Genomic DNA, 144,179 nt, shown 5'->3' with positions numbered 1-144,179 from the left:
AGCACCAACAACTCAGTTCATGAACCCGAAGTTTATAACAGAAGACAGTTAAGAACACTCACCAATTCTACCCCTGCCAGCTCCTCGCGAAGGATAGTCCGTAAGTGTCGATTACCGAACGCAATGCAAAACGAGGGAGACCACTGAAGATTTCGCCCAGAATAAAACGAGTATACTTTTAAATTAGTGGCAGTTTGGCCAAATATAAGTTAATAACAGTGGGTAAAACGTCGGGATGGTTTGTATACAATTCCAATCAGTTCAAGACAGCAGCCTTATCTGAAGCACATAAATGTCGCGCGAGATTAGCTCTTGTGTTCCCGTGTGAGATGTCGCGTGACATTTATGTGCTTCAGATAGGGCTGCTGTCTTGAACTTCGGGTTCATGAACTGAGTTGTTGGTGCTTCGTTTTATGTGTAGACACCCAGAGCAAGCTGCTGACGAGGTTTGGCGCTGTTTTGAGCAATGTTAGTGGTTTAAAAATGCGATTTTGAAAGCGTGTGGCTGTAGGCCCCATGCTAACCCACTGTTTGCGATTTTGGACTCTAGCTCCCGCCCGTGCTAGCTCTGAACTGTGTGATGAGCGAAAATTACTTCCTCCACGGCTTAGTTGATGTATTTTCAATCAGAAAATAGCTTTATTTTCAATTTCCGCCAAACTTACACTTTAATGTTCTGCTCTTTTTAGCTTTTAGTTTATTTCTTATTTGCACACACAACACATGATTTGAGGTAAAGTAGACAACCACCAGTGTTGATTACAGATATGGAGATAAACATTTATTTTACAACTTATTGCATTTTCAAATTAATTTACAAATATATACAGTGTAACAGAAAAAAATACAGAAAAAAATACAGAAAAAACATACATGTGCTCCGTCACATGTATGTAGGAGGAGGAGGAGGGCTCCGTCACACGTATGTAGGAGGTGGAGAAGGAGGGCTGTGCCACATGTATGTAGGAGGAGGAGGAGGGCTCCGCCACATGTATGTAGGAGGTGGAGAAGGAGGGCTCGGTCACACGTATGTAGGAGGTGGATGAGTGCTCGGTCACATGTATGTAAGAGGTGGAGAAGGAGGGCTCGGTCACACGTATGTAGGAGGTGGATGAGTGCTCGGTCACATGTATGTAGGAGGTAGAGGGGGGCTTGGTCACACGTATTTAGGAGGTGGAGGAGGGCTCGGTCACACGGGAGGTGGAGGAGGGCTCAGTCACACGTATGTAAGAATTGCAGGAGGGCTCGGTCACACGTATGTAGGAGGTGGAGGAGGGCTCAGTCACGCATATTTAGGAGGTGGAGGAGGGCTCGCTCACTCGTATGTAACAGTTGCAGGAGGGCTCGATCACACGTATGTAGGAGGTGGAGGAGGGCTCGATCACACGTATGTAGGAGGTGGAGGAGGGCTCGGTCAAACGTATGTAGGAGGTGGAGGGCTCAGTCACATGTATGTAGGAGGAGGAGGGCTCCGTCACATGTATGTAGGAGGTGGAGGAGGGCTCCGCCACATGTATGTAGGAGGTGGAGAAGGAGGGCTCGATCACACATATGTAGGAGGTGGAGGAGGGCTCATTCACACGGGAGGTGGAGGAGGGTTCGGTCCCACGTATGTAGGAGGTGGAGGACGGCTCGGTCACGCGTATTTAGGAGGTGGAGGGCTCGGTCACACGTATGTAAGAATTGCAGGAGGGCTCGGTCACACGTATGTAGGAGGTGGAGGAGGGCTCGGTCAAACGTATGTAGGAGGTGGAGGGCTCAGTCACATGTATGTAGGAGGAGGAGGGCTCTGTCACATGTATGTAGGAGGTGGAGAAGGAGGGCTCTGCCATATGTATGTAGGAGGAGGAGGAGGGTTCCGCCACATGTATGTAGGAGGTGGAGAAGGAGGGCTCGGTCACACATATGTAGGAGGTGGAGAAGGGCTCGGTCACACAGGAGGTGGAGGAGGGCTTGGTCACATGTATGTAGGAGGAGGAGGGCTCTGCCACATGTATGTAGGAGGAGTAGGAGGGCTCCGTCACATGTATGTAGGAGGAGGTGGAGGAGGGGGAGGAGGGCTCCATCACATGTATGTAGGAGGAGGAGGAGGGCTCTGTCACATGTATGTAAGAGGAGGAGGAGGGCTCAGACACACGTATGTAGGAGTAAGTGGAGGGCTCCTCCACATGTGTGTAGGAGGAGGTGGAGGGCTCCGCCACATGTGTGTAGGAGGAGGTGGAGGGCTCCGCCACATGTATGTAGGAGGAGGAGGAGGGCTCCGCCACATGTATGTAGGAGGTGGAGGAGGGCTCTGCCACATGTAGGTAGGAGGAGGTGGAGGGCTCCGCCACATGTATGTAGGAGGAGGAGGAGGGCTCAGACACACGTATGTAGGAGTAAGTGGAGGGCTCCTCCACATGTGTGTAGGAGGAGGTGGAGGGCTCCGCCACATGTGTGTAGGAGGAGGTGGAGGTCTTGGTCACACGTATTTAGGAGGTGGAGGGCTCGGTCACGCATATTTAGGAGGTGGAGGGCTCGGTCAGGAGGTGGAGGAGGGCTCGCTCACACGTATGTAACAGTTGCAGGAGGGCTCAGTCACATGTATGTAGGAGGTGGAGGAGGGCTCCGCCACATGTATGTAGGAGGTGGAGAAGGAGGGCTAGGTCACACATATGTAGGAGGTGGAGGAGGGCTCGGTCACACGGGAGGTGGAGGAGGGCTCGGTCACACGTATGTAGGAGGTGGAGGAGGGCTCGGTAACGCGTATATAGGAGGTGGAGGGCTCGGTCACACGTATGTAAGAATTGCAGGAGGGCTCGGTCACACGTATGTAGGAGGTGGAGGGCTCAGTCACATGTATGTAGGAGGAGGAGGGCTCCGTCACATGTATGTAGGAGGTGGAGAAGGAGGGCTCTGCCATATGTATGTAGGAGGAGGAGTAGGGTTCCGCCACATGTATGTAGGAGGTGGAGAAGGAGGGCTCGGTCACACGTATGTAGGAGGTGGAGGAGGGCTCCGCCACATGTATGTAGGAGGTGGAGAAGGAGTGCTCGGTCACACATATGTAGGAGGTGGAGGAGGGCTGGTCACAAAGGAGGTGGAGGAGGGCTCGGTCACATGTATGTAGGAGGAGTAGGAGGGCTCCGTCACATGTATGTAGGAGGAGGTGGAGGAGGGGGAGGAGGGCTCCATCACACGTATGTAGGAGGTGGAGGAGGGCGCGGTCACATGTATTTAGGAGGTGGAGGAGGGCTCGGTCACACGGGAGGTGGAGGAGGGCTCGGTCACACGTATGGAGGAGGTGGAGGAGGGCTCGGTCACACGTATGTAGGAGGTGGAGGAGGGCTCGGCCACACGTATGTAGGAGGTGGAGAAGGGCTCGGTCACATGTATGTAGGAGGTGGAGGAGGGCTCGGTCACACGTATGTAGGAGGTGGAGGAGGGCTCGGCCACACGTATGTAGGAGGTGGAGGAGGGCTCGGTCATGCGTATTTAGGAGTGGAGGGCTCGGTCAAACGTATGTAGGAGGTGGAGGGCTCAGTCACATGTATGTAGGAGGTGGAGGGCTCCGCCACATGTGTGTAGGAGGAGGTGGAGGGCTCCGTCACATGTATGTAGGAGGTGGAGGGCTCAGTCACATGTATGTAGGAGGTGAAGAAGGAGGGCTCGGTCACACATATGTAGGAGGTGGAGGAGGGCTCGGTCACACGTATTTAGGAGGTGGAGGAGGGCTCGGTCACACGTATGTAGGAGGTGGAGGAGGGCTCGGCCACACGTATGTAGGAGGTGGAGGAGTGCTCGGTCATGCGTATTTAGGAGTGGAGGGCTCGGTCAAACGTATGTAGGAAGTGGAGGGCTCAGTCACATGTATGTAGGAGGTGGAGGGCTCCGCCACATGTGTGTAGGAGGAGGTGGAGGGCTCCGTCACATGTATGTAGGAGGTGGAGGGCTCAGTCACATGTATGTAGGAGGTGAAGAAGGAGGGCTCGGTCACACATATGTAGGAGGTGGAGGAGGGCTCGGTCACACGTATTTAGGAGGTGGAGGAGGGCTCGGTCACACGTATGTAGGAGGTGGAGGAGGGCTCGGCCACACGTATGTAGGAGGTGGAGGGCTCAGTCACAAGTATGTAGGAGGAGGGGGGCTCCGTCACATGTATGTAGGAGGTGGAGAAGGAGGGCTCTGCCACATGTAGGTAGGAGGAGTTGGAGGGCTCCGCCACATGTGTGTAGGAGGAGGTTGAGGGCTCCGTCACAAGTATGTAGGAGGTGGAGGAGGGCTCGGTCACATGTAAGTAGGAGGTGGAGGAGGGCTCAGTCACACGTATTTAGGAGGTAGAGGAGGGCTCGGTCACACGGGAGGTGGAGGAGGGCTCGGTCACACGTATGTAGGAGCTGGAGGAGGGCTCGGTCATGCGTATTTAGGAGGTGGAGGGCTCGGTCACACATATGTAAGAATTGCAGGAGGGCTCGGTCACACGTATGTAGGAGGTGGAGGACGGCTCAGTCAAACGTATGTAGGAGGTGGAGGGCTCAGTCACATGTATGTAGGAGGAGGAGGGCTCCGCCACATGTATGTAGGAGGTGGAGGAGGGCTCTGCCATATGTATGTAGGATGAGGAGGAGGGTTCCGCCACATGTATGTAGGAGGTGGAGAAGGAGGGCTCGGTCACACGTATGTAGGAGGTGGAGGAGAGCTCCGCCACATGTATGTAGGAGGTGGAGAAGGAGGGCTCGGTCACACATATGTAGGAGGTGGAGGAGGGTTCCGTCACATGTATGTAGGAGGTGGAGGAGGGCTCGGTCACGCGTATTTAGGAGGTGGAGGGCTCGGTCACACGTATGTAGTAGGTGGAGGAGGGCTCCGTCACATGTATGTAGGAGGAGGAGGGCTCCGTCACATGTATGTAGGAGGTGGAGAAGGAGGGCTCTGCCATATGTATGTAGGAGGAGGAGTAGGGTTCCGCCACATGTATGTAGGAGGTGGAGAAGGAGGGCTCGGTCACACGTATGTAGGAGGTGGAGGAGGGCTCCGCCACATGTATGTAGGAGGTGGAGAAGGAGTGCTCGGTCACACATATGTAGGAGGTGGAGGAGGGCTGGTCACACAGGAGGTGGAGGAGGGCTCGGTCACATGTATGAAGGAGGAGTAGGAGGGCTCCGTCACATGTATGTAGGAGGAGGTGGAGTAGGGGGAGGAGGGCTCCATCACACGTATGTAGGAGATGGAGGAGGGCGCGGTCACATGTATTTAGGAGGTGGAGGAGGGCTCGGTAACGCGTATTTAGGAGGTGGAGGAAGGCTCGGTCACACGGGAGGTGGAGGAGGGCTCGGTCACACGTATGGAGGAGGTGGAGGAGGGCTCGGTCACGCGTATTTAGGAGGTGGAGAAGGAGGGCTCTGCCACATGTATGTAGGAGGAGGAGGAGGGTTCCGCCACATGTATGTAGGAGGTGGAGAAGGAGGGCTCGGTCACACGTATGTAGGAGGTGGAGGAGGGCTCGGTCACACATATTTAGGAGGTGGAGGAGGGCTTGGTCACACGTATGTAGGGGGTGGAGGAGGGCTCGGTCACACGTATGTAGGAGGTGGAGGAGGGCTCGGTCATGCGTATGTAGGAGGTGGAGGGCTCAGTCACATGTATGTAGGAGGTGGAGGGCTCCGCCACATGTGTGTAGGAGGAGGTGGAGGGCTCCGTCACATGTATGTAGGAGGTGGAGAAGGAGGGCTCTGCCACATGTAGGTAGGAGGAGTTGGAGGGCTCCGCCACATGTGTGTAGGAGGAGGTTGAGGGCTCCGTCACAAGTATGTAGGAGGTGGAGGAGGGCTCGGTCACATGTAAGTAGGAGGTGGAGGAGGGCTCGGTCACACGTATTTAGGAGGTGGAGGAGGGCTCGGTCACACGGGAGGTGGAGGAGGGCTCGGTCACACGTATGTAGGAGCTGGAGGAGGGCTCGGTCATGCGTATTTAGGAGGTGGAGGGCTCGGTCACACATATGTAAGAATTGCAGGAGGGCTCGGTCACACGTATGTAGGAGGTGGAGGACGGCTCAGTCAAACGTGTGTAGGAGGTGGAGGGCTCAGTCACATGTATGTAGGAGGAGGAGGGCTCCGTCACATGTATGTAGGAGGTGGAGGAGGGCTCTGCCATATGTATGTAGGAGGAGGAGGAGGGTTCCGCCACATGTATGTAGGAGGTGGAGAAGGAGTGCTCGGTCACACATATGTAGGAGGTGGAGGAGGGCTGGTCACACAGGAGGTGGAGGAGGGCTCGATCACATGTATGTAGGAGGAGTAGGAGGGCTCCGTCACATGTATGTAGGAGGAGGTGGAGGAGGGGGAGGAGGGCTCCATCACACGTATGTAGGAGGTGGAGGAGGGCGCGGTCACATGTATTTAGGAGGTGGAGGAGGGCTCGGTCACGCGTATTTAGGAGGTGGAGGAAGGCTCGGTCACACGGGAGGTGGAGGAGGGCTCGGTCACACGTATGGAGGAGGTGGAGGAGGGCTCGGTCACGCGTATTTAGGAGGTGGAGGAGGGCTTGGTCATACGTAGGGGGTGGAGGAGGGCTCGGTCACATGTATGAAGGAGGTGGAGGAGGGCTCGGTCACATGTATTTAGGAGGTGGAGGAGGGCTCGGTCACACGTATGTAGGAGGTGGAGGAGGGCTCGGCCACACGTATGTAGGAGGTGGAGGAGGGCTCGGTCATGCGTATTTAGGAGGTGGAGGGCTCGGTCAAACGTATGTAGGAGGTGGAGGGCTCAGTCACATGTATGTAGGAGGTGGAGGGCTCCGCCACATGTGTGTAGGAGGAGGTGGAGGGCTCCGTCACATGTATGTAGGAGGTTGAGGGCTCAGTCACATGTATGTAGGAGGAGGTGGAGGAGGGGGAGGAGGGCTCCATCACACGTATGTAGGAGGTGGAGGAGGGCGCGGTCACATGTATTTAGGAGGTGGAGGAGGGCTCGGTCACGCGTATTTAGGAGGTGGAGGAAGGCTCGGTCACACGGGAGGTGGAGGAGGGCTCGGTCACACGTATGGAGGAGGTGGAGGAGGGCTCGGTCACGCGTATTTAGGAGGTGGAGGAGGGCTTGGTCACATGTATGTAGGAGGAGGAGGGTTCCGCCACATGTATGTAGGAGGTGGAGAAGGAGGGCTCGGTCACACGTATGTAGGAGGAGGAGGAGGGCTCGGTCACACGTATGTAGGAGGAGGTGGAGGGCTCCGCCACATGTGTGTAGGAGGAGGTTGAGGGCTCCGTCACACGTATTAAGGAGGTGGAGGGCTCGGTCACACGTATGTAGGAGGAGGTGGAGGGCTCGGTCACACGTATTTAGGAGGTGGAGGAAGGCTCGGTCACACGGGAGGTGGAGGAGGGCTCGGTCACACATATGGAGGAGGTGGAGGAGGGCTCGGTCACGCGTATTTAGGAGGTGGAGAAGGAGGGCTCTGACACATGTATGTAGGAGGAGGAGGAGGGCTCCGCCACATGTATGTAGGAGGTGGAGAAGGAGGGCTCTGCCACATGTAGGTAGGAGGAGGTGGACGGCTCCGCCACATGTGTGTAGGAGGAGGTTGAGGGCTCCGTCACATGTATTTAGGAGGTGGAGGAGGGCTCGGTCACACGTATGTAGGAGGTGGAGGACGGCGTAGTCAAACGTATGTAGGAGGTGGAGGGCTCAGTCACATGTATGTAGGAGGAGGAGGGCTCCGTCACATGTATGTAGGAGGTGGAGAAGGAGGGCTCTGCCATATGTATGTAGGAGGAGGAGGGCTCCGTCACATGTATGTAGGAGGTGGAGAAGGAGGGCTCGGTCACACGTATGTAGGAGGAGGAGGAGGGCTCCGTCACATATATGTAGGAGGAGGAGGAGGGCTCGGTCACACGTATGTAGGAGGAGGTGGAGGGCTCCGCCACATGTGTGTAGGAGGAGGTTGAGGGCTCCGTCACACGTATTTAGGAGGTGGAGGGCTCGGTCACACGTATGTAGGAGGTGGAGGAGGGCTCCGCCACATGTATGTAGGAGGTGGAGAAGGAGTGCTCGGTCACACATATGTAGGAGGTGGAGGAGGGCTGGTCACACAGGAGGTGGAGGAGGGCTCGGTCACATGTATGAAGGAGGAGTAGGAGGGCTCCGTCACATGTATGTAGGAGGAGGTGGAGTAGGGGGAGGAGGGCTCCATCACACGTATGTAGGAGGTGGAGGAGGGCGCGGTCACATGTATTTAGGAGGTGGAGGAGGGCTCGGTAACGCGTATTTAGGAGGTGGAGGAAGGCTCGGTCACACGGGAGGTGGAGGAGGGCTCGGTCACACGTATGGAGGAGGTGGAGGAGGGCTCGGTCACGCGTATTTAGGAGGTGGAGAAGGAGGGCTCTGCCACATGTATGTAGGAGGAGGAGGAGGGTTCCGCCACATGTATGTAGGAGGTGGAGAAGGAGGGCTCGGTCACACGTATGTAGGAGGTGGAGGAGGGCTCCGCCACATGTGTGTAGGAGGAGGTTGAGGGCTCCGTCACATGTATTTAGGAGGTGGAGGAGGGCTCGGTCACACGTATGTAGGAGGTGGAGGACGGCGTAGTCAAACGTATGTAGGAGGTGGAGGGCTCAGTCACATGTATGTAGGAGGAGGAGGGCTCCGTCACATGTATGTAGGAGGTGGAGAAGGAGGGCTCTGCCATATGTATGTAGGAGGAGGAGGGCTCCGTCACATGTATGTAGGAGGTGGAGAAGGAGGGCTCGGTCACACGTATGTAGGAGGAGGAGGAGGGCTCCGTCACATATATGTAGGAGGAGGAGGAGGGCTCGGTCACACGTATGTAGGAGGAGGTGGAGGGCTCCGCCACATGTGTGTAGGAGGAGGTTGAGGGCTCCGTCACACGTATTTAGGAGGTGGAGGGCTCGGTCACACGTATGTAGGAGGTGGAGGAGGGCTCCGCCACATGTATGTAGGAGGTGGAGAAGGAGTGCTCGGTCACACATATGTAGGAGGTGGAGGAGGGCTGGTCACACAGGAGGTGGAGGAGGGCTCGGTCACATGTATGTAGGAGGAGTAGGAGGGCTCCGTCACATGTATGTAGGAGGAGGTGGAGGAGGGGGAGGAGGGCTCCATCACACGTATGTAGGAGGTGGAGGAGGGCGCGGTCACATGTATTTAGGAGGTGGAGGAGGGCTCGGTCACGCGTATTTAGGAGGTGGAGGAGGGCTTGGTCACATGTATGTAGGAGGAGGAGAAGGAGGGCTCGGTCACACGTATGTAGGAGGTGGAGGAGGGCTCCGCCACATGTATGTAGGAGGTGGAGAAGGAGTGCTCGGTCACACATATGTAGGAGGTGGAGGAGGGCTGGTCACACAGGAGGTGGAGGAGGGCTCGGTCACATGTATGTAGGAGGAGTAGGAGGGCTCCGTCACATGTATGTAGGAGGAGGTGGAGGAGGGGGAGGAGGGCTCCATCACACGTATGTAGGAGGTGGAGGAGGGCGCGGTCACATGTATTTAGGAGGTGGAGGAGGGCTCGGTCACGCGTATTTAGGAGGTGGAGGAAGGCTCGGTCACACGGGAGGTGGAGGAGGGCTCGGTCACACGTATGGAGGAGGTGGAGGAGGGCTCGGTCACGCGTATTTAGGAGGTGGAGGAGGGCTTGGTCATACGTAGGGGGTGGAGGAGGGCTCGGTCACATGTATGAAGGAGGTGGAGGAGGGCTCGGTCACATGTATTTAGGAGGTGGAGGAGGGCTCGGTCACACGTATGTAGGAGGTGGAGGAGGGCTCGGCCACACGTATGTAGGAGGTGGAGGAGGGCTCGGTCATGCGTATTTAGGAGGTGGAGGGCTCGGTCAAACGTATGTAGGAGGTGGAGGGCTCAGTCACATGTATGTAGGAGGTGGAGGGCTCCGCCACATGTGTGTAGGAGGAGGTTGAGGGCTCCGTCACATGTATGTAGGAGGTTGAGGGCTCAGTCACATGTATGTAGGAGGAGGTGGAGGAGGGGGAGGAGGGCTCCATCACACGTATGTAGGAGGTGGAGGAGGGCGCGGTCACATGTATTTAGGAGGTGGAGGAGGGCTCGGTCACGCGTATTTAGGAGGTGGAGGAAGGCTCGGTCACACGGGAGGTGGAGGAGGGCTCGGTCACACGTATGGAGGAGGTGGAGGAGGGCTCGGTCACGCGTATTTAGGAGGTGGAGGAGGGCTTGGTCACACGTAGGGGGTGGAGGAGGGCTCGGTCACATGTATGTAGGAGGTGGAGGAGGGCTCGGTCACATGTATTTAGGAGGTGGAGGAGGGCTCGGTCACACGTATGTAGGAGGTGGAGGAGGGCTCGGCCACACGTATGTAGGAGGTGGAGGAGGGCTCGGTCATGCGTATTTAGGAGGTGGAGGGCTCGGTCAAACGTATGTAGGAGGTGGAGGGCTCAGTCACATGTATGTAGGAGGTGGAGGGCTCCGCCACATGTGTGTAGGAGGAGGTGGAGGGCTCCGTCACACGTATGTAGGAGTTAGTGGAGGGCTCCGCCACATGTATGTAGGAGGTGGAGAAGGAGGGCTCGGTCACACATATGTAGGAGGTGGAGGAGGGCTCTGCCACATGTATGTAGGAGATGGAGAAGGAGGGCTCGGTCACACATATGTAGGAGGTGGAGGAGGGCTCGGTCACACGTATGTAGGAGGTGGAGGAGGGCTCGGTCACGCGTATTTAGGAGGTGGAGGGCTCGGTCACACGTATGTAGGAGGTGGAGGAGGGCTCCGTCACATGTATGTAGGAGGAGGAGGGCTCCGTCACATGTATGTAGGAGGTGGAGAAGGAGGGCTCTGCCATATGTATGTAGGAGGAGGAGTAGGGTTCCGCCACATGTATGTAGGAGGTGGAGAAGGAGGGCTCGGTCACACGTATGTAGGAGGTGGAGGAGGGCTCCGCCACATGTATGTAGGAGGTGGAGAAGGAGTGCTCGGTCACACATATGTAGGAGGTGGAGGAGGGCTGGTCACACAGGAGGTGGAGGAGGGCTCGGTCACATGTATGAAGGAGGAGTAGGAGGGCTCCGTCACATGTATGTAGGAGGAGGTGGAGTAGGGGGAGGAGGGCTCCATCACACGTATGTATGAGGTGGAGGAGGACGCGGTCACATGTATTTAGGAGGTGGAGGAGGGCTCGGTAACGCGTATTTAGGAGGTGGAGGAAGGCTCGGTCACACGTATGGAGGAGGTGGAGGAGGGCTCGGTCACGCGTATTTAGGAGGTGGAGAAGGAGGGCTCTGCCACATGTATGTAGGAGGAGGAGGAGGGTTCCGCCACATGTATGTAGGAGGTGGAGAAGGAGGGCTCGGTCACACGTATGTAGGAGGTGGAGGAGGGCTTGGTCACACGTATGTAGGGGGTGGAGGAGGGCTCGGTCAAACGTATGTAGGAGGTGGAGGAGGGCTCGGTCATGCGTATGTAGGAGGTGGAGGGCTCAGTCACATGTATGTAGGAGGTGGAGGGCTCCGCCACATGTGTGTAGGAGGAGGTGGAGGGCTCCGTCACATGTATGTAGGAGGTGGAGTGCTCCGCCACATGTGTGTAGGAGGAGGTGGAGGGCTCCGTCACATGTATGTAGGAGGAGGGCTCAGTCACATGTATGTAGGAGGTGAAGAAGGAGGGCTCGGTCACACATATGTAGGAGGTGGAGGAGGGCTCGGTCACACGTATTTAGGAGGTGGAGGAGGGCTCGGTCACACGTATGTAGGAGGTGGAGGAGGGCTGGGTCACACGTATGTAGGAGGTGGAGGGCTCAGTCACATGTATGTAGGAGGAGGGGGGCTCCGTCACATGTATGTAGGAGGTGGAGAAGGAGGGCTCTGCCACATGTAGGTAGGAGGAGTTGGAGGGCTCCGCCACATGTGTGTAGGAGGAGGTTGAGGGCTCCGTCACAAGTATGTAGGAGGTGGAGGAGGGCTCGGTCACATGTAAGTAGGAGGTGGAGGAGGGCTCGGTCAAACGTATTTAGGAGGTGGAGGAGGGCTCGGTCACCCGGGAGGTGGAGGAGGGCTCGGTCACACGTATGTAGGAGCTGGAGGAGGGCTCGGTCATGCGTATTTAGGAGGTGGAGGGCTCGGTCACACATATGTAAGAATTGCAGGAGGGCTCGGTGACACGTATGTAGGAGGTGGAGGACGGCTCAGTCAAACGTATGTAGGAGGTGGAGGGCTCAGTCACATGTATGTAGGAGGAGGAGGGCTCCGTCACATGTATGTAGGAGGTGGAGAAGGAGGGCTCTGCCATATGTATGTAGGAGGAGGAGGAGGGTTCCGCCACATGTATGTAGGAGGTGGAGAAGGAGGGCTCGGTCACACGTATGTAGGAGGAGGAGGAGGGCTCGGTCACACGTATGTAGGAGGAGGTGGAGGGCTCCGCCACATGTGTGTAGGAGGAGGTTGAGGGCTCCGTCACACGTATTAAGGAGGTGGAGGGCTCGGTCACACGTATGTAGGAGGAGGTGGAGGGCTCGGTCACACGTATTTAGGAGGTGGAGGAAGGCTCGGTCACACGGGAGGTGGAGGAGGGCTCGGTCACACGTATGGAGGAGGTGGAGGAGGGCTCGGTCACGCGTATTTAGGAGGTGGAGAAGGAGGGCTCTGACACATGTATGTAGGAGGAGGAGGAGGGCTCCGCCACATGTATGTAGGAGGTGGAGAAGGAGGGCTCTGCCACATGTAGGTAGGAGGAGGTGGTCGGCTCCGCCACATGTGTGTAGGAGGAGGTTGAGGGCTCCGTCACATGTATTTAGGAGGTGGAGGAGGGCTCGGTCACACGTATGTAGGAGGTGGAGGACGGCGTAGTCAAACGTATGTAGGAGGTGGAGGGCTCAGTCACATGTATGTAGGAGGAGGAGGGCTCCGTCACATGTATGTAGGAGGTGGAGAAGGAGGGCTCTGCCATATGTATGTAGGAGGAGGAGGAGGGTTCCGCCACATGTATGTAGGAGGTGGAGAAGGAGGGCTCGGTCACACGTATGTAGGAGGAGGAGGAGGGCTCCGTCACATATATGTAGGAGGAGGAGGAGGGCTCGGTCACACGTATGTAGGAGGAGGTGGAGGGCTCCGCCACATGTGTGTAGGAGGAGGTTGAGGGCTCCGTCACACGTATTTAGGAGGTGGAGGGCTCGGTCACACGTATGTAGGAGGTGGAGGAGGGCTCCGCCACATGTATGTAGGAGGTGGAGAAGGAGTGCTCGGTCACACATATGTAGCAGGTGGAGGAGGGCTGGTCACACAGGAGGTGGAGGAGGGCTCGGTCACATGTATGAAGGAGGAGTAGGAGGGCTCCGTCACATGTATGTAGGAGGAGGTGGAGTAGGGGGAGGAGGGCTCCATCACACGTATGTAGGAGGTGGAGGAGGGCGCGGTCACATGTATTTAGGAGGTGGAGGAGGGCTCGGTAACGCGTATTTAGGAGGTGGAGGAAGGCTCGGTCACACGGGAGGTGGAGGAGGGCTCGGTCACACGTATGGAGGAGGTGGAGGAGGGCTCGGTCACGCGTATTTAGGAGGTGGAGAAGGAGGGCTCTGCCACATGTATGTAGGAGGAGGAGGAGGGTTCCGCCACATGTATGTAGGAGGTGGAGAAGGAGGGCTCGGTCACACGTATGTAGGAGGTGGAGGAGGGCTTGGTCACACGTATGTAGGGGGTGGAGGAGGGCTCGGTCACACGTATGTAGGAGGTGGAGGAGGGCTCGGTCATGCGTATGTAGGAGGTGGAGGGCTCAGTCACATGTATGTAGGAGGTGGAGGGCTCCGCCACATGTGTGTAGGAGGAGGTGGAGGGCTCCGTCACATGTATGTAGGAGGTGGAGTGCTCCGCCACATGTGTGTAGGAGGAGGTGGAGGGCTCCGTCACATGTATGTAGGAGGAGGGCTCAGTCACATGTATGTAGGAGGTGAAGAAGGAGGGCTCGGTCACACATATGTAGGAGGTGGAGGAGGGCTCGGTCACACGTATTTAGGAGGTGGAGGAGGGCTCGGTCACACGTATGTAGGAGGTGGAGGAGGGCTGGGTCACAAGTATGTAGGAGGTGGAGGGCTCAGTCACATGTATGTAGGAGGAGGGGGGCTCCGTCACATGTATGTAGGAGGTGGAGAAGGAGGGCTCTGCCACATGTAGGTAGGAGGAGGAGGAGGGCTCCGCCACATGTATGTAGGAGGTGGAGAAGGAGGGCTCTGCCACATGTAGGTAGGAGGAGGTGGTCGGCTCCGCCACATGTGTGTAGGAGGAGGTTGAGGGCTCCGTCACATGTATTTAGGAGGTGGAGGAGGGCTCGGTCACACGTATGTAGGAGGTGGAGGACGGCGTAGTCAAACGTATGTAGGAGGTGGAGGGCTCAGTCACATGTATGTAGGAGGAGGAGGGCTCCGTCACATGTATGTAGGAGGTGGAGAAGGAGGGCTCTGCCATATGTATGTAGGAGGAGGAGGAGGGTTCCGCCACATGTATGTAGGAGGTGGAGAAGGAGGGCTCGGTCACACGTATGTAGGAGGAGGAGGAGGGCTCCGTCACATATATGTAGGAGGAGGAGGAGGGCTCGGTCACACGTATGTAGGAGGAGGTGGAGGGCTCCGCCACATGTGTGTAGGAGGAGGTTGAGGGCTCCGTCACACGTATTTAGGAGGTGGAGGGCTCGGTCACACGTATGTAGGAGGTGGAGGAGGGCTCCGCCACATGTATGTAGGAGGTGGAGAAGGAGTGCTCGGTCACACATATGTAGCAGGTGGAGGAGGGCTGGTCACACAGGAGGTGGAGGAGGGCTCGGTCACATGTATGAAGGAGGAGTAGGAGGGCTCCGTCACATGTATGTAGGAGGAGGTGGAGTAGGGGGAGGAGGGCTCCATCACACGTATGTAGGAGGTGGAGGAGGGCGCGGTCACATGTATTTAGGAGGTGGAGGAGGGCTCGGTAACGCGTATTTAGGAGGTGGAGGAAGGCTCGGTCACACGGGAGGTGGAGGAGGGCTCGGTCACACGTATGGAGGAGGTGGAGGAGGGCTCGGTCACGCGTATTTAGGAGGTGGAGAAGGAGGGCTCTGCCACATGTATGTAGGAGGAGGAGGAGGGTTCCGCCACATGTATGTAGGAGGTGGAGAAGGAGGGCTCGGTCACACGTATGTAGGAGGTGGAGGAGGGCTTGGTCACACGTATGTAGGGGGTGGAGGAGGGCTCGGTCACACGTATGTAGGAGGTGGAGGAGGGCTCGGTCATGCGTATGTAGGAGGTGGAGGGCTCAGTCACATGTATGTAGGAGGTGGAGGGCTCCGCCACATGTGTGTAGGAGGAGGTGGAGGGCTCCGTCACATGTATGTAGGAGGTGGAGTGCTCCGCCACATGTGTGTAGGAGGAGGTGGAGGGCTCCGTCACATGTATGTAGGAGGAGGGCTCAGTCACATGTATGTAGGAGGTGAAGAAGGAGGGCTCGGTCACACATATGTAGGAGGTGGAGGAGGGCTCGGTCACACATATTTAGGAGGTGGAGGAGGGCTCGGTCACACGTATGTAGGAGGTGGAGGAGGGCTGGGTCACAAGTATGTAGGAGGTGGAGGGCTCAGTCACATGTATGTAGGAGGAGGGGGGCTCCGTCACATGTATGTAGGAGGTGGAGAAGGAGGGCTCTGCCACATGTAGGTAGGAGGAGTTGGAGGGCTCCGCCACATGTGTGTAGGAGGAGGTTGAGGGCTCCGTCACAAGTATGTAGGAGGTGGAGGAGGGCTCGGTCACATGTAAGTAGGAGGTGGAGGAGGGCTCGGTCAAACGTATTTAGGAGGTGGAGGAGGGCTCGGTCACCAGGGAGGTGGAGGAGGGCTCGGTCACACGTATGTAGGAACTGGAGGAGGGCTCGGTCATGCGTATTTAGGAGGTGGAGGGCTCGGTCACACATATGTAAGAATTGCAGGAGGGCTCGGTGACACGTATGTAGGAGGTGGAAGACGGCTCAGTCAAACGTATGTAGGAGGTATGTAGGAGGTGGAGGGCTCAGTCACATGTATGTAGGAGGAGGAGGGCTCCGTCACATGTATGTAGGAGGTGGAGAAGGAGGGCTCTGCCATATGTATGTAGGAGGAGGAGGAGGGTTCCGCCACATGTATGTAGGAGGTGGAGAAGGAGGGCTCGGTCACACGTATGTAGGAGGAGGAGGAGGGCTCGGTCACACGTATGTAGGAGGAGGTGGAGGGCTCCGCCACATGTGTGTAGGAGGAGGTTGAGGGCTCCGTCACACGTATGTAGGAGGTGGAGAAGGAGGGCTCTGCCACATGTAGGTAGGAGGAGTTGGAGGGCTCCGCCACATGTGTGTAGGAGGAGGTTGAGGGCTCCGTCACAAGTATGTAGGAGGTGGAGGAGGGCTCGGTCACATGTAAGTAGGAGGAGGAGTAGGGTTCCGCCACATGTATGTAGGAGGTGGAGAAGGAGGGCTCGGTCACACGTATGTAGGAGGTGGAGGAGGGCTCCGCCACATGTATGTAGGAGGTGGAGAAGGAGTGCTCGGTCACACATATGTAGGAGGTGGAGGAGGGCTGGTCACACAGGAGGTGGAGGAGGGCTCGGTCACATGTATGTAGGAGGAGTAGGAGGGCTCCGTCACATGTATGTAGGAGGAGGTGGAGGAGGAGGGGGAGGAGGGCTCCATCACACGTATGTAGGAGGTGGAGAAGGGCGCGGCCACATGTATTTAGGAGGTGGAGGAGGGCTCGGTCACGCGTATTTAGGAGGTGGAGGAGGGCTCGGTCACACGTATGTAGGAGGTGGAGGAGGGCTCGGTCACACGTATGTAGGAGGTGGAGGGCTCAGTCACATGTGTGTAGGAGGAGGTTGAGGGCTCCGTCACACGTATTAAGGAGGTGGAGGGCTCGGTCACACGTATGTAGGAGGAGGTGGAGGGCTCGGTCACACGTATTTAGGAGGTGGAGGAAGGCTCGGTCACACGGGAGGTGGAGGAGGGCTCGGTCACACGTATGGAGGAGGTGGAGGAGGGCTCGGTCACGCGTATTTAGGAGGTGGAGAAGGAGGGCTCTGACACATGTATGTAGGAGGAGGAGGAGGGCTCCGCCACATGTATGTAGGAGGTGGAGAAGGAGGGCTCTGCCACATGTAGGTAGGAGGAGGTGGACGGCTCCGCCACATGTGTGTAGGAGGAGGTTGAGGGCTCCGTCACATGTATTTAGGAGGTGGAGGAGGGCTCGGTCACACGTATGTAGGAGGTGGAGGACGGCGTAGTCAAACGTATGTAGGAGGTGGAGGGCTCAGTCACATGTATGTAGGAGGAGGAGGGCTCCGTCACATGTATGTAGGAGGTGGAGAAGGAGGGCTCTGCCATATGTATGTAGGAGGAGGAGTAGGGTTCCGCCACATGTATGTAGGAGGTGGGGAAGGAGGGCTCGGTCACACGTATGTAGGAGGTGGAGGAGGGCTCCGCCACATGTATGTAGGAGGTGGAGAAGGAGTGCTCGGTCACACATATGTAGGAGGTGGAGGAGGGCTGGTCACACAGGAGGTGGAGGAGGGCTCGGTCACATGTATGAAGGAGGAGTAGGAGGGCTCCGTCACATGTATGTAGGAGGAGGTGGAGTAGGGGGAGGAGGGCTCCATCACACGTATGTAGGAGGTGGAGGAGGGCGCGGTCACATGTATTTAGGAGGTGGAGGAGGGCTCGGTAACGCGTATTTAGGAGGTGGAGGAAGGCTCGGTCACACGGGAGGTGGAGGAGGGCTCGGTCACACGTATGGAGGAGGTGGAGGAGGGCTCGGTCACGCGTATTTAGGAGGTGGAGAAGGAGGGCTCTGCCACATGTATGTAGGAGGAGGAGGAGGGTTCCGCCACATGTATGTAGGAGGTGGAGAAGGAGGGCTCGGTCACACGTATGTAGGAGGTGGAGGAGGGCTTGGTCACACGTATGTAGGGGGTGGAGGAGGGCTCGGTCACACGTATGTAGGAGGTGGAGGAGGGCTCGGTAATGCGTATGTAGGAGGTGGAGGGCTCAGTCACATGTATGTAGGAGGTGGAGGGCTCCGCCACATGTGTGTAGGAGGAGGTGGAGGGCTCCGTCACATGTATGTAGGAGGTGGAGTGCTCCGCCACATGTGTGTAGGAGGAGGTGGAGGGCTCCGTCACATGTATGTAGGAGGAGGGCTCAGTCACATGTATGTAGGAGGTGAAGAAGGAGGGCTCGGCCACACATATGTAGGAGGTGGAGGAGGGCTCGGTCACAAGTATTTAGGAGGTGGAGGAGGGCTCGGTCACACGTATGTAGGAGGTGGAGGAGGGCTGGGTCACACGTATGTAGGAGGTGGAGGGCTCAGTCACATGTATGTAGGAGGAGGGGGGCTCCGTCACATGTATGTAGGAGGTGGAGAAGGAGGGCTCTGCCACATGTAGGTAGGAGGAGTTGGAGGGCTCCGCCACATGTGTGTAGGAGGAGGTTGAGGGCTCCGTCACAAGTATGTAGGAGGTGGAGGAGGGCTCGGTCACATGTAAGTAGGAGGAGGAGTAGGGTTCCGCCACATGTATGTAGGAGGTGGAGAAGGAGGGCTCGGTCACACGTATGTAGGAGGTGGAGGAGGGCTCCGCCACATGTATGTAGGAGGTGGAGAAGGAGTGCTCGGTCACACATATGTAGGAGGTGGAGGAGGGCTGGTCACACAGGAGGTGGAGGAGGGCTCGGTCACATGTATGTAGGAGGAGTAGGAGGGCTCCGTCACATGTATGTAGGAGGAGGTGGAGGAGGAGGGGGAGGAGGGCTCCATCACACGTATGTAGGAGGTGGAGAAGGGCGCGGTCACATGTATTTAGGAGGTGGAGGAGGGCTCGGTCACGCGTATTTAGGAGGTGGAGGTGGGCTCGGTCACACGTATGTAGGAGGTGGAGGAGGGCTCGGTCACACGTATGTAGGAGGTGGAGGGCTCAGTCACATGTATGTAGGAGGAGGGGGGCTCCGTCACATGTATGTAGGAGGTGGAGAAGGAGGGCTCTGCCAAATGTAGGTAGGAGGAGTTGGAGGGCTCCGCCACATGTGTGTAGGAGGAGGTTGAGGGCTCCGTCACAAGTATGTAGTAGGTGGAGGAGGGCTCGGTCACATGTAAGTAGGAGGTGGAGGAGGGCTCGGTCACACGTATTTAGGAGGTGGAGGAGGGCTCGGTCACACGGGAGGTGGAGGAGGGCTCGGTCACACGTATGTAGGAGCTGGAGGAGGGCTCGGTCATGCGTATTTAGGAGGTGGAGGGCTCGGTCACACATATGTAAGAATTGCAGGAGGGCTCGGTCACACGTATGTAGGAGGTGGAGGACGGCTCAGTCAAACGTATGTAGGAGGTGGAGGAGGGCTCGGTCACGCGTATTTAGGAGGTGGAGGGCTCGGTCACACGTATGTAGGAGGTGGAGGAGGGCTCCGTCACATGTATGTAGGAGGAGGAGGGCTCCGTCACATGTATGTAGGAGGTGGAGAAGGAGGGCTCTGCCATATGTATGTAGGAGGAGGAGTAGGGTTCCGCCACATGTATGTAGGAGGTGGAGAAGGAGGGCTCGGTCACACGTATGTAGGAGGTGGAGGAGGGCTCCGCCACATGTATGTAGGAGGTGGAAAAGGAGTGCTCGGTCACACATATGTAGGAGGTGGAGGAGGGCTGGTCACACAGGAGGTGGAGGAGGGCTCGGTCACATGTATGTAGGAGGAGTAGGAGGGCTCCGTCACATGTATGTAGGAGGAGGTGGAGTAGGGGGAGGAGGGCTCTATCACACGTATGTAGGAGGTGGAGGAGGGCGCGGTCACATGTATTTAGGAGGTGGAGGAGGGCTCGGTAACGCGTATTTAGGAGGTGGAGGAAGGCTCGGTCACACAGGAGGTGGAGGAGGGCTCGGTCACACGTATGGAGGAGGTGGAGGAGGGCTCGGTCACGCGTATTTAGGAGGTGGAGAAGGAGGGCTCTGCCACATGTATGTAGGAGGAGGAGGAGGGTTCCGCCACATGTATGTAGGAGGTGGAGAAGGAGGGCTCGGTCACACGTATGTAGGAGGTGGAGGAGGGCTCGGTCACACATATTTAGGAGGTGGAGGAGGGCTTGGTCACACGTATGTAGGGGGTGGAGGAGGGCTCGGTCACATGTATGTAGGAGGTGGAGGAGGGCTCGGTCACATGTATTTAGGAGGTGGAGGAGGGCTCGGTCACACGTATGTAGGAGGTGGAGGAGGGCTCGGCCACACGTATGTAGGAGGTGGAGGAGGGCTCGGTCATGCGTATTTAGGAGGTGGAGGGCTCGGTCAAACGTATGTAGGAGGTGAAGGGCTCAGTCACATGTATGTAGGAGGTGGAGGGCTCCGCCACATGTGTGTAGGAGGAGGTGGAGGGCTCCGTCACATGTATGTAGGAGGTGGAGTGCTCCGCCACATGTGTGTAGGAGGAGGTGGAGGGCTCCGTCACATGTATGTAGGAGGAGGTGGAGGGCTCAGTCACATGTATGTAGGAAGTGAAGAAGGAGGGCTCGGTCACACGTATTTAGGAGGTGGAGGAGGGCTCAGTCACATGGGAGGTGGAGGAGGGCTCGGTCAAACGTATGTAGGAGGTGGAGGAGGGGGGCTCTGACACATGTATGTAGGAGGAGGAGGAGGGCTCCGCCACATGTATGTAGGAGGTGGAGGAGGGCTCGGTCACACGTATGTAGGAGGTGGAGGAGGGCTCTGCCACATGTAGGTAGGAGGAGGAGGGCTCCGTCACATGTATGTAGGAGGAGGAGGAGGGCTCCGTCACATGTTTGTAGGAGGAGGTGGAGGAGGGCTCCATCACACGTATGGAGGAGGTGGAGGAGGGCTCGGTCACACGTATGTAGGAGGTGGAGGAGGGCTCCGTCACATGTATGTAGGAGGAGGTGGAGGAGGGCTCCGTCACATGTATGTAGGAGGAGGAGGAGGAGGACTTGGTCACATGTATGTAGAGGGAGGAGGGCTCCATCACATGTATGTAGGAGGAGTAGGGCTCCTTCACATGTATGTAGGAGGTGGAGGAGGGCTCCGTCACATGTATGTAGGAGGAGGTGGAGGGCTCCACCACATGTATGTAGGAGGTGGAGAAGGAGGGCTCTGACACATGTATGTAGGAGGAGGAGGAGGGCTCCGCCACATGTATGTAGGAGTTGGAGAAGGAGGGCTCCCCCACATGTATGTAGGAGGAGGTGGAGGGCTCCGTCACATGTTTGTAGGAGGAGGTGGAGGAGGGCTCCATCACACGTATTTAGGAGGTGGAGGAGGGCTCGGTCACACGTATGTAGGAGGTGGAGGAGGGCTCCGTCACATGTATGTAGGAGGAGGTGGAGGAGGGCTCCGTCACATGTATGTAGGAGGAGGAGGAGGAGGGCTTGGTTACATGTATGTAGAGGGAGGAGGGCTCCGTCACATGTATGTAGGAGAAGGGCTCCGTCACATGTATGTAGGAGGAGTAGGGCTCCTTCACACGTATTTAGGAGGTGGAGGAGGGCTCGGTCACACGTATGTAGGAGGAGGTGGAGGGCTCCACCACATGTATGTAGGAGGTGGAGAAGGAGGGCTCTGACACATGTATGTAGGAGGAGGAGGAGGGCTCCGCCACATGTATGTAGGAGGAGGAGGAGGGCTCCGCCACATGTATGTAGGAGTTGGAGAAGGAGGGCTCCGCCACATGTATGTAGGAGGAGGTGGAGGGCTCCACCACATGTATGTAGTAGGAGGAGGAGGGCTCGGACACATGTATGTAGGAGTTAGTGGAGGGCTCCGCCACATGTGTGTAGGAGGAGGTGGAGGGCTCCGCCACATGTATGTAGGAGGTGGAGGGCTCCGGCACATGTGTGTAGGAGGAAGTGGAGGGCTCTGCCACATGTATGTAGGAGGTGGAGGAGGGTCTGCCACATGTAGGTAGGAGGAGGTGGAGGGCTCCGCCACATGTATGTAGGAGGAGGAGGAGGGCTCAGACACACGTATGTAGGAGTTAGTGGAGGGCTCCGCCACATGTGTGGAGGAGGAGGTGGAGGGCTCCGCCACATGTATGTAGGAGGTGGAGGGCTCCGGCACATGTGTGTAGGAGGAGTTGGAGGTCTTGGTCACACGTATTTAGGAGGTGGAGGGCTCGGTCACACGTATGTAGGAGGTGGAGGAGGGCTCGGTCACACGTATTTAGGAGGTGGAGGGCTCGGTGACACGTATGTAGGAGGAGGAGGAGGGCTCCGTCACATGTATGTAGGAGGAGGAGGAGGAGGGCTCGGTCACACGTATGTAGGAGGAGGTAGAGGTCTTCGCCACATGTATGCAGGAGGAGGGCTCAGTCACACGTATGTAGGAGGAGGTGGAGAGTTCTGCCACATGTGTGTAGGAGGAGGTGGAGGGCTCCGCCACATGTATGTAGGAGGTGGAGGGCTCCGCCACTTGTATGTAGGAGGTGGATAAGGAGGGCTCGGTCACACGTATGTAGGAGGTGGAGGAGGGCTCCGCCACATGTATGTAGGAGGTGGAGAAGGAGGGCTCTGCCACATGTATGTAGGAGGAGGAGGAGGGCTCCGCCACATTTATGTAGGAGGTGGAGAAGGAGGGCTCTGCCACATGTAGGTAGGAGGAGGTGGAGGGCTCCGCCACAAGTTTGTATGAGGTGAAGAAGGAGGGCTCGGTCACACGTATGTAGGAGGTGGAGGAGGGCTCGGTCACACGTATGTAAGAATTGCAGGAGGGCTCGGTCACACGTATGTAGGAGGTGGAGGAGGGCTCGGTCACACGTATTTAGGAGGTGGAGGAGGGCTCGGTCACACGTATGTAGGAGGTGGAGGAGGGCTGGGTCACACGTATGTAGGAGGTGGAGGAGGGCTCGGTCACACGAGAGGTGGAAAAGGGCTCATTCACACGTATGTAGCAGGAGGAGGAGGGCTCCGCCACATGTATGTAGGAGGTGGAGAAGGAGGGCTCGGTCACACATATGTAGGAGGTGGAGGAGGGCTCGGTCACACATATTTAGGAGGTGGAGGAGGGCTTGGTCACAAGTATGTAGGAGGTGGAGGAGGGCTCGGCCACACGTATGTAGGAGGTGGAGGAGGGCTCGGTCACGCATATTTAGGAGGTGGCGGGCTCGGTCACACGTATGTAGGAGGTGGAGGAGGGCTCGGTCACACGTATGTAGGAGGTGGAGGAATGCTTGGCCACACATATGTAGGAGGTGGAGGAGGGCTCGGTCACACGTATTTAGGAGGTGGAGGGCTCGGTGACACGTATGTAGGAGGAGGAGGAGGGCTCCGTCACATGTATGTAGGAGGAGGAGGAGGAGGGCTCGGTCACACGTATGTAGGAGGAGGTAGAGGTCTTCGCCACATGTATGCAGGAGGAGGGCTCAGTCACACGTATGTAGGAGTAGGTGGAGAGTTCTGCCACATGTGTGTAGGAGGAGGTGGAGGGCTCCGCCACATGTATGTAGGAGGTGGAGGGCTCCGCACTTGTATGTAGGAGGTGGAAAAGGAGGGCTCGGTCACACGTATGTAGGAGGTGGAGGAGGGCTCCGCCACATGTATGTAGGAGGTGGAGAAGGAGGGCTCTGCCACATGTATGTAGGAGGAGGAGGGCTCCGCCACATTTATGTAGGAGGTGGAGAAGGAGGGCTCTGCCACATGTAGGTAGGAGGAGGTGGAGGGCTCCGCCACATGTCTGTAGGAGGAGGTTGAGGGCTCTGTCACATGTATGTAGGAGGTGGAGGAGGGCTCTGCCACATGTAGGTAGGAGGAGGTGGAGGGCTCGGTCACACGTATGTAGGAGGTGGAGGAGGGCTCAGACACATGTATGTAGGAGGTGGAGGAGGGCTCTGCCACATGTAGGTAGGAGGAGGTGGAGGGCTCGGTGACACGTATGTAGGAGGAGGAGGAGGGCTCCGTCACATGTATGTAGGAGGAGGAGGAGGGCTCGGTCACACGTATGTAGGAGGAGGTAGAGGTCTTCGCCACATGTATGCAGGAGGAGGAGGAGGGCTCAGTCACACGTTTGTAGGAGGAGGTGGAGAGTTCTGCCACATGTGTGTAGGAGGAGGTGGAGGGCTCCGCCACATGTATGTAGGAGGTGGAGGGCTCCGCCACTTGTATGTAGGAGGTGGAGAAGGAGGGCTCGGTCACACGTATGTAGGAGGTGGAGGAGGGCTCCTCCACATGTATGAAGGAGGTGGAGAAGGAGGGCTCTGCCACATGTATGTAGGAGGAGGAGGAGGGCTCTTCCACATGTATGTAGGAGGTGGAGAAGGAGGGCTCTGCCACATGTAGGTAGGAGGAGGTGGAGGGCTCCGCCACATGTGTGTAGGAGGAGGTTGAGGGCTCTGTCACATGTATGTAGGAGGTGGAGGAGGGCTCTGCCACATGTAGGTAGGAGGAGGTGGAGGGCTCCGCCACATGTGTGTAGGAGGAGGTGGAGGGCTCCGCCACATGTATGTAGGAAGTGGAGGGCTCCGGCGCATGTGTGTAGGAGGAGGTGGAGGTCTTGGTCACAAGTATTTAGGAGGTGGAGGGCTCGGTCACACGTATGTAGGAGGTGGAGGAGGGCTCGGTCACACATATTTAGGAGGCGGAGGGCTCGGTGACACGTATGTAGGAGGAGGAGGAGGGCTCCGTCACATGTATGTAGGAGGAGGAGGAGGGCTCGGTCACACGTATGTAGGAGGTGGAGGAGGGCTCGGTCACACGGGAAGTTGAGGAGGGCTCGGTCACACGTATGTAGGAGGTGGAGGAGGGCTCCGTCACGCGTATTTAGGAGGTGGAGGGCTCGCTCACACGTATGTTGGAGGTGGAGGAGGGCTCGCTCACACGTATGTAAGAATTGCAGGAGGGCTCGGTCACACGTATGTAGGAGGTGGAGGAGGGCGCGGTCACATGTATTTAGGAGGTGGAGGAGGGCTCGGTCACGCGTATTTAGGAGGTGGAGGAAGGCTCGGTCACACGGGAGGTGGAGGAGGGCTCGGTCACACGTATGGAGGAGGTGGAGGAGGGCTCGGTCACGCGTATTTAGGAGGTGGAGAAGGAGGGCTCTGCCACATGTATTTAGGAGGTGGAGAAGGAGGGCTCGGTCACACGTATGTAGGAGGTGGAGGAGGGCTCGGCCACACGTATGTAGGAGGTGGAGGAGGGCTCGGTCACGCGTATTTAGGAGGTGGAGGGCTCCGCCACATGTGTGTAGGAGGAGGTGGAGGGCTCCGTCACATGTATGTAGGAGGGCTCCGCCACATGTGTGTAGGAGGAGGTGGAGGGCTCCGTCACATGTATGTAGGAGGAGGTGGAGGGCTCAGTCACATGTATGTAGGAGGTGGAGGAGGGCTCCGTCACATGTTTGTATGAGGTGAAGAAGGAGGGCTCGGTCACACGTATGTAGGAGGTGGAGGAGGGCTCGGTCACATGTATGTAAGAATTGCAGGAGGGTTCGGTCACACGTATGTAGGAGGTGGAGGAGGGCTCGGTCACACGTATTTAGGAGGTGGAGGAGGGCTCGGTCACACGTATGTAGGAGGTGGAGGAGGGCTGGGTCACACGTATGTAGGAGGTGGAGGAGGGCTCGGTCACACGGGAGGTGGAAAAGGGCTCATTCACACGTATGTAGCAGGAGGAGGAGGGCTCGGTCACACATATGTAGGAGGTGGAGGAGGGCTCGGTCACACATATTTAGGAGGTGGAGGAGGGCTTGGTCACAAGTATGTAGGAGGTGGAGGAGGGCTCGGCCACACGTATGTAGGAGGTGGAGGAGGGCTCGGTCACGCGTATTTAGGAGGTGGAGGGCTCGGTCACACGTATGTAGGAGGTGGAGGAGGGCTCGGTCACACGTATGTAGGAGGTGGAGGAATGCTTGGCCACACGTATGTAGGAGGTGGAGGAGGGCTCGGTCACGCGTATTTAGGAGGTGGAGGGCTCGGTCACACGTATGTAGGAGGTGGAGGAGGGCTCGGTCACACGTATGTAAGAATTGCAGGAGGGCTCGGTCACACGTATGTAGGAGGTGGAGGAGGGCGCGGTCACACGTATTTAGGAGGTGGAGGAGGGCTCAGTCACGCGTATTTAGGAGGTGGAGGAAGACTCTGTCACATGTATGTAGGAGGTGGAGGAGGGCTCAGTCACACGTTTATAGGAGGTGGAGGAGGGCTCGGTCACACGTATGTAGGAGGTGGAGGAGGGCTCGGTCACACGTATGTAGGAGGTGGAGGAGGACTCGGTCACATGTATGTAGGAGGTGGAGCATTTTCAGATTCATTTACAAATATATACAGGGTAAGAGAAAAAAAACAAAAAAAACAAAAACAAAAGGCTACAACTGCTCTAAAAGCTATAATGACATTTTCATTAATTCACCTATGTTTGTGAAGGAGGAGGTGGAGGGCTCCGCCACATGTATGTAGGAGGAGGTGGAGGGCTCCGCCACTTGTGTGTAGCAGGTGGAGGGCTCCGCCACATGTGTGTAGCAGGTGGAGGATGCAGAAGCTGCAACAAACAAAAAAAAACACTGATCAATCCACTAAGACGTATTAAAGGAGCAATCCGGTCATTTTTGACACCATTTTCGTTGTCCCCAGTGTCATCCCGACTTATTAAAAGCAAAAAAACAGACAAAAATTGACGTTGCCTAGCCAGAGATCTGTACCTGCCTGGCAGCCTTACAGACTCGCTCCAATGCTAACCCCTTTGGGGCAAGTTTTATCTGCTTCTGGGCCTCAGAAAATAATTCCAAGACCTATGCAACAGAGGTTGGGTCCATACGAGACACGACAGTGCTCGTTTAGCTCAAATAGTGTGGCGAAACGACATATGTGTGTTTTTGCATGGAGTTACTCACCTCAAATCGCCCCGTAGACATTAGCAGTAGATAGCCGAATGGCGCTCGTCCCTCCCAGTCAATAGTTATGTTTTTGTAATCCATAAAGAAACGATCGAGCAGTGCAGTCGTCATGTCCGTAATAAATCCATGAAGCTGTTATGTCCATATGTATGACTATGTTACAACATAGCAACGACTGCTTACAGCTAAACAGCAGCCCGTAGCCAAAACAATGCGAGTCTCGCGCACGTTTCCGTCTGCCGACTGCTGTCACTGCCGTCTCCCGACATCCTCACTCTGGAGCTGTTTTCAAGCCGGTACAGTGACAAATCTTGGACAGTCGTGTAGGGTTGCAAAGGGGCGGAAAATTCCGGAACTTAAGCTTGGGAATTTTGGAAATATTCCATATTTGGAAACTATCCATGGGAATAATGGGAATTATGGGAATTAATGGGAATTTAGGGGAACTAACTGGGAATATATTATATCCAAGCATAAATATGAACAGAAGTCATAAGAAAACATCCATACAAAATGCTTTCAACAGATATTTCAACAGATTTATTTGAAAGTAGAACAGAACATGTTTTAATTAGTTTTTTCATGGGTGAAGTCAAAAACAGGAATGTTAGGTTCAATACTCCCAACCCCACTCATTCAAAAATGGAATGGAATGTTCCCATTCATTGTCTATGTAAGAAGCCGTGCAATGCCGTCGCGGAGCGGCGAATTTCGAGAGACGGAGGGCGTCGGCCCGCAAGCTCTCGAAAATCTTTTAAACTGACCGTTGTCGATCTAAATTAAAGATACAACTACATAGCTTATTTCTCGCCTAAAATGTTTTCCGAAACACATTTCAGTGAACTATTTTTGTAAAATAAGAGGGAGGTGGGAGACTGCGAGGGGAGAACGATGCAAGCTCGGAGGAGCACAGAGGGGAGGGGTGTGTGTGTGTGTGTGGAGGGGGGGCGGGGGGGGATGCTTTTTTCAAACCTTTCAAATCGTAGACTAGAGCTGTAATAAATATATTTCCCCATAATAGCACCAAAACTTACTTCACTTCCTTTAGTCCAGAAGCTCAAATGTGTGCGTTCAATAGTCTTTGTGCTTCAGGCTCAAAAGTGTGGTCCAGTCTTCTAGTGATCTTCTGTACATGTGATGGAGGCATGCACAGTGCCAGTAGGGGGTGTGGTCTCAATAGCCATGCACTAACGGGTGTGCTCTGTGCATGTGGTTGTGGAATGGCATGGATATTCAAGTGTATTTGAATGGCATCTGTTTGTTTTCAAGATTATGCTACAAAATAACTTTCCTCAGCTATATTTAAGTCCCCTTTGAAGAGCCAACCATCAATTAAAAAAATTCCCAGTTTATTCCCATAAATTTCCATTAATTCCCATAAATTCCTATGGAAAGTTTCCACTTTTGAGAATTCCCGGAATTTTGCAACCCTACAGTCGTGCGAGGGTCACTTTGAGTACACCTGGTTTCGAAAAACAGCGAGAATGGCAAGTAGTAGCTAGCTAGCTTTGGAGGCTCTTGCTCGATCTCGAGACGGGAACTTGCGCGAGACCTGCATTGTTTTAGCTCCCGGCTGCTGTTTAGCTGTAAGCAGTCGTTGCTATGTTGTAACATAGTCATACATATGGACATAACAGCTTCATGGATTTATTACGGACATGACGACTGCACCGCTCGATCGTTTCTTTATGGATACAAAAACTATGAGGAATAAGTTTTCGTTTCTGCGGTGAGTGGGATGGACGAGCACCCGGCACGTTACTAGCTGTAAGCTATCATTGCTATGTTGTAACATAGTTATACATATGGACGTAACAGCTTCATGGATTTATTACGGACATGACGACTGCACTGCTTGATCAATTCTTTATGGATACAAAATCAAAACTACGAGGAAAACGTTTTCGTTTCTGCGGTGACTGGGAGGGACGAGCGCCGCTCGGCTATCTACTGCTAATGTCTACTGGGTGATTTGAGGTGAGTTACTCCATGTCGTTTCGCCACACTATTTGAGCTAAACGAACGCTGTCGTGTCTCGTATGGACCCATCCTCTGTTGCATAGGTATTTGAATTATTTTCTGAGGCCCAGGAAAGCAGATATATTATATCTAAAAAGCAGTTTACATCCCATTTGACATCCACAGACATATTGACTTACCTGCAGCCTTTCTGGAAGCATTGCTCCTGTCCCTCTTCCTCTTTTTGCCCTACACAAAAAAACAACACATTAGACTTTCCATCTGCCATGAGCTGATACAAACGTAAGACTCTTTCAGTGCCTTTTAGTTTACAAGCTCTCGTGCGCCGGTGTTTAATATGTATGAGTTGTACGTCAGCAGAATGTACATACGTAATTGTTGGTGGAGGACCAGTCTGGGTGGAGTTGGGCGTGGAGGTGTTTCTCCTTGGCGGCCTCTTCATAATATTTGGCCTGCTGGTCTTTGGACAGCGACTTCCACTGTGGAGAGACGACAACATACTGTCAGCACACACCGCGACACACAACTACAGGTCGCATAAACAAAAGCATATTAGCAGCCGTGTTAATATGCACACGGAATCACATGAATGAGAGCCGGGGTCTCACAGACCCCCACAGTGCATCTGAGCAAACACACTCACCCTCTGCCCCAGGACACTGTTGACTACGGAGCTCCCAAGGCCCTGCAGTTCGACCGCGCAGGTGGGCCTCTGCTCCTTCATGAACAACAGGAAGGCGTTGGGCGGCTTCTTGATGTACGGACGATCCTCCTCGTCAGCACGCTTTCTCTTGCTGTGGAAAACCAGGGAAAGAAAAGCACAACTTTAGAGAGAGAACGTTAAAATGAGCAAGAATAATGCAAGACATCCTTTTCTGTGTTGTTCCATGAAAAAAAGTCTGATAACAATATGAATGCAAATCATCTTGGTGGACAAATAAGACCTGCAATCAAACAACAGCTGCAAGAAGTTCACTATAAGGTGGATATGGTACATTTTGTAAGTGGACTTACTTTGATGAGGAGGTTTTTGATGGAGTAGGAGGAGGAGCTGCAGAGGTAGGAGGAGGAGGAGGAGCTCCAGAGGGAGGAGGGACGTAACCGTACAGCACGTTTCCATTTCTACACACAGAGAGACGGAGACACGTTAGTTGATAGAAAGATGTTTGAAGACGAAACAGAAGCTCAGTGTGTGTGTGTGTGTGTGTGTGTGTGTGTGTGTGTGTGTGTGTGTGTGTTACTTACGCAAATCCAATAGGAGTCAGGTTCTTGGACACCTCTTCTGGCAGATGAACCACTGGAAGGTTCAGCTGGAGACAAACACACACAGAGCAGCTGTTTAGACATCCTGACGGTTGTATTGGATTGTATTTGATTTATTTAAACATTAGCCTTATAGAAAACAAGGAGAGATGCAGTGCACCAGGTTTTAGCAAACTTGGTATTTTCAACCTCCCTGCAGGTTGGTGGAACAATACATGAATAACAATTTCATGTAAAATGAGTATAAAAACCTAAATCAGTTCATACATTGTTTATTCATCCTAACAAACACATTAATCTGAACTAAGACTGTACAGCCTCATCTTCTAAATACTTCTAAAATGTGTTTTCCAATAGAGTTTGAACTACAGGACACAAATGATATGTGTGTGTGTGTGCGTGTGTGTCTTACTGCTTGTGGAGAAGCAGGGTAACTCCTGGCTGCTGCACTGGGGAGGTACGGCACGACTCCGTATGGCAGGTTCTGTGAAGACAAGAAGGTCAGCCATAAAACACCAACACTCAAAAGAGGTGCAACTGAAGATTTTCATGATCAATTCATCCGTCTAATATCTTTTTGATGAAACGTTTGGTCTGTGGGATTTCAGAAAACAGTCAAAGAAATGCCCATCACACATTCACGTCTTCTGACCAGAGTACAAAACCACCAAATGCTCCTCTTTTTTGAATGCAACTCTTCTGCTAACTGTCCCTAACCTCTACTGAGTATCTTACCGGTGCCTGGCTATGTGGAGCACTGGGCTGCTCAACAGTGACAGGGGGTACAGGAGGAGGAGAAGGAGGTGCTGATGGAGGACTGGGCCCCTCCCACCATTGGATGAGTTCAGAGAAGATGGAAGAAAACTCTTCTTCATTATCTTTACTCTCCTGCATGTTAATGTACGATTCTAATTCTTCGGCAAAATCCATTTTCACAATGACAACGTGCAACCTGTGACAAAGATGGACAAGAAGCTGACATTGAGACACTTTTGTAGGATGTAAAATCAGGATCAGGATAAATACTTATTTTGAGCAGTTTTGCTTGATGTTACTTTTGACAAATGTGCTCAGAGAGATAACAGTAATAATATCAACGTGATGAGAGTTTGAAATCCGACTGTGTGTGAAAGCAGCACACTGTCACCATGTGTCACCTCTGTACTTACGTTACAAGTGACTGACGGCTTTATTCGCTAGGAGATGAAGTTGATCTGTTCATTATTTAGGACGAGGGAAAAAGTCTTGTTGTCTCGGTCGGGTCTGCTGGCGATCTGATCTCCAATCCTGCCCGCGTTATTGGCTGTGAGGTGTGGCTGACGTCATTCTGTGTTACGGTTCAAATCCACGTGCATTCTATCAGTTAACAACACCTAGACAACGCGTTTTTATAGACGCCGTCCAGTTCAAATAAACACACGTGAATTCTAACACGTAAACAACACGTAGACAACGCGTTTTTATAGACGCCGTCCAGTTCAAATAAACACACGTGAATTCTAACACGTTAACAACACGTAGACAACGCGTTTTTATAGACGCCGTCCAGTTCAAATAAACACACGTGAATTCTAACACGTAAACAACACGTAGACAACGCGTTTTTATAGACGCCATCCAGTTCAAATAAACACACGTGAATTCTAACACGTTAACAACACGTAGACAACACGTCCATAAGCGGGAACCATCATTAGGCCTTTATGATTTATTCATATTAAGTTTAGTTTCTTCTTATTATTCTTCTTCTTTTTAGCAGTAGTATTGTTGACCTTACAACACACCTTTATTTCATAGAAATCAAAAAATGAATGAGGTGAATGAAAAAAGTCAAAAAATAGACAGTTTAAAAGCATAGTTCATGATCAATACTTCAGAATTTCATTTGTTGACAACGAGATCCACAAATCTTGAAATCACTGTCTGACAAAATCTTTCCTCTGGTTGTTGAACTTCATCACATCAAGATTAAACAACCATCATCACCAGAACAGAACGTTTTTTGAAACATTTAATCCCCACATTCTACACATGAATTAGGCTACTGATCATGCTTCAAACATATATAAACCTTTAATGCAAATCTCCAAAGGCCCAAAAAAATGTCACTTTACAAACACAGGTCTTATACATTAACAAACCCCGACCCTAACCCCCTAACCCTGGTCAAACAACCCTAGTCAAACAATCGTTACCAATATTGGATTCACAGGATGTTTGTATCACTGGGATGATTTTCTTTAGATATTTCAATATAAAACAGACAAAAAACAAGAATAAATTATATATTTTTATTTATTTTTATTTAAACCTGCCTACTTGTTATCTGCCCCTTCATTGCTGCCATCATCAACTGCTCGCTGGATGCTGGTGTGACTTAAGACCTTTGGGGACAGGGCCTTCTGTGCGTCCGCCCCCACTCTGTGGAATCAGCTCCACATCCACATCCGCTGTGCCACTTCAGTGGAGTCATTCAAGAAGCTCCTGAAGGCACACCTTTTCTCGGAGGCTTATGGCCTTTCACCCCCCCCCCCCCCCCCCCCCCCACCAGTGTTGGGCAAGTTACTCTAAAATATAACTATTGCGTTACTTTCAAATGATTTTTAAATACTGATGTGTCAAATAATTTGGACCCCATATCTCCATCCCTCTTTGACGGAATTTAAAATACATGTGCATGTTCAATTACTTATGATAAATCTGAGTATTATAATGAAATGGATACTCAATACATTACAAACAGAAATCCACAGGGCACGGATCTAAACAATTTTATTGGAGATATTATAATTACTATGCTTATAGAGTGGATTGATAAATATAACACAATATATCTTTTGGAAAATCATGTAGCAAAACATTATGACCCAATTCTAATCCAATAGTAATAATAACAACAATAATAATAATACATTTTATTGATCAGATTATTGAGCTTAGTAATAATAACAACAATAATAATAATACATTTTATTGATCAGATTATTGAGAGCTTTGTAAATGATGAGGAGGATCTTGAAGTGGATATGCTGCTTTATTGGGAGCCAGTGAAGGTGTTGCAGGATGGGTGTAGGAGTCTCTTATGTCCACTTTTCTTTTTTTAGACATCCTGGCTGCGTCTAATTACCAAACACACATACACACGCACGCGCGCACATACGCACACGGACACCGATTCAAACGTTAATGTAAATGAAACCTCTGATATTAACATCCTTCTGGGTGACGTGAACCAGGCAGAACACACTCCTAACTTCCAGTAGCGGACTCCTGTAGGACTCCTGACCGCAGACTAGCAGACCGGTGTATGGCGTTATATTTGCGCCACATTTATGAAGCAGCAATGTGAGATTTTGAGCGCAGAAAAATATATTTTGCGAGCACAGAAATTATATTTTGAAGAGAAATGCTACGCGAGCAAAACATAATTTCATTTGAGCAGGCAAAAAGGTTTTACGCCCTCTCTCAAACTCTTGCTCGCTGCGCTGCAGACCGCTGCACGCGCACTCTCAATCTGTCCCAATCTGTCCCCTGACTCAGGTGAGTTAGGGGACAGTTTCTTCCAACAGTGAGACGACCTGAGCATGAAGATTGAAACCTGTGTAACAGGCCCATCCTGTCTCAAAAAGAAAAACTAGTACGTTTCCTGGAGGCTGGATTGTTCTGAATAAAACTAGAAAAAATGATGTAATAAAACTGAAAGCAAATTCACATCAGAATAGTTAACAAGATAAAACAAATTATGAATAAATAAATGAATACAAAAAATAAAATGAATATATGAAATACAATAATTTTTACATACATTCATAAATAGTCTTAAGTATAAGATCTAACTAAACACAAAATAAAACGTGTCAACAAGTTGCATAAAATAAATTAAAAATACAATATAAATAAGGCACTGCACAAAACAAGATATTAAAGGTGGGGGCAACAGGAAGACCGCTTGATGCTGCTGCATCACGGCTGGGTTGTGCTGCTGATGCTGCATCACTGGTGGGTTGTGCTGCTGAGGTGGGGGCAACAGGAAGACCGCTTGATGCTGCTGCATCACGGCTGGGTTGTGCTGCTGATGCTGCATCACTGGTGGGTTGTGCTGCTGAGGTGGGGGCAACAGGAAGACCGCTAGATGCTCCTGCTTCATGGCTGGGTTGTGCTGCTGAGTCGGAGGTAGCAGTGGTAGATGTGGTAGATGGCCCAGAGGTGGGATTTTAAGAAACTTCAACAGTGCATCTGAAGAGAGGAGTATGTGACACCATTGAGTATTACAGTCTAATAATAAAAACATATGATTCCAGGAATAAAATGAAATGATATAATATAAATGAAAAACCAAAGAGATATATGTATGATGTTAACTGATATGCAAATTAGATTAGATTAAATTTATTGTCATCATTACAGTGAAATGCTGAATAGCAGAATGCAAAGTAGCAGTAGAGAATGTTATGTTATTTATGATTATCTTTGACTGAATCACAGCAGTGCTCATATTCAAAACAGCATTCTCTCTCATGTGATATTGCTTAATTAACATTAATGATGTGCACTTTGGCTTACAACTATAATATATAAAGGGGTGGAAAAGTGACTATTATAATGTTGTTACAAATATTATTATTATTATTATTATTATTTTTTTTTTTTTATACAGGTGCAACACATACATATACATATACACATAGACACACTCATATATATACACACATACATAGACGAGTAACCATAATCATACCCAAGAACATGAACACACCCCAACCATTAGACAAATTAATATCGTTACTATGTACAATTGGCAGAGACAAATCATAACTAAAGCAATGAAAAAACAACAACACACAACACCTGCACATTATTTAACCCCTTAACCCTCCCCAAACCCCTCGCACAGGTCCTTCTCTCATTTTCAAACCGTGCTGGATATTTCAGATAGATACATAAAAATATTAAATAATAATAAAAGTTTAAATCATAGCTCGAGCTAGCTCGAGTGCCTCCTTCCTTGCATTGAGCACCCTCTGACCTGCTCCATTCATTTTTGCAACAGAGAGCTCCAGGGATAACAACTCTATTAAAGAGTAAGTCCATTGAAGTATAGGAAGTGCATGCGGTGGTTGCCACCTAACCGCTAACATCTTTTTAGCCACTGTACAAGCAGAAAGCCACAGCAGCCTTTGCGTATGGTTAAGGTTTTGCCCAGAATCATCATTTAAAAGCATACATTTTGGGGAGAGGTCAAACTCTAAGCCGAGTGCATTGTACAGATGTTTTACTATTTGTTGCCAAAAATTTTGAACTGGTGGACACTCCCACATGATATGCAAAAAGGTCCCTATTTGATTCAAGTCACATAGATTACAATTTGGAGAAGGAGATAACTTAATTAGGAAGCGCCGTTTTGGTGTTAAATAAGTGCGATATAAGAAGTTGAGATTGGTTAATTTATTATTTAGATTTTGTGAGGAGTACGCATTATTCCTCCAAACTCTATTCCAGTCTATAGATGATTCAGGGCAGTCCTTATTCCACACATTAGTTATCGCTAAAGGGGTCTGCATATGTTCCAACAAACTATTATAGATTACTGAAACATGTCCTTTAGGTAGCCCTGACATTTTCTTAAATAATTCCATTATTGGATGATAAAGAGGTTTCCTATCTGTCAAAATACCTGCTGCTCTTAAGGCAGAACGTAATTGTAAATATAAAAAGAAGGAATTTGATGACAGTTTAAATGTTTCACTCAAATCCTGAAAACTTCTTAACCCATCGTCATTCATAATGTCTCCTAAACTGTGGATTCCTGCTTTAGACCACTGAGGTGAGATAAAGTGCTCCCCACCAGACTTAAGAAGGATGTTATAGAATAGTGGAGTACTTGCATGCCATTTAGATGTCCAATTATATATTCTTTCTATTTTCCTGAAATTTTGAATTGCACTGGCTATTACTGAACCATACTCCAGTTTACATTTATTGACAGAGAGACCTGTAAACAAACAATCATTTAAAGAGGCAGGTGCCACCAAATTCTTCTCTATATTAAGCCATGGAGGAGAAGTTTTCTCACTAAACCAATTTAACAAAGGACGGATAGTTAGGGCATAAAAGTAAAGTTTGAAATTAGGAACTGATAAGCCTCCCGATTCCTTCTTTCTTTGTAAATTAGTTAACTTTATTTTTGATCGTCTGCCTCTCCATAAAAACCTTGTAATAATGCTATGTATTTTCTCCCAATATCTTGGAGGAGGTGCCATAGGTAGCATATAGCTACAGAAATTAACTCTAGGAAGCACATTCATTTTAATTATTGAAATTCTACCAGACAAAAATATAGGTAGCTTCTGCCATCTTTCCAGGTCTTGTTTGACCATATTTAGGGTGTTATTATAATTCTTAGTGATTGTTTTTTGTAATGATGTATATACATTTACTCCTAAGTATTTAAAGTGAGATACTACCGGGATATTGAAATCTGTACATTCGTCCTTGCTCGCAGAGTTCAATGGTAAAAGGGAGGACTTAGACCAGTTTATCTTATAACTGGAAACATAACTAAACTGTTCGAATATATTAAGGATGCTTGGAAGAGAGTACTTAATATCAGAAAAAAATAAAAGGACGTCATCAGCAAATAAAGATATATGATGCAAAGTGGATTTAATTTTTATTGGTGTAATGTTTGGGGATAACCTAATAGACTGTGCTAAAGGCTCCAATGATAATATAAACAACATTGAAGAAATCGGATCTCCCTGCCGACTGCTCCTGCTTAATTTAAAGGGAGGAGAGTGTATATTACCTGTACTTACACTAGCTGAAGGATTTGCATAAATAGTTTTGACCATGTTAATAAAATTTGACCCCAAACCCATGGAATTGAGTACAGACCATAGAAAAGACCACTCAAGGCGATCAAAGGCCTTTTCTGCATCAATTGACAAGATGGCTCTTGATGATAGATTATCAGAAGTATCAAGAATATGCAATAGACGTCGCAAATTGTCTGCTGAGAGGCGCTTTTTTACAAATCCACTTTGATCTGGATGAATCAATTTTGGCAGATACAGCTCCAACCTACTAGCAAGTGTCTTTGAAAATAATTTGATGTCTGCATTCAGTAACGATAGGGGGCGATAATTACCGCAATTAGTTGGGTCCTTATCTTTTTTTGAAAGAAGTATTATTAACGCTGTATTTACATCTCTTCCAAAACATCCTTTTTGAATAGCTGTGTTAAACATCTCCAGTAATGGTGGTCCTAAAATGCTCCAAAATTTTGAATAGACCTCAGGATGTATGCCATCAATTCCAGGGGACCTACCTTTATTCATTTTTTCTAAGGACTGTTTAAGTTCATCCAGTGATAAAGGGGCCCCTAATATAAAAGCCTCTTCTTTTGATAATGAAGTTAGCTTTAATTTCTGGAGATAGTTATCCTTCTCTGAAACTGATGCAATATTATCTGAAGTGTACAACTTTTTATAGAAGTTAAAGAATCTTTGATTAATCAAATCAGGATCAGATATCATAGAGCCAGTTTCTGATGCAATGATTGCTATATTTGTAAGCTGATCATTTGTTTTTATTTTATTGGCTAAAAGCCGACTGGGACGATTACCATAAAAAAAGTTATTCATTCTATTTTTATGTATAACAAACTCAGCTCTCTGCGTTAATATTAAGTTAAGTTCTACTTTTATTTTTGTTAATGACTTGGCTGTTTGCTCAGAAAAATGCATTTGTTGAGATCGTTCTAAGTCAGTCATTGAGGCCTCTAATTCCCCAATTCTCTTAAGCTGGGCTTTATTGAGTCTAGAAGAATATGAACTGGCATAATTCCTTATGAAGCCTTTTATTGAGTCCCAAAGATATCTAGCATCATCCACAGAGTGACGATTCATCTCCAAAAATTCTACAAGTTCCAATTTAAATTGTTCGCAAAAATCTTGATTTTGTAACAAAGTTAGATCAAAGCGCCACCTAGTGGCTCTTTTAGACAAATTTGAGACCATTAATTGACATACATATGCATGGTGATCTGTTAGGGTCATGTGCTTTATTTCTATGTTTTGAACCAAAGATATAAGGGGAGTAGACATAAAAATAAAATCTATCCTTGTAAAAGTTTTATGCCTATTTGAGAAAAAAGTATACTCCTTAGCAGTGGGATGGTGTAACCGCCAGACATCCATAAGATTAAAGTCAGAGAGTAAATGCTGTATTGCTTTGGTTGCTTGTACATTAGAGTCAGATTTACTTGATTTATCCAATTTGTGATCCAATATGGCATTCATGTCAGAGCCGATTACCAACTCAAAGTCAGAAAGTTCAGCCAGTATACTATTCAATTGAGTAAAAAAAACATCATCATATGAGTTAGGGGCATATATATTGATAAATGCCAGTTTCCTTTCATTGTAAATACACTTAACAAAAGCAACTCTACCATCTTCATCACCTCCCTTGTCAATGATGGTAAATCGTAGTGCTTTACGAATTAGTATAATGACTCCTTTTGTTTTATTTAAAGCAGAAGAGGAAGCACATACTTTATACAAGTGATTTTCCATTCTGTTAACATCATCTCTTTGCAAATGTGTCTCCTGAAACATAGCTAAATCAATTTTGTTTCTTGCTAATAGATCCAAACAGGCTACTCTCTTATTAGGGGAATTAAGGCCCTTTAAGTTGCAACAAAATATATTCAAACTGCCCATGTGGTTTTCAATACTGAAGCATTCAGGGAAAGGAAGTATATAAATGAAAAATAAGTTTCAACCATATTCTAATAGACCAAATTCATACCAGCACCATTCTTCACAAAGATATAAACAAGATCCAAATATTATTTCTATTAAATAGGCTTTGCTTTGCATTTTAATTAACGTGGGATTATTTCTTGTACCAACTTTTTTTTTTTTTAAACATTTGTGGCACTGGTGTGGCGCCCCCCGATGGACGGCGCCCTTAGCATTTGCCTATAGGCTACGGCCTATGCCACGGGCCGGCCCTGAGAGAGGGCATGAGTAAAACTGAGTGAGAGTAATATATTTTTGCCTGCTCAAATGACATTATGTTTTGCTTGCGTAGCATTTCTCTTCAAAATATAATTTCTGTGCTCGCAAAATATATTTTTCTGCGCTCAAAATCTCACATTGCTCCTTCATAAATGTGGCACAAATATAACGCCATATGAAGGAACATGTTCAGAAAAGCATTCAGGTGGCAGAACTGGTGGTGTAAAGGGACTGTTTTTAATCAGGACAGCTTGGGTTCAGAGTGCCCTTGAGCAAGATGTAGAATTTGTTGCACATCCATAATTATGCAGCAGACTGTGGGCTTTGACACCCTGCGTTCCTCATCATGAAATGCTTAATATGTGAACTAAATATTTCTTGCACCAAAATAATCTCCTAATCATGCTATATTGAAAACACAGGTGGAAAAAAAGGATGAAATAAATGTGAAAAAAGGAAGCTTTTAGAATGTAAGAAAAGAAAAGCTTTGAGTGGATTTGTAGGTCTACTCCATAATTTCCCCGACTATGAAGTGGTTTTGGGGCTACACATATCAACAACACTGGCCTTATTGTCTTGTTCTCACCACTCTGCTTCATCTGCTTTCTTCATTGTGTGCCAAACAGGGTTACTGTACAATGGCCCATTGTTAGCTCTGTTGTAGGCTGTTTCTTGTTTATTTTTCAAGCCACTTGAGGTCAGTAGAGCCCACATTACCACTCTCACAATGCATTACCCTCTTTCTTTCACAGGCTCTTATGAATGACTGGACTACAGATTGAATTGGTCTGAATGGACAGGCTTTGACTGCGAGTGGATGAGAAAGAAAAACGGGTTGAAAGATAAATTTCACATTTGCACACATTTTGTAAGTCACAGAATGATATTTAATTCTCAAGCCTCAGGATATCGACATGACTCTTTTAAAAATAATATCCAAGTGTGTTTTCAAAACACAGTATCAGCCACAAGATGAATGATATAAATGCCCACTGCTGAGACCCTCTGCAAACACTGTAAAGAGAGTTGAGAAAGTTTTATTTTATATATTCCGGTGGCTTTTTTTTAAATGTTATTTTATGAGTGTATTACATTGAATTTGTTATGCAATGCGTTTGACCTATAGTCAAAGAGTAAGCTTTCAAATTATAGTCATGGTATTCAGAAGGATTTTACAAAACATATCAGAATATGATGCAAACTGCTTTGTCATTACCTCATTATCTATTATTAATGTTGTAGGCACTGTATGTGCAATAGCAAATAACTCCCTTAAGCTATTGTAATATGTTATTTTTTACAGCCTGTTCCACTCCATTCCGTATACACACATACAGTACACATAGAATAAGGTAACAGGGACATTGATATCAAGCTTTGACGGCATAATTTAATTGAGACACATACTTAACTGCCATCGTGTAGTTTATAAGGGTTACGATCATGCAGCTAAGTGTGGGAATATTTGAAATTATATTTAAGATCGTACTTGGAGAAGTCCTACCTGGGTGTGCTAAAAAACAAACAGCGCGCCTCCCGCTCCGTGGCCCCGCCCCTCTGCGCCGGGTCTGCGCCATTACGTCGCTCTGCTGCTCGCTGCTGTGCTGCAAGGCAGGCAGGCAGGCAAAGCAGCTGCAGAGAGACCAGGGGACGCTGACAACGACGGAGAAGCTCTTGTTGGAAAGTCAGAAACGCAAAGAAATCGGTCTATTCTGAGATTTGTCGTCCGAAGGTTTTCTCTTGTAACGTTTATGCCGAGCGCATTTTCTTCATTTTTACGCACGCGTGGGGAATATATTTTTCATTCTCTCGACCTGAAATGACTGCTAGTTGCCGTGTCTAGCCAATGGTTACTGCGGGGGCTCCTGTCTTGTGGATTATCCGTCGTCGCCGAGCCAGTCGCATGGTCGAGCCCGGAGGAGGCCCCGCTCTGCTGGATGGATGTGTGTGAAGCAGCGCCGGACTCCAAAGTACTGATGAAGACGGTGATAGTGATGATGCTCGGGTTTCATCGGCAGCGGGTCAACTGATCTTGGATGTTCGGGCTATATCGCCCCTACTCAAAACATTTCCTCACACGGCAAAAATTATATTCCTTAAAAACTGGACGCCCCTGGAGCAGTTTATGACGGTAAGAAAGACTCATTCACAGGCCACCAGTTTTATAGCCAGCTGACGTTAGCTAGCTAGTTAGCTAGCTAGCCTAGCGCTGTCACTTTTAACCAAGTTGCTCCGCAGACAGCTAAAAAGGCTAATGTTTCTCTAAATGGCCGGTTTTGTTATTTCACGTGTGTCTCTTTGGCTCGGGGGCTCACAAAAAGGAAAAACTAAGCCGTAATATACATTTTATTCCTCATAAACGTGACAGCCAGTGGTTGTTGTAGCTCGCTGGTTAGCTAGCTGCTTCTCAGCCCATTCAATATCTTGCCGTTTACTTTACGCAGCTGCGAAACAGTCGCTAATCCAGTGTGCGCAGCATTGGTATGCGTTTAACGTTAAAGTGTTATTAAAATAATGAAAGTCCGGTCGACCTTCCTCCAGTCAGCGTTTACTTTTGCGTTAAATCACCCGTTCATAACTCATTCATTATACAGTGTACAAAAAGCCCCTTTAATGACAGAGGCCAGTTGGCGTTGAATGGAAGCCGCGCGGCGTCAGTTACGTTACCGGACGTGGCTTTAAATGTGACATTCCTTGATCATGTACGCGTGCATAGTGGCTTTTAATTCGAGATTATTGAGCTATTTGCCATCGCCATGTTTCGGTTTCGTTGTTGTGACTGAGCCAGCGTGCTTCTTTCACCATGTAGCATCACCAGTAAATGGACCCTTCAGATACCGGTATAATCGATGCAGGATTTCTGCCATTCATTGTTAAAATGACCGGTGAAACACCGTTACTTGCAGCTGCTCTAACGTACGTGTCACATTCTGGAAATGTCATACGAGAGGGCCTATATATGTGGATAAGCTGCTTATTGCGAGCCTGCTTTTTTACTTCCCCCGTGCATCAGTAATTGGTCATTTTTTGTGTGAAGAAAAGGGACCCATGTCTGCCGGGCGAAAGCTGCTAACTATGCGGTGTTAAGTAATAGATGTGATGGGTTCGCTGTGATGAGGCGTCCTCCTTTTTTTCGATGACGTAATCCCCCACCATCCGTGCCACATCTTTTGGGTCGCAGTCGGTTCCTCTGCTGCCTGCTGCTTGCCAGGCTGCCGCCGCTGCTCAGATCATACAGGACCCTGCTCAGATCATAAGGACCCTGCTCAGTCCTGTTTGTCCAGCTACATCTTCCCCTCCTAAACGGCAACATTACTTTCGTAATAGTCGTAGCTCTTAGAGTCACAGTTGGTTCTGAATGGGAAGCTCAGTAAGGGGCAGCAAAGGCAGGAATTGTGAATGAGATCCAGTGACTGGGTTCAGTTAGGGGTTCAGGGATCCATGAAAGGAGCATACCCTAATCCATGTCATCCTGTGTACATCCTGTGAATTTTTTTTTTACAGATTTTGTTTTTAATCCGTAAGATTAGACGGCAACAATTGTTTTGACAATAGCTTTTCTACAGTATCCATTTGTGAAGGAATCCACATGAATAAAAACCTTAGCAGATGGACGTTCTCTAAAATGTGTCTTTGGCATATTATTGACCTGAATATGCTTGGGAATCCTTATCTGTGGCTGATGGTTGCTGAATCTGAATTAAATCGGGATTTAGGCCCGCCATGTTGCACATATTTTATTTGGGACACCATTCTAGGCTGGTGATTTGCACCACACTATATATTAAAGCTGAGGCAGATGATTTTTTTTAGTAAAGATACCGGGCATGTTTCTTTAAAGCTTCTTTAAAGATTCTTTACCATCCCGCACATCCCCATCTCTGATAGCTGAAACATATAGTGTGGTTGGAGGCTTTGCCGTGGCGCTGTTGGCATCTAAACATGACTAAATAAAGCTGAGCAAAGTTGATTTTCATGGATTTTGGTACATGCATGCTAATCATTTTTATTTATATTCATATTATATATTCATAAATGGTGTGCTGATGAGAATCCTGGATTGAACTCTAAAAGTATTTGCTCTGCTCAAACCTCAAGAAGCCTTGAGCTTTAGGAGTGGACGGACTGGACTCAGCTGGTGAGGATTAAATTGCCTGTGGCAAAGGCCCTGGTTTACTTGAGCAGCGCACCTGAACCTGCCACCCCCACGGTGGACAGCAGAGGTGCGTGTGTGTGAAACCTAGAGCATGGACAGATAGATAAAAGTGGGGGGAATTAGCGAGGAGAGTATATGGATGCTGGGAGACGGAGAAGACACAGGTGTGGCAGGGGTAATGAGGATCATCTGCACCTGCTAGCATTGGGCAGGGGAATCCTATGAGAACAGATTGGGAGTGAGGTAGTATCACAGATCTAAAAGCAAATTGCTTAAATGTAAATGCAGGGGAAAACTGTCATTAACCATCATTTGTTAATTTCCAACAGTTCTTTGTCATTTTGTCATATTATTAATAAACAAAGTAAAAGATAGAGTTTGACTAATCACTTCTGCCACAGCCGTCGCTTGAGTTGAAATTATTTTCAGTATTGGAGCATAGCCTCCAGCTCTGTACTATATGGACAACGGTTTAAGAAACTGTTGGTCAACATTGCCTCTAGCTTGAAAACGAGGGCCTTCCTTTTTTGTCATCACCTGACGATATTCTATTGTTTCAACTGAACTAAATAAGTTATGAAGGGGTTTATTGCTTGAACTGTATCTTCAATATGTTGGTTGATTGGTGCAAACATTAGGCTACTTCATTAGTGTTAATGTGGTAAGCTAGGAGGTGCAGCAAATTCATGTCCACTTTGACCTCCTTAGACCTCTCACCACAGGTATAGATGGTTTCTGGAGAGAAGATGCATAAAGATGTCAGCCTTCTGGTTACACATCATAAACTGGCCCACATAGCAAAGTAGTCAAAGGTCGACCATTGTTCTTTGGTTTCAAGGCTGAGATGTGTATACATGATGGGATGGGCTCAGAAGAGCAAAGAACGTTAGAACATTGGACACTATGTGCCTAAATATCCTCAAGTCCAAGTCATTGTTTAGAAGGGATATACTGTTTCCTTATGAAAGTAAAATGTTTTAATGCAACATTTCTATTTTGTTTGATGATTATGTCCAGGTTGGTGTTGTCTTTTATGCACGCTGAGCTTCCGTTTCTGCCTCCTCACCTCTTTGCTTTGAGTTTTCTGTTCTTCCTGTGTCTCTCTATCTTATTCTGACACCTTATGTCTGATTAGTAACAATGTTGGAAGGATACACCCTACCTAAACACAACGTAGTATTGGTGCTAACTGAAAGTGTTGGTTAGACGACGGCTGTGTGGGTGCTGCAGGCAAGATACATTATCAGTCTTCAAAAATGCAAGTATTTGCGTATCTTGAATTAGTAGGCTCGGATCTATTGCCAGAAGAGCTATAAAAATAACTTTTATAATTTATTAATTTTTACTTGTGTAACTATCATGTATTTTTTAGTCATTGTCAATGTGGTGCATTCTTTTTTCACCCATACACAAATTAATTAGTTTTCTTTAACCTTACTTTGCTTACCTTAAAGATTCCTAGGCTCCTCCTGTTTATTTGAATGAGACCAGGCTTGCTGTGACCTGTGCTGACTGTTGGTGACAGCCCTGTCAAAGAGCAGCCTGTTCATGTTTAACCAAGAGGACCAGCTGCCTGCTCATTCTATTATAACCCTTTGGAAAGCTCAAGTCTTATTTGCAGTTGCGAAGCGCAGTAAGCAGAGCCATTCATAGACAGAGTTTGGCCATTTGCAGTTAACAGTGGCTGCACACCGACCTGACTGTTGCCAAGTTACTGGTGATTTTTGTGCCAGCTTATTCTTTCAATGTTGTGCATCTTGCATCAGTAATTACATGAAAGGAAATGACCAGAAACAAGTCATTTTGAAACATACACATAGTCCCCATACATTAACAAATATGACTTATTTGGCACGGAGCAGCGCAAATGCAATGTTTAACATTTTACGGACTGGTTGCACCCTCAGATCACAATCATTGTCCTGAGATGTCATACTTTCTGGCTGACTGGCAGTAGATAAATGAGCCAACAAGCCAGCCATCCATTCACATAAATATCCAGCCAGATAGCTCTCAGAAAGGCAGCTAGTTAGTGGTCTGTTGCTGGGGCGTATATGGCACAACTCTTTGGCGAAAATCATCTCCAAAGCCCCAAACACAGCTGTGTTTATTCTGTGCAAGATACCACAGCTTCACAATGCCAGGACGAAGGTGCCTCGACAGATCTTGATGCCATATGAATAGTGACATATACGTTTGGGTTGGTACTAAAGAATAATGTTGTCATGTGGCTGCATCGTCCAGGCCTTTAGCATAGGGCTGAGTGATGTGGCCAAAATATTCTATGAAGTTACAGGTCAGTTCATATGTCAATAACAATATACTGTATATCATAATGTAACATGTATTCTGGTTATTCAATTAACACGTAGTCTATGTATAATAACCACATCGTTTTTATACTCTTCTGTTAATAAATATTTGAGAAATGAGAAGTACTGAGTATTTTCTCATTTTAATCAGAACATAAGTAGAAATAATCAGATTTCTTGAGGAATTTTAGTTACCGTAGTATTATTATTATCAATTTAGATGATGTTATTGTGTGACATGATAGATCACTAAATCAACCAATAGTACCATTTTCATGGAACATGAGTTTGTTGTGGTTGTAGCTCTCCTTTTTATTCAGATTTCATTTTAGACATTTTCTTTTAATCAGATCAGGCTTATCTCTCGCTCTCGCTGGTCAGTTTGGTGGATCTGGATTATGCATTACTTACCAGATGAAACTACATATTATGGGAACGGTGTTCTCTGTTAAAGGGGCAGTAATGGTTTGATTAGCTGAGACAGCATGTTATCCAGCCAGTGAGAGGAGCTACAGATCTCCCACTGTATAAATATAAAGGCTTTTAAACCACCAGTTACATTCAAGTAGTCATGATTCAGACAACAAGTGAAACGGTAACAACTGCAACCACAAAGCTGGCAATTTCAGTATTTTATAATGTTAAACACCATTGATCAACCTTAGTAACATTAGCTTGGAAGCTGAAGTAGCATCTAAACAGTTTAGATAACTTGTATATAACTATAACAGTATTCAATGAATGCATGGGGCATACTGTAATATTCTATCTGTGATATGACCTTTACTTTACACTAGGGGTGGGCCATATCATATTGTTCACGATAATACCGGTATATGTTTTTACATGATAAAATAAATCATATTGTGATATTCTGATTGGTTGACGTAATAATGTCACACCGTTATTGCTGCTGATGTACGCTCACAGGCGTCATGCAGCGAAACTCACGCAGCTCAACAACATATAACGACAAGCATGAGTGAAAGCAAACATGGCTGAAAGTAATACTGCAGAAGAATTACATCCCAAAAAAGGAGCTACTTCTGTGAGTTAATGTAATGCTGTTTACAGACTAAAGTGACGACTGACTAAACTGAAACTTAACTGAGAAATATATATATTTTTTAAGTTTTTACTGAATATTTCGAGGCAAGATTTTTCTGAAGACCACTGGTTCAAACATTTCTCAGACCTATATCTACAAAAAGGAGAGATCAACCTTTTACTCCACTACCATACAAGCCAACAACATAAATTGTGGCTCTAGATTTCTGTTGCAATTCATCATAGCTATCTGCCCTATTTTAAGTCACTTGTGCGTTCCAACCCAGCTTCTGGAGAATGCAGGGCTAGATTATGCCAGCACAGCCGATTGATTAAGCTAGCTAGATGATGGTTTACTGGGTTTGAGATTTAGCTAGACTTGCCGAGGTTGGATTTAGACAACATAAAGACATTCAAGGATTAACATGATTGATGATCACTGGTTATGACATGAATGGATGCAGCGATGGCCTTGGGTGTGCTAAAAACAAAACGTGTGTGTTAATCATACTAAAGACGGTATTGGAAAAATCCATGTCATGGCTGGGCAATGGGCAATGATACCCATTGCCCAGTGATGAAACTGGCATACCGCACACCCCTAGGATTAACTCCTTTAGTAAAATCTAAATACATACATGAAACGTTGTTCAAACTTAGCCCATCATCCTTCCTGGCCCTCACTGCTCCCTGTCATATTGTTAGAGAATAAGAACTCGATGATTGTACCTGAACATTTGTCATCTGAAAGAGAGGATTCCTCTCTGCAGCCCCACCCCCACATTTACACTCCTCAGGTATGTGAGTACAGCTGGCTCCTAACTCTTCACTCAAGAGTTGTGCTCTGGTGCGTGTTTTAGCTTGTCCTCTCCTTCACCATCATCCTTCTTGCTGTCCCCCAATATGCATATACACAGAAACACATGCCTTTCTATGTACATTTAGACATACCCGCACCATGAAAGGTGCATTGCGATTTGCTCAGCAATGAGTTGCAAACCTATTGCCAGGTGCCCTTTATAACCTGCTGCTTGTGCAACCTGAGCGGTGTGTGTGTGTGCGTGTGCGTGTGTGTGTGTGTGTGTGTGTGTGTGTGTCCCAGGTCTGCCTCTGAAACAGCTGCTTAAAGAGCCTTGAATACCTCAGGAGGTCAAAGGACACAGTTGCTTAAGAACAGTGGGTTAGAGCCAAAGATGGTTTGCTCTTTTCTGCCGTGTCCCCCTCACGAGAATTAGTAAAGTCTCATTGTTTTTTTTTTTTATCACCAGTTAAGAAGTGACCAATTTCAGTTAAAGAAAAACCCTGGTTTACTTCTTTCCAGAGTTTATCTAGATGACATCAGTGTGATGCATGTAGCTGAAAAGTGGTTGCATTAGGAGTTATAGAGCCTGTTTCAAACTTCAGAAATAGGCAGTCCTTTGAGATACTCTCACATATTTCTAAACTTGCCCCCTGTTTCTTGCCCTCTTTTTCAGACATGCAGTGTTTTTGTGTGACCCATAACAATGTTTTTTTCTGGAACATCAACAGTTTAGATGGTAAAACCTTGTTTTATCCACGGGTTGTTTTGCTTGGAGGTGCGTGGAGGAAGCGCAAAGGGATTCCCTATCCAACTCAAACAAGATCTTTTAAAGAGCAGTCTAAAAACAGTCTCTGTTTTTATTTGACACTGCTTACATTTTTCCAATTTTGGACTTGTTTCACTATCCATCCATCCCTCCTCTCCTTTCTTTTTTATCCTTACTGGCCATTATTTCTAATAAATATGACCAGTTTGTTCAAGACAAAGGTGTTTTAGTTTTCTGTTTGTTGCACTTATTGTACGTTGCTTTGGACAAAAATATTTCAATGACTTACAGTATTACTATTTACCATGGCTTTATTTTGCCCCGTTGAAATCTCTCCCTTATTTTTTATATTAAGTATGCTTGGAAAGATATGAAGATTTCACACCACGATTATCTTGGTCAACATAATTGCGATTCACAATATTATCCTGATCATCATCAAATTTAACATTAAGTGAAGAAATAAATATTTCTCATGACACACAACTGTTTTTACTGAACATCATTTTAAGGAACAAACAATCAAACAATCTTAAATAAGATGATCATTATTACATTCATTAATTTGATCATTTTACATTTTAAAAATCAGACTCTTTGGTACTTCTCTACCATGATATCAAACTAGACTATTCAACTACAAATTCATCATGATCGATTATTGAATTAGTAGTATTTTTTTATCGCGATGCACAATATACCTATACCGATATCATTTATTTTCCCATCCCAAATTTTTATCATCACATTTCTCATTTCCACTTGTTTGTTTTTCCCATTGGTATATGATTTAACTCAAGACTTTCTACATCATAAATGAAAAGAAAGGATATTGGAAAAAAGTATTATAATGTAGGGCTATTTCATTCTAAATGTGAATATTTATTTTAATAGTTAATATACATATATTTGAATATGACTATATAAATAAAAGGAGCAATTATGACAGACTTATTGTAAAGTCACTGGTAACTATGGATATTAATTCATTAACTGTTAACCGACGATGAATAGCTTGACTGATTAATGTCAGTTGAAAGAATGGTTGTCAATGGTTGAAAGAAAAAGACCAAATAAAAAAAGGTAAGCAAAACAAAGAGGAGCAGCTTGTAACTTCAACCAGAATAGCGCTGGTCCACCTTAAAGTTCATCCCACCCTAAGTGAGTGTGAGCCAACATTGTTGCTAACTTTGGGGCTAACCCCCTTCACTTAAATCGGCAGGTGTCAATCAAGACACAGGATCATTACTTGGAGTTTGAGGAGTCGTAGCATTTATTCACCCATAAATAAACTGTACACACACTGCACTGATATGTTCACAGCTATAACGTTACTGCTGAACTCATACTCACCATCACTCATGTTCTCTCGACCGTTAGGCCGGGCTTGCACTGATGGAAACCTCCAGACAGAGTCTGCCAGGCAGACACACAGCTGCCAATCTAGTACCTAAACTAATTGTTGTGTTGGATACTTACTGGAAAAGTGGGCTGCACGTGTCCATGCACACAACATCGTGGCTGCTAACACTGCAGCTGTTGATACATGATGGAGTTAACCTGTATCATTGTAGCTGGGTGGATTGTTCACTTCAACCAAAGCACCCCTGCATGCAAAGCACTAAAATGCATGAATGGTAACAAGTGCTGACTATACGTCAGGGGGAAAAAATATCCAAATCAACATCTCTATTGGTTATTGTTTCTTTACATGTTTAAACATCTATTTAAAGCATTGATCTGTAACACAAGGAGTTGCTGAATATATTGGATCTATCAGTGTGTCAGTCTTACAATCTATTGATAGATTTTACTGTGTGTCTGTTGGCTAGTTATGTACTGTATCAGCTTGGTTTTTAAGTGGGTATTGGTCTAGATGTTTCTAAGTATCTGAAATCTCTGTGTTTTCAGCAATTCTCTGTTGGAAAAACAAATTGCAGTCTATGGGATTTTGCTCTCTCTCTCTCTCTCTCTCTCTCTCTCTCTCTCTCTCTCTCTCTCTCTCTCTCTCTCTCTCTCTCTCTCTCTCTCTCTCTCTCTCTGTGTGCTTATATAGGGCTTTAGTATCTGTGTGTGCTGAAAGAAAGTAAGCAATATGGACAACCTAACCCAGAATCTGCGTGTGTCAGAAATCATAACCTGAGAACAGGATTGTGAGTGTGAGAGAGGGAGAAATGTGCAGCCTGCTGTTTTCTGGGGCAGGCTATCAGGCAGCTAGGCAGCAGGGATGGATAATAACAGAAGCTGTTACATTCTTGTGGTTTCTCTGATTTCAGCAAGAGGCAGGGGGCTGGCTCTGGCTGACTCATGGCTACTCTGCCTGCTCTCTCTCCCTCTCTCTCGGCCTCTATGCCAGCATGGAAGCTAATGGCAAGAGGACAATACATTTCTTGGACACATTAATTACATGACTATTAATCTGTGCATGTTTTAGCATTAACCTAGCAACTGATTAACATTGGCTAAGCGTTTGGCTACTGCAAGCAGTGGCAATACTTTTACTTTTGCAGGTTTTTGCAGGGCACAGTTTTAGTACAGGCTGTTCGGCTCGGTATGTGTCATGCGCTCGGTACGCCCTGTGATCCAAACGGCTGTTTGTTTCTACTACTCACACACGACGAACAGATATTCTGGGGTGCAAGTTTTACCCGGGAAGTTTTGTCGGCACACCAGTTGCTGTCAGCTGTAGCATGCTAGTTTAGCCCACACTTTGTGTACAACTGAATGCCCACCGTTAAACTGTAGTCGGATTCATCTGTGGATACTAGGGATTCAAACAATTAATCGATAATCGATTAATTGTTTGAATCCCTAGTGGATACTCTTCATTTAATTTACGACAGCATCACCTGAATGTGTGACTAACTAAACATAAACAGACCCCATAGCTCTCAGGCTCCTCCCACTGTTGATTCACACCTAGCAATCTATAATGCTATAGGGTATTTATCGATGTACAGTACATGCTGCGACCACACTCTATCCGAGATAATACAGAATTAAAGCATATAATCAAAGTGTCCGACTACAATGTGCCTTCACATGTGTCTTTTAGTCAGTCTGTTGTGCCTAAACAATGAGTATCAGTTGCAGGCCAGTTCAGGAATTATCAACAGGTCGGAGTCTGATGATGTAGGATTATACTATCACAAATACTTTATTGATCCCCAGGGGGAAATTGGGTTACATTTACATCAGACATTTCTGTGATTCATTTTTGTTATTTTTATTTTATTGACAATATGCCAGTATTTGAGTGCCTTAACTGTTAAAGGAAACATTTTGGCCAATGGGCAACTGTTGAATATTTATACATTTCAAAAGTTATTTTCTGCATTTTCTTTGTTTTCCCTGTTGTAGCTGTACTGAAAGTACTGAAACATAACCCAAAAACCATGGTATCATGAATTTTGTGCAACGTTAAACGTCTAATGTTTTGTTACTCCACAGCAAGACATTACAACATCAAAACCACTTATGCATCATAGTGTATATGTACGGCTGCAGGGGCACCACTGTCTCCCCCCCATTTCTTAAATTAACCGGAGCTGCTTGGTGGTGATTTTGGTGGAGCGGCTCATGGTGTGTTTTCATTCAACTGAGGTTCGCTACTCTTCACGCATCCACAGGAAAAGGAATGTTTTAAAACAGCTATTTGGGGATTTTATGAATCAATATTGAATCATTCAAGTGAAGATCGATTTTAATCAGAAAATAAATTTTTGTAACCCAGCCCTACAGAATACATAGGATCATTCTAATAGCAATTGTTGAAAATGTCCTAAATGCCATAACTAATGCAATAATAACAAGGATAATATAATTGTACTTGCAAATATACTCATATGGAAAGGCAGGCATTGATGTTTTGGTATGTTTTGAACATGTATATAACACAAGGCATTGATTATTAATATTTGATTTTAAACAGCGTGATCGTCTAAATTAACATAAAACCTCATGCTCAGTAAGACGAGACATTCAGCACATTGCGGTGGCCAGTGTCAGGCAGGTTTGAGTTTGAGTTTGGTCAGCTACAGTATGTCATTGTCGAACTGATACAGTATCAAAGCTGTGCCAGTTCTATTAGAAACATGCAGTCACTCCTGTGTGAGGACTTGGACGGTGCACTGTGCTGAGGGTTGCTGGCAGCGATAAACATAAAAGCCTGAGGATGGTGTGTGATTTGTATCAGCTGTTTGATTTTCAAACATGAGCATGCACCTTGGTATTATGTATGAAGCAAACTGTGGGCTTGGAAGGGATCAAGGGATTCAGCCTTCATACCTCAGGGCATTAAAGAAAAGCAGCTAATTGCTGTCTCAGTGTTTTTCACCAGGAGCAAACCTTATTTTCTACAGCGTTCAAACATTGTACAGGCTGTGAGGTGATTGTCAGCTGGGCCCACGCTTTCCTGTTTTGGCCCTGTTTACCAACCACAATGTGTTCCACCCACCTTCATCTCTCCATCTTCACCTCATCCTACAACCAGTGGTACAGAGACGTCCCCTAACACCTCTCCCACACACATGCTTCTGGTTACATGAGCTACATAATACATTCAATCAAACTCTTTAATCATTGTCTCCACTCTTAAAATGGCTGTTTCCTCTTGAATTGCCTGCATTGCAGCAGGTCCTCTGGCTGTTTTACTCATTGGTTTATAGAAATGAATCCACCTTAAGGTTATTAAGTTTATTGATTTTATATTTGGATAGTTTATAGGTCTTCTATCTTCAGTATTCAACTCATAAGCAGAAGATCGTTTGTTTCAAAGAGTTTACTCTTGAAGTAATCTTGATTTACAAAGATGACGAACGTCACAGATAATCATGGCGGATGTGAGAGGTGTGGCACAGTGTTAAACTTGCGCTTTTGAGTTTCCTGAATTATGCACCATCAGACAATTCATTTTCAGATGTTTTAAAGCTGCAGACTTGTGCGTGAGTGTGGCTAAGTGGACATTTGGGTGTAGGTGTGGATGAGACCAAGTGCGTGGACCTTTGTATGTTTGGTCGTATATTGCCATACGTTAAAGGGATTTCTCCTCGCAGCATTGTTGGATAATGTGTGTTTACCACTCAGCTTTCAATTTACACTTGTGTAAAGGACAGGGTTAGGTGTAATAATATACATGTGTCCATTGTCCTGTAGCTGCATCCAGGCAGCGAATTAAAGCGCTCTTTCCTCACCCGTTTGTGGCATTTGCATGTGTTTGTAGTTTAATTTGTGTATCAATTTGTATCTTTCTATCTCTTCATCATTTCTTCAGTTTGTTAAATCTCAGCTGTATTGTAATTATTCTGCAGACCTTAAGACCTCTTGTTAAATGTGAACTCTGAACTCGGTACTCGGTATAGCATTTAGAACAGGGACACATTTCAGTAAAGCTCCGATCGGTAACAGAAAGAATTTCCTGGAAAAATGGTGTTGTATCGCCTTGAAAGGATTAGGCTGATGATTATAGCCTTTTCCGAGTACTCCTTCCTCAACTGCCCGCTGCCAATCTCTAATTTTAAATGTCAACCATATGTCTAATTGTATTTCTCAGAAAAGAGTAAAAAAAGTAGCTCAAGTAGTGTGAAGCGAGATGGGTAATTAATGAGGTATTTGATGGGTTGATTTCTGATGGATTTTGTGCAGAGTATCACAGCCTGAACAGCTATAGCTTCTTATTCATGCTTACCCTGAGGGTGCAGGGGCTTAAGTAAATCATGTAGTCATCATGACATTGTTACATGATGCTGTCCTTTCTCTATCTAAGAGACGGTGGACAGATTTTTAATACTTCAGTGTTGCCAAAAATCATGGCTTAATATAGGGCTGCACAATTATGGCCTGTTCTGAAAATACACAGTGTAAAGTAACTTCGCTGACTATGTTATTCTATTTATTCTTATGCTATTACTAAACCAACAATTCATTTTAGTCCTAGTCCACCCTGTTCATTGCAACTTGCCTTGCACTCTACTCCACTGGATTACAAGGCACAATAGTGTGTTAGAATAGTTTTCATATTTCATGACAATCAGGTTCTTTCACTGTGAGACCTGTACGAGTGCCCCGGTGCATTAAGGCAAAAGCTGCCGCTGCTTTCACATGATCAGCATCAAAGTGCTTAAAGCTGTGTAATTCCAATGTTTGGACTGTTGATGCTCTACTCAGGAACTCAAGGAAATCCCCGTGCCCTGATGCACAGACTTTGACCTAGTTTGACAAAGACCACTGAGAAAATATTTTCATGTGAAAAAAAACCGTTTAATCTTCCACACCTGATAAATGTATTGAGGTATCATTTAAAAAAAAATATTGATTTATTTTGGAGCTTTCAGCCGATTATGGGCTGGAACATTGTGATGCTTCTAGTAAATGAATATAGAGGCATGTAAAAAAATCAATGTATTATTAATATGCGTAATGTGTGGATCACATAGGGCACTATAGATATTAACACATGCACACACAGTTTGCATATGCGTCAACAATTTAGATGCAAAAGAGCCAGATCAGCTCTCTCACAACGTGAATATGCATGCACTGTGCTTGTGCGCATGTGTTTGTTCTTTATGGTGTGTGGTGTCAAGGGAGCTTTTAAACTCTAGTGATGAGAGGCTGATTAACTTACTGCTTATATTGATCCTACACACTGTTAAACACGAACTTGCTGAGAGTGGTGGTTAAAGAATTGATATCATCCAGATAGATCTTTCGTCAAATGAGTAACACCATGTGCTGCAGGTACAAATAGAGGGCTAAAGCGGAGTGCTTCTGAGTTGTGAAAGAGGACAAATGTCAAAGTTTGATTCCTATTGATTCACCTTACATCACCTCAACTAGTCACTACATGCACGTTGCTCGAAATAATGACAGTAATTCACTTGGTTTTCCATTCTAAACATAAAAATGTGGCTGTAGTCCGCAGCAATGTAGTCGAGTTGTAAATAATGCTGCTAACTTAGCCTTTAGCAGCATAACGGCCTTGCAGCAGGGGGTGTGTGCGCATGGTGGAGAACACCTGGCCTCCCTGCTGGTGGGGCAGGAATGTGCAGGGTTGAGGTGGATGAGGATGGAAATTTGCAGCGTGCTCAGAACACGACCCCTGGTAACATTAAAAGGTGCCAGCATCAGCAAGAAAAAAAAAATCATGGGAATGTGCTGCTTTTAATCAAACCTGCATCTCTGTTTCTCTGTTTCTCTCTCTTTGTGTGTGTGTGTGTGTGTGTGTGTGTGTGTGTGTGTGTGTGTGTGTGTGTGTGTGTGTGTGTGTGTGTGTGTGTGTGTGTGTGTGTGTGTGTGTGTGTGTGTGTGTGTGTGTGTGTGTGTGTGTGTGTGTGTTACTGTAGAGAGGGCCCTGTTATATAAATGATGTAACAATGTCCCACCCCTCTCGACTCGTATTGTCAATCTGTATGTTCAGTTTAGCTATCTATTTGAAATACCTTTCATTCACAACATAACATGAACACTGTGAATGAATGCTTTTAGTAAAGGCCGGATGTTACATGAAACTGCTGCTGTTCCAGATAAATGTCTAAATAGCGCCACAAAAAATTAAACCGCCACTGCTGTCCAGCCACAACAGTGACATTTGTGCTATATGTAAATTCAAAACATTAAGTGAAGTCAGCCAGCGCTTTTACATGCCCTGAGGACATTCTGGGTGTGTTTACTGTGGGTGCTGTGGTGCTTACTGCAGTTATGATCTTAATGTTGTTGAAGTAATTAGACAAAGGTGTTTAGATGAATGTTGCTGCAGCTGGACTGTTTTGTTTCTTGATTATTTAGATTAAAGGGACAGTAACTGAGCACATTAGTGGAAATATGACATTCCATGCTGTTTTTGTAGGTACACAACAGGCTTGTTAGTCTATTTCTCTGTTTTGCAAAATTTGAAAGAGATTGTGAGCCACAAAAGTGTGAATTATGTCACGTAAACCATCTAAATATTCTTGGCTATTTGAGCATTTGTTGTTGCCAGGGGTAAACTTTTCTGGAAGCCACATATATTAGAGGAATGTGCTTTTAGCTGGAGGGTGTTTTCAACAGTTATATGGCGGATGAGTGTAGTTGTTTCATGCCCAACTTGTCCACTTGTTACCATTTGCAACCACTTTCTGTCCAGTTGTAAATCCATATGCAGTACAGTGTTTTCCCTATACAAACATATTGTTTTGCAACTTTTGTTCCTTCCAACAGGGACAAAAATAGCAATTCAGGATCATCTGCTTAATGATTAAATATAAATAATGAATTATATAATGCTATTTCAATATCCATGTGCATTAATGTTGCTCCCTGTCTAAAGGAAAGATATGTTGGGGAGGGACAAATGAAAGGTAGAAATACATTTGAATACAAAACAAGAGGGGGGGGGGGGGACTAGCTAACAAAGAGGTGTACAGAAGACCGAGGAGATTAGAGGAACATATTATAAAAGCTAATAAGGGCAAGAGAGGCAAGGAGAGGTGTGGATATAACGATGGTGGGAGGACGTGTCGGATACATCTAGAGGAGATGAGGGATGACATTTGACCAGAAGGAGCGGAAAAGAAGATGCCTGACTCCACAATCTGCATCTTTCATTCAGTGGGAATCTCCGTGACAGGTGTCGGGTTTTTATGAATGGCTCTGTTGTGTGAATGTGTGTAAAGTAAATTGCTACTCCCTGCCACTGATGACTATCATTTGCATAATGGCCTCACAGGCCATATACTGACAGAAAAAATGAGCAGAGGAGTTGGAAAAACAAGGAAAATGGAAAGTCATTATCAGAAGCAGTGTATTACATCCATGTTGTGGTCCAGTCAATATTAGATCTGTTAATTCTACAATTTCATCAAATTAGGGTGTACTCGCAGGACTGTGTGTGTGTGTGTGTGTGTGTGTGTGTGTGTGTGTGTGTGTGTGTGTGTGTGTGTGTGTGTGTGTGTGTGTGTGTGTGTGTGTGTGTGTGTGTGTGTGTGTGTGTGTGTGTGTGTGTGTGTGTGTGTGTGTGTGTGTGTGTGTGTGTGTGTGTGTGCGTGCGTGCGTGCGTGTGCGTGTGTGTGCATAATGCATGGGAAAGAATTACAATATAAGAGGCATGCGTTTTATCAGATTTGTTGTTCACAATGTAGCATCATTAGGGGCTGACTAAAAAGCATTAATACTGATCCCCTGTTTTTTTATTAGATATCGCCAACCCCGGTGTGATGATCAGATTTAATTATCAAATACGCTGCCTTGTTTGTAGATTAGGAGACAATAGTTAGGACACTTGTTTGTTGTTTTAAATCGGCTTCATCTCATGAAAGGACAGTGAAAGTTACAGCATTCTTATTCACTGTTGTACATTTTTTTTTTTATGATGAAATTGAAAATAAAGGGCTGTAAGCGGCACATAACTGAATTGGGATGTCTGGTTTTTCAAATAATCTGACTCAGGCTTTTCATTCATGCTCTTCAACAGGCTTATTACTTGTGCAATGTGCACATATTACAAGTGTTCAGTGAAGTTCAAGCTGAGGTTTGCAGATGTTTGCAAGTCTGTATAACTGAATTGTGGTGAATGTAAGACAAGGTTTGGGAAACCTGACTTCACATTCTCCTCTCATAATCATCAGTAATTTACTTATTTACTATAGCTCTATTTAAAACTTGAACTTTGCATTTTCTAAACCAATCATTCCCAAAGAATGAGTCCTGACCCACAGGTGGGTCTGTAGCTTTTGAACTCATTTATGAAATTGTGTTTAGGTTTTAACACAAGCATAAAACATAGAATAGAAAAATATGGTCAGGATCATTCATTAACAAATCAACATGTTCCGTCTTCTCACGATTTACAGATAAGGCCTATTGTGAATTGGGTCACGATGGTTTGTTGTTTTTAAAAATGAGTCCCCAGAAACTAAATTTGGGAAACACTGTTCTAAACCACTTAATTGAAATTGAGGCTGTGTGTGCAGTAACTCAAACTTGAATCAAGAAACATCTTAGAAAGTAGCTCAAATGGATGAATGCGAAGGTTGTTCTGCTGCACAATGCTTTTACACCAACCCTTTTTAAAATTATGAATTTATTATGAATCATACCTTTTTGTATGTTACAGTTGTCCTTGCATGTGCTCCTGTTGGCAGTAGGCCAAGACGAACATTTCAACTGTATCATCAGTTTTCTCAATAATTTAGAATAAATAAATAGAATCAACTCCTCTCTTTCTTCCCATAGACGTTAGCAATCAGATTATAAGCTGCACTGTATGTCTTTACCATCAGCCAGGGCCCCATATGGCTATCCCTTAAGGAGGTCTTGGGGGTCATTTGCTGCCCACATTCCTGAAGCTGCAACTTCCCTGGCACCCCACCTCCCCCCCAAGCACACACATTTTAAATGCTTTGTTTGACCCCACACACACACACACACACACACACACACACACACACACACACACACACACACACACACACACACACACACACACACACACACACACAAAACAACACTGTCTGGTGCTGTTGTTGCCCTACATAAAATAAGTAGAATTAAAGGGATCATGAGGGGTGGTTGGGTGTGAGAGGGGGTGGGGTGCAGTAGAGTTAAAAGGGGGGCAGGTAGAAAGCTGATAGATGGGTGTAAAGGAAAGAAAGAACTCATTGTTTTTTACTTCTAGGCTAAGACGAGATCTTGGCCTTCCTAGCTTAATACCAAGTATGCGTCATTGTTTTTGAATTTATTCAAATGTATACTGTGTGCGTGTGTGTGTATGTATGTGTATGTGTGTGTGTGTATATATATATATATATATATATGTTGCATGTTTCATTCATGTCATACGCAGAAAGAGAGATCTATGAGGGCTTTAATGTAGTTTTTTTCAATCATTTAGTCCCAGGCTATCTGCAAACACACACACACACACTGGCACACATCTGTAATTGACCACCTGTTTGTCTGTGGCCTAGTTTCCGCTCTATGAAACACCGTGGAGCGGTGATGAATAATTCCTACGGGATTTCCTAACTGCTTGCCTCTTGTTTCAATTGTTTAAAGCAACACAAATAGAAAGAAATGCCATACATAGCTTGTCTTGAATTTCTTTTGAAGAAATGTGGGGTGTAAATAGAAATGTATGGGGCAAATGAAGTTCATTACTTGTCCCATATTGGATCTGGTGAAGGATGTTGCCTGTTGTGAACCTTTTGCCTTGAATGCTCTTATTCTGTCAAAATAAATTAGTTGTATATTGGAAGAATTGTAGTTCATTAGGTATTGTTAAAATAACTTTTATTGTTGCGTTTCTGTGTTTGTGTGCACGTATGTGTCCGGATTCAGCGGAGCTATATGCAACCTGATTTTCATGTTGGATCATTTGTATGTGAGTGTTGATATTTGCAGCGGATGTGTTCATACAATGTGTGTGTATATGAAGGGTGTGTATTCCTGTGACGGGAAGGCTCCAGGACCGTCTGTGTTTGCAATAAGCTGAGAGAGCGAGAGGAGCCCACCACTGAGGGAAGCTTTAGGGGTCAAGATACACACACACACACACACACACACACACACACACACACACACACACACACACACACACACACACACACACACACGCACGCTCCTGCCTGTTTCTAAGCTCTGCTGACTACAGGAAGCAATAATGGTAGCGTGCTTCCGGAGTTCCGGAGGCTTCTCTCAGGGGAGCGTGGCTGCCCTGTCCAGCTCTGCAGAGCAAAACTGAAAAGAAACACAGCAGAGCAGAAAATTGTAGAACATTGGGAATAGAAAATGATTACAATAGAATATGACAGCAAAGAATACAGTAGAGCAGGACAGAACCAAGGACACATTTATTTGTGGCATTATGTAGAAGAGCAGAGCAAACAGTACATTACATTAAAGCAGACTATATATATCTGATCAAAGCTTCATATTTTAGCTAGATGTGCAGTCTTTCACATGAGTTTGCGGCAGGCTTACCAACAAACTGTTTTGACAACATAAAATATCACAATGTATTTTATCGAATAACCTTGATAACAGTGTGACAATATTTGCAATTAGTGTTTTCAGAAGATGCACACATCCAAGATTTTTTCATAGAATTCATAGATAGTCAAGTCACATGCGGAGGTGTTACTGGGGGTGGGGGGATTGTAATGAAATGCTTGCATGCAACAGAGACGATCCAGTACCGAAAAATGTTAGGACAGGAAGAGAGCACGGAAGGCGAGGCAGCCAGTGGAGAGAGTCTGTGTGTCAGACCTCATCATCTATGTATCCTGTAGCTGTTCCACAGTGTGAGCTCCTGATCGGAGAACTTCCTTCCTTCCTTCCTTCCTTCCTTCCTTCCTTCCTTCCTTCCTTCCTTCCTTCCTTCTGCATGACTTGGCCTCTGCACTCTTAACTGCTTGTCTCGCTGGTCAATTCGCTCCGTTTCCCAAGCTGACAGTGCTTCGGCTTGCATCAGTGTGCATGCGTCAATATGCATGTTTCCCTGTGTGCTTGCATGGATTTGTGTGTGTGTGTGTGTGTTCTGTTGGCAGTCAGAAAAATGTATCTCAGGATGACCTACAGCATGACGATTATCATGCGTGGCTAGATATTACCTGCTTTCTGCCAACCACTGGATCCTACACTAATGCATCTCAGTGGCATCTCTTTGATGGAGCCTCCCTGACTGGTTAATTCCTGCATCTTTCAAACTCCACGCACTAAGTTTGTTAAACAGGCCTGGGTTTCTCTCAGGATGGTGTCAGTGGAGGTTGTAAGTAAGTCACCTACTGAGCTGAATCAGACAGATACGGATGCATCACTTATTCTGATCAGTTTAGTTACTAAATGATAACATCAACTACTGTATCACTCATTATGTGTGCTGTGTGATGTAACGCCTCTGCTCTTTTCCTGTGGGAGGTCTTGATTTCAGGAGAGGTGCGTTGGTGCTATAATTCACTGTTAGGAACACTGTAAACTTTCCAGTTAAATTCATAATCTCTGAACCACAACTGAGATAACTCTGACATCATCACAGGTATTCACAGGAGCGACAGATGACAGAACTTTTCACAAGCTAAGAAGTATTCCCCTCAGTCATGAAACTTGACATCATGTCTGAAACCATTTGAGGGCTCCTTTTAAAAATAATATGTTCATAGCGTCATCCTACACAATATTTAAGGATTATGATTATTCATTTTCCAGAGATATTTTAAAAGATGAACAAATATCCGTTATGGATGTCCCATGTTTCCCTCGCATCATATGGCCCTGTCTCAGAAGTGTTAGACAATCAGTCACACAACTGATAAAATAAATGTGATTCTGTGTGCATATTAAAACCTAAAGGTTTTAAAAAAACTATTAAGGTTGCAAGTAGAACTTGAGTTCTTGGAGGTGACGAGACAGGCTGTGTTTCTGCTGTTATAGTGGCGGCCTCTTCAACTATACATTTGTACATTTGTGCACACCATCTGCCAGTGGTCATGGGGGTTTGTGCTGATGTGTAGTGACAAGCAGCTCAGACACGCAGAGGGCCCTCCATATATACCACACACACACACACACACACACACACACACACACACACACACACACACACACACACACACACACAACCACTCGCACAGAGCCATCGTTACAAATACCTCAGCCCTTGATGACGAGGTCATGACCCTTGTGGGGTTATTATGTCTCCTGTCAAGACGGATCACCAAAGAATAAAAAAGGAAGCATGAGGTAGACAGGAAGGGCACAAATCCTACTGCAACGACATATGTTACCCAACAAAATAAAGAAAAATGAAAACACTGCTGCAACTACAGCAAAACAGAGAGAGCTGGCATGTGAAACCCTCAGTGTATACACATGGTCATGTGAGCCAGTATTGTAATTTAATCAAATAGCTATATACTTTACAATTTATTAGTACATTTTATTATGAAATATGAATGCAATTGTAAATTACATATACCAGATAAACAACTTATTTTGAATATTCAATATAACTGTACCGTACACAAATTATTTTAAAGGAATACTCTGACATTTAGGGAAGTATGCTTATTTAGTTTCTTGCTGAGCGTTTGATGAGGACAAAGAATCTAAATGTAAAGCTATTGTCAGCAGACTGTTAGCTTAGCACAAAGAATGGAAACTGCTAGTCTGGCTCTCTTCAGAGGTTACAAAATCCACTTAGCAGCACCTCTAAAGCTCACTAATTTTACATGTTATATCTCTTTTGTAGCTGCGATAAGCCATTATGAGGAAATAGTAGGTTATGCTGTAGTTGAAGTTCAGACATTTTTGAGTAAAACATTCCTCACTTATGCTGCAGAGTGAAGCTATAGTGCAAAGTATATGAGGCCATTTTTTATCTGTGTAAACTTGGATTTAAGCCACGGAAGCAGTTTGCAATCTACAGAGACGAGGAAGGCAGTCAGACGTGGCCTCAGTAATAAGGGGCTTTGGTTTGTTGTAAATGGAGCAGATTCAGATTGAATTATTGTTATTTATTCCCGCTGATGAGCAGAGAGGGTAACCTCAGCTACCGCTTGCGCTGCCATCATTTACCAACTGATCACTTCTGGCACTCCAGACATGCATGAGTACATTATGAAAATTTCAATATTGATAAAATTCCTTTTGAATAGATGTACGTCACACATTTGAAGTTGTCGTATGTAGAGAAAAATATAAATGCAATACAAATACAAATGCTTCCACGTATCAAACGAGGCAGCTGAAAGGACTAGATCGCTTGATTGTTGGCTTTTGACTTGACTTTTGACTTGCAATTTTCACTTCAAATGAAGATCAAACACAGTCACATTTTCACATGATGGAGGATTGCAAAAAAATGTTACGCTATTTTGCCCAGTTATATTTTCTCATTTAATTTTATAGTAGCTTTTGAGTGATTTAGTGCTCGGCTGCTGTGTAGTTTCCACATCCCCTGGTTGGGAATCGGCTGCTTGCCTTCTCATTGACATTCTTTTCTCATGAAGCAGTCAGTCTTTGCTGCTTCACCATGCTTGTACAGGCTTGCCTTACTGTGTGGCTGCCTTCACTAAGGCAGTGGTGAGTTAAATACATTATGTCGTACTGTACATCAGCTTATTCTACTCATTCTGTCTGCGTATTCATTCTTTTTAGATTGAGGGTTTCTTTCTTACTTTATCACAACTAAGTTGTTCTACAGTAAGTGTACTTGACAAGCTTTTATATAATGATGCTCAGTTTGTTTTCCTATTCTTTTTTTTTTTTGCTTTTTCATCTTTCTCTTCACCTTCCTCTTCTCTCACTCATCATTTGTGTCTCTCGACTGTGTTTGGTTTGTTGCAGACCCTGGTAGGAGCGTGATGAGCGCGCGCTTCCACTTGCCTGCTGGCAGATCCTACAATGTCCGGGCGACGGAGCTGGAGCGAGACAGGCAGCACACACAGGTTGTGTGCAACGTATTGCTGCTGGACAACACTGTCCAGGCATTCAAAGTCTGTGTAAGTACCACTCCCCCTTGCCTAGAGGTATCTTGCTTTAGAATGTTACAAACTGACTTGGTTAAAATAAGATATGGCAAATGCAAAAATTCTTTCTGTTACATACTGTAGGTATGTAACAGAAAGAAACAAATAATACGCACAAAAAAAACCCACAGCCAACTCCATGGCGACATTTTTAAATTTACAGCATGATCATACCCCAGGTTTTGGTAATAGTGATACCCTTCTTAAAACGTTTAATTAAAACCAAACCTTGAAGGGATGTTCATGAAGCCATGAATTGAAGAGCAAAATAATACAATAACCCAAGCAACCCCCCTCCAAAAGAGAAAGTAGAAATGACAGCACCAATCATGCTCCCCTTCCTCCCTCTCAGAACCCTCCCTCCCTTCATGTCTCCCCCACAGTTACCAACCTCAAGCCCAACTGACTTCAGATTAGGTGGGGAAAGGCCTCTCTGTGTCTCTGCATGTTTGCAGAATACCTAAAAGTATTTGTTTCCTGTTATATGGTGATGAAACTTAAATGGTTAAAAGTTCATTTATCACACTGGCTTCTAGCAGTAGCTGATAAGGCTGTATGTTACCGTCATTCGGTAAGTCACACCTTGAGGGGTGAGAAAAGACAGAATGTGTGTATGCAAGTTGGCTTGTGACTGACAAGTCGTCTGTCACCTCACGTGAAAACGCATTTCTTTCTCTCTCTGTCTTTATGCCTCTCTCTGTCATTGCGTTTGATCAGACTAGACTTCTGACAGCACTCGTAGGGAAATTCCCTTTGTGAGTCAGAAAATACAATTCCTCTAACACCCCCTCTCTGACAGATCACATCCTGTTGGTGCTGAAGTCTGTGCTCGTGTGTGTCAACGTAACATGTATATGCATGCATATAATATCTAGAGGAATACACAATTATGCACATTATGACGTTGCTATTGCGAGCGGTTGCATGATAATGTTACTTTTGTTTCATTATGAGAGAGAGGAACACATTTGTTTCACTTCCCGACACTCTTGCGGTTCCCACCAAGAGGAATGAAATATTAGGAACCGTGTACATAAAACAATTTCGGGAAAATTCAGTGGTTCAATCCGAAGGTCAGTGAACTTCATTTTGCATCATGCATCATGTTCTCTTCATGGATGGATAATCACTTATGCCATTACCGTGGATCTCTATGTCACAGTCTCTTTTATAAAATCTTCTTTCATGACATTTCTTCTTGCACTATTCTCTCACTCCCTGCTTCCTGCTCCAGACTCCCCATTCCCCTCTCTCTCCACGCCTCTTGCTGAATGAATGACTTGGGTCTCTGTCAGTCTCTCTGTCAGTGTCATTGATCAGACTCCTGCAGCAGCAGTAGCTTCCTGGAAAGACAAGCCATCCTGAGAGCAACAATACTTCTATTGATCCTCTCCCTGGACTGACTGGCCTTAATTCTAGCGGAGAATGAAAATCCAGAAGCAGTTGCTTATTGTCATGGGAACTGGAGCACCCGTGGTGCAGGGGGCGGGCGCACATGAGGGCCTGTACTGATGATCCTTATAGACGGGAAGTCCCTAACTGAAAGCAGAATCTAGTGTAGTTTGAAAGCTTGATAAATGACAATCAATTAAAAAAAAGAAGCCCAGCCCACTACTGACCCACCTTCGTACAAATACAAAAGGAGGGTCAGAAGCATGTAGCAGTAGCTATAGTAACCACTACACACCACATAAACATTCAGCTGTCTGCTGGAACTAGTTGGTGATGAAGTAGCTGTTAATAATGAGCAAGTAGAGCAGCAGGAGGCAAATTATAAAGAATCCTGAAAAAAAGATGTAATTTACTGCTAATTTACGTACTAATTACTTTGCCAGTAACCAGGCTATTTCTCTAACTTTAACCAGCAACTTTGTAGGTGAAATACCTTACTTTAATTTTTAATTTTCCTTTTAACATTAAACTAGTGTGTTTGTCTGTGTTTATAATATCACCAAAAAAGAGCATTCATTTTTAAACATTTTTTTCTTATCTCTATCCCTGTTTATAGTAATTTACCTAATTGTTCAGAAGTTAACAGTGTATATGGGAACTATAAAGAAATTGCATAATGTTTTTTTTATTGTGGTGCCAAAAGGCGCTGCGAAAAAATTTGGGGTGCACCTAAATGATGTGCTGGTGCAGTGCATATAAAGTTAGTCTGGAGCCCTGATTATTGTAAACACACGTTGATGAGTGATAAATGTGGAGCGTTATCTCAAAAGTAAAAGCTTTCCATGTGAATTGTTCTCAACACTGCAGAAACTAGCTGGATTTTTCCACACTCCATTATCTTGCCTTTAGCTGACCAATGACCCATGATCCCAGTATCTCATTATTCTTTTAGTACAGTCCTAAATATGAAATGCTCATACAGTTCGCACTGAGTGAGCCAAAATATAGTGTGCAGCTGCTCTGTGTGTTTTTGTAAAATGAGTTCAATATAATTATGCGTTGGAGTTAGACTTTGTGTGAAAATGGCTCAACATGTGTTTATGTTGTGGGATGGGTGTGGCTGTGAGATAGAGAAGGAGATTCATCCCCACAGAAATTGCTAGTAGTGCGGTTGAATGTTCGCTACTCAAGTTATTTCCTCTGTCCAATATTGTATCAATAAATATATGTAAGATGATGTTGTCTGAAGACAGGATTTAATCATTAAATGGGCTTTTGAGAGAGCCATCTCACTACAAGGTCTATTCAGTAGCTGCTCAGGGAATCTTTTGATTATATCGAATCATTAAATCTCAGATGTTTCCGTGAACATTTTTGTGATTAACTGACCGCATGTGAGTGTAAATCAGTGATTATGGTATCAAGCAGCAAATTTCTTCATATTTGGCACAAACGTCCACCTGGACTGACTAGAATTTGGTGGTCAAAGTTCAAGGTCACAAAACAATTTATATGCTAATTAGGAGAATTTAAGACCCAATCAAATCAGATACAATTTTAAAGTGATGATCATTTTGGACTTGACCGGTTGGCATGGTAATTGTAGTTTTGGGCCATGAATGGATTCAGTTACATCACAGGTGTAACATGTAACCCTGCTGTGCTGTTTCCTGTCAAAAATGATAGTATAGCCTCTGTACATTTTATTGAACGCTATTGGTGGATTCATGTCTCCGGGTCAATATTTATGCAGTGGTTAGGTACAGAGAGAAACGGAGGTGGATGTGACTGACTCCTCCCTCACCTAATTCTCTTCCTGTCTTGACACGTTGCCTCGCTCATTCCTGTGTTTCCATCATTGTTTAACACAAACACATACATGCCGCACATTCAGCTGTTTCCTGTGGAAGGAAATGAATAAGGAAGGAAATGTGACACGGTTTGCAGATTTAGTTAAATTGCCATAAAGAGAGCACTGATTTTGCCCTCCAGAGGCACTTTGAGTTTTCAGTCCGCCCAATATGATTGATGTTTTGGGCTCTTTTCCCCTCCAACTCTTTAGATAAGCCCTCGGGGTGAAAAACTTATCGGAGCATCTCTCTTCTACTCTCTCTCAGCTAGTCTCTTTTGCTCTGATTGCGCTCTATCACGACGTCTCTGTCTTCTCTCCTCACTCTCACGCACACAGACACTATTTCAGTCAGTGGTGCTGCTGGACTGATGAAGATCAACACAAAGAGCGTTTGTCTCGCTCAACCGCTTCGTCAATCACTCCATTTCTCTTTATCCCTCCTCGCTCTCTCTTCTCTCTTTATGTGCCTCTATGACTCTCTGTCTTCCTCTTACCATCTCTCAGTTGGTCTCCTTCTCTCTGTTTTTCTTTGTTGGTCTCTCCTTAATCAAGTGTTCTGTTACTCTTTGTGATGATTTCTCTCGCGGAGTATGTAGGCCATGAACCATCCACAGTATGGAGTTTGCTGCTGTCATTTATTGTGTAAAACTGCGGGCAAAATAATCGTGTGAAATGTGTCGACATGATGCGTGTGTGCAAGTTCTGTTTTAACAAAGCATTGCTGTTTCCTATTGCACTTGAATTACACATTTGGTTTGCATGCTTTAAGAATACAGGAAGAGGCTAGCCTAGCACACAAATACATTGATATATAAATGTACAAAAGTGTACAGAGGGCTCTCACATCCAGCTTCAAAAGCTTCATACAAAGGGGAAGCAGTGGACACACACCCGCACACACACTCACGCATTTGACGAATAGCCTCACATGGGGATGCTTGCATGTTTTTTTCACTTCCTCATTTTGTCTGTTTGACCCCAGTCAACCCCCAGTGTGCAAACCGGTCAGATGGTGGAATCATTACACTTCTCAGTCACTTTGTTAATCATGCAGCCTGTAAATTGTTTGGGTCAGACTAGTTGTGAGCTATTTTGACATATATATTCAGGAAACTAGGGATTGTCTGTACACGGCTAGTCAGATGTTTTCACTCCACACAAGTACTTGTGATGACCCTGAAGCTTGGTTGGTCCGTTTTGACAAGCTTTTTCAAACAACATCCCCAGACAATCAGACCATATCCCATGACAGTCCAATGTGAGCTGTTTTTATCGACGACAACACAACTTCAACATTTTCTGATTCCGCCAACTTGGTCTGCCTTGAGAGACTGCGGGCAGTGAGTCTGTTTGTTAATTTAATCATATTAAGTCAGATTGCCTGCCAAATACTTCCAAGGTACAGTATTAGGAGATCTTTTTAACAGATTTCTTCTTTTTATAGAAAAAATCATCCAAACATAATAGTAATAGTGAAGCAGTAGGGAAGTGAGCAGGAAGGGGAGCACCGAGGGTATCGGGCTTGACTCACTCATAACAAGGCTTTGACAGCGGTAGATTGCTAGCAGACAAACACACAAGCAGAGCGCTAAAAGGCTGCCGGTGATCCTAGAGGGCTGCCATGTCAACATGTCAACTATCATTCCTATCGTTCCACACAAGCACACACACACACACACACACACACACACACACACACACACACGGCTCTCATCCACCTCTCCCCTCTACCCTGGTGACACACTTTCATAGCCCAGCATATGTGAGTAAAGTGTGTGTGTGTGTCTGTCTTCTCCCATGGGAGATCTGATGGAGTTACACGCTCACACTCCCTCTCTCTCCCCCTCTAAAAGTAACGGCAGGATCAGGTGTGAATTTCTGCTCCACTTGTGGTCCCACAGTTTATCCTCTCACCCTTCCTACTCTCTCATGAAGAAATGTGATATTAATGATCTGTTTCATAAATAATTCCTCAGCCATTTCTGTCCGTTTTTTCTTAGCCTCTCAGAGAAATTCCTTGTTTTTTTACAATCTCGATTCTTAAGTCTCTTCTCCTACATGCCGTTATTATTTTACCGACTGGTTCCATTGCAATTATCAAACAGTACATCTGTTTTGAAAGTGAATAAAGCATATGACATCCAAAATATACATTGTTGGCATTCATTAGAGTGGTTATTAGAATTGTTGTCCATAACTTAAGTGAATAACATACAGCACAAACCAGCACTGAGCATGTTCTGTTCAAAGCAGAATGTACAGATTAAAAAAACACATATTCACCGATTTATTTGAATTGAACGTTTTAAATGTTCTTCTCCTCCTCATCTCTTTTGTGCAGAGTTGACCACAGGCAGACAGTGGTGTCAGTGTTCTTGCCACTATGCTTTGCATTATTTTATTCAATGCCACGTGTTCCTCAGTAGCAATTTGTTATTTAAAGGCAGAAAAAGGTTAGATTGTTGTTACACTTTTCACCTTTGAGCTGCATTTTTTACTCAATGAGGGATCTGAGATCACATTTAAACAAGCTGATATGTACATTTCTATATTACTAGTCAGTGTCAGTGCGGCTCTAAAACCCTCTCAATGTATTTTTTCTAAGTAACATTTTCATGCCTACAATGATTTATGTTTTTTTTAAGGCCATGTAAGTTGATGTCGGATGATTTTGCACGGTCACTGAACAAAGCATGTAGTGAAATAGATAAATACGCGACATTAGCCCACAGGCATGCATCAACTTAATACCTCATACATGTTCCTCTCAATGTGGTTAGAGAGATATTAAATAAAGGTTAACATGGATGAGTCACACGTGAATCTTAACCCGGTGAAAGGTTTCTGTAGCAATGTGAGTATTTGAATTATTTAGATTTCTATTCAGATGCCCTCACGGTTTCTCCTGTGAACTTTGACCGTCACAGAGGAGTTCAGAAGGTGCAAAGAGGCGAGGATGAGCTTCAGAGATCTTTGTGTAAAGCAGTGCGGCCCATTGGTCCGTCTCTTCCTTTTGCTTTAGTCAACACTTTTGATTCATTCATTCATCCGTGTTCTTTGTGATTTTTCTGTCTCTCCCTGTAGAAGTCGGATCATGGCCAGGTGTTGCTGGATGCTGTCTTTAAGCACCTGGAGCTGACTGAGAGAGACTACTTTGGCCTGCACTTGGCTGATGACTCCTTAGATGCGCCAGTCAGTATGATGTTTTCAATCTATAGAAGTCTATCTGTGTGTTTGTGAGTGAATAAACATGACGAGTTATAGGATGTTCCAACCATAAAACACATCAACTTCAGACCTGTAATGTGCATGTGTGCATGAGGATACATGTTTTTCTGCAAGATCTTTTCTCCAGAGATGCTCTGCATTTGGATCAGTGTCAAAATACTCATCACACATCAAATGTGTAAATAACTATCTAGAAGGTACATTCACTGCATGTCAGTGTGCATAGTGTATATAGCCTAGTGTCCTTGTGAACAGTGTTCAAGTGTGTGTGTGTGTGTGTGTGTGTGTGTGTGTGTGTGTGTGTGTGTGTGTGTGTGTGTGTGTGTGTGTGTGTGTGTGTGTGTGTGTGTGTGTGTGTGTGTGTGTGTGTGTGTGTGTGTGTGTGTGTGTGTGTGTGTGTGTGTGTGTGTCATGGTTAATTATTTAAGCTGTGTAACCAGGCTATAGAAGGTGTCTCTAAGTGTCTCTCAATTAATATTTTACAGCGCTGGCTCGATCCCAACAAGCCCGTCAGGAAACAGTTAAAAAGTAGGTGAAATCCACAACATACTACATAAACTAACAAGTCCAGGTCAATTTGAGGAATCAACAGAGAGTCGTAAAGATGGGACAGTTCACTCAAGTCCAACGCAATAACTACTGGTGGTTTGAAGCAGTAGTGTGCAGTCCGAGCCCAGTGAAGGTTAAAAAGCCACACTCCACCTCAAGCAAAAGTATCTTGTCCACACTCTGATTTAAATTTCTAAAATTGCTGCCAGCAATTATTAAACTTAGTTTCAACTCTCTCCCCTGTAATAGAATTTGTAACACGTAGAAGATTTAAAAAGCTCTAGTGAGAAATGCAGTCCTCCTCAAGCAATGATTGAACTGTGTTTCAACTCTTGTTTTGTGCTGAGTGATTGATTCATTGAGGTCCACCCACAGGATATTGTATTTTACACAGTACAAGAAGTTGGACAGCTTGTAGAAATGTAGGTTTTTAAATATATATCCAGTCCTACAGTATAGATGCTTACATTGCACTTACAGTTTGTATCCACTCACACATCCATATGTTGCGTTTTCCCCTCTAACTCTTTGTCATCCTTATTTCCAGGAGGGTCTCCATATAATTTGAGCTTCAGAGTCAAATTCTTTGTGACAGACCCCAGTAAACTTCAGGAAGAATACACACGGTAAGAGTGTTCATTTTATAGAGAAAACAACTGTTCTATACTGATTATCAGCTACGTGAATGCTCAGTATTGGATGGATGGTTGTGATTTTGGAAACTTTTTTTTAAAAAGGATTAATACATGATGTGAAAGGTTAACGGGGATCTATCCAGATACCTTTGGTGGAGACTTAGCTTTTCTTCCATTGATACTGCAACTGCAACACTAGACCATACCATCACATTATACATGATCAGGCCTCATCGTGCTTTAATTATATTCCCCACAGCAGTTTACACCGTTTCATTCAACTTGTGAAACAGCTGATGGTAGGAAAGTTGGAATTACTTTTCTTGGATGATATATTGTCCCAGAAGTAATTTCCATAAACAGTACTATTTTCATTTTCAGACCATTTCACCCCACTGATATAATGATGATTGCATAATAATTTAAGTGCACCCTTTAAAAGAACAATTATTTTTTTGATTCAAATATCCTAAATAAATAAAACCAAAACGATAAATAAAATGTACTTTCAGGCTCTATAGTAGGGAAAACCCTGCTCTTTATTCTGGCACTATGTTTGCTTAAATGTTGTTGACATTCATATGCAAACAAACGCACATGTAAACACATCAGGCAATATCCAGTTCAGAAAAATGATCAAGGTCATGTGATGGGCCTGAGACTGATGATGTGCAGTCGTTTGTATTTTTGTTGTTTCATTCAGCAGTGATCTCGATGAGCAGGAGGATCATGGCTTAGTCTTTTTTCCAATATATTTCTTGTTGTATTCACTCTCCACAATCACTAGTCGCATCAGAATCGGTAGGATTAAACATAACATAATCCAAACACATCATAATTCTTGTCCCCACGAAGTACTTCTGAAACCCCCATGTGAAGTTACATTTTTTAGGAGGCACATGGCAGCGACTGTGCAGCCATGAGTGTAGCTTTCCAACCCAAGTATCCAGGAACATATACACGCTTAACATCCAGTAACATGTGCGTGTAGAATTATTTTAGAGCAGATGTGTTAATAGATTAAACTACTGGGTACCTGTTACTTAAGGAAACAATTTATACATTTGCCACAAGTAGAGTAGTGTGCAAGTGTCACACGCAGCTGAAAATGGGGAAAATAATGTTCAAAAGCTCATAATGCAAGAAAGAAAATATTGTATATTTGTAAAACATACTTACTTTCTGTGGATCTTAAGTAAACAAGGTAATGATATATAAGAGTTCATGGGATCTCATCATTGCAAATAGATTCCTGGGACCAGAAATTCTCTCATTCATTAAAGGCAAGAAAACTGTTTTACAGTGAGTCTGTAATGTTTACTCCAACCCACAGTTCTGCTAACATATGGTCTGCAACACTGCGTTCTATATAAACAACATGCAGAGGAGGTGTCACAGCGCCATATCACTGTATCCCGCCTGGTGTTTGATTCAGCCTCTGTCGTGGCTTCGCTCCCTGAGCCTCATCAACACTCTTTCTACAGCTTGTAACAGTGACCACAGAGCCTTGGAGCTGACACACTGATCCGCTGTATTGTTCAATCAAGTCACGACAAAAACACACTTTTGACGACTTTGGTAGACTGTTTATGACATTGATGGTGAAGGTAGTACACGGCAACACTGGCCTAAGTAATACTGATAATAACAAGAGCTTGTTATGGCTCCTTGAAGTATTGCTAGTAATTGGGTGATATTTTCACATAGTTAATCTTCTTTAACTAGAACTACTGTAATATCAGTTTACAGTATACATGAGTATAAATTGGTTCCATTCATATTAGTTATAAAAGCTCATGACAAGAAAAGCCCTTTATTTTCCATCACATTATTCCTCTTATGGGAAATGGGCTTTAAATGTACTACTAATTAAACAAAAGCCTCTGCTAAATGGTGTCCATTCATTTTTTATAAAGGGCACATCCATCAGAAATATTGATAGAAATTATAATCTGACCAGCAATGTTTGCATTTACATAATATTATATTCAATTTAAACAGAGGTAATGGTGCATTGGTCTCTTATCTTAATGCAGTGTATTGTCCTCCCTCAGGTATCAATATTATCTTCAGATTAAGCAGGATATAGTAACTGGAAGGTGAGTATGTGTTCAGTTGTGATTTAGATGTTGCTGTGTAGTGTTGCATGAAGAGCTGCTGATATATGTGTTATTATTGCATTGGCATTGACTAAAGGACATATGAGTTTGTATACACTGCACAATAATATGAAGGGGACACTTGAATCACACATCAGATCTTGATGAACACATCAAGTGTGGTGTGGATGGTGTATTGGGGAATTTCCTCCCAGACCTGGATCAGGGCATCAGTGAGCTCCTGAACAGTCTGTGGCAGTACTTGGCGGCGTCAGGTGCAGGGATACATAATGTCTACGTTATGCCATTATGCTCAATAGGATTTAGTTCAGGGGAAAGGGAGGGCCAGTCGATGGCATCAATGCCTTTGTCATCCAGGAACTGCCTACACATTCTGGCCATATGAGGCTGGGTATTGTCCTGCACCAGGACACACTGCACCTGTGTAAGGTCTAACAATCGCTCTGAGGATTTCATCCCAGTACCTTACAGCTGTCAGGGTACCGTTGGCTATGACATGGAGGTCTGTGTGACCATCACTGACCCAGCACCAAACCGGTCATGCTGGATTATGTTACAGGCAGCATAATGTTCACCACGTCGTCTCTAGTCTTTTATACCTGTCACATGTGCTCAGTGTGAACCTGCTTTCATCTGTGAAGAGAACGGGGCACCAATGGCAGACCTGCACATTCTGGTGTTTTCTCTGGCGAATGCCAATGGAGCTGCATGGTGCTGGGCTGTGAGACCAGGTCCCACTAGAAGATGTTGGGCCCTCATGCCACCCTCATGGAGTCTGTTTCTGCCAGTTTGGTCAGAAACATGCACACCAGTAGCCTGCTGGAGGTGGTTTTGTAGGGCTCTGGTAGTGCTCCTCCTGTTGAGCTGGTCTCCTGGTATCTCCAGGCTCCAGAGACTGTGCTGGGAGAAACAGCAAACCTTCTTGTGACCTCACGTATGGATGTGGCATCCTAGAGGAACTGGACTACCTGCGAAACTGATTGGGCTGCAGGTACCACCTCATGCTACAAGTAGTGACAAGAACACTAGAGGAACACAAAACTAGAAAAGAATCGGTCAGGAAGGAGCAGGAGAGAGCAACTGTCTGTGACCACCACATTAAAACCGTTCCCTTGTTGGGGGTTGTCTTGCTTTTGCACCACATTTGCTTCCTAAATGGACAGATTTATATCCCTGAAGTTTTGCTGACTTTGTGTTATACTGTGAGGTAAGGAAGTGTCCCCTTCATTTTTTTTAGCAGTGTATACAGACACACAAGCTCATGCACATTATTGTTTCTAAAAAATTATCTCTCTTGATTTCTTCAAATAAAAATGAATTCCTTTTTGTTCCAATATTGCTGTCATAGAGGATGAGTAATTGCTCTTTTGCGCCTTTGTATTGATCCAAGGCTGACCATCTGTATGTCTCTTTGTTTTGTCTCTGCAAATGTGTTCCTGTGACTTCCAGATTGCCCTGTCCACACAACACAGCCGCACTGCTGGCGTCCTACTCTGTTCAATGTAAGTAGAGCTCCCTGGATACATCCACTCTATATAACGATGGAAAGGCAATTCATTAGGCCTCCCTTTAGCTACACACGCTATTAAATGTAATGACTGCGGTTGCTTCAGTGCATTTATAGCTGGTGCTCTGAAGCCATTATGATTCAATTAACATTCAAGTGTGGTGATATTTGATGTTATTTGCAGCTATATAAATATGCAATGTGATTGAGGTTTTTTGTTTTATACAGTTGGGACGTGTAAAAAGAAATCCTCCTCATTGGCCAAATATGGTACACTGGCAAATGGACTTGTGCTGCTGTGATTTAGCGTTCGGTTTAAAGGCTGACTGGGCCCCTCAGTCATCAGAATAATGATTCCTGACATGCTGCTCTGTCCGTCTGTGTCACTCGCTCTTTCTCTTTTACTGCTGCTCATTGTTTTCATGCAGCCTGTTTTGCCCTCTGTCTGTTTCTTTCTTTTATCTCTGTTTAGTCTGTCTCATCCCTTTCTGCTTATCCCTTATTTTTTTTCGACACCCCACAACCCCCCCCCCCCCCCCCCCCCCTTTCTGTCACCCACATCTCTGGGATATTTTGTGAGGAATTTGCACTGCTAGAGTATATAGGTCAGAGAAGAGATTTGGCCTAGACTACCGCCATCATGACACTACTGCTTTTACACACACACACACACACACACACACACACACACACACACACACACACACACACACACACACACACACACACACACACTGTAGCTAGGTCCATGTTGTCACTTTGCTCAGTGCCAGCCCAGATTATGAAGATAAATGTTTGCTTTGGGGAAAACGGCTTGATGCAGCTGCTATGCAGCTAATTCAGTTAGCTTGGCCCAAGTGCCAGCACAGATCATTCTAAATCCCACACTAAAGCTTGCATTCTCAAAACACCACAAATCCCACCCAGAAGACCTAAATTCTTTTTTAAAATTGACCAAATACTGTCTGAACACCATAGGGACCCCTTCCTTGGACGCAAGGCAAAGCATCTTGAAATAACTTGGTTTGTTTGTATATAGAAACAGCTACGATACACAAGCTCAAAACTGCAGCTTTAAAATATCCAAACATGTAACATCACTAAACACTTCCACGTCTTTCAAGCTGGTTTCAGGTTTTGATGCATAGTGTTGCTTTTGTTAATGTATTCATATTGAAAGTGGTGGACACACGCCCACACACGTACGCATACACACTTGGACTAAATTGCCCACAATGCAAGTTAATCCATCATCGCAAATTGAGAGTTGAATGTCCTCATTGTGCTTCCCTCGTCAATAGCATCATTATAAGCAGCCTGAGCTCAAGCTAGTATGGACTTCACATCGATAGATGAATATATAAAGAGAGAGCAGGTTGACAGCTTGTCTTTGAGCTTCATTGGATAATATTGACCCTTGTTAAAGTAATAACTGTAGCATAAAGTAAAACCAACATTAGCCCACTGTTCTCAAATGTGAACTATTGACTGTACATATATTTCTCCCTGGAGCCGTGTGCACATCAATAAGCGGGTGAGCTTGAATTGATTCATTGGTCAATATGCTTAGGCTACCAGCTAGTAGGTTAGTCCGGGGACTACTTGAGTATATTGATGCTTTTGAGCTTCAACCACTGGCTAGTGATCTAATGGCTTTGGAGATTAGCTTTGAGCTCATTGTCTCTGAGGGCTCTGAATCTATTAAAGGTCTGAGAATCATTTCACTCTTAGTCTTTATGTCTGCTATCTATAACCACTTCTTTCTTCATCTTTGGGCAAAACTAACTACTTTTAATCCTACTGTCGTTTGTCATCTGTTCAAGGAAATACGTTCATTTGAAAAGAAAAAATTATCAATACTTTCATTTTCAACATGTTCTTTAAGATATTTGCTTTATTCACACACAGTCTTACCATCTGTTTTTGTCCTGTGGTGAGGATATTTTGGTATTTTCACACATTGAGGACTGGTTGGTGACTATTATAAAAGGTTACCTCGACTTTTAGCTGTGTTGAAAATCTGCAAGGACATCGTAACACTATGTATGTCCTGGTGCTTGTGGTAATAATACGCTATTTAGAGAAGTGAATTGTCAGTGGCTGTGAGAAATTTGCAGCTAAGGTGTGAAGATGAACTCTTTTTTTCACTATTGTGATTCTTGCCATCCAATGTAGACAAATGCACAACACGAAGTAAATAAGACAGCTGAAAGATTGAAAAGTGTGAGATGATTACTGACTGAGAGAGTGTAGACATAAAAAGGTGAATTAACGAGTGCAAATTTTAAGTTAAAAGATGGAACGAATGTTCGTATCCTGAAGATGTAGGACAGTGAGAATGGATAAGGCCTGCATTGGCTAAATGGTTCTCTTTAATAGGCCATATTCACACCGTAAACATGTTTTTGCATTTCAAGAAGAACAAAACGAATCAGATCAAAAGTAAATGCAGGACAAAATGCATCTTATTGTTCAACAAAATGTAACAGTCCGTTTGGTGTTTTTGAAGTAGTGTAGAGTTAAAGAGGGCATATTGATGGGTAGATGGGTAATGAGGGAAATTAAGGTGTATTTCTTGTTTGGTAGTTAGATACTGTAAAAAAGGTGAGAAAGAAACGATCCAACTCGCTCTTTGTGTTTGCTGATGATCGCCGTCACACCCGTAGCTTGTTACGACTTTCAAAGATGAGACTCAAAACGGATCTAAGCTGGCTGAGCTTGTAGGGCAGATTTGGCTCAAAAGCACTCACTGCCACTCTTCTCTGTGATCCGACTCCTCTCTCCAGATGTCGCCAATTATCACCCTCTCCCATGCGGTGCCACACCCACTCCCTCTGCTGTGCAGTAAAGGAGCAGTCTGCTGTTTTGGGGCTGGCTCCTGCAGTTGATGCATTGACATATCTGTTTTTCTTTGTATAGCCGAGCTGGGGGACTATAGTGAAACGGAGCATACAGCAGGCTATCTGTCGGAGTTCTGCTTAATGGCCAACCCTCCGCAAGACTTCCACAAAGAGGTCGCCAAACACCACCAGCAGCACAGGTAGGCTGAGATACACAAACTAGCACAGCATAGCAGTGATCCCACACACAAATGCATGTAAACACACAAAGGAACTGATGCATTCAACCTTGCACGTGGCAGGAAAAACGCTTAAAATGAATTGGATTCAAGGCCTTCAACAGATATTTCATGTAGGCATTGTTTAGTTAGTTGAAAGGTGTATTCTCTTTTTGCTACCCTTTTGTGTTCAGTTCAATATTCAGTTTGTTCAATAAAAGAATAATTTCCTTTAATTATTTTTTGTGTTATAGTAGTTATGTTTTAGCAGTGTAGTGAAAGCAAGAGAAAGGCAGAACTGTGTTCTCATTCAAAAGTAATGGTGTTATCATGTTATTCAACAATATATTGACCGCATATTGAATATTTCCCTCATATCGTACAGCCCTGGTCCAAATAAAGTGCTTGTTCATCTTAGGTCATTGCAGGGCCGACTATTTGTTGCAGTAAAATCTATAGGCCAGATTTGATCTGACCTTTTCATTCATATTGCTCTCTTTTTTTGTGCCCTTCCCTTTCTCTCTCCTTCTCCATATGTCCCTTGACCACACGCTCTCTCTTTTCTACCTACCCCTGTCATCATCACTCCCTTTGCTCCAACACACAACCTCCCCACCTGTCTTTGTACCCATCCCCTCCTCTCTCTCTCTCAGTGGTCTATCTCCTGCCCAGTCAGAGTTTAATTATCTGAACACAGCACGTGTGCTGGAGCTCTACGGGGTAGAGCTTCACTATGCAAGGGTAAGTGAGGTTTTATTCTTTGAGTGTTTACACTTGTCTGGTTTGGTGTGTCAAAGACTGCTGTATATACGTTTTGAGTTTCCGTGGGGCTGTCTATGTAGCCATGCTAATGACTTTTCCTCTGCAAAAGTTATGCGGCCAGTTAGACGTATCAGTGTATATAAATTTCTCTCTGGAATGAGAGATCAGATTGATACGTATAAAAAGGCCGTCGCTCTGACAAACCTCCTAGGTTTGATTGAATGTCCGTTCTACACTCATTCTATTACTATGGTTTATACCCTTTCACAGATTGGGACTTAAACTTCAAATTTAGACACAAATCAAATCGGTGAACTTCCTGCCTTTTAACCTGTTCGCATTTCATGAGGTGATTTTTTGTTGTTGATGTTTTTTAGGTCAGAAAGCGATTATAGAAAAGGGATCTGATGCAGATTATTTTGAGAGTACAATGAGATAAGCATTGCTTTGCATCATTTGGGATGAGAACAGCCTTGCTTTTTATGTAATAATCTTTTCCATAGGACTAAAAGGTTACACATGTAAACCTGTAAACCATTCCTTGGGTCACTAGCTGTGTTTCAGCACTCTCTTATCTTCACTATCACATTGCACCTGCAAGTGCAGTATTGTATACAATTAAAGTTCTATATTGGATACTCAATTAGGACCAAAATCAAAAAACATTTGGAAGGTCTTTTATAATTTACTGAAGATGTTTGTTGGACTCTGACCTCATCCCAACCACATACTCTCGTCCCACACAGATTCTGTGTGAGTTTCTCTCTATCTCACCTCTATTCTTAGTTTGAAGCAGGTCGACTCAGAGGTCAGTCTGTTTGACTTTGCTTCATTACTCACGCATTCAGTTCTTCACACGCTGTTTTCCTCCCTTCAGGACCAGAGCAACACGGAGATTCTTCTTGGCGTCATGTCGGCTGGTATTGTGATTTACAAGAACAGGATACGGATCAACTATTTCCCATGGTGAGTGACACGCGTGCACAAACATAAAATGACATATGTCACTGAGAGGTTCCAATGAGATATTACTTTCAAAAATTACTCCGAGGTTGTAAATGTGTATATGACCATTTACAGTAAAGGCATAAGACCACATGCATCAGAGCATTTCCTTTTGTCATTGTTTATCAAAGGGGAAACTGTGCTAGAGGCTTGTGCCACTACGTGTGGTTTGTAAACCAGCAGGATCTTAACATCCAGCATTGTCTTTGTTTTTCGTGTTTCACAAAGAAATAGCCGGCTGATTTAAGACTTTTTAACTTTTTATGGAAAGATTGACTTGGACCAAACAAATTTTAACCGAATCCAACGCAGATTTGTTGTACACAGTACAAACATTGTCTCCTGGACCCCTTCAGTCTTGAGCCCTGATCCCCAGCACCTACTGCAATACTGTAAAACATTTTTTTTACTACAGTCACGATTCTTGTGCCATTACTAATGACGAGGCAGAAGTTGTGAGTGGTTTTGGTGAGCAGTGATAATTGTATCAGATTTTACATAGTCCGGTTTCAGAAATTTTTTGCATGCATTATTTAATTGCATGAAGAGATTTTTTTTCATAATTGGTGCCATAGTGGAAGTAGAATACTATGAAAAGCAGATCAAATCATTGACGTGAGGTAGAGGATGAACGGGAGAAGACCAAGTTCTTAACCCTGTGGGACACCTTGGAGATCTGGGGCAGTGGGAGAGTTGTTAATGCACGCTCAGATTTTAAACAGTTTCAGTTCTGTGTGTTGGTTGGAGGGAAAAATGCCTAACAAGAGAGATGAAACGTAACAAGTACATGCATGAAAGTATGAGACATGAAAGGAGCTTGTGGGCAGTTCAACGGTTTCAGTTACAGTTGCTGGAAGCCCAAGTTTCTTGGAAGCTGCTCTGTAGCCAACAGAAGAAAACCTAGCAGCTCTCAGGTATGAATAAGTTGAACTGTGGATGGAAAACAGAGTGCTACTAGAACTTCCTCCATTGATATTGTCATATTAAAATCATAGTCACTATTACCAGCTCCACTGGAAAAGTTGAGTCTTTGCTGGCTTGGTTTCTAAAGACTAAGAGCACATCTCTGTTGTTTCCCCTGAGCTGGGGAGTAACATTGTGGATGTTCTTGTCAAAAACCCACCTCTCTGTCCATCAACTAGCTGCCAGCTTCACTTGAACCACTTCCAGGAACCCTTTTTAGTAGGAAATGTGCTGCGTAACATTTTGGTAGCCTCTTATAGTGATTATTGACATAGAGTATAAACGTTTAAGCCTAGCTGATCTTTGCTAGAATTATGCAGATGATTCCACCAGATTTCTAGGGGAAGGGCTTTGTGTTGAACTCGGTTTCCTGGAAATATTATAGGCATCAAATCTGCTCTCACTCCTTCTCTCTTTGTCCTCTTTTTACCTCTTTATCTAATTCACTTACTCTCATCACTCTTTGTCTCTTGCTCTCGTTCTCTCTCCAAAACGTTGATTCTTGGAAATCTCCCATCCTCTTCTTATGCACTGTGGGAGACTAAATGTTAATGTGTGCCGGGGATGGGATCGTAACTACTCAAATCCCTGTAACTCCGGAAGATAATTCACTCGTGTGTAGGCTTAACACACACGCATGGTCAGTGTGTGAGTGTGTGAACATCAGTGGATGTCTGACAACAGTAAGATGTTTGTGATAAGATGAGTTTGAGTGTGCGCTCATGTCAGGTTTGTAGAAGGAAGGGTTTTCTAGTAAGTCATAAATCTGGGGGACTCGCCTGCCATTTGGGGCCGAGCCATGACATTTTTAGGGTAAAGACTTGGTTTCTGGTGAGGATAAGTCTCCGCGGAATGAATGTAAATCAATGCGAGGTCGTCCTGAATGGAGAGAAAAACAGTTTGCATGTGTCTGCATATCCCGTCAGTTGAGCTAAATTTAGAGACCAACAGTGGCGTCCGCAACAGCTGTCCACTACCATGTGTGAGAGAGAGGGAGAGGGAGCGTGTCAACAGTGTCAACCCTATACTCACTGATTTTCTTCTCTCTCTCTCTTCCTCATGTTGTCCTTCTTCATCCTCTCTTAAACAAAGACTCACTGTTTCTACAACTGCTTAAGTCCCGTCACTTCTCCTGGTGTCTCTCCTCTCTACTCGTCATTGTTCCTGTCTTCTTATTATGAATTGAACAGTAAAATACAGTAGGAAAGGGTCTAGAAAGGGGGGGAAAAAAGACATTTAGATTTTTGCCTCCTCTTTCCTATTTCTGTTCACAGCAGCCTGACAAATGAGCCACATTAAGATGGGGGATGACTCACAGCTCTGGCTAAGCATGTGTGTATGTGTGTTTGTCCATGCAAGTGTGTGTGAGTAAGTATGTAAAATATATTTAGCAGTGAGCAATGAGTCACGGCAGCAACAGAGCTCTAAGAAGGGATAATGTTACTCTGCTGCTGCTCATCAGCAGATTTCGTACTCTGGACGTGCGTGTGGTCTTCTGATTTTAATATATATATATATATATATATATATATTAAAATGCACTAGATAATACACAGTTTTCTGAGAAAACATGGGCATCGTTGAACCATTGGGAAAAGAAGTGTGTTTATACTCATTAAAACATTGCTTTGTAAAACAAGATATGTAAAAAACAACAACATAAATATAAGTGTACTGAATTGTTATTTATTAAAATAATGATACCAGATCTGCATATTTGAGTCGGTATCATACCGATGTCGCGTTGTTTTAACGTGGCTTCCAGAAATAGCAATAGATTCCCCAGCCTTAAAATGATTTAAATGTGACAAAAGTGATAATTAAATGTTAAGGAGTTCAGACAGAAAGAATCACAATGGTGTGATAAAAGACGTTAATATTAACCAGAATGCTGCTGAAAATAGAGCCGTTCTTTATTTGCTTTCAGTGTATTTGGTTTCTTACTCAGACAGTATGACAAGAATCGGAAACAGTGCTGCTTTCTTCACTGCAACACAGTTACGTTTAACACAGTGCTAATTGATTGTCTACAACTAACAAGGGCAGGGAAATTCAATATTATGTCTAAAAAATAGTCTAAATTATTATATTAGTGTATTAATGAATATAATGACAATTACTGGCCATGGCTTTCAGGAGGAGTACCTTTCAGCAAGCACAATGAATGAATGCATTTTTTAAATGTTTAGTGAAATGCCCACAACAAAAACATTTTTTTATGCCCAGAACATCTACATTACAGTAAATGCACAGCATCGCACTACATTGTATTCATTTTTAGCGTTATTTTATACTATGTTAATGTTGTTAAAGATTGCTACACTGTTTTGTATTGGGACAGGCCTGTTACTGACATAAATACAATGACTGACGTAACATCATTGCCTCAATACAGGTGATAGGCTCATTACCTGCGGCAACACTGACTTTATCTGTTCCTTCTTCCAGGTTGAAAATAGTGAAAATCTCCTTCAAGTGCAAACAGTTCTTCATCCAGCTAAGAAGAGAGGCGGTAGGTTTACACACACACACACACACACACACACGCTCGCACTCACTCACACACACACTTTTTAATCACTACCTCCCTTCCACAATTGGGACGTTTGAACAGATGAAGCAGTTTACTTGTGTGTGTTTCTGTACATACTGGCTATAAATGTGTGCACTTTATATACTGTAAATGTACTGTAGATGTTAGCTGAGCCACTGTGTGCAATCAGTGTCGGATTAACCTCCTGCTGTCTTTGTCCTCGTTGACTCTGATCTAATCCCCTACTGTGTCCTGCATCCCTTGTTTGATATGCGGATATCTTTTAATTCACAATGTAACAAACAATAACACAGATGGCTGACCTGCCACTGTCAACTTGAGTATTTCTACTACAAATATCAATTCTTCATAAAGTAAAGTTCTTTTATGTAAATATATTTTTATCTACACACAACCTTCGTTTACGTGTTAAATGAACTTCCTAATGAAATAAATGGCATGAAGTCATCCCAGCAGTTTAAAATGTTGGGATTCCCAACCAAGTGTACCTCTGCAGTTGCCATGGTAATAGAGTAGAGTAGCTTGACGGATTATGTAGCTGGAAGCCACGATTTGATTTGGAAAATATATCCACATGTTGAGTCAGCTTTAACACCTTTACATAATGAAAGGTAGTGGGAATGATTGAATTAGATGGATGTAAGTAATTGTTGCAGTTAGTTAGTTAAAAGTATTGGATAAATAGTTGAAATGGTTCTCTAAAAATACTAAATAAACAGTTAAAATAGTTAGCTAAAATCATTAGATAAACATTTGACATGGTTGACTACCAGTACTGGATAAACAGTTCAAATGGTTAGGCAAAAGAAAGTGTCTATAATAATCTTTCCTGCATGATGTATGCTTGCATTACACTACTGTTGGACTCCGATAAACTGAATTCTGGTCACACTCTGTCACCTCACGTGCTGAATGCCAACGTGTTATTCGACAGCCCACTAACTGTTGTCCTTCCCTCCCTGCACACAGACTGAGACCAGGGAAACATTGCTGGGTTTCAACATGGTGAATTATCGGGCCTGTAAAAACTTGTGGAAGGCCTGTGTGGAGCACCACACCTTCTTCAGGCTGGATCGGCCCATCCCACCACAGAAGAACTTTTTCACTCACTACTTCACACTGGGCTCAAAGTTCAGATACTGGTAAGAGCAAGAGGAGACACATGTAAATCCACAGAGCCACACAAAGAGTTTCTGGAAAGTCAGACTTGGGCATATTGACATTTGGATCTGTCAAAAAAACGAGACAACAATGCTTCAGACTTGTGGATGTTGTTTATCTGTATTTCCTCCTTTGGGTTGGCCTGTCATGTTTTCTTTCCCCCCCGAAAACCACAACTTAATTATACATGGTGTCCATGTGCACCTCTCAAACAAACATCTTTACAGCGGTGACGTACTGTACATTTTGGGGATTTTAAAGTTGGAAAGGGGACTCGTGATCAAAATAATATCACTCCTACTAACTATTGACTCAGCACTGTATTGTGCCCTGTGGCAACACGTCATTGACTGTTTTCTTTTTCTATGCGAGTGAGAGATGAACTTAGAGATGGAGGTCTTGTGAGTTATGATGCATTATTGAGCAATGATGTAACCTCAGCGAACTTTGCTCTGCGTGTGTGTGTGTGTGTGTGTGTGTGATTTCGCATGGTTAAGATATTAACTGACTTTTCAGCAAGGATACTGTTTTGAATTGCACATTTGTGTTAACATGTTATTAACATTTAATAAAATATCTATATTGGATATTTTGCACGCTCAACTGTTAAAACTGGTGTTACTTTTACTGATTTGTTTGAATAAAATCCAGCAAGTAAAAGTAAACCTAGCTTTGGAACTATTAATATTTTCAACCTTGCTAAACACAAGAGTTAAACATTTTCAGCCTGTTTCACTCCAGTTAAAGTTTGATTTTCCAAGACCGTCCCCTGACAGTTCTTGTTGTTTCTGTCTGCAGCGGGCGGACGGAGGTGCAGTCTGTGCAGTACGGAAAGGAGAAAGGCATTAAGGACAGAGTGTTTGCCAGGTAATAGACATTTCTTTCTTGGTTAGTTCAGTGAACACTGCAGGAACTTGCGTTCATTTTTTATTGTATTTTTATTTTGGAATCGAGTAAATTAACGTTTTGGTCTACACAGATCTCCCAGCAAGCCATTGGCCAGGAAGTTGGTGGGTGGAACTGACTGGGAGTCGGTCAGCAGGAACAGCCTATCAGACGAGAGACTGGAGACCCAGAGTCTGCCCACTCGCTCGCCACCCGGGACACCCAATCAGTGAGTTTCAGTGTTCCAACCAGATTGAGATTCACTACAGCTTCGTGTGAGGCAGTTGTGGCAAAAGTTAAAAGGGAAGTATAGTTTTAAAGCTACAGTTAAAGCTTTTTTATTATTATTAATGTTTCCAGAAAAAGTACAAATAGTGTCATGTGTAGTTAACATAGTCTGTAGTTCACTTTATTAGGAAACCTGAAATCTGACAAGGTAAGCTTTGTTTGTTTAGTAGGCAGGCTGTCGGCTGCGGAAGTAGAAATTTTAGGACTGTATGGGCAAGCATTTATGCTGCAGAAGTATCCATGAGCAAGTCTCTGAAGCCCAACCCACCCTCTGAACTGTGAACTGATTATTATTTCTCAAAAAAAAAACAATACAACATTCCCAAATTTAATGTGTATTCCTAAGTTAAAGATTATATGTCTTCTTTGTACACGTTTGTTCCTCAGAAACTCACTGTTTGTACAAGAAGGCACGCGTCTACGCCCGTCGTCTGTTGGCCACCTGGTCGATCATGTGATCCACGCTTCACCCAGCCTACCTGTCTTCTCCTCCTCCAATCACAAGTCAGCATCGTCCACGCAGGCCAACAGCATCAGCTTGGATTCCACACCGTAAGTCTCTGTGGGGGAAAGATGTCGCTATATTTGCAGTTTTCCATGTCTTCTTTCCTTTCTTCCTTTTTGACGCCCCCCTTTGACTTGATTGATTTCAATGTACATGAACTGCCTCATAAATTAAGCACCCCCCCACAACAGCTCCCCTTTAATTTTGCTGTTTAATTTTACTCAACAGTGTTAGTGCCACTCTGTCTGACTGTACTGCTGAGTTGACTGGTTTTTAAATGTCTGTGCCTGTGGCTTCTTCCAACAGTTCACACCCTCTCCCAATGTCACTTAGCTGGCCCCGCTGAAAGATGAACCCTTTGAAAAACAGCCTGTAAAATGTGTTTATAGCGGGTAGCAGGGCGGAGAGGTTATACGACAGGGCTGAACAAGGAATTAGTGCATGTGTGCGTTAGTTTTCAGCGTGTCCTTATTGTGCTCACACATTATAAAATATCTGGTGAATTCTTTGAACTTAGAAAGTTCCACATTTCTGTTTCAAAGCTTGAAAGCTTATGAGTAAAATTAAAGTTAGTTATGAGTGCCTTTTTAAAACTGAAACAGAAACCATGTGATGTGGCTCCCCTTCATACGTCACATGCAGCTCATTAGAATCTACTCCCCCACACCTGAGCATCTCCATCCACCTTTCTTTTTCTGGAGGTGGCTTAAAGAGTCAGGCACTACGTTTTAGGGCTAAAAAAACAGTCTTGGGGAGGATGCAACTTAATTTTGGCACAAATTTGGGACGTGAGTTGAAAGAAAAATACCCTGTTATGTTACAATGACCAGCCATTATAAAATGACTGCATATTTTTAACCCAAGTCAATGAGGTCTGCTTGATGGTATTAATGTTAAAGTTAGCAGTTGTCTAACGTTACAGTACTGTTACAGTTAATGAGAGCTAACCAGTCAACAGTCGGCGTTTGCATTTCCAGTGCGTGAGCTGACGATAACTTTACATCAACAATAAGAGTCAAACAGCGAGAGAATAGAGAAGGAACATTTCTCAGCTGGAAATCAGTGGTTAAGTAACATTACAGTGACAGTTGTGCTGCTTCAAGGTTTAACACACACATGCCACGTTATTGGCTGTGCAACAATGCTAAAAGATGACATAATCGCCTGCTCTTTTCCTCAGACATCACACGTACATTAGCCGTGCATATCATCGTATTGGCTTTAAGTGATTTGTCCGTCATGATAGTCAGTACAGTGTCCCTACACCCACAACAGGTATTGAAAACTGCACATTGCGTTTCCTGCCAAAAGAATTCCTAAAATGTTTAATAACAATGAACTTTCACTTTTAAGTAAAACTACTACAATTCATATTTTGCCGGTCGGTGTCAACATCTTTTCTCTGTCAGTTTGTTTACAGACGTGTTTGAAATATCACGTTTTCATGTCTTTTGCACACAAAAGAATCAGGTTTTTCAAGCCCATGTGACAATCGCTCTACTTGTGTATGCAGTTATTGTAGACAACCAGATGCAGCCTGGAGCACAAACTATTCACTATGATGATACAATTAAACTGATCATCATCATATCTTGACTTGATTACTTCTGTAAATGTAGTTCATTTGGACAAGCACTGTATGGCAGGAAGAGGGAACTTTTCCCTGAACAATTTCAAGTTTTTTTGCCTGAATAATTTCCCCACTCCATTGAGAAGATTAGCACATCTGTACTTTAGGCCAAAGAAATGATTTAATTTAAGAATTTCTCAAAGATTTCCGTTAGAGACTCAGATCTGAGAGTGGGATGGACCTTCCTAATCAAAGATATAACTGTTAATACTCCTATTTCTTGGGCTGCAAATATTCCCAAAATAGTTAACTGGTCAGAATTTCCAAAAGTTGATTTTTTTTAAAAACAAAACAAATTCATGTTTTTTTTTATCGTATTTTCTTTGCTTCCGTGGCTCCGAATTACGTCTTTCCAAAACCATGTTGTGGCGACTTCTTAAAAGATTCCAATTGTGATTCAGTTGTCAGGTTTGTGGAGCTATCAGTTTTAAATCCATTATGTAATAACTACCTATTTGCCCCAAATAGATTAGTCTGCATGTTTTGGTGAAACTCAGGCATCCCTTATCTTAAAGATGAATATACAATGAATGTATATTTGCAGTCTTAGCTGACGTAACTGAAACTTATTCCAGTATTTTCACGTCTGTCACTTCGCTCAGCTCCATCATCTAAATTTCCCCAATGTTCCTCCCAAGATTTTCCTCCAATAAAAAAAAACAACTAAATTAGAATGTGCTTTCTCCCCCACAGGCCACAGTTATACGCTGTGTCAGTTCCTCACATCAGCAATACAACAAAGCCATAACCCTCAGACACTCTCTCTATAATGTTCTGTTTTTAGTTGCGTAGAGCGACAATTATCTGTTTAGCTAACCACGGCACATTACAGTGATGCTTTTCAAAATGCAGGGCCTATATTTCCTTGACGGTGTCAGGGAACAAAAAGGTACAATTATATCATACATTGTAACGCGCACACACACACACACACACAAACACAAATATAACATCGACGAACATATTTTGTCATTGTTTTTGTGAACAAATTGAACAGTGCCTCAGTCAGGGCTTTCAAACCACCTTTAAAAAAAGCAAGACTTTTAGGATTTGGTCACCATGAAAGCATCTGACACAAGGAAAACTAAAAAGCAGGGCGTAGTCATGTCTGGTGTAGAAAAGGGTTAAATGTCCCTCTCCCAGGGCCTTGGCTACATTGTGGTATGAAGATACTTTCATATCCATTTCACTCATCTGTGTCGTGTTGAGAAAACACAGTAATGCAGAAGGAAGTCTAGTCTTGGCTGAGGCCTGCTGTGCACTGCACTTCTGCTGAAAGCCTGACCTGGTTTTGACCCATAATACATGTTAGTGTCCGCCTGTGTGTTTAAGGCACAAAGTGGCACCAGTAGCAGCAGTCAAAACAAAGGCAATGCTCTTTGACTGGTGCTGTCGCCCCTGAGGAGTGCTGGCACACAACCTCACACACATTTACAGATACAGACGGATAATGAACCGACTTGCTTCGACCCCCCAGAGAGTGAGCCATGATGCTGCTGAAAGCTTTACCTGACTGGTTGTGTTGTTTCATCATACACACTGGCTGCCTTTTATTGTCTGGATGATGACGGGGGGTGTTTTCCTTCCTCTTGCAGCCCTTTTATTGAGGTTAATGCATTGTGACTAACACAGTGCTATTAAACCTCGCTGTCTCTTGCAATCTCTTTCTCTTTTACTCCCATTTATCTGTTTTTCATCCTTTTTTTCTTTTTCTACTAAAGCACACACCTCTTTAATAAACAGGACAATCTTTAGCTAGACCATTCATCTTGTTTTTTTCTGTATCTGCATGTTTGTGCCATTGGTTTCCTATTTAAAATGCCAGGCTCTAACTGTTAGCAGTTATTTTGCTTAGCACATTCTGAGATTCATTTGTAATACAAGTTTCACAAAAAAAAAACCTTTCAACATTAATCTGAAACATTTGTCTCCCTCCCTTTTCTGTATTTTTGTCTCCTTCTCTCTGTTTCCCCCTCTCTCTTTCTCTTCTGTTCCTCAGGTCTCCAGAGGGGTTAGATGGCCAACCTCCAGCTCTGCCCCCCAAGCAGCTGAGCAGGAAGACCTTGAGCCAGATCATCCAGGCCCACTCCCAGCAGAGCCTCTTGGACAACCACCTAAACGAGATGTACGATGTACCGGTCAATGCTGATAAGACCACGGTCAGTACGTCAAAACAAGGCAACATTTATTTAGAGATGTTAGTATGATGACCAGTTACATAAAAGAAAAACATCTAAACTTGTGTCATCAGATTTCATTTAGTAGATTGTTTTATCTTCATGTGCATTTTAAGGTTCAAAGTATATTTTCCATTCACATTCTGCAAAACAATTTTCTCTCTGTTTTGTCAGATTGTTTTGAGGTTTTTCTGTCCCCTAGTGGCCAAACATATATTTTTTTCCACATTAAATCTTGATCTTATATTGAAGATGTTAGCATTCCAATCAAGTGTGAATATATTCCTAATACAACAGTAGAACGACGTAAAAAGTTTACCAACTTTATCAACCAAGTAATAATGCTTATTGCTGGAGCTGGAGCCGATATCCCTGTGCTCCAGAGGAGATTGATGAATTTGATTCACGTGCGTCAACTTTGCTCTCACAGCTAAATGGAGTTGTCCCGCATGATAATCTGGTCCTGATCAAGATGAAACCTGATGAACATGGACGTTTTGGCTTCAACGTCAAGGTGAGACCTGATACTATTTGGGACACAATAGGGCTCCTCGGTTTATCTCTTCATTTATCTTTTCTTTGTTTTCCATCTTGTTTATGACTAGTCGTCAAAACCTTTGGCACTACTTGTCTGTGTGTATCATGAACAATGCCATACTCCTTAGAAAGGAAGGTTTTTGTGCTGATATCTGATCTGTGTTTGTCTGTGCGTCTCCAGGGTGGAGCTGACCAGAAGATGCCCATCATTGTGTCTCGAGTGGCTCCTGGAACATCAGTAAGTCAACAAGCACCACATATAGTCAGTGCATGACCACTACTGTATTTTCTTACACTTGAGTTTAAGCACGTAATAAAACAAATGCACCCTCACAAATGGACATTTTTTTAGCATTCTCATATCAGAGACATTTTCTACCCTGTTTATATTTTATCAGACATTACTAATCTACTAATAATATTATCACCGTTCTCATTGTGTCTCTTTCCATCTCTATTCAGGCCGACCTGTGTGTGCCTCGCCTTAATGAGGGTGACCAGGTGGTCTTAATTAATGGACGGGACATCTCTGACCACACCCATGACCAGGTGGTCATGTTCATCAAAGCCAGCTGTGAGAGCCATTCTGAAGAACTCATCTTATTGGTTAGGCCGAATGGTGAGTTATTCGCATTGGTTGGATTTACTGTATCTCTTTTTACGTTTGACTGTTTGACTGTATTAAATTTAAGCTATTCCTGTTATTTTTGTTTGATTTTATATATATAATATAAAACAAAATAATGTTTTATTATATATATAAAATTGTTTATATTGTGTATCTATATTCTTTTTCTTTCGTTAATGGCTAAAGAATATTCATTTAGTTATTCCTATTCTGTCCTATTTGAGTCTGTACACATTGATGCCAAGCTTTTAGCACTGACTGGGGATTTCTTCTATCTTTCTTTTTTTTTTAACTGTTGCTCAGCCGTATCTTTGTCTCTTTCTGTTCTTTCAGTTTTCAGTCTGGTTGAACCACTGTACAGCACTTTATTCTCCATGGACAAAACAAACCCTTTATACAAAATGACATCTATTTGTAAAGAGGACTTTCTACAAAAGACCATGAAAGGCCATTGAAAAATATAGAGTAGTTCTCTCAGCCATCTGACTTGACTCAATCAAGGTTTTGTGTCAGGAGTTTCCAAATGTTTGAATGGCAGTGTTCATCTGGCAGTTACTGAGTGTAAACATTTAGGAGCAGCTAATCTCTACGTAAGAACGTTGTGTGGTGCAACCCATTTTAATAAAGTGTTAACTAGGCAAAGATGTGTAGAAGATTAACAGCTACATATCTGGTCGCCAGTCTTGATTCTTCTGTTCTTTTCTGGACTTCTCAGTTGTACTGTGATTTTAAAAGAGATGCAATGAAGTTGTACTTTTTGGTTCCTTTACATCTTAGCCATGTAATCACTATGCAGAAAGGTGGCAGATCATTTTCATCATCAGCGAAGCAGGAGGGGAGCTTTTAAAGATGATGGGAATTCTTGGTATTTTAACTGGGTCAAGAAGGGATTTATGGATTCTATCCTCTTTTACATCAGAGTAGATTGCAGCAGTGACTCAAATGCCTGTCAGTTCACATTATTTTATTTTTCTGTTTTGTTGATGTATATGCAAATACATATTTGCAGGTGGATGAGCTGTATATTCCTATGGTGCAGTCCTTCGGTTGTGACTTGTAGCATTTGGATGTCAAGTACCTAAAGGCAAATCAACTCCTCCGGGCGTCGACCTCCATAAACAGCTGCGTGTGTGTGTGTGTGTGTATAAGCTGTTACATATTTCTTCTCTGTCCCGTTCAGCCATCTATGATGTGGTGGAGGAGAAGGTGGACTCGGAGCCAGATTTTCAGTATATCCCTGAGAAGTCTCCTCAGGACCCCGCCCTGCTAGACCAGCATGCTTTGAGGGACACTATGGTCACACTGAAGGAAGGCCTGATCGGTGGAGCCATACTGGCTCAGTTTGATGTAAGAAGAAAGACAAATGAATAAACACCCACATGAATAGATACTGTGCATATATGCTCACACAGAGTCTAATTTAAATGATTTTGAATTGAATGATGGGTTTAATTTAGTTAAGGATGCGTTAGACATTTCTCTCCTTCACATATCCGTAATTCCCTGACCATTATGTAACAGCTTCCTGTTAAACTCAGTGTTGTCCTTTTATTAAAGAGAAACATTAGATACAAATACACACAATAAATTAATAAATAACTAACCCAAATACATTGCACAAAAGTAAAGCACGTTTGTAGTTTCATACATTAGAACTATCACAAACAGGGAAAATGATGGTGTTTACTGATCTTCCCCCTCCTTTTCAGCAACTGTACAGGAAGAGGCCGGGGATGACCATGCTGTGTGCCAAATTACCTCAGAACGTTTCCAAAAATCGTTACAGAGACATCTCTCCGTGTATGTGACTGCACACAGTTGACTATTTCTTTTGGCTTGTGTTTTTGAATATGTACCGACAATGTTCCTTCTCTACTGTACTCTCTCTCTCTCTCTCTCTCTCTCTCTCTCTCTCTCTCTCTCTCTCTCTCTCTCTCTCTCTCTCTCTCTCTCTCTCTCCCTCTTTCTCTCTCTCTCTCTCTCTCTCTCTCTCCCTTCACAATGTCTTTGATTCTTGAAGTCTTTTCTTTCACCATATGTCAATTGTTCGTTTTTCTTTATCCGTCTGTAATCTCACCCCCTTATGTTGTCCTCTCTCTCTCTCCCCGTCTGTAGATGATGCCACGCGGGTCATTCTGAAAAGCTCAGATGACTACATCAATGCAAATTACATCAATGTGAGTTTGTATCTCCTAATTTCTCCCTTTCATCTCTCCGTCAATATCTCTGCGTTTGGCTTGTCTGAGGCGTGGTGGGTGGTCTGTTTGGCTAACCATCAAAACACATGTTGAAAAACTACGGTCGTATCACTGGTGAATGAATTAACCACATGAGCTTTACAAGCGCATAACATTGCGAGTTCCTGTTTTGTTGTCTGTTTCAGTCAGGCAGTTAAGCTATCAGCACCTTATGGATGTTATGCATTTAAGCCCCTTTCAGACATCTGTTTAAGTAATGCCATTTTTTAAGTCAGACTTGGATCTTTGTTATGTAAATGCCCTGTAATGTCTGTATAGAACACGATAGAACTTTGTGAGTTGGAAAATGATGACATGGCGGGGGGGTAGTATTCTCAGGTTCTTTTCACAAACTGCATCAAAGATGGATTTTTAAAACATGCATTTCAGTTAAATGATTGTTTCTCTCTCTTTGCTGTATATGAAGTGTTTGGCTATCCATCTTGTAAGCAATGTGCAATAACGAAAGTTGAAAATTTAGTGAGAGAGATGGTCTGATGGTTATAGTACTTTTTACTTCACTTGTAACCCATTGTGTGGTTAAAAAAAAGTGTCCATAAAAACACATTAATTTGACTGCTCTGATCGATCCTCCTTGAAAACCTAATTTTATTTTTTAATATATCTCTCGGTTCATTTAACCCTGTGCTGCTGTAACTTTGATGTTGCATGGCATTCGTTTAAAGTGTTAGTCACCGTAATGTTAGTTGAATTGATTGTACCTTTTTAGATTAACCTGTGAACATTTAGCTCTCTGTGCAGCTGAAAACACACAAACACTCTTTTTGTGAGAAAATATTTTAGCAAGAGAAGCTATGAAGGGAAATCCTTGCAAACTAATGTCTCTATCTCAAAATCTGTGTGTCTCTCCCTGTAGATGGAGATTCCAGCCTCCAGTCTTATAAACCGGTACATTGCATGCCAGGGCCCCCTGCCGAACACCTGCCCCGACTTCTGGCAAATGACTTGGGAGCAGGGCTCATCTATGGTGGTCATGCTGACTACACAAGTCGAGAGAGGACGGGTATGTAGACGAATTCTTCAAAGACAAGGACAGGAAATCACATGTCTGCAGTATGTTGAGAAAAAACGTATTTTGTTGTCATCTAATCCATTGAAAACATTTAATTCTAAAACTGCACATGTGGCATTTCTTTGAAAAATCCAAGTTTGTAGAAATCCCCATTGCTGATACTGAATCTGTTCAGTGCCAAAGTAATGGCTGTTGTATCATGAAATGCACATCAAGGTGAGAAACGTATTGTCTCAATTCTTTTGTCAAAATATATTCTCACTTACAACACAGGATTCTGCAACTTGAGTCTTTTCATACAAAGAGTGTATATGTGTACACAATACACAAAGTGAGTAACGTGTTATTGTGAAAACAATAGAACTAAGATCCATTAATCTTCAAACTAGTTTAATTTTCAAATGTGCATTGTTTGCTATTTTCTCTGGATATTAGGAAGAAGTGTTGCAAAAGGATGGCCAGTGACAGGACATTTTAAGAATCAACATCTAAACATGCTATTGGAGGATTTTTTATTCCAGATGGACTGATTGTATACTTGACATAATAGCAAAGAACACATGGCTAACTGTAGGTATTCTGACCGTGGAGCTAAGAATAACAGTTGTGATGTGTTGTGTCAATTAAATGTCCAATTGTAAAGAGAATACTTTGTCTGTGTTTACAGGTGAAGTGTCACCAGTATTGGCCCAATCCAGACAGCAGCGCCACCTATGGAGATTTTACAGTAACGTGCCATAATGAAGAGGGCAACACTGCCTTCCTTGTCCGGGAGATGACTCTCATGCACACACAGGTAAACACACACACACACACTCATTTCCTGGAGACTTACTGAAACCCTAACCACTGACCCAGAAATCAGCTTTTTTCCAAAGTTGCACCACATCTTTTGGCCCAAGTTGCACAAGCACTCCCCAATTAATTGTTTTTTATTCTGAATTATGTCCCTGGATGTAGCCTAAGTCAGGAACACACACACATACACACAAGAGAGGAAACATACACAAGGAAGGAAAATTGGGACCAAATCAGAGGAACAAGAGAGCGTACCGAAGCAGGCTAGAGAGGAGGCTGGCGGCATGACGGAGAGAGACGCTGGGTCCAATCAAAGCGAGGGACCAGTGTCTCAGGAAGGATGAGCTGCTAAGGACCCCGAAGAGGTGTGTTGCCATAGTGACCAGTGTGGGCTGTTCTTTTTCTGGCTCCCGCTGCGGCATGCGGGCCACGTATTGGGAGCTGGTTACCATGACAACCCAATCACCCCAGTCAGTCACAATTGCAGCTGAAATAGAGATTGAGGGAGAGACACCAACCAGAGGGAGAGAGGAACAGAGATGGGGACGAGGGTAGTTTAAAAATGCTTACAGCCTTACTTCAGTATCATTGTGTCATGTAACGTATGGGACATACAATGCCAGTGTTTAGGACAAAATGGAATAGAAAATTAACTCGTGGCAGATCAACTATTCCTACTGTTCTCTCACCATGTAGCTGTCTGGGTTTTCCTGATTACTTATCTGTGTGTTGTCCATGCAGCATGACCTTTGAAATATATGGCTGTAGGAGGAGGCAATTAGTATTCTCCTCTGCCTGTGATTGTTGCTATGGAGATAGATGTGTTACCATGGCGATGCAGCGAGGCACTATTAAAGAGGAACACGGGGGCTCTAAGTCGCACATGAAACAGTGGTCAGTAGTTGTCTGCTGTAGGTTCTGTGTGTGTGTGTGTGTCATAGTTTGTCATCATTGTGTCCCTGTTGGGTTTAAATCTCACTGACCTTATTTTCTAAAGAGCTGAAGAAAATATTGCGTAGTGTTTGATAAAATGGGAAAGCACAATGTGAATCACCAAGTGGTCCAGCACAGTGGAAAGAATAAAACCACTGTTTGTTATTCACACTGCCCATTTCATAACGCCTTTAAAGGCTATAATTACACAAACGGGGTGCTGTGCAGTTTCCCCAGAGCTCACTGAAACATGCCGAGAGGTCGCCCACATGAAATACAATAACCTTTGTACACTTTGGGATGAGTGATATCTGAGAATAATTCATTAGTAAGTGTGGGTCTTGACTGAGGTGGGAGTGAATGCCCTCAAGTTTGTTTCCAATAAAAAGAAGCCTTCCTGAAAAGTACATGTAAATATACATATAATGTGATATAATTCCCTCTCTGTGTGCGTTTGTGTTCAGAGTGAGCAGGAGAGAGAGCTTACCCAGATTCAGTACCTGGCTTGGCCAGACCATGGCGTTCCCGATGACTCCACTGATTTCCTCGACTTTGTGGCTCTGGTACGGACCAAACGGGCAGGACAGGACCAGCCAATGGTGGTACACTGCAGGTCAGTTGCTCTTTATGTTAATTAGTTGAAGTGCCAAAGCCGGACTGTTTTGTGTGTTGCCTGATGTTATGATGATGTTTTTTGTGTTTATTGATGTTGTCTGAAGAAATGCCGTTTTGACTTCTTAAATGGCATGTGTCTAAGTTTAACTCTAATTCTCTGCCATCCGTGTTTTTTCCAGTGCGGGTATAGGTCGGACAGGGGTTCTGATCACCATGGAGACAGCATTGTGTCTAATGGAGTGTGGTCAGCCGGTGTATCCTCTAGATATCGTCAGGACCATGAGAGACCAGAGGGCCATGATGATACAAACACCTGTATGTAGACTCATCCCTTTGTCTGTCTAACTAGCCTCTTCAACTACAAACAATCAGTTAAAATATATCTATCTATCTCTCTATCAGAGCCAGTACCGCTTTGTATGTGAGGCCATCCTGAAAGTCTACGAGGAGGGCCTCGTCATACCATTCAAGACTGTCGTCTACCAGCTAAGAGAAAAGGTGGACGAGGAGAGAGAGGAGGAGAAGAAGGAGCATCAGAAAGCAGGAGAAGGAGGAGAGACGTCAGCAGCGGAAGAGGGGGAGGCGGCTGTAGTGGAGTCGATGGAAGGAGGTCTGGATGAAGAGGATGACGACGACGAAGAAGTAGAGGTGCTAGATGTGGGGGAAGTGACAGAAGAGGGAGAGGAGGAGGAGGAAGAAGAGGAGGATGAATACGAGGAAGAAGTGGAGGAACCAAGTGTTGCAAGTGCTGCAAGTGTTGCAAGTGCTGTAAGTGCTGCAAGTGCTGTAAGCGCCACCAGCGAGACCAGCATGAGCCCTGACCCTGAGCCAGCAAACCTGTGACTTTTGACCTTTGGTAGTCATCAGGGTTACCAGGAGGAGGCCAGGTGGCCGCAGGAGAGAACAAAAGCACTGTTGCACTTTATGCTGACAAAAATGGAAAAAAGACACACAAACGAACAAACGTGATAGTCATGGACAAGCTAGAATTAAAAAAGAAACCCAGCTGGGTTGAATAGGTACCATTAGGGGATATTGTATGTTCAGGGTAAAGAAAAAAAGTCTGCAAAGAATGAAAAGATAAAAGTACGAGAGAAGAAAATGTGGATGGGGAATTGCTGTAGTGCCATAAGTACGAAGGGGATGGGCTGCCCCACGTATGGAAAGTTTTTTTTTCCGCAAAGGGTCACCCTGTCCCCTTCTGAGCGAGTCTGCCAGACGGACCTGCCTTTTTTAGTGTCCTTTTAGCTGATAAAGAGATATACCTTATCTTTTGTTCCTCAGAAAGAGTATTTATTGTGTTTTAGTTTGTGTCAAACCCTGTCCACTGAACAAAAAAAAAAAAATGTGTATGTGTGTTTGTATGAATCTAGAGCTTCATGCTTTCCTGGTTAAATCTTAGGTAGTAAAGTAGTGCGATTCCTCTTCTTCTAACTACTTCTTTATTTTTATTTTTTTTGCTTTTCATGGAGGGGGGTGGGGACTGATTTAATTTATTGTACTTGGTTTTATCTTTCTCAGCTTTCTCGTCTAAGTTTCTGACAGCACAGACTGACAGATGGACAGCTGAAAGCACTTTGTGTCTCACCTCTTGTTCAATGCTGTGGCAAGTTGTATTTTTTTGATCCTGCTTTGTGCTGTGCTATTGAACTTACAGACACATGCGCTCTTAAGCGGCCAACGTTTGGCGTGGTGAAGAACATAACTGGTTTATAACCCTCAGTGTCTGCTGGGCACCTCTCTTTCACTTCTGTCTCAGTGGCTTCTGTTACACTACGACTACACAGACCTCCCACTGAAAGACGTAATGGCAGAACATTTGAACTTTCAGCATTGATTGGTTAAATGAAAAATTCACGTCACAATACATAATGCTCAACAGCGCATTAATTCAACACAAGAACATGAAGACAGTGTCATAAAGAGAGGCCCCAGCAGACATGCAACCTCACTGAGTTACAATCTAAGCTATTTCCCAGCTGCTGTGGCTGATGAAGCTAAGAAACAAGGCTGAGGTCAGTTCATTTCTTCCTGCAAAATTCACATGTAGTCAATTTAAATCAAAACCTGGGTCCCTGCTGAAGTGTCCTTGAGCCAGACACCAACAACAAATCCTCATTTTATGTGAAGCCCTTTGGCTTCCTTCTGATTGGTTTCACCTGCTTGCTTTGCACAGGTCAGTATGTCACTGCAGTGATAGTACCACCAAAAAGTCATACACCAGAATCATTTATTTCATGAAAACTGCTGGAATTGTAATGCAATCGGTATTTGCTTTTGCTTTAAGAATTGACAGTGAACTGATCTCAACCTTTAGTGTGAATGGAGATATCATGACTTTAAAGGCTCCCTCCACTGACCTCCCCACAGTTATTTTTTTAAATAATTCAGAGTGACAAGACATTGGAAACCCTCTCCTTACACATTTTTCAGTTGATACTGGGAGGTCATCACTCTGTGTGAGCTGTCATGACACAGCATTGCACTCAGTAATACTAGCTATTTGTTTTACAAAGGAAATGTCCTTATTGAATCCTTTTTTACGAAGCTTCAGTGAGGTTCAGAGGTCACTGGAGTGGGGCTTTAAACCAACCGTTGCTGTTTAGTTTTTTTCTAAATTTGTCTGATTGTCTGCCAGAGAACAGTTGACAGTTCAAAGAAGCAGCACAAACAGAACATTCAACCAATACCTTTCCTGTTTATTATTGGTCTTTCCCAGTGGTATTTCATTTTAAGGCACATGTTGTTTTTAAGCCATGGAGCTGATGTTTTAATGAGTGATAAGAGACTAAATGATGATTTGTATTTTTAATTCACAAAACCCAGCATCAACTTGCCTGTTGAGTCTTTGTTTGTCTAAGTAAAGGTTAAGCTGCCATTGTACTTTACATAGTGGTAACTTCATAATCTGAGATATTTTTCTTATTGGCTGCTTCGGTACCTGCTGTCAAAAAAAAACAAAAAAAAAAACCCTACTGCTGTGAGTGTGTGTGCACTCAGATTTCTGTCTTTATCTATCTTTCTCGTACCTCTCCCTCCTCAATTTCTAACATATAGTTTGTTAGCTGTCTGGTCTAAGCCTGCTTGTCCGATAACTGGAATGAAGGGTTGTGCCATAAAGACACAAACCTAATCTAACCTGATCTCAAGTTTTTCTGAAGAAACTCAGATGGAGCCTTCTTGGAGAGTACATTTTTTGTCTGTCCAAATAACCAGGCTGAATCTTTGCCTGTGAAACATTTCAAACCATGCTTGTACCTCCCTTTTAAACAGCTGAATCATACTTTTGCCAGAAGGAGAGGTGGGATCAAAAAGAGCCTAGCTTTTCTCTCTCTTTTTTTTTTTTTTTTTGTACCTCTCCCAAAATCTGCGTAACTCCTTCTGTCACGAAACATCAGTTATTTGAGCAGAGCCCACGCAGCATCCGCAGTCCATTCTTCTCGTTGTTCTTCCCCAGATGCCTCTCTGTTGGGTCGTATTACACCGATCCCACTCTCTCTGCACGGCCTCAATGCAAAATGACACATCTGAGCAGAATACCATGCGTACAGTACTGCAGTATCACACTCGTTTTCAACAGGACTCACAAAGGGTAGCCATTGAATGACTGACCTGACTGAATAACAGGTTTACAGTTTTTATAATTTTTTTATTGGCAGACCCAACATGAGCTTATAATCAAAAGAGAAACAGTTGATCACTCAATGGCTTCTTGTCATCATTTTCTTTTTGTATTCAGCAGCAGGGCCGACCAAATGAAATTTAATTAACGCCGAAGGCCTCATGATAAAGTGGCATCAATGACGAGTTAAAAAAAACTATCATTTCTAACAAAGTAAAACATGGGTCACCATAATGAAAAGTTAATAATTGATAAATCAGGGCTGCCAGAGTTTCCATCTGCACAAAATGCACAGCAATGAGCTGTCTGTGTTCAAAGTGTTTTGTTGTTGACACATGTTTGGTACTGTTTGTGCGTTTAGGGTACTGATCAAAGGTAGTTTGGAGGGGACCAGACACGGGAAGGGCTTGGGTTAATTGTATTTTTGTAAAGATTCAAACGGCTAGTTGGGTAGGGAAAGGACAGCACTTTGTAGAAGGCTGAGTGGCAGGTAGTGCTACTGGAAAGAAGAAGAAAAAAGTTGGAGACATAAACCAGTTGAGTTGTTCTTTTTTTTCTTTTAATTTGTCATTTTAGTTGGTTTAAAAATAAGATCTGTAGGGAACACGAAAAAAAGAAAAGAACTCCTAACTACACAGTGCCACTTGTTAATTTTGTGTAAATAATACTAGACCATGTAAATACAATGTTGTATATGAAAAAAAATCTTTAAAATAAAAGGGAAAATCATTTGTGAGCTGAACGATTTTGTTTTTATTTTACGTTTGATTTTTTCTTTTCACTTTTGGATGATTCAAATGTGACACAAATGGTGTGTATTTCAAGACTGATATTTCAAAAACATTTTTGTTTTGTTTGAGACTTAATCTATAACAGCGAGTGTATATATAATGAAACACAAAATAATGACAAATGTTTTACCGTATTATTCCCTTGGTTAACTCCTACCTGTGTCATAAAAACCTTTGTCCTCAGTTGCTTGTTTCTTTCTGGTATCATGGTTTTGCAGTGCTTTGTCCATAAGCTTGATTGTGAACGATTAAAGCTGGCCTGTTGGAGCATGGAGACGTGGCTTCAGATCACCTTGCTTTTCCACACTGTAAAAGTGAGGGGCAATGTCAGTGTGAGCAGGAAGCAGATGAAAAGCAAGGTCTTCAGCACCAATGCTGAAGGCCTTGACCAGAATCATTTATTTAATATTTTTATTGTTGGTGATTCAATAGAGCAAAGCTATCAGTCACATGAGGTTTGCCAAAGTGCCAAAACTCTGTAAAGGCAGGTTTTAAAGAAAAATAAATAAACGCAGTGACAGAAGGTCAATAGCAAATAGATTCTGAGATGAATACTGGAAAAGTAGGTTATACAGTAATAGGTGTCTAGGGAAACAAACTACAAATATGCCGACCTTTTAAGATAAATGATAATGTCAGGTGATTTAAAAGAATAACTAGTACTTTGGATGTAACCGTCTCTTTTTATAACAACACGCCCTAGACCACAATGGGAGCTATTAGCTGCTCAAAAAAACCCATTAAGCAGAACAAGATAAATCTACTGTTTACCTTTTTAAAAGGGGCCAAACAAGTAGTTTTAGCACTGGTGTAAATGCAGCACTCAAAGGAGGGTTGCCATACTTTTTGAGGTAATACCACTGGGCTTTTTAAAAGTGGTGTAGATGTAATAATTCAAGGAGACTGAAATCTATAAGACACTCATAGCTGGGTTATATACCAGCACATTGCTGCATTAGTATTACTAGCATTGTGTGGTAGAGCATAGGCACACAGTATTGCAGTTCATAAATCCACAGTAGTTTAAAGACAGAAAGGTGTTTCCAAAAACACTCTTTAGAGTTCAATGTAAAGTCATACTGCACACCATAACTCAATTTCATGTGAATACCAAAAATGCAAAAATCCTTATCCAATATGGTACATTGTTTTACAAACAGTAAAGCTTTTGACATTGTTTTACAAACAATGTACCATGATTCAATTTGGTAAAAAGCTTTACTAACTAACAACTTCCCTTAGTGGAAGAATTTTTTTTTTTTTTAAACAAATTGATTGACAGTGGTTATTATTTCTTCCTGAAGCCTATCTAAGATATTAATTCTAATACTTTGAAAATACTTTGGCTTTAAAAAAAATGGTATATAGAGTAGCTCCCACAAAGAATCAGGTTTGGGGATTTCCTGTTGGCAAACCTAAGAGACATGTTCTTCAGAATGAAACAATAACACCAGTAACACCAATAAGGTAAGTGAGTCAGGATAAACTTGACAAGCAGTGTCCCTACTCCTGGTATGCATTAAATCATCAAAAAGACAAATTAACATCATGGGCAGGAAACCAGTTCCTTTTAATTACTGCCTCTACACACTATTCGACTACTATGACCTCTAACCCTTAAATGAAGTACAGGTCAAACAGATTTAACTGATCTCTGGACACATTTTTAAACCATTGTTCCAAAACTAAACAGAAGGGTGCGCTGTTGTCTAATCGTGACAACAGTATGGCTGTATAACAAAAAATAATAATAAATGTCGATGAGGCCAGTCATCGTCATACTGTGCGTTTTAAATGGTATGACAACCATTTCACAAATGAAAGGTTATTTATATATTTGACAGAATACAACGTTACTTATATAGTTGATTAGGGCCCTTGTTTTCTCTTGCCTTGTATTACATAATTACACCGTAGCTGAAAATATTGAATATAAACTGCAACAATCATAATTATAACTATTTTAATGATAATGAGGGCAACAATATTTAAATGTTTTTGGTGAAGAAAACCACAAAGAGTCATGTTAATTATGCCAGCTCAAACGAAAAGGTGTGTCGCTTTAAATATGCTGATTTTTGTTAGGGATTTATCGTGACGTCACATCCTGAGGAAAGCTTTGCCCCCTACTTTTTGTTGGGACCTGGGAGAGAAAATTATCCAGCAGGGGTAGAAAAAAAAGAAGAGAGAGAAACAAACCATGGAAGTGTACAAGGTTGCCGTTTAGTCTTGTATAATGCAAGCGGACGTACTTTCACCGTGAATTCACACGAGGAGGATTTCTTTTTGTAAGTATGCTTTTATCCAGATATCTCCACGGATCCACAAGTGGCCGCGGAGCAAGTGTATGTCGCAAAACGGCTTTCTGAGCAAAAGGCGGCGTTTGTTTTGCTGTACGGGACGCGCTCGTGCGGTCGGAGTCCTGTGCGTAACCTGCATTCGTTGCTAGCGGTTAGCGCGTGCTATCAAACAAACGCACACCTGTTGCCTTTTGCTTACGCCAGTGACGCTACATCAGGCCTCAACTGCATACAATTGTGAATCTTGCGGTTTAATTAATTGTTTTATTAATATTACTTCAGCAGTCGTCTGAAGACATTTTCTAGGTTTTCTAAGGTGTTTTTTTTTTTTTTTACAGTTTATCATAGCGGTTTCTTTTTCTGACTGACCTGCAACCACAAATAGCGAGCTAATTTAACGTTAGGTAACGGTGCACATCTTTGAAATCCACCACACGCTAGCTAACAATACATTTTTTTAATTGATCTATTCAATTTAACTGTTACAAATATATCGTTTATCCGTACTTTACTTTTTGTTTTTGTCAAATATAGTCAACGTTACGCAGTGAAGTTAAACTAAGCTAAAGTTAAACTTTTTTTGTTTTTGTTGTATCCTCATTAGTTTGACGTTAACGTTACAGTAGCAAACGTTACCGTTTACGTTACTGTTATCATTGATAACCAAGGTCACAATTACATTTACGTCAAAAATACATACCCTATCAATTATTTTTTAACGTTAACGTATATATTACATAGCAAATATCAAATTTTTTACTTGTTTCGCTAGCCAATGATGCTGACTTGGTTAGCCAACATTAATGTTTGTCAGCTGTAGCGTCAACAGTCAGTTTACAGCTTATGTGTCCATAATGAATAACCGAGGTTAGCTACAATGGTCTACAACAAAACATTATAATACACAACACAGTCTACAAGACAATATAATCCTTTTACACAACTGTTCTCCACCTTACATACTTGAATGTTTCATAGGTTGCACGATATTTTTTTAATGTGTGTAACAATTCTGAAGGCCTGTACAATTCACACACACAAAATTAACATCTTGCGTGTGTTAATATCTCCTACTTCTCTCTCTCACAGGTGCGGCAGTGTAACCCTCCCCTCTTGCCCATCATGTTGAGTTTCCTGCGCAGGACGCTGGGGAGACGGTCCATCCGGAAACATGCAGAGAAAAGTCGATTACGGGAGGCCCAGCGTGCCACGACGCACATCCCTGCTGCTGGGGATTCAAAGTCCATCATCACCTGCCGCGTATCCTTACTGGACGGGACGGATGTCAGCGTTGACCTGCCGGTGAGGATGGTTGCTGTGGTTTGAGCCTTTCAGGTCGTATGTGTTCGTGATGCCACAGTGTAGGTGTCAACACGATCGCCACCCAGCTACTTGTTGATCTCCAGGCATCATTTTGGACGTTGTGCATTCTTCTCTGCTTGATTTTAATGAGTAGTAGGGTTTCACAATTTTGCAAGGACCTTTTGAATTAACGTTCAACTTGAGGGATGCAGCCAGTGGAAATATTTGAGAACTTTTCATGGGTGCACAAGAAGATAGAGTATATAGTTTGGAAGTAGTAAAAGGGAATTTCTGCCTTGTTAAGTCCTTCGCCAGCACATCTTACAGGATGGAAAACTTCAGGCATTAAAATGCAAAATAAATAACTGCTTTTTCTAGCCCTTCTTTTTATGGCCACCCACTCTGTTTTGAGCTCTTTTCGCTCTTTTGACATGTTTTTTAACTGTGTAGCAGGGCATATTGTGTGTGTGTGTGTGTGTGTGTGTATGTGTGTGGTTTTGCTGATCACCTGTAATTCCATGATCCTCTCTGGAGAAAACACTTAATCACATGACAGCATCACATGACATGTAGGGCTCATCACCAAGTGGACACAAAACAGAAATTCACACTCCCCACTTCTTCCTCTCTCTTCTGTTTTTCACCCTTCTTCATCTTTCTCATGTTATTTGTTTCTTTGTATTAACTTGCTCCAAGCTTCTGCTGGCAAAACGTGTAATTTTAATGTATCATTTTTAGAAATGAGGGCAAATATTTCCCTCATGGAATCACAGATTTTTGCTACTTTGTGTTTTCACTGGCATTCCATGTGTCACATCGGCAGCACTCCAGTGAGGCCAGTCGGGTATCTAACTGTCCTGTGTCAATCTTATCCTTGATATCTATCCATCTGGTGTAAATTACAAGTAAGAGAATATCACTTCATTGTCATAACTATATCGCTTCTCATTAGTCCTATGAGTTTATAAGAACTCCAAATGTTGTTTTTTCACAACACGCTTTCTACCTTTTTTATTTCTCCTCCTCAAAAGAGATGATTCTCGACATAAAGATTGTTTCTTGGCTGTGAGACCAAGCAGTGATAATTAGATACATTAAACCAATGAAGTAGCATTTGAACATTCCTTACCAGCTTATTAAGCAAGAATGCCTAAACCTGTTGTATTCAGCACGTCTCACAAATGATGTTGTACATTTTTGAGTCAGCATAAGAGCTGCCAAATTATTAATATGTAATCCTTCCTATCAGTTCAGTATTAAGTGCATTGAGTTTTTTATGCTAGTAGAATATTCTCTCTCTCTCTGTTTCTTTCTTTCTTTCTGTTTCTTTTTCTTTGTTGCAATATCTCTTGTTTTTGTACAGAAACAATTACTTATTTAATTGACTTTGAACTAGCATGTGTGTTAAAACTAAGGCATTTGTTTGCGTGCACCTGAAGACATTTTTAAAAATTTGATTGGATTTTGAATGCATTCCAGAAGAACCCCAGCCTTAAGTTGTGTTAGCTTTCAGACTGAGCTTTTTGTGCCTCCCATCCCCCAGATATAGGTAGCCTCTCCAAACCCTTCTGGCTTATCTATCTATCTTTGAGTGATAGGACATTAACAATAGCCCAGTTAGAAGCATTGCTCCATTTGCCTTCTACAGACTCATTGCAGTAACGACAGACAGCAGTTCAACTCAACCGGGAAACGACTCAACTTTCCCTGACAAAGATATATTAAGAAGTTTCTCCTTGGTTGTTTTAGGGTTCTAGCCCTTCATTATGCTAGAGCCTGTATGGGTTTAACCACATTGTTGAGGCAGAACATTTGTATCACCCTTGAAACACTGTAATGCTCAATGTTTTGGTTTCCCTGAGCTTCTTGGGGAGGATCTACCATAGCTGCTTGAAGCAGTACAGACATATTACAGCAGTTAAACATTTAGGACCGAATATATACATCAAGACCTTATTTATTTGTATTATGTTCATGAATAATGTGGGGTTACTAATTTAGAGGATCAAGATGAAAAATGCATTTTCTTCCTTGCAGCAGAACCCAGTTGGGGAAATGTCAGCTAGACGGATAGCTTTTAGAGAGGGAAGCTGAGCAGATGTGCAGGGAAACATTGTTCCTATCGATGCTTGTCTGTGTTTCAGCCTCGCTTATCATTTAGTTCACCGGAGTCAGAGAAAAAGTTAAACTTAGCACACTCCTGTCTATTGCTGGCAGTTTACCTTGTTTAAGCATATGGTGTAAAAGCCTTAAGGGATTGCGGGGCTGGCACTTGTAGTTTGGATTCATGTTGTATTGTTCTGCAAAATGCATAAAAAAATCTTTTATCTTGTTTTTAATTCAACTCAAGCTCAACTTAATTTGGGGGACCCCTTGTTAAATGGTGCAGTTCTTTTTTTCTTTTTAGATCTTCAGGTGGTTGTAAATAGAAGGCCACAATTTCACACTGAATAGGACTCATTCCCATGCCTTACTGACATTCCAGCTGTGTGTGTCACGACGTGTAAGGCCACCCAAAGTTGACTCCGGAGGGATACCTTTTGTTTGGCAACATCCATGTCCAAACATAATTCCAAATGCCCTGATGATTCACATTCCTTCCTTTTTTAATTTATTACTTCCTTGTACTTCCTGGTGTTTTCTCTTCATCTTTCTCCCCCATTCCCTAACCTTCTGCCACCCACACTGTCAACTCCTCCAACCTCCCCTTCTCTCATAGAAGCTTGGATTTAAAGTAAAGCACATGCAAGCTTTATTTATTTTTTACAAAAAATTAGGATTTCTATTGATATTAGTACAGCTCATTATTGGAAAGTTGAAAATGATATGCAATAAAATCATAAGGTCAATTGGACACCATTTAAGTGAAGTGAACTGGATTGTAATCATTCCTGACAAAATATTTTTAGTATACTTTTGTATTTAAGATCTGTTTTTTTTCTTTTTTTTTCTTCCTAAAATCAATTTAAACTGCCTCTACCGCTAGGGGGAGGGGGCTAAAAAATGTATTTATGTAAAAATTGCAATTCTTATCTTCTGGTTCTAAGTCAATAATTATTCTTTTTAAATACTAAAAGTTGGTGCAAGTTAAGCATGAATTAATGTAGTCTTTGGTCCTCGATTTGCCTTTGTGTATTTACATTATTGTAATCGGTTTAAATGGAGTAGGTCCGGGAGCATGTACTAATTCAAAAATCTATTTTGAATTGTTTTGAACCGAAAGTCATTTCTGAATCGAATCATGACCTCAAGAATCGGAATCGAATCGTGAGAACAAGATTCCCACAACTATTGTACACATCTTTGCAATGGTTGAACAACTTTCACTGGGGTGAATGTGCAGCCGTGTTTAGATGCATCATCCATTGTTTGACTGTGCCTGTTTTAACTCTTTTTGATTTTCACAATGTAGTTAACAGACAGCAGTTTTAAAAAAAATGCAAACAGCACATTTAATTGTTTGAAGTGTTTTAAGTGTGGCATTGTGTTCAGTGCAGTCATCAGGACTCACTGAAGAATACTCCAGAACCAAGCATTTGAATGTTTGCTAAAATTCAAATCAAGCAATGGAGCTGATGCATTGCAGGGACAATACTCTCCAGTAAATGACAAAAGGTGAACACACATCACCGCAAATACTGGATCAATGGTATTTGCAGAGTTACACAGTGACTTTATGACTTTAATGGGAATGTGAGTTGATGCATCATTCAGGATAGACTAAAGCTTTCTTTAATGCATCTTTTGCAGTGTAATGGGTAAACAGTGTCCCCAGAATTATAGATTAAGGGGTATTATTCTAATTTTGGACAGCCATTCTTTAAATGAACAATCAGGTTGGACAAATAGTCCAAACCACATGAGTTCCATTCTTAAAATGCGCTACTCTTCCATCTCTCTGAGCCAATATGTTTTGGCCATTTAAAATGCATCCATTACGACATTACGTTGATTTGAAGTGGCATAGATGAGAGAATCATCTCAATACGTCAATGTAACTTAAACATCCTGAGACATGGTGTCTGAGAGACAGAGTTGTATGCTCACAGGCAGGCATAAAGACTGCAAACTGCCGAACAATACTGCCGGCTGTATCTCTCTCTCTCTCTCTCACACACACAAACACACACACACACACACACACACACACACACACACACACACACACACACACACACACACACACACACACACACACACACACACACACACACACACACACACACACACACACACAATGAGTCCTTTGTACTCTCTCTCCCTGGGTACTGTAGGGGTGGGGTTTGCCTGGTCAACTATGCCAGCTAGTATGGGGCCAGCCCCCCCTGAGCTGCCCAGGAGCCCTCTTGGGGAGTGCGTTTGTGTGATGGGGAGAGTGAGACCTGTTTCTTTTTAATACACTGTATGTTGTCCCTGATTTTTGTGGGCAAAAGTTTGCACAGGGCACAGTTTGTAAAATGTACCTGAAAAGGTGCAGAAATGTGATGCTGCAAATGGAAAAGTCATGCTTAAGTCCTGATGCCAAGGACATCACTATGCATTAAAGGGGACATATTATGCAAAACTGACTTTTTCCTTGCTTTAGTTTGTATATTTGCGTATCCGGGGTGTCTCCCGACCCCTTAAACATGAGTTTTGACAACTAAGTCAATATTTAGTAACTGGCAGAGTCAGGAATTTAGTCTCTAAACGAGCCGTTTGGATTTTGACCGTATTGTGACGTCACAATCCGGTCTTTTGCATATTCTTGCATAGTCATTGCATATTCATGGCATATCCCCACCCACATTACGCCGGCTACCTGAACAAGGATCCGCCATTTTTTCTTACTCGCTTCACTTGTACTCGACAGCCTAACCGCCACCATGTACAAGCCGAAAGCCAAGCACTGCTGCTCTGTCATCGGATGCACGGGTCCTCATATGGGTCCACGGGGCCGCCTGGTGCCGGGGTCGTCTGGAGCTCGCCATGAGTCCGTCAGGCCCGAGAGTTCGGCCGGGGTTTTGAGCCTATAATCGGGGGGGTTACCGGCAGAGTTCCCGGTTCTCCGGTGCGGACTCTTGTGGCCCTGGGCGGGCCGGTGTTTTAGTGAGGACCACGGGCTTTTCACCATGGTCTGGGGGCATCAGGGCCGAGAGTTCGGCTGGGTTTTTGCGTCTATTTACCTGCGGGAATCCCCGCAACGCGTCCGAGGGTTTACGGGTCTATGGACGGAGCCGAAGTCCGGCTTCGCTGTGCGTAATTGTGGCGTGTCGCAGACCTGGACCGGCCGGTGCTTGGGCGAGCTCCATGGGCTTTTCACACAGCCTTGTGGGCACAAGTGGCCCGAGTTCGGCCGTGTTCAGCTGTCCGTTTCCCGGCTGGTTTGCGTGCGGCGCGTCTTGGCGTTTCGCGTTCGACGGAGAGTCCGCCTGTGTGGACTCTTGTGGACCTGGGCGGGCCGGTGTTTGACCGATGTCCGCGGGCTTTTCACACAGCCTTGGGGGCACAAGTGGCCCGAGTTCGGCCGCGTTCAGCTGTCTGTTTCCCGGCTGGTTTGCGTGCGGCGCGTCTTGGCGTTTCGCGTTCGACGGAGAGTCCGCCTGTGTGGACTCTTGTGGACCTGGGCGGGCCTGTGTGTTAGTGAGGACCGCGGGCTTTTCACCATGGTCTGGGGGCATCAGGGCCGAGAGTTCGGCTGGGTTCTTGTGTCTATTTACCTGCGGGAATCCCCGCGACGCGTCCGAGTGTTTTACGGGTCTACGGACGGAGCAGAAGTCCGGCTTGGGTGAGGTGCATGGGCTTTTCACACAGCCTTGTGGGCACAAGTGGCCCGAGTTCGGCCGTGTTCAGCTGTCTGTCTCCCGGCTGGTTTGCGTGCTGCGCGTCTTGGCGTTTCGCGTTTTTTCGACCAAAGCATGTTACTATCATTCCATTTAGACATCAAAGACCCATGTCAACAAGCAGAAATGAGCATAATATGTCTCCTTTAAAGCTAAGTGAACTGAGCTTAATAGTATATGAAACCATGTTTGTTAATTTGGAAAAGGAATCGTATTGTTGAGCTTGCAGCATGCCCATTGCTAGTCATTAAACTGAAGGGAAACCTTTTGGACTTGACTACTAACGGGCCAGTAACATCAATGTTGTTGACCTTCCGTTTACCTTCAGTTTAATTTACATTTAAATGATTGAATTGAATCAATTAACCAGAATCATATGATTTCGATGATGTCTCAAGGAGGCGATGAATAATGGACGCTGTGGTTCTAGTGGCTCAACACACTTTGGGTGTTAATGAAAACATTTAAACTGTAGTTGGTGTTTGTGGGGGTGCTGGTGTTAGAACAAATACGGTTTAAGAAATGATTGATTAAAGGAGCAAAACAGAAAAAAATCAGCTGCAATCTGATCTTAGATGGCGTGATCTTTTCCTGACATAGTAAAGCGCCCACTGAGCCATATCACATGATGTATCCAGCCACCTCACCTTCTTCTGTTCCTCCCGGCAGTCTGGGGCACTTCAGTCCACCATGGCAACCCTGTCGCTGTGCCTCATGGCGGGTTTGTAAGGTGTGTGTGTGTGTGTGTGTGTGAGAGAGAGAGAGGGAGAGATAGAGGGGGAGAGAGAGAGAAACTGAACATGTGAGAGAGAGATCTCCCAGTCCGAGGCAGAACACAGGCAGTAACTGGTACGATCCTCAGAAAGGGCAACACCTGTTCCAAATTACTTCATGTTAATATTTCCACATATCTCTCTATTGAAATCCATGAAACAGAAATCAGAGCATTTATACTTAAACTAAGCTCTGCTCAAAACGATATGTTGGAGGTGCCATTAAAACAGCCCAGACATTTGTTCAAGCCAGAGGAAAAAAGGATGAGCTTTTGAGCTTCTTCAGATGAGTTGGAATCAGAATCACCTGTTTTTTTGCATCTCTCTCAACGTACTTCCACAGAAATAGAAATAACGGCTTGGAACAAAGGCAATAGCTAGACAAAAAAAGGTTATGAATAGACAGGACTGTAATCGAGTAGTGAAACAAATAGGTATAAATTGATCAGAATGACTGCCTGCAGGAAGAAAGTGTTCTCGTGTCTGGCACTGCACACACTTGTTGTACAGAGCCAAAGTACCAGATATGTAGGGTCTACCAGAGGGGAGAACCACACCGTTTCTCGACTCGGGAGGAGGATAAATCCCAGATTAAAGGCAACTAAAAATATTTTGAGCAGAGCAGAAATGCAACATCAGAAGGCCTCATTTCAGATTGGCGTGAAGATCCCTCGACACACTGAGCACCCTAAACAACATGAGAAGCACACTCATATTGCAGACTCCTGTGTTATTTATTCTGAGGTTTTTGATTCCAGTTGCCTCTTCATTGCTTCCTTACTTAGTATTTGGGTTGTTCCTGATGGTGCATCATCATTTACACTGTAAATTTATTTTCATCACCACAACTTTATAACTTGTGTTTTCTTTATTCTCCTCGAGGAGGCAATTTTACCACTCCGATAACTAAGTCCTCTGTTTGTTTGTGTGTTTGTGTTTCCCTGATCAGAAAAAAGCAAAAGGCGAGGAGTTGTTTGACCAGATCATGTACCATCTGGACATCATAGAAAAAGACTACTTTGGATTGCGCTTCATGGACTCTGCACAAGTGCCGGTAAGATTGGAGATGCACGTTAAACAGTAATGCTTTATAATTTTGAATAGGGGTGAGTATTGGCAAGAACCTCGCGATACAATACGTATCACGATATCACGATATAACGATATAAATAAAGATTAAAACACAAGTACCTGTATATGTACATCAGATGATATTGATCAGAGGACAAATTGAGTGAAAACCTTTTCATTCAAAACAGCCTCTCCATTTTATCAATTCCCATGAAATTCACTGGAATAAATATTGAAAATATAATGAAAAGGATAAAATTCATTATATTTTGAGTGACAATGTACAAAATAATAAATAATAAAATAATAATAATAATAAATAATATTTCTCCTTTTGTGTCACTGTTTGAACACTGAACTGAAGAGGTCATATAAAAATAATGTAAAGGTATATGTGTAAACAACCGCGCACGTATCATCCTGTCCACTCAGCGCAGTTCACAGTTCGTGCACACGCCACAGATCCCACCTCCCCCCCATATCACAGGCACACGCCTCAAGCTAGGCATACGCTAAATGACGTTAGCAGTTGCTATCTAGTCATGCTGACGCGCCGCTCAACTCTCTGCCTCGCGAACGCTCTCGGAAATCTTTTAAACTGAATGTTGTCAATCTAAAATAAAGACAAATTCAGCAACTGCCTAGCTTATTTCTCGCATTAAATGTTTTCTGGAACACATTTCGGTGAACTATTTTCATAAAATAAGAGAAAGTTTCCAAACGAGCTGCCGTGTTGGTCTGTGTGAACTCCCGAGCAGAAAGGCCACCAGTGAAAGTGTTGAAAGCAGCCATGAAGTGTGCGCATGATTGTATGAAGGTGAGCACCTTTCAATCATCCTCCTAGTGGCAGCCCACCAAGCGTGCAATAGTGGCAAGCGGCGCATCAACTAGCATTTAAAACGCCCCTCTGGACACGTAGCATAGCCTACCTCTGTAGTAGCGTGAACTCCATGCAGTTTATCGATGACAGAAGACATGGGTGCGTTCACAGAATCTGGTGCACGTGGACTGACGAGCACTCGATGGGAGGGAGCGGAGGAGCTCTGTGGTAGAGGGGGAGGGGCGTGAGTGTTGTAAACGTTCGAAATCGGGCAGATGGAGTCAACTCCATCTGCCAGACTTGCCGACTGCGGCTCTTCGGGCCACCTACCGGAGTGGTAGTGGTACGCGTCTTTTTTTTTTTTTAAATCGATCTTAGGAGTTGAAAAATCGATATTGTATTGGGCATCAAAGTATCGCGATATATTGCTGTATCAATATTTTTACCCACCCCTAATTTTGAATTGTTTCAGGGCTCCAGACCAACTTTTTTTTTTTTTTTTTTACAGTTGTTGTGTTTCTTGTTTGTTTTTTGTAACGTTTCAATTCGGAACAAAGATGCTCCGACAGCAAATGCATCGTTCCCAGCCATGCTCTGTCATTTTGGCTGTTTTTTCATATCTGTGCCACGGAAATTGGACACGTCATTCCTTCAGAAACACACATGCTTTGGCCTGGTGGTGGGCTCTGGCTCGTAGAGATGATGGTCTGACAGAGAGTCAGTTATTTTGGACCAAGTTAATTCACTGAGTTGGGGGATTAACCCCTTGCAACAAACCAGAGACCGAATCAAACGACCGGTCCTTAAAACTACGACCACCAGACTGCCCGCTTTGCGACACTGGCTCAGCGTCGTAGACACAGGACCTCTTAGGGCACGACGGGAGACATGTGGTGAAGTGGTTAACTCTGAGGATGATGTCGTTTGTGTGTGTGCTAGGACAGGTGTTACGGGCACAACACCTTTTTTGTTATGAGAAAAAAAATCTATAGTTCTCTTCATTTTTTGGCGCTCGAGGAAGAGCAGGATAGCTACAGTTTCACATGTAGTAAATTAAGGCTTATATACTCGGTCTGTTTTATTTTTCAGCGAAAAATAATACTGGGTCAGAGACGAAGGCCCGCCTCTACCCTGCTACTGATTGGCTCAGACCATGGTATTTCCTCTTCGCTGGTGGGGAAAAAAACATTACGCTTCACAGACAGATGCACTGGTGTGACCAAGGAACATTTCTAGTCGCACTTAACATTCGCATGTGACTGGAACCCTTTGTTTCATGGAAAAGAAAAAAAAATACTGCTGTTATATTGCCATACTGTGGGTTGCTTGATTTCTTAAAAAAAGAAAAACATTGAAACATTTTGACAAATAAGTGTTGTTGGACATTAATGTCATTCCTGCGACTGACACCAGAATTGTATCCATGTGTTCAGTACTGCTATATTACATTTTATCATTTCCAGTCATCTTAGCCAGACTTAAGACTTCAGTCCAAAACACTATTCACCCATTGGAAGCTTTAACTTTTTCTTGCCTGTGAATGGGCTAATGGGATTGGTTATGGGACTCTTGTCAGTTCTGAGAGTCAAGCTGTGGTCTGACTGAGACGAACTGTTTTATGTCATTGGTCTGCCACTGACCCAGTTCCTTCACGCTGATACTCTGTGAAGGCCATGGAAGGAGGGAAAGCTGGTGGGAGGATGTAACTGAAGGGAGGGACGCTGGGGAGAAACTGGAGAGAGAGAGGGAGAGAGAGAGAGGATGAGGAATGTGGGGGAGAGGAGAGTAGAGTGCTGCGAGTTCCTGTGTTATCTCTCCAACGTTCATCCACACACACCAACACTACTGCCTCTCCTTGACATTTTTCATGCCTCGTAGAGCCTAAACTTCCAAGAAGAATTACACCACAGAACACTGACTTTAGCATGCGTGTTGTGTTCATGTGGATGTGTTTGTGTGCATTTGGCAAAGGACCTCCCAGAATTCAACTTCTCACTAATGCAACTGTCCACTTAGTTTGTGTTCAGTCATTCAGTTGCACATGTAAATATTGTTTGTTTGTGAATTGATTAATGGCAGGTATAAAGGTTGGGGAGCAAATGGACTTATTTCTTAACCTCATATCTATGTTGTTGAAGCTCCTCGCTCACTTTTTTTTTTTTTTTAATTGTTATCCCTTTATTTTGTTTCAGCACTGGCTTGATGTTACAAAAAGTATAAAAAAACAAGTGAAAAGTAAGTATACCTCCCAAAACATGAATAATTGCTTGCTATTAAAACATCCTATAAAAACAAATGCTCTGTTTTGCACTTCTGTATTATTAGACAAATGGTATGTGTAACTAAATATTTTTTTAATGACCAACAAGTTAAGTGTAATTGAATGCGGTGCACCTGGAAACGTTCATGACACAAAATGTCACCCTGGTATTTTTGTTATTGCATAATATATAATTATTAAAAGTGATAATATTTACTCTGCTGTCATGTTCTTTCTTCCGTTTTTTTTAGTCGGCCCCCCATACTGCCTTCACCTGAGAGTTAAGTTTTACTCCTCAGAACCAAACAACCTTCACGAGGAGCTCACCAGGTGAGTTCATGCTCCAATATTTACCTGACATTTTTCTTGCTCAGTCATATCTCCTGCCTTAAGCAGTTGCTATGCAAGTAAGTTATTTTGCTTGTTTGGTTTGTGTGTGAAAGAGAAGTGCTGTTTGTTTATAAAGACAAATTATTGTTTCTGTAACATATTCTATGAAGATGCAGAATTTGGTCACATCCCATCACCATATTAAACTGTATTCTTTTGTTTTTCTCTCAGATACCTATTTGTGTTACAGTTAAAGCAAGACGTCCTCAGTGGCAAGTAAGTATTTTCCTGCAATTTTACTTTTAAGTGCCATCCACCTTAATGAAGTACTATGCGCTGGATTTGATGTAGTACTCCAAATAAATAAACGAAGAGATGGTGAACGTGCCGTAACATTAAATACCTGGCGATAGCATGTCAGTTACATGTATTTACAGCTACGTTTTTGGTGCTGCTAGTAGATGATTGATGTAGAAGCATATCAAAACTAACAAGCTTGATCTACACTACTAGGAAATTAAAAATGGTTTCCTTTTTCATAAAACTTAAAGGAACATTTATCCACCTTATGAACGCATTCAGAGTAGTTCTCCAGTCTGATTGTCCAGGGCTTCTCACAGGGGGAAATACTCACTCCGCACTTGAGTCAATGCTTTACTGGCCCTTTAACAGTCATTATTGTTGAGTAATGCATTTTATTCATCATAATAAAGTAGCCCAGCAAATGTCCTGTCATTTAACTGACCTTACCACTTCATATTATTAGTATTCAGCCAGTTTGACTCAGTAAACATCATAGGGGGATTTTAATGGCCTATGGCAGTGTTTTAGTGTTTGACTCTTACCATGTCTGTATTTTCAGGCTAGAATGTCCATTTGAAACAGCAGTGGAGTTGGCCGCCTTCTCGCTACAGGGTAAGCATAGCAAGGGTCCTGGGTGTGCTTCAACTCTGTGTTGATCTAAACTAAATCCAAAAAATGTTGGCAAATTGTAGGCTATGTCAATATATATATATATATATATATAGTATCAAAATATGTTCCCCAATTCTTACAGTACACTAACCCCTTTTTGTAATCCAGATCTTTAGCATTTATTGACAAGACAGCATGCATCAGCGGGTTTGTGTCACTGTAGCTTTGGCACCAGGCAGTAGCCAACAAGCAGATGAAAAGTTTCCCTTCAAACAGTGGAATTTCTAAAGTAACAGGCAGACGACTTTATGGCTATGTTTTCTTAAAAACAAAACATGTATCAATTTAAAACATTGATGTTGACCCATTTACAGCGCCAATGTCATAGATTACACTCATTAATTGTGGCAGCCCTACATTCCTTTGCAGAGTTGAGATATGTACTGTGTTCACTACACATAGCCTCAAAAGGCCTGTGGATCAAACATTTAGCATGTGTTTCTACCAGTTAGTGTGGCGAGAGTCAGACAAGCAGGTTTTGTTTGGAACATAGTACATTTGCATACCAAAAATCTGCAGTGACTATAAGACCCTAAGTGCTACTTAATGTTCGTCCACATAGCTTGAATCTCTTCCAGTCCTACCACCTGCCCAACTGCTCCCAACCCCCACTTGCTTTGTAACCGTTGAAGCCATAAAATACTGTCCCGACTTCTCATCTCATCTGAACTGCGTCTCAATAAGGCTCACTAGAGCCATATATTCAATAGCCCAGCTGCAGGACTGGACCATGTGTTCCTGTTCCACAAGAGTTTGTCTTGATCTTTTTGAACCAGTCATGGCTGTCTTTGTGAATCACCGTCCTCTTTGACTAACCCTCCTGGCATCATAGCTGCCATGGGCAGCTGAGCCACACAAATCCCTCCGCTACACAATAAGACTGCAAAACAAAGAGTGCTGTAGCTTTGGGTAACAGCAAAATGAATGAGATTTCAGACATGTGTCTGAGATGTGATTTTCCCGTACTGCATATAGTGAGTGAAAAATTCTGACTTTTAAAATAACTTTGGAATTGCATTAAGAGGCACCAGCGGAGGAGGGTGGGGTTAGGGTTACTGCTACAGATTCCAAAAGGAGAACCGGAACGATGTTGTTGGGAAAAATATATTTGGGGTTCTCTTCCTGCCTATTGCCACTTACACTTTCACTAGAAAATTGACAAATAATAGGTTCCATGACTGAATAAAATATTTGGAACATTATAACGTTAAAAACACAATGTAAATGGAGAGACACTCTATACTGATAAAGCGTAAGAAATAATATATTTACTGTCTCTAATTGTTAGAAACACAATATTTCACTGCAAGAGCACTATAGAGAGGGCTGCTTCAAAAGAACAAAGTGTGAATCATTAGAGATGTTTATTGAATGGATTGCGTGCACCAACTGTTTCTCACACACACACACACACACACACACACACACACACACACACACACACACACACACACAGTCACTGTGGGGTAAATGCCAGCTCATTAGTGCTCCATCCTCTTTGGAGGCCCCCTAATCCAGCACCCTCTCTGTCTTCTCTCTTTCCTTCGGCTGAACTTCCTGCCTTCGTTTTCCTTTATTATTAGGGTCCAAGCCAGCGTCAACGTCGGGCTGTGAAGGCCCTTCTTGTAATTGTGTAACTAACTATTCTTACGCAGCTTCGACTGCCTTTTTGGCTGCCTTATCATATTTAGAAGTTGAGAAAAATTGGCGTGCGCATGTCAACTGGTGAACATTTTTTTGAATATAAAGGTTTCGTATTCGGCCACAAAAAAGTAGGCTTGCTAGCGCCACCTAACATATTTTTAGGCCACGCCCCTCACACAGTGACTCCAACTGACATAACATTTTGCACACACATGCAGGTGAGTGTGCTCTACAAAATTGCCATTGGGACTACTAAAGTGTGTGTGTGGTGTGTGTGTGTTGTGTGTGTTTCAGCTGAGCTAGGTGATTGTGACCCATTAGAACATAATCTGGACCTTGTGTCAGAATTTCGCTTCATCCCCGGCCAGACAGAGGACGTGGAGCTAGCGATATACAACGGATGGAAGGAGTGCAGGTACGATTTTTAAAGTCACCAAATAAAGCAGATGGTAATGAATGTATATGCTTCATTCTGTAGTGTGTGTGCTGTGTGGGCTTGGGCTGGGCCGGGGACTGCATGGCAACACTGAACATTCCTTCTTTTTCATCCTTCCGGCTTGGAGCTTCAGTAATATTTTTTGACATTTTTTACTATCTTTTTTCTCCCTCTCGCTTCTTTCCTTCAGAGGTCAGATGCCAGCCCAAGCTGAAATTAACTACCTGAATAAAGCAAAGTGGCTAGAAATGTATGGAGTGGACATGCATATGGTCAAGGTAACTGACACACATTCTTTCTCACCAGCTTGTCCTGTATATCCTGAATCACAAGTGTCCTTCATGATTGAAGGGAAGTGGAAGGATTGTGCATAACATACATATGTGAGAGGGTCATAATGTTGTCTCATTTGGTGTTACTTTTTTTCTTTCTTTTTCCTTTCATGCCTGTCATGTAGGCAAGAGATGGTAATGAGTACAGCCTTGGTTTGACACCCACTGGAGTTCTTGTGTTTGAAGGAGAAACCAAGATAGGCCTCTTCTTTTGGTATGAGTGCTAATATCCTAATTTACTGAAATTTGTATTGCAATGCTTTATAGAAACACCTTTGTGGTCTCATGATTTCTTCTTCTGTGTTTTTGTTGGATGTGGGTTTTTTTTTAACTGGTGTAGGCCCAAGATCACTTGTCTGGATTTCAAGAAGAGCAAACTGACGCTTGTGGTGGTGGAGGATGATGACCAGGTGAACATGAGCACGCACACACACACACGCACACACACTTTATATAGCAATGACACAATCGCAGTTCTCCATACATGCTGTACCTCATTATAATGAATGTACTGCCACACTTTAAAGAAATGTACAAACAAGAAATATTCCTCTTTTGTCAGAAGCAATGCCTTAGCCCAAAAGGAGGCTGCTTCCAAATCAAAATGAAACAAGGCTTATTATTGTACTACCCAGAGGCTAGTGTATATGAGAGGAGGAGAGTCTGTTTATGTCCATCCTGGAGGTCTGTGAGTGAGGTTAATAAAGAAGTCTGCCCCCTCTGGTATTTCTGGTATGCACCATTCTCGGACTCCTTCACTCTCTCACACACACACACACACACACACACACACACAATGCTATGTCCTAAACAGTTAGATACTGCACGCTACTCTTCACTACAGGGCTTTACTCTAACAAGATGCTTGTTTATCTCACACACACAAAGCAAGAGCATCAGAGATGAACCCAAAAGAGAGAAGGCTGGCTCTTGTCAGCGGTGTATGCATTTTGAGATTGAAATCCTGTCTGCCCTCTGTAACAGTGGCTTGAGGAAGTGAAAACGTATCTTCCCATTAGAAAAGAATTCTAAGGACAGGTGACTCGTTGGAATTCTGAGAATACACGGCATGTCTGTTAGCTTGTGTGTGCTTCTGTCACTGTGTTTTGGCAATAAATTCCTTCTGTCACAACGATTGGAGGACTTTGGGAAGACCCCACATCCTATAAATTGTAAAAAAAATTTGATTTGTCCTAAAAGGGCATGAGAGAGGACCTGGGATCAGTCATGAACAACAATATGGCACTCTGTCAGCTGAACAGTAACAAACAAAGCAGGTTTTACTGTGGATCTGTTACTTGAAAACCATACAGTAACATTTTACATACCTATTGTTGCTCTCTTTTACTTGCATTACTGGCACAGAAAAGTCTGTAGGCATTAGGTGTTTCCTGTTAGGTTTTATAAGGCTGCATCAGAACACACACGCAAAGATTTCCCACAGACTTAAATTGAAGGCTGTGCATCAGCAAACTCTCAATGCTCCCTGGACATGCTACTCTGTATAGAGTAGGGTGAGATAGTCAGGGGTCCTTTTAAGGCAGGATGTAGATTTAAAAGATCCGGAAGAAATTAAATAAACTGAGGTAGTGCCTGTACACTGCAGTGCAGCCATTCATTTATCACACATTGGTCTCCTCCTTCCACAAGTGAGAGCTAGCACATGAACTCAACTGAAGATATGTCTGCTAGGACTGCAGGAGTTTCAAATGACTCAAGTGTTGAATTTGTGCCGTGTGGTCTATTCTGTAAATGACATGTTGTATGCTACAGAAAACTTATCCCATTCTCTGTATCACCAAAATAACCTTACAACAATCCTCCTCAGGGCAAAGAACAGGAGCACACCTTTGTCTTCAGGATGGACCATCCCAAGGCCTGCAAACACCTCTGGAAATGTGCTGTGGAACACCATGCTTTCTTTAGGCTGAGAGGGCCGGTACACAAGAACTCTGCACGCCCTGGATTCATACGCATGGGATCACGTTTTAGATACAGGTAACATACCGATGTCCTGGCCGATCAAAGGGTTAAAGATGCTTTGGATGAGCCACTTTTTTTCTCGTCTCAGTGGGTGGGTACACAAGGGTCCTTTCTTTTATATGAAATACAAGGGGCTTAAAAGTCTCTGGCAATAAAAAAAAAATCATTGATTCAACGCGCATGAATAGAAAAAAAACGGATTTTTGTTGAAAATTAGTTTGACCTATGTTTAATCCTGCAAAACTGCATTTTGGGGGTTAACAGCTCATACAAAATTATTCACCTTATGTTTTATTGTTAAACTACATTAAATCCCAGAATTTTCTTCTCCTTATTAACAGGGGAAAAAATGATTTCAAAGATTTTTCAAAATTAAATTAAGTCCAAGTATGAAACAGAAAATAAATGATTCTATAAATATTCAACTCCTTTTAAAACAATCACTGCTGACGCCAGTCTCGAAATAAATTGAATCGAGAACAACCTTGCACTAACAAGTTCTACAAGCAGTTGTAGCATACAGAAAGGTCACTATTGGTTGGTTCACTTTGACATCTCTTTCTGTTAATCTGTATCATAAAGTGTTCAGCACTCCAGTGTGTTGCGGTCTGCACTTCCTGAGCACTAATGACTTGATTGAACATACCAACAGACGGTCCTAATTTGACGCACAGTATCATTCTCTGCATACAATGAACCCCACGTGTGTACGCACAAATACTTTCAGTGATACAAGTCAGGCACTCAATGTCAACACGCCGCACTAGCCAGCTAGTTCTCTTCTGTGTGTGTTTAAACATTACCCAGTCGGATAAGCATTGGCAGTAATGTTGGTTTTACACAGAGGTGACCGGGTTTGTTGTTAATAGGTTATCGCTTGGATGGGCCCAGAGTTCAGAAGGGGTCATCGTTGTGCCTTTTTTGTTTTTTTGGACAATTTGATTTATCCAAAACAAAAAAAAATAGTTTTAAAAGGTTTAATTTGTATTTAATGGTTTGGCCTGTATTGATCAGGCTTACCATTACTTCATTGTTTGAGAACAAACAGAAGTCCTTCAAGTGTGAAAATACATGTTTGTGTTTGTGTGGCCAGTGGAAAGACAGAGTATCAGACAACCAAGGCAAGTAAAGCGAGGCGGTCGGCCTCCTTTGAGAGAAGGCCCAGTCGACGTTACTCCAGAAGAACCATGCAGAACAGAGGTGAGGACAACACTCACCCACTCACAGCTTATGTGTATATATTGCCTATATACATAACGATCAATAGCAAAACGTTAAATACGTTGCATTATATAGCAATGCAATCACATGTATGCATAGTATATACACGTATACTGTGAGACATTACCCTTGCATGCAGAAATAGAAATATCTTACATGATGTAAACATACAACCCTTGCATTTTTAGGGTTATCTACCTGAATTTCACACTATCTTTATGTTTGTTGTTGTTTTTACAGGACATTTCCATCCCCAGGAGTGAGTACACTGATATTTAAGCAATAGCATTGTATTATTGCCTAATTGTATTACTTTATCTCTCCTCTCCTTGTTGTACAGCTTTTATTTTAGGGTAATCATATACACATTCGTTGATTTTTGTAGAAATGGTATCTAATTTTACCTGTTGTACAACTGTTGCTTTGTAATCCCTTTTACATTGTGTATTTTACGATAAACAGGAAATATTTATTTTCAATATATTTCATTTAAATGCATCTACAGTTATCAAATCCTGTTGCTTGAAGTGCTCTGACTCGCACATTCTCTCTCAATTCATTTAGTTCCACCCTGAGCTTGAATTGTAATCTAGTAGCAGACCTTTTGTTATAGGCTTGTGTGTGAGAGCTAAATACATGATGTCAGTGTTAGTTTTAAGCCATCATGGGACTAGTTGAGTCAAAGCATTGTGATTTTATTGCACCTGACAAATCGCGACTGTGACAATTGAGGTCCTTTTTGAGTCAACAATATTATGCAATATTTAAAGCTGTGTCGAAAAGGACGTAGCATTGCCGTCTTATGTAAGCATGGGGGTTTGCAAAATGACTCATGGACAACCTGGTAGACTTTAAATATGCTTTAAAACAAGCATAATGGGAATGTCATAAATTTGACTTAATTGGACATCTGCTTTGCCCCAAAATATGGTTCATAGGTCAATCTTCATACAATGTTTAGATTTTTTTTTTTTTTTTTGCTATTTGTTCTTTGAATAAAATCTCAATGTCTCTCTTTGCTCAGGTATCTTTCCTCAGGCAACGGAGTCAGCTCCAGCAAAGGCATCAAGGTGAGGAGCACTAGTGCTGTAAGTATTTCAATCCTCCATCCATTATACAGGAACGCAGAGCATACGACATCAAGTAGAGTCAACAATACTTGTATGCTTTCATGACTAGAGATTGTAACTGTGCATTTTCTTATTTACTTTATTCCTTCTTCCTTTTCTCAATATTCTATATACCTTCAACTCATCCGTCTTTGTGCCACCACAATATTTTCTCTCGTCCTTTTCACCTTCAGGCTTCTCCCAATAGAGGTGCCTGGTCATCTGTGCCTGTGGTCAGCCCGGTAGCTGCTTCTGCCTGTGTGCCGATGGAAATTGAGGCTCTACCCAGGAGTCCCGGAGGAGAAAAGAGGAGGTTGGTCCCCGAGTTCAGAGTCTGTTCTTTGGAGTGGAGTGATTTTATTATGTTAAATGCCAATTAATTTGTCATATCCCAGAAGCAGCTCACAGCAGTGCTCATCGATGATGACCAGGTTGGGAATGGTTGGGGTGGCCTACTGATCCCTGTTGGGTGCTGAAAGAAGTGGTTGGATAGCTGGGTGTGTCTTTCATAGTCTTAATGCCACGAGAGTAGCTTAGCATGGCTTATCCACTGACCCTGTCTTGCTGTGACCAGGGAAGGCAGGAAAGAAGGTGGGAGGGAGAAAGAGAGAGTATTTGTATGTTTACTTTTCCTTTCATCTTTAGCTCTTATATTTCCCTGTTTTCACATCCCTGCTGTGTTTTGCAAGTGTGCATAAAATTCAGGTTATGTACATGTAACATTTGCAATGCCATGAAGGAGGGTGTTCGCTTGAGTGTCTGCATGCATGCATGTGTGTGTGTGTGTGTCTTAGTAGAGTGCAGCACATACCAAAAGACTTTAATGCAGCAGTACAATATTCAGACAGGTGGCAGATTTAAGCCCAAGAAAGGTGGACTGTAGTTTAGAAAAAATAACTTAGAGAGCAAGTAGCCAACAGAGACGGGTAGTAGGGAGGGAATAGAGACTTACTCCTGTGAGGATTTCTCCTGCTTTTAATATGATCTACATAAACTATCCTAGTACTCAGCTGACCTCTTCTCACTACCGCCCTACCCCGCCTTTACTTCCTTTTGTATTGTTTTTTGTAGTTTTATATTTCATAGCTTGTTGCTTCCTCTGTTGTTCTGTATTTATGGGAAGCGTTTTTTCAGTCAGAGGAAGGAAGTCTGAACAGCGTGTATAAATATCCACTAGGTCTGTTTTTTTTACTGTAAATTTGGTATTTTTGGATACATTTTCATGTGCTGTGTGAAGCGCGTGTGTCTGTCTGTCTGTCTGTCTGTCTCTCTCTCTGTCTCTCTGTCGGTCTGCAAACAAATGTTCATACAAATATGTATGCACCCTGCTCTCTTATAAACCTGCAATGTCCCCCCTGTGTGTTCCAGTATTAACATGTACTGAGGACACATTGGTCTTGTCCGGAGGCAGGCCAGGTAGGTACGATCAAACTCTGAACCTCGCCATTGCTCTGGCTTTAACCAATTAATCGCTCTGCAGTGGTGGCCTTTGTGATTTTGGCTTTGGAGAAGGGTTCTCTTGCGATAGCATTATCTCCTGTGATTTTCTGTCTCTCCACTTTTGATCAGCATGACATGCCAACCTAATCGGTGCAGGAAGCGATGTTATGATTTGGGGTGATGTGCTGGGATGTAGTTTTTGGTATCCTGAATCAGTGATATGATTTCAGCTTTGGATCTTTTCTGTTCAAGTCTTTGGTGCATTCTGGTTTGTAGATATTTTCAGTCACTTTCAGTCATGCTGTGCATGTGAACCACCTACTGTGCTTTAAACCCTTTTTTACCATCTAAATTGTCCACTAGATAATATTATTATAACAATATTTGAGGACCAGTGTGAGTTGTCAACCGGGTTATCGACAACATAATTAGTGTTGCTAAGGACTTTGCTGAAAAGATTTCAGGATTGAAATGGCGAGACAGTAAGAAAACATTACCTGCCAATATGTGTCTCTTTTCCAGTGTAGTAGTAGTTTTCCAGGTACTTTTACTTCGTGATCAGACTGCTCTGGCTTCTGGAGAACAAAGCTCATTCAGATTTGCAGCTCAGTCTGATCCGGTTTCTGGTTAATTGTACAAAGAGGATTGCCTAGAATTAGAGCAGGGGAATATTTCTCCATTTTTCCCCTGAAAAAGGATTCACAGACATCTTGCTCACGGCCAGTGCATAGACAGTGATGATTTAAAACACAAGTTATGCTGTAGCCTCCTCTTTCAGGCTTTGTTGCTCAAAGTTTAAACGACAACAAAGCCTTTTTTTTTTTTGCAATGTCCCTTTAAAACGCACTATTCGCTTTGTGCTGGATAACGTGGGGGTTTCCGATATTTTACTTCCCAGTTCATGTCTGTTTTAAGTGTGTTTAAACAAGATTAGGTTTAACACAACTGCAGGTACAGGCCCACTTTACTCAGTGGTGTTAGTGTTGTCGAGCCAATGATAAAAAAAAAAAACTTGCTTTTTCAACACTGACACAAGCCCTTCAAGTTCTTGTGTATTTTATCAGCACACAATATTAGTTCTTGTTTATTCTGTCAATCCATGGTAACGGTTTACAATTCAGTGGAAAGTAGGAGGATGCTTTGAAAGAGACTGTATCACTAATACTTCAGACTGATCCCTGGTTTTCTACCTTTTCTCCTCCCACTCAATTCTTCCCGGCTTTAAGTCCAATGCACTGTGAATTTTGCATGGAGCGCTAAAGTTATCAATCTCCTCTATCCATCTGCCATCCTTCAAATTTTCTAAGCTCAAAAGAGAATACATACTAATGTCTATCTATTGCTCATACATGTCAATTTGTGATGTGATATGCCTTTTATGCTGATGATATAATCCAAATAATATGTAATACATAATGACAGATCATAGATATATCTTTTTAGTAAGTAAGACAACCGTTACAATAATGTTTTCTATGTGTGCAACAGCACTGGACAGTTTCAAACCAAAGTGTAATGTTAAACAATACAAATGAAACTATTTTAATTGGTTATGTTTAAGGATTTTTAGAAGTTTCACTTTGAGGAATCAGTAAAAAGTTTGTTTTAAGTTGCCATGTAGTGCTTAGTCTGTATCTGTTGTCTTCTCTCATTCTTGTAAGCTACTCCACTTCTCTACTTCTTTCTTCTCTTTCACGTTATCATAAGTGAAAGTAGATCACTTTGAGATTAGAGCCATTTGAATAAATGCATCACATTTTATTCCCTATTTCTATTGAGAGAGTATAAGGAAAATAAAAAAAGGTCTGTAGAAGTTCATCTGCTGTAAATCTAGTCAGGGATCATCAAGTTGGTCAGTGTTTTGCAGTTGTAATGGGAAACTGTATGCTCCCTTGCCTCTTATGCTTCCAGTGAAACTGGCATCATGAATAACAGCTTCCAGCTCGGAGCCTCTAGCACTTAATATGTAAACTCAGATTTGACATACGCCATCAGACCTCGGGCACTAGAGGTGCAAAGCCAGGTCACTGACGCTCCAGAGACACCCTTTCCACTTCACTTAACTAAGTGTACATGCACAACACTTAAGAACAACGAATAGGCCATAAGTTGCGTGGCTTATCACTGCCGTGAATGCCTTATTCATTTATTGATTTGTTTCATGTTCACTGAAATAAATCATTTTTTTGGCCACAGCAGGGTTTTTCTTGCCACTCCCTAGTTTAAGATGAAATTATTTCCTATGACAATATAAAAAAGCTCTTAGCACGACAGTAGGCAATCCTCAAGGAACCTTGTTACTGATACATGCAAGGACAGACTACAAAGTTAGCCTGCATGTGAGTCCATATGAACTACACTTCCAATAATTATTCCTTCTCTTTCACTCATTATCAGCTGCCTCAAATTGTCTCACTTTTTACTTTGTACCCCTTAAACCTTCTCCTCTTTGCTGTTTTCATTCGATGCTTCCCTTCCTCTCCTTGGCTAGTCTTGCTTTTGGTGTACCTACACTCCCTCTCACTCACTCCCCATCTCTTTACATCCCCCTCCTGGTTGCCCCCTTCCCCATGTCTTTCCCCCACCACCCTGTTCTCCTCAGGTCTCCTATTCCCTACACCCTTCCTGCTCATGTCTCATCAAAGCTCCACACAAGGAGTTGGACAGATCCGAGGACCTGCCAACGGTCTCACCCTCTGTACTGACTTGGACAGCACACTAATAAATGGGAATGCCTCAGCAGTGACTCACCCACGATAAACGTCTGGTATTTGTGGTGGTGACTGTGCCACATGGAAGGAAACATTTGGTGTGAAACATGCCTTGTTAACTGAAACGTTCCTCAACACAAACCACTCAAATGATCACATATTCACTCTGGTAACACCCCTCACAGTCTGACACCTCTCCAAGTTTGCCATCACACTAGATACTGCCCTTTTCTTCTCAATGTTTGTCAATTTCCTCCACTTCGCCTTGACCCTTGCTCTAGTGGCAATTCTGAAAAGTTGTGCTCCGCCTCTCTCCTATTTTACTTTTAATTTGTTACCTTCATTTACACTTCCTTTGTCTCTCTCGTGCTCTCTCTCCTCACCCCCTTCCTTCCTCTGTCCTTCACTCTTGACCTCATGGTGAAGCTGGCTGGCTGGGGTGAGATGGTATCTATGTGAGGCTTAGGAATTCAACTCCACTCACGACTCTGCAAGGAAACAATAAGTCACATAGTTACTGCCTGGAGGGTTTTACAAAGTCCTCTTGTGCGCCTTTTTTCTTTCTCTCAAATTTAGTTTTGTGTTGTTATATTTCAAACACTGTTGCTATCTTAATTGATTGCATCTAATGATTTTTATGAAAGTATCTATATTAAATCTGTTCTGCACATGTTATGGATGTGCGGCTTGTGTTTTAAAAGATGATTGGGTAAGGTCAATAGTGTATAGAGATTTGTCTGAGAGGTTCTTAGCATAGTTTAGTTTACTTTCCTTCCTGTCAAAGGTGCTGGACTTAACTCCTCGAACTTATAGCAATAAATGAAACCAGCATAATTCCATTAAAATGTTCCAAAGTGAATCAAAATCAAATGGAAATTATTTATGTTTATTTGTTTGTGTGAAAACAGCTTTAGTGGTGTAGGGACAGTTGGGGGTGTTGATATATGACCCAGCTAATGGTGGCCTTGGCTTATAGAGCTGTGTGTTGAAGTAGATAATCACTGGATGCTTGCCTACATGAACTATACCACTGTAAAATGTTTTCTTGCACATTTCAACCAATGAAGGTAATTTAATTATATTATTTAGTTAAATGTTTACATAGCTTTGACCAAAGGATGTATATTTTTCTCAACTGTTCGTTAAAATATATTCAGAGAAAAATGACAGGGTTAGTGTTGACATTGAAGAGTATGTAGTGTTGTGCGTGTCATAGCTTTGCTACTTTTAGTAGACACACTGCGTACAGTACACACACAGAAGGATTACCAGGCTTTTGGCTCTTGGTCAGTACAGAAAATGTACTGATATTTTGTATTTTCTTTTACTGTCACCCAAGTTGTGCCTTAGCTGTCGAACACACAATAAATTACATTTAAAAATGTTGTTATAAATTCTTGCTCTTGACATTGAATTGCAGCATTTAACGGAATGTATACACTCGGCTATTTTTCAGAATTGAACATGACAAGAAGTTGGTTGCTACTTTAATTATTTAAAGTTTTAGGTAGTTAAAATGGTCTCCCAAAGAAATCTCTCAATTGTGCATGTGTTCAGTGTAAAACAACACATTGTGTTCATTGCCCACTCGAGGGTTGGATGCATCCTCTGTGTTTCCCTCATGGATTACTTCACATGTGGGAGTATTTATATACATTTGGTTTGTGACTCCTCAGGCAAAGCATTGTACTTTTCTTCACATCTTTTGTGTTTTGCTTTCGCTGCTGTTCTTGCAGGCAGTATAAAGTAATATATACTTCTCATGTTTCACTGTGTCTTCAGGCTAGAAAAATATGAGGTAATTACTGGGCTGCTGGAAGAGCTTCCACGGAAATCCATGTATCAAATGTTTTGCTTCAGGTTGCTTCAAATTCTCAGAATACTACACCACATTTCTCCCCCACACAAGTTATTGCTTGCTCTGCAGACTTATTTCTATGGACTTACACATGCTCCTTGACCTATTGAGAAGACCTTTTCTCCAGTGTCTTCCTATCTGGACACACATGACTCATATCATTATCATAGAAAGAACACTTATTGTCTTTGTACTTTGTAACAATAATTTTTTAATATCTATTCCAAATCATAAATGTGGTGGATGAATTTCTACGTGTCAAACCCACTGGAACACATGTGAAACTAAACAATTTGCTTTTCATTCAACATTCTATCATATTTATTATTTTGTTGTTTTGTTTGTGGGAAGTTGTTCTAAATTGTCTCCTGATATATCACCATGGGCCAGTTTTGACCTCTTTGCAGAGTTCTTCTATGTCTTTGGGATGCCGCAAGTAAGTTGTAAAGCTGTGTAATATAACACTTGTATTATCTCCATTTTGTTTCTATTTTAACATGATTTTTTTTTAACTGCCATCTTCCTTTTATATCCTCCTCTTCTCCTTTTTGTCTGTCTCTAGTGTGCCCATTGTTGCTGACCTGATGGAGACGTGCATTGATGACGTCCTCAGGGCTCCTGTCGTTACCACAGTGACCGCAACAGATGAGGCCGGCTCAAGCAAAGCCTATGCTACCCCCGCTGTCAGCGGGGAAGATCCCCTCAACCTCACTGGTGAGGCTACAGAAAACCTAGCATAGCACGAAGATGAAAATGTCTCAGGCAGGATAATATAGTATAGTGACAATGTGTCAGACTATGAGACACTGGCACACCTTTTCTATTGTCTGTTATTTAACATTTATTCAATTCCCAGAGCTGATGTTGTCAATGGTCAGTAAACAAAAGAGAACTTCAAGAGGAGTATACAGAAAGAAGAAATCTTTGTCTTGTCATCCATAATGTGCATGCACTGAAGAATTACTTTGCTGTTGTATGGGTTCGTTCAACGTTGTTTAATCTCTCTAGATGCAGCATCTCGTCTTAAGCAGCTGGAGTTGGAGAGCAGTCCGCTTCTTAGCACGCCAAGAAATAATGTTAATGTAAATATGGCCATGAACAATCAGGTGGGTGTTTTTGTTCGAATATATGTTAATTTTCTACTCATATCCTAGGACCATAAAAACCAGATAAAGACTAGTAACACATTGTATTTGGTCCAAGCATAGAGAAAGTAGTGAGAGCGATATCTGTTTATTCAGAAGTAATAACCATATTTTTCTTTCTTTTGTGTTTGGGATGTGTGCTCCTCACCCGACCTTGCTCCAACAGGAGGATGTGGTGAAGCTCACGGAGAAGTGTGGTCTGAGCAGTACAGGCAGTAGTCCAGTTGTCACTCCACTGTGCATCCCAGAGGATCTGAAGAGTAACATCCTGAAAGCACAAGCTGAGGCTGCTGCCCTCAAGGTGAGGATCACACACCATTAAACTGGTGAAAGGTGTTAAATGCTAATGACCAGTGTAGAACTTAGTTTTAACAAAACACTGAAAAAATATTTCTTGAGAGCGTTTTTTTGCTCTATTGTTTGTGAGTTTGTTTTTCCAGTCATCGGTCGAACACTTGGCTGTGGGAAGCTGAAATGCTTTAAACAAGTGCACTCTTAGTACTGGGTAGACCTACCTTTGGACGTTTCTAATTTGTTCAGGAAATTTAATTCATCTATCGTCTATCTTTCTCCTTCTGTGTAGGGATCTGTGGAGGAACATGTCATAATTGTTGGAGATAAAAACTGTAACTTGCAGGAGGCCTCTGCCAGGTATGACTACACACTAGAATAACTCATTTTCAAAAGTACAGTCTTTAGATACATATTTCTAATCGACTCCACTGACTCAAGGAGCTTTATCGCTGCATTTCAAAGCGCTACATCCATAAAGTCTTTGTGTTGTAAATGTCTTTCCTTTAATTTTTTGGGTGCAGGTACAGTGCAGCCTGTCTGAACAACTTAATTGGTTATCATATGGACATAAATTAACCTATAGACCAACATGAATAACTTGTCAAAAATGTCCTTGTGGTTGATCGATTAGCGATTAAGGCATCGAAATCCCTAGTTTCTGCAAAATGTATTCAACCTTGCAAAAATATTTGTTTGTTTCTTTATTAAGTTTTTCAGCATTCAAAACATCTCCTGTCCTTTTTTATGAGTACAGTCAGTCAGGAGAAAAGCTCCATTGTCTGGAAATTGGGCCTTTTCCCTCCTCCTGTTCCTCCTTAGTCATGCCAACTGTCAACACATTGTTTCAGCCAATCTCAGCACTCCCTGCTGCTCGGCCTAATCAATACTTGAATATTCATGAGGATTATTAGAGAAGCTCAGAAACATTACATCACCTGCAGCTCATTGTTACAAGCAGGGCTCCACAGATTGTCAAGCAAATCCCCGTCATCATCTAGCAGTCAGTGGATCGGGTTGAATGAGTCACTTTAGGAAAAAAAAAACATTTTAAATGTAATTCCCCCCCCAAATGTTTTATAGTAATAAGTATAAATACAAAACAAGAACATGTACTGTCTGCTTCCAGGTTGAAAGTGCGTACTGGGCGATTGGGCAGTAACTCCTCTCTGTCCATCAGTAGTCGCCCTGATGTCCAAGACTCCTGGGACCTGCTCAAACCAGCCTCACTGGTCTCATCAGCAGGGGCCAGGTCAGTCTTGTGTGTCTGTATGTATTTGCTGCTTTAATTTGTCTGCCAGGTAAATTCAGTATACATGTAGTCATTATTCCCACTGTGGCTGAAGAAAACTGCGGGAATGGATTAGCAGGGTAGGGACTCTTTTACAGTTGCTGCAGATTCCTAATCCTTCTATAAGGACACGCATATCTGTTTTCTCCTCTTTTATCTATAAATCAAACAATACATTTAGTAAAAATTGTTACCTACATTTGATTCAAAAAACAATGTCCAGATTAGAGAAGGAAGAAAGAATAAGCTTTGTCTATTCAGATCTTTAGAAGGAATGAATACAGCAGGATAGAAAATAGTAAAGTAAGGGTATGCAGACGGGGTTTAGTGAGTAAAAACAAGGGTGCATTTAGATTACGGTGCCCGCCTGCTTTACCTTCAGTGGCATCAACTAAACCGCCCACTTACTGTATTCTCACTGTATAATCTTATGTAGACCAGCCACTTTACAGGATATAAAAATATACAATTCACAATAATCGTTTGGGGAAAAAAATGTTTTTCTTTTTCTTGCCGGTCTTTACTGACATCTGTTGGTATGTTTGAGCAGTGAACATGTGTGTTCTTTGTGTGTTGAGTCACATGACTTGAGTTCTCTCTGAATACTGCTGGCGTCTCTACACATAAGTGTTTATGACACAAAATACAGACGCATGGAGACGCTTGACCTGACAATTCATAATGGCTGCAAGGCCTCAGGCTCATTGTGCCATCTGGGCTGTTTTATCTTCTACAGTCTGGAGAATGTGCTTATGCTGTGCTAAAAATATACATCACTGAATCTATTAGTCAGTCACAGAGCATCAATCAAAAATAATTTAAATGTATAATTATTAGTGCTGTCAATCGATTAAAAAAAATTAACTAATTAATCGCACAATTTGCCATAATTAATCGCAATTAATTGCTTTCTTTCTTAAGAATAAAGTATGTTATAATGGATATTTAAATGTAAAATGGTGGAATTTATGTAGAATCAACACAAAGGAAGTATTTAAATTCAAATACTATTGTTAAATAGCAGCTTTTTTTTAACTTTAAGCACAGATTCTCTCATGTGAACTACAGATTTCCAAAGAAACCATCAAGGCCATCAAAATTGACTGTCAGCTTGAAAAGGGCATATTTCTTATAACAGAACATTTCAAAACGGTCCGCAATAGAACATGCAAATATGGAAAAAAGAACAAGGAAATAATCTGCTGTGAAGTCAGAATGATAAATCCTTTTCACTCCATAGAACAACAAGTCAGCTTAGTCCTCCTTTACATTCAGCCCGTTACTGAGACAGACCAGTCTGTTTGCATTGTCAGAGGACAAAGCAGCACACGCCACATCTAATGTTTCTCACGCAGACAAATTACAGGGATAATTAAAAAAAACTGTTAATGTTGACAGCACTAATAATTATTAATTAATGAATTATTATTACAACATTATTATTATAACATTTTTCCGTGAAAAATAAAAACCTGAAATTCTATGTCCTTTTTTCGTTCTTTAGTGCTGAGAGGCTAGCTGAAGATGTAAGCCTTGTTCCCAAGATGCCCTCCGAGTCTGCCAGCGAAGCCATGGCACCAAAGGTAACTCATAACAGTGATGTCATTCCATATTATGGAGTACGGGCCATTTTTAGACGTCCAGCCTACAATCCATCTGATCTGACTTGCATGAAAATGTCCAGCTTTATTATTTCAAGACAGACTGAAAGTTGACTATACCAGGCGATCTACATTTTAATTGTACTATTTGACTTACAGTGCACTGTATGTGTAGTTCAATGGCTCCCTGTGAAATTCAGTTTCAGTGGCAACCACGCCCAGCGTTTCCTAGTGCTACTATTGTTGGTGTCGCTGTCGTAAAGACAACCAGATTGCTTTCGTAGTCTATCAACTACCAACAACATTTAAGCAACATGGCTACTGCTTCTGTCCAAAGCAAGAACCCCAATGTTAGATGAATGATGAAGGCAAAGTAAAATGCATTGTCTTAATATATCATTTGTGTCGGCTCTTTGTTTACAAGTTATGGTTTGGTATGTTTTTGTCCTTATGCAGGTTAAAGCAGAGGAAGTTGACCTGAAAAACACTGATAACCTGATCGATTTCACTGATCCAACTCCTGTGGTAAATCACAGTCCTCACATTTGTGGAGAACTTTGTAATTCAATCAATTCCTGAAAAATATATTGGTGTAATGATTTATCATTTATCAGTGATCAAAGGTGATAAGGTGCACTGCCATAAATTAGTATGGTAAATGTAGTATGACAATATTTTTCTGATTGTCCTTCAGCTACCACCAGTGCAGCAGCCCAAGCCTGTCATCACACCTCGCTGGATCATTCCTACGGCTGTGAGTGCTCAATCTCTGTATTCACCCAAAGTTTTCTCCTGTTCAATTGTCTGCCTATTTCCACACGAGTTGTTATGAAACGTTTGATTCCGTGTGTGTTTACTTATTTGAATGTCCTGAAACTTGTGATTCAGGGCTCACTTATCCATATGCTCTTGCATAGCTGCTGTTTGCTTTGGCTGATGTAGAGGCAATGTAGAGAATGACCCCCTTCCTTCTCCCTCGTCCCCTTCTAATGCAGCCTCCCGGCGTCTTTACTAACGGCCTACTCGACCTTGACCCCCCTGCTAAGGTCAACCCTCTTCTCCCTGCAGATGGGGGAGCAGCGCTCACCTCAGCCCTCCCTCACCTCGCTCACACGCGTAACACCATCTCCTCCAGGTAAAACTCTTGAGATTTGAAACAACCGCACTTTTAAGCTGTTTTTAAAGCAAGCTTGGTAGATGCTGCCCCCTGCTGATCAAGCAGGAAAATACCTCCCTTTAGCTGAAATGCCAATGCAAAAGAGTTTTAGATGAGCTGAATCACATGCCATTCTTGCTTGGTGTTGCTATGTTCTGAAATGCTCACATTGAGGGCTCAACATTGTTTTCTTCTGTAAAACACAGTAGTCGATCATCCTGGAAGAGTCACCAGTCGTTACTTTGCAGACTCCGATCATCAATACAAAAATGTTTCAACTAATAAACTAGGATTTATTATTATGGATGGATTACTGGCTGTAAATCAGCCATTCTGCATAATGAGCACTTTACTTTAAGTACATTTTGATGTTAAAACTTGTGTACATTTCCTTAAGAAAGATTTTGAATGCAGGACTTTTACCTGTGATGGAGTATTTTTACACTAAGACAATGCTACTTTTACTTCATTAAAAGTAAGAGTACTTCTTCCAACACACACATCAAAAGTCATAAAAAAAAAATCGAATTATGCCTGAAACACATTTTTTTCTTATTGTAAATTGTTTAAAGCTAGGGTTGGTATCGTTGAGAAGGGGGGGGGGATTAATAAAGCTAGATTAAAAAAGAAGTTGTAAACACTGACAGACCATCCCTCCAAAGCCACTGCCCCAAAATTATCATTATGAAAGGAAACGTATCACAATGGACGTAAACCTTGAACATCCTGTCGGGATGTCATGAGAATATCAACAAGTATAACAAAAATGTTTTTGAAGGACATTACCAATCCTAGCTTTAAAAGCTGTGACTCTAGGTGTTACAACTGAGAACCTGTGTTAGAAATGTTCATGATGATGATGATTTCAACTCTCTGTTCCTCATCCTCATCATACTTTTTTTTTTATCCATCTCTGATGCCGTCATTTTACCTGCATCCTGCAGCACTGTGGGTCAGCAGCCAGCCTCAGGGGACGGAGCCAAACCCAGAGGTCTCCTGACCACTGAGCTCTGATGGAGAAATCGGGAGCAACCATCACAACATTCCCTGACTGCTTTTACACCTCACCCACCCACACACCAGCAAGTTGGGCCGGATGTGCGGAACACTAAGGACGAAGAGGAACCAGGGAAGAGGCAGCTTACAAATACCACAAACACAACTGCAGCCACACTGACAAACCGACTGAAGAAATTGAACACAGGAAATTAATAAGATTATGATGACAGCCCCTTCATGATAACATGACAGAAAGCCTAGCATATACATATAGCTCCATTATTAACATCTTAAGAGCATCTTACCTGTGAATCTCTTATGAGTTCACTGAATCCATCCAGTAAACCAAAACTTGTAACTAGCAAGTCTACAATGAGATGTCCTTGAAGACGACAAGTGATGAAAAGTCTTCTTACTCAACTTCAGGTCAGGTTGGGGCTGACGCACTAAAAACACTGTAAGGTACATAAAAGCATTACTGATTTCAAAAGGATAGGTTGTCTCTTTTAGCGCTGCTTTCCTCCCCCTGTGTTGAATCGTGCTGTTATCCCTGGTTTTCCACACCACTGGATCCCTGCTACTCTGAGCTGTTCACGCACGGATCACACATCATGTAGCGCCTCTGCACTGAACTACACTGAGTGAAGAAGTAAAAAAAGACAGACAACTACTTAAAATGTTGATTCTAAGAGATGAAAACGTCTGGACTCATGAATCGTGGATATGTTTCTGTACTGTCGTCGTAGCACGCTACAAACCTTTTTTAAATGGGTCAATACTACATGTGAAATTTGTCTTTCGACAGCCACTGGATTTAAAAACTTCACTGGATGACTTTTTTGCAACACTGGACCTTGAAATATGTTTTTTGCATTGACCATAGAGACGACCACTTTTGTTTTTTTATTATCCTTCTCTTTTGTTTGTTTTCTGATCGCATTCCTTTTGAATTCACACATTTGGGTACCATCTGAATGAGGCTTTGAACACCACTAATGGAAGTTAGATCTTTGTCTCTACTTGGACCCTCTATATTATGTTCCTTTGTATATACTATTATCATGATTTTGAGTGGCAGATCAAAGTGTTGAACCAATACTTTGTTTAACTTGAAATCACTGCCTCTACCTGAGACAGTTTTTCATTCACGATCATTTTTACTTTGAAGACTCGCATGCTGTTGAAACCTACGTTTTTAGATTACCGAACTTGCATGTCTGAGTTAATTTTAGACAGTAATCTGACTCTGTTACAGAACATGGCTCCTGGTATTATTAACACACTGTAGCTACTACCCTGCCTTAAGGAAATGAATGTATTCAAATAGTCTCATCTGAGAATGCTGGAGATGCCACTTTTTTCTTTTACAACTTCTTAATACAGTTTATAACTGGAGGGAAAACTTGTCAAATATCTGAAAAACTGATTTTGTACAAGCAAAGTTTATTTTCTGAGTTATTAATGAAGTATATCACATTGATTCTTAAAAGATAGACATTTAAAAAAAAAAATCTCATTACCCCATGAATTGTAACCACTAAGGCTAAACTCTCATTTAAGTTATGTTGTAGGTTTGTCATTATGATGGTGATTTCATTATCTGTCTTGCACAAGGGAAGGTGACTGTTTTACAATGTCTTCTTAGCCGCTAAGAAGCTCTGCTACTACTCGGTGTAATTGTTCAAATATTACATGTGTAGCGTACAGATTTGCTGTATTTTCAGTGTAATTGTATCTGCTGGCTGTAGATATGAAGTAGAGTTATATATATATATTATTTTTGGGGGAAATTATGTTGGCAGTATTGTTACTACACAGTTAGGTTTTCCGAATTGAGGTGTTTTTTAATTACAAAAGTAGAAAACACATTACTGATGGAGCTGACTGGAAAAACATTGTGATCTCTCAACTGCAATTTTATATACACTTTCTTTCTGGAATACCTGACCATGATTCAGTAAAGCTTTGCTACAGTAGGAGTCAACCGTTTTTGTTTTTACTGTCAATTTGATTTACTACTGTCGACCAGATGTGATTTTTGTCTCCTTAAACCAGTTATGAAACCTTGACCTTGACAACCAAATGTGGTCGTCAAGTCCTGTTTACATTCACTAGCTCTCTAAGAAGTCATGCTCTTGTCTCACAAATGTAGCAATCACAACCGACTCAGCAGAAGCCGGTGTGCAAAGTGATTTTAAAGTGATAGACTCAATCTGAGTGTATTTACTGTTTATTCATAGCTATTTATTTTTGCTATTGCAGCTCCCACAAGGTTTTAATTTATGCCTACTCTTCAAGCACATCATCCAGTGTTAGCACCCTAGTCTTTGCCTACTAATATTCTTTGTCTTAAATGATGAATTTTTAATCCCATATAACTAAGAGTTCATCCAAAGGACATTCACTCTGATGAGCCGTCGGACTGTTTTGTTAACATGTCAGCTCTGTTAGTCCCAGTGATTCATTATTATCCAGCTGCTGAACAGTCTTTAGATGTGTTTAAACCAACTCACCACCGGATGGCGGCACACGACCATCTTTCTCACGTTGGATCTCCACCTTTTGGCTGCACACTTCTGGTGTTCTTCATGCCATACTGCTAATATCTCAGTTGTAACGCATCCAAAAATGTTGCAACTGTATGGAAGTAGCTTATTCCAAGAAAAAGTCCATGTCTTTGATTGTGGACACGCCCTTTTAAGGTGGGACTGTTGTTTATATTTTACATTAATAATCAAGGTGAGACATTACCCAATCTGTTATCACATTGCAACACACACACTAAGTGGTAACATCCTGAACACACACTCAAAATGTTTTATTTTCAATTTTCAATCATTTATTTAGAGCTTTTTAAAGCTCGTTGAAAGAGACCTGCAGTTTTCCTCTACAAAGTGTAGTGAGTGTGTCAGCTAATTCATTTTTTTGATCAACATATAACAAAAGATGCAGCACCAACTGAATGCATAAAATTAGTGTCTCATTTTCTCAGGTAGAAATGTTATTCAGATGTGATGTGAGCGATGCCTGCAGCAGGTCGCGTCGGTTAAATAACGAGTAATGCTTACAGTAGCTTGTTTACGCGTGGTTCTCGCCTTCTGTGTAGCTGAAGTCGCTTATTACAAATTAACTCTAGGTCATCTCTTCAGCTGCTTCATACACAACAACACGCAAAATGCCTTTGAGGCCAGAAAAGTAAACTTCTACAAGCTTGTTATGGACCACAGTTCAGTGACTGTTGGCTTAAAAAAAAAGACAGAAATGTTGCATCCTGTTAGAAAATCTTCAATCATTACAATAATGAAAGCAAAGGCTTCTGTTATTTTTCACTTGCCATTGTTTTACATTTCAAACTGCAGTGATTTGATATTGATCGACTGTGACTGGTCCATGCTACAGAGCAATGCATAGTTGGACCATTATTAAATAGCAGACAGCATACAGCTCAATAACTCAGCCAGGACTGCTCCCCTCAGCAGATGGGGCGACCCCCCCCCCCCACCTTCCAAATGAATAATTGATTGCATACATGGACCTTATGCCAGGTCATGATTGCTTAAGCATGCTCAAAGCTCTGGGTGGATCCATGGAGATTTGGCACGGGGCCCTTGCCCTGATGTCACCAATTCAGATCTCACTAAAGCAAAGATTGATCCTCTCCTTACATTTTTATATTATTTTAAAAGATGCATCAGAGCTGCTTTTTAAAAAAAAAATATATATATATCAGCCTTGTTTAGCTTGAGGACCAGCTGGCAGAGAGGGATTAATTAAATTGAGGTTCGAGGAACAGCAGAAGATACAACAGAAAAACATCAACATGCAGGTGTTTTTAACAAACCCTTTCACGTCTGAAACCAACACCTAAGGCACCCTTTCATGTCTATATGGCTTTCAGCTAACTACAGTGTAAACTGTGTCGGTATTCGATGTTCAGAGAAAATAGGAGCGTGATGATGTTATCTAAAGATCGGTGTCCGTGTCCCAAATTGTTAGATATTTTGGAAGTGATGTTTGTGTTTTCCATTTGTATGTGTTGTGTTGCTTTGCTGACGCCAACAAACAAGGTAAGTGATGACTTGAAATGAGAAAGTTTTGCAACGATCTTCCCAAAATGCTGAAATGAAATGAAAAGATAAAATGTTAGTGTAGCACCAACTTGCATTTGTTATCCTAGTAATAACACTTCGTTTTCTAATGGTTCTCAAAATTCCTCAAAATTGTTAAGAATTTTTCAGTTCAGTTCTGTTGTCCCAAATGGGCAATTTGGTTGCAGACAGGATCACATACCACACAACGATAGACACAACATACTAGGTTACAGTACATACAGACAGATATGCACAAGTAAAACAAATGAGTTAGTTGCAATAAATAGGTCTGGCATTGGCTAAAAAGGTGAGTCAATAAAACCAAGATAAAAAAAATTCAGATAAATAATACATTTTGGGGGAAAGGACAGCAGTTTTTTATGTTCTCGCAACTTACTTGAACACTAAGAATCATGTGTTTGTGATTCTGCATGTCCACAGCGTTATTTCGGTCATAAAAGCACAGGTTCTCAGCAGGACTGCCAACCTGAGGGATGTAGATCGACTGTCGGCAGCCGAAAGACCCAAATCGGAAACTACAGACCTGTGACTATTGTACTGCATTGTACTTAATCATGTTTGGCTAGCAAACAATGTAATGTTATTTGCCATGTTTAGTTAATGTTGCTGCAACATACAGTAGATGAGCTAAGATAATTAAAGGTACGTTTTACAGCTAAGAGTTGACGTGATATTAGTAGCTAACTGCATTGGTAGTGTGCCAGTGACAGTAGTGACGCCGTGGTAGCCGTCTGTCAATCACAAGTCATCATGAACATCATCCTGATTTGAAGAAAACTTTGAACAAACTATGTGTTCAAGACCAAAAACTCATGTTTAGATTTTTTACTGAAGTAATGCATCTAGTTAGAAGTCTACGACGGCGTATTAGGGCCACTGTCGGAGAAAAAATGGAGCCGATAGAGGTGGGCAATATTCTGAGATTAAAACTAGCAAATTTGCTAGTTTATTAAGATGCTAACCACCGGCATTTATGATAGCTAACTTCCCATGAATGTCACTTTTATCTTTCTAATTTATCCATCCCAACGTGTGACAACACTTTGCTATGGTCCTTAGGGTGATGGCTGTTGATGTTTATTGTTGGTTAATTTTATATGGGCCAAATTGTCATTTTATGGGTGTTTGTTGATTGGGTGGTTTGGCTAAGCTTGATTTCTTTCTGCAACCAGAGAATTTGCCCGCTGATGGCCAGTAGGGGGTGACTATAGAATAGCGATCGCTTTTCAAAAGTAAACAAAATGACTATTTAGAGAAATCAAAGTCATATGTTGCAAACAGAATTGGGCATTTTGACTCATCATTGGGCATACACAATGATTTTAATATTATGATGTTTTTTTCCCCCTCCTGAATTATAACAATTCACTTTGGTTAGAAGAAATATCTCTTTCCATCAGATTATTTTTACTTCACCCAATAACAAATTCAGATTCAGGGACATCTGTACAAATGGTATAATGGTCACCTTTGCTTGCTCTCTGCCTGAACACACTTTAACACTGGAACATTTTAGTCGTGCTGCTTAGGGAGAGTTTCCACTTAAATCTCACATCCAAGTTCAGAAAACTTTATCAAGCTAGCGTTTTTTTTCCCCCTAATTAAAAGATTGTTTCACTTTTTGGGTAAAATTCAGGTTCCGATGAAACATACTCTACACCTGCCCCGGCATCTGCCTCCATGACTCTGTTCTCAAGTTTCCTGTTGCTGAAGGATAAAAGGATCAAAACAGGATCCAACGTTTCATCATGCAAAAGATGAACAAATGGTGGAGCATCTGGACAGTGAAGAGAAGTGTGTGTGTGTGTGTGTGTGTGTGTGTGTGTGTGTGTGTGTGTGTGTGTGTGTGTGTGTGTGTGTGTGTGTGTGTGTGTGTGTGTGTGTGTGTGTTAATAATCAGAGTTGTGGATTGGAATCTGCTATAAGCGTGCCTGGACCTCGGTGCAAGAACTGTTAAGGGCTTCTCTTCAGCTTTTAGACAAAATTCTCTTTAAGTGATACAGATTCTCAGCCGAGGGACTGCGCTATAAATACAAACTTTTTGAGTCGTGACGTTATTTATGCCACAGAGTGAAACCATGCAATTACAGCAGCGTAAACTGTGCATCGCCACGGGAACCTACATGCATTCAGTTGGTGATGCAGAATATCTGAGCAAGAACACAGTTCTTTTGTTATGTTGTAATATGCCTATCCATTTACTAGCAACCTAACTGCCCATCTATTGCTTCTGACTTGTGTAGAGCTGAGTATGGACTGTGTGATTCTTTGCTAAGCAGCACCTGATGAGTCACGTGAATCAAGCATGAAGTAAATCTGATGAAGCAATATGCTAAACGCGTAGTTTGCTCTCTTTTGGTTTTTTTTTCCAACAAAATCGTGTGCATAGCAGCACCCTGGTGTCTGCTGGCATCTTCATCTTATTGGTTTACGGTGTTTTATCTTGCACCCAGGGAGAAGCATTACTGAAGAAAGAGAAGCATTGTTTATGCACAGGGTGTCTTTTTGGTAAAATAAATATATTAATTTACATAATTGTGCCAAATGCCCCCTTTCAAGCACAGAGCCATGAGGAAGAAAACCTGGGTTAACCAAGACGGTTGATGACTACCGACTGGTACCTATTATCTCTGAATGGGGCTTTACACTTTGTCAAGCCAAAGCCAGAGAACTTGCTTCCTGGTACACCTCTCAGGTCTCAGCTAAATGGAAGATTCAACAGGTAAACTGTGATATGAATAAAAGACGCTCTCTCTCTCTCATTCACTCTGTCACACGCTTATAGCAGATTCCAATCCGCAACTCTGATTATTAACAAACACACACACACACATACACAGAGAGAGATGAGATTCTTTCTGTCAGTCATTACAATAAAGGCTATTGTGCTATTTGGCGAGCTGTTGCAGGAGATAGTGTTCTCTGACAGGGCATTTTGAAAAGAAGCTTATACACCTCAAATATCAAAATGGGTTTATAGCCTTGGTCTGTGTGTGTGTGTGTGTGTGTGTGTGTGTGTGTGTGTGTGTGTGTGTGTGTGTGTGTGTGTGTGTGTGTGTGTGTGTGTGTGTGTGTGTGTGTGTGTCTGTGTCTGGTCGGTGTGCCGAGGTATTCATAGTCAAAGCTTTGAGATGATAAAGACGCGAGTGAGCGGTAATTGATCCCTAAAGGGCTGCATTGTGTCAGTAAGCATCTCTTTGTGTGTGTGTGTGTGTGTGTGTGTGCGCTACCTCACCTAGCACACACACAATTCAGACATACAGTAAATTTATTTATATTGTTCCATCCTGTATCCTGTATAAATCTAGGCAAAAGCTTCCACTCTTCATTGTGTGTGAGTATCTGGATCATTCAGAAGTGAGATCACGTAAACCCCTGGTCTCTGCCAATTTTTCATCGTGGCTTTTAGAAATACTGAGGTCCAAAAACGGATAACAAGAGCTTTACTAAGGTCTAAGCTAAGGGCAGTAGCTGTAGTGAATGTTGGTAGGAGACAGTATGTGGAAACATTGTTAGTAGGGGACAGTATATGGAAACGTTGTTGGTAGCAGACAGTATGTGGAAACGTTGTTGGTAGGAGACAGTATGTGGAAACATTGTTTGTAGGGGACAGTATGTGGAAACGTTGTTGGTAGGAGACAGTATGTGGAAACATTGTTGGTAGGAGACAGTATATGGACACATTCTTGGTAGGAGGTAGTATGTAGAAACATTGTTGGTAGGAGACAGTATATGGAAACATTGTTGGTAGGAGACAGTATATGGAAACATTGTTAGTAGGGGACAGTATATGGAAACGTTGTTGGTAGCAGACAGTATGTGGAAACGTTGTTGGTAGGAGACAGTATGTGGAAACGGTAGGAGACAGTATGTGGAAACGTTGTTGGTAGGAGACAGTATGTGGAAACATTGTTGGTAGGAGACAGTATGTGGAAACGTTGGTAGGAGACAGTATATGGAAACATTGTTAGTAGGGGACAGTATATGGAAACGTTGTTGGTAGCAGACAGTATGTGGAAACGTTGTTGGTAGGAGACAGTATGTGGAAACGTTGGTAGGAGACAGTATGTGGAAATGTTGTTGGTAGGAGA

General features: G+C 43.3%; 2 protein-coding genes across 6 annotated transcripts; both read left to right on the top strand.

Annotated features, from left to right (window-relative positions):
• The first annotated feature begins 40,693 nt into the window (after nt 1-40,693).
• Nucleotides 40,694-101,289, top strand: ptpn4a (protein tyrosine phosphatase non-receptor type 4a). Its single transcript, XM_084022298.1, has 27 exons — nt 40,694-41,189; nt 63,460-63,614; nt 69,970-70,077; nt 70,599-70,641; nt 71,210-71,288; nt 73,352-73,396; nt 74,867-74,919; nt 77,844-77,964; nt 78,636-78,723; nt 79,622-79,710; nt 83,161-83,224; nt 84,236-84,408; nt 85,226-85,294; nt 85,407-85,541; nt 85,988-86,152; nt 89,735-89,894; nt 90,343-90,426; nt 90,631-90,687; nt 90,912-91,068; nt 92,258-92,424; nt 92,787-92,877; nt 93,193-93,254; nt 94,192-94,338; nt 95,015-95,143; nt 96,543-96,691; nt 96,873-97,008; nt 97,096-101,289. Exons 2-27 carry the CDS (start codon nt 63,477-63,479, stop codon nt 97,534-97,536), a joined length of 3,150 nt encoding a protein of 1,049 aa, XP_083878424.1. The 5' UTR covers nt 40,694-41,189; nt 63,460-63,476; the 3' UTR covers nt 97,537-101,289.
• Nucleotides 101,290-103,236: 1,947 nt separating this feature from the next.
• epb41l5 (erythrocyte membrane protein band 4.1 like 5) lies at nt 103,237-138,094 on the top strand. 5 transcript variants are annotated; one of them, XM_084022312.1, is made up of 26 exons: nt 103,237-103,394; nt 104,496-104,708; nt 112,253-112,357; nt 115,387-115,429; nt 115,706-115,784; nt 116,016-116,060; nt 116,647-116,699; nt 118,698-118,818; nt 119,030-119,117; nt 119,297-119,385; nt 119,512-119,581; nt 121,000-121,169; nt 122,248-122,354; nt 122,616-122,634; nt 123,400-123,463; nt 123,679-123,797; nt 130,056-130,207; nt 130,502-130,599; nt 130,805-130,939; nt 131,222-131,289; nt 132,059-132,181; nt 133,725-133,803; nt 134,278-134,346; nt 134,516-134,575; nt 134,890-134,956; nt 135,922-138,094. In XM_084022312.1, the coding sequence occupies exons 2-26, from the start codon at nt 104,529-104,531 to the stop codon at nt 135,975-135,977; spliced, it is 2,259 nt and encodes a 752-aa protein (XP_083878438.1). In that variant the 5' UTR covers nt 103,237-103,394; nt 104,496-104,528; the 3' UTR covers nt 135,978-138,094. The 5 variants fall into 5 exon arrangements, with proteins under 5 accessions (XP_083878438.1, XP_083878436.1, XP_083878437.1 ...); XM_084022310.1 differs by having other exon boundaries at nt 134,817-134,956; nt 135,922-138,093; XM_084022311.1 differs by having other exon boundaries at nt 123,400-123,445; nt 134,817-134,956; nt 135,922-138,091.
• The last annotated feature ends 6,085 nt before the right edge of the window (nt 138,095-144,179 follow it).

This window comes from Eutrigla gurnardus (assembly GCF_963514095.1).
Source record: "Eutrigla gurnardus genome assembly, chromosome: 12".
Taxonomy (NCBI): Eukaryota; Metazoa; Chordata; class Actinopteri; order Perciformes; family Triglidae; genus Eutrigla; species Eutrigla gurnardus.
The sequence above is the reverse complement of the archived record's forward strand: the minus strand, read 5'-3'. Positions and strand labels throughout refer to the sequence as shown.

What these genes read in the sequence shown, in the direction of transcription:
- ptpn4a (XM_084022298.1), top strand. Translation starts at nt 63,477, where the DNA reads ATGAGCGCGCGCTTCCACTTGCCTGCTGGCAGATCCTACAATGTCCGG. An exon ending in ATCAGCTTGGATTCCACACC is followed by an intron (nt 86,153 to 89,734) that starts GTAAGTCTCTGT and finishes TCTGTTCCTCAG; the next exon opens with GTCTCCAGAGGGGTTAGATG. An exon ending in CCAATGGTGGTACACTGCAG is followed by an intron (nt 96,692 to 96,872) that starts GTCAGTTGCTCT and finishes TGTTTTTTCCAG; the next exon opens with TGCGGGTATAGGTCGGACAG.
- epb41l5 (XM_084022310.1), top strand. Translation starts at nt 104,529, where the DNA reads ATGTTGAGTTTCCTGCGCAGGACGCTGGGGAGACGGTCCATCCGGAAA. An exon ending in AGATCCCCTCAACCTCACTG is followed by an intron (nt 130,208 to 130,501) that starts GTGAGGCTACAG and finishes TAATCTCTCTAG; the next exon opens with ATGCAGCATCTCGTCTTAAG. An exon ending in ATATGGCCATGAACAATCAG is followed by an intron (nt 130,600 to 130,804) that starts GTGGGTGTTTTT and finishes TTGCTCCAACAG; the next exon opens with GAGGATGTGGTGAAGCTCAC.